Raw genomic sequence first — 144,179 nt, forward strand, 5'->3', positions numbered from 1 at the left:
GCGGTGGTGCATGTGTCAGCACCTGTTGAAGGACAGAGCAGGATGTCTCCTGCAGCCTCGGACGGCTGCCCACTGGGGAAGATGCTGGGGACTGTTGCTGAGGCTACAAACGTGCCGGTGGCAGTGCAGGTGGCTTTGCAGGTCCCAGTGATGGTGGCGGTGCAGGTGGCGGTGCTGGTGGCGGTGCTGGTGGCGGGGCAGGTTGCAGTATTTGCCGCCGAACAGGTTGGTGTAGTCGTGGACAGAAGGGGTGACACTAGTCCCTCATTCGGTGCCACCGTGCCCTGTCCTGACCTGCTCTTCTGCTTTTGTCCCTTCCCCACCTTTGATGGTGCCGCAGGTGTCTTGTCACTGTCCCCTTTTGTTTTGGCGGAGCCCTTGGTGGCTGGTAGGTGCGGCTTCTCACTCCGGGATGTGGGCACCTTCTTCACCTGGGCAGGTGGGGGAATGTCCTTGCCCTCGCTACGTGGCACACTGGCAGCCCTGATGGGTGGCGCACTCGATGACCCCGCAGTTGCTGGCACCACTGTGCCTGGGGATTTGGTGGCTGAGGTGCTGGGCTGGGACTTGGAAAGCCTGGCCCTAGGGGAAGGACGGGGGGAGGTGAAGGGAAGAGGTCAAAGTTTGCCAGGAAAAGTTTTTTAGACACACTGGGATGGGAAGATGTAGGGGGTTTGGGAGTGGAGGAAGAGGTAGTGGTTGTAGGAGGTGTACGTTTGCTGAATTTGGGTGAAGGTGCATGGGCCAGAGGCTGTTGTGAGGTGGATGGCTGTTGGGTGGGTGTGTGCCTGCGTTTGTGTACTTTGGGAGGAGGGCTCACAGACACACTGGGAGGGGACACTGGGGATGTGTGCATAGTTGTGGGGGTGGTGATTGCACGTGAGCGGTGTGAGGTGATGGTCGTGCTGGTGATGGAGGATGGGGCTGAGGATGTAGGGCATGCAGGTGTGAGTGGAGACGAGACAGGGAGGGAGGAGGAGGACGTGGAGGAGGGGGACACAGTGGAGGCAGTGGATGTTGCTGTGTCTGCATGGGTATGGTGCTTGTGTGAGTGCTTGTGGGATGTGTGCTGCTTATGTTTGCCATGTCCACTCTTGTGTGTTGATGAGTGTGCATGCTGGTCTGATGGTGTGCTTGGGATAGGCTGAGGTACAGGGGATTTGGTCGGGGTGGAGGAAGTTGGAGGGGGGAGGCTGGACACAGGGACAATGGCTGCCGTCAGTGCTGAGGCCAGAGCCTGAAATGCTCTCTGTTGGGCCACCTGCCCAGAATGAATGCCCTCGAGGTATGCATTTGTTTGTTGCAAATGCCTCTCAACACTCTGGATGGCATTCAAAATAGTAGATTGGCCAACAGTGAGGGATCTCAGGAGGTCAATAGCCTCCTCACTGAGGGCAGCAGGGCTGACTGGGGCAGGGCCTGAGGTGCCTGGGGCGAAGGAGACGCCCACCCTCCTGGGTGAGCGGGCATGGGACACATGCTGAGGGGCTGCTGGGAGGGCGGTGCTGGTAGGGGGGTGGCACCTGTACCTGTTGATGTGGTGGGCACAGAGGTGCCCGCTACCTCAAGGGAGCTCCCATCAGAGGAGGAGTCACTGTCACTGGTGTATGCTCCTGTCCCCGTCGTGGAGCTCGCCTCACCCTCCGTCCCACTGGTGGCTTCAGACTCTGTTGCTTCAACCTCCAGGGCCAAGTGGGTTGTAGCTCCCTCCTGCTCCGGTGCCCCTGCTCCTCCGCCAGATTATGCTATTGCACACAAGAACAGGGACACAAAACAAAAAGGGGGGGAAAGACAGAAGAAAAACATGTTCAGTGCATGCAACACCACTACCGCTGGCGGACACAACACACAAGGAGCAGCCCTCTGCACTAAGCCATGCACTAACAGTTCCTTGCAAATTCACATGCCCATGGGGTACGAGGCCTAAACCCAATTGCTGCACACCTGGAAGTCACAGGAGCCTGACTAGGTGTAGATGGCTATTACCACTAGTGGGGTTGGGGTGCCACAGAGCCTGCCTAACAAGGGACCTTGCCTACCAAGTTCGCCCTGGCCTAGTGGAACCCACAGCCCACCCCCCCACCCAGACACCTTGTAATGCGTGTAGAGTCAGCTGAATGAGAGTGTACTCACCCCCTTGTGGCTGCTGTGATGCCCTCAAGCACCCATCCAAGTCCGGATAGGCCACCGCCAGGATCCGGTACATCAGGGGGGGAAATGGTGTGACAGGCACCCCTTCCATGTTGGGAGTCCATCCTCAGCTGGGCCTCCGCCGTCTTCTTGCTCCAGCGGTGCAGGTCCTCCCATCTTTCACGGCAGTGGGTGATCTGTCTATGGTAGACCCCCAGAGTCCGGACATCATTGGCGATGGCCGCCAAATACCCTTCTTCTGGTGGGCGCTGACCTAGAGGAAAGGTATAGGAGGAAAGGAAATTACTCACCTGTCCGGACCATCATACTCATTGCCCGCCAGTTCCCACCCATGCCCTGACGCACATACACTCACCATCCTCACATGCAGGCCTCAGCCCCCCCATGTATCTTCCATCCACACCACTCAAAACAGGCATTGCCCACGCCGCATGCTCACAGTGTACTCACCTGTTTGTCTGGAGGACCGTACAGTTGCGTGTACTGGGGGAGGACCCCATCCACCAGTTTCTCCAACTCCTCCGAAGTGAAGGCAGGGTCCCTTTCCCCAGACACTGTAGCCACTGTCGCTTCCAGACTCAGGTCACAGCAGCACTTGCACAGCAGGTCCTCTCCTGTTGAAGGTCAGGTATCAAGTGAAGCAACTGATAGAAAATGGAAGTCACGTCCGCGGCGGAGCGTACCGTCACTGCCGGCGTACATCATCATTGGCTCCTTGGACCCATAGGACCCAATGTTAACCAATGCTGAATTACGCCACTGTCTTCGACTGCTCACCGCGACGGTGTACAACGCCAGAGCTGTTGCCTCATTTCCCCTTTTCCCATCTTACAGGTCAGGCAGCTGCCATTTCAGGGGGCCACATGGGATGAATAAAAACTGCATCACACCTATCTAGGCCGGGAATACAGATACCAGCACATTGCGAATTACCAACGTTTCAGCAAATAACACATTTTGATACCTCAGTGTTGGATGACGCACTGCTCGCTGTTCTCTTCCATAGGGCAGGCTGCTGGGGCAGGTGATGAGATGGCAGCATCCTCCGGTGTACAGAACCCTGGTGGACCTGTCAACAATGGAAGAGAAACACATCATAATCACATACAGACTTGATCGTGCAACAATCATGGAACTGTGTGCCCAGTTGGAGCCAGACCTGATTTCAGCTATCCGCCATACCACAGGAACACCCCCTCTTGTGCAGGTTCTGTCTGTACTCCATTTCCTGGCCAGTGGGTCTTTTCAAACAACAGTGGCCATGGCATCAGGGATGTCCCAGCCAATGTTCTCTCACGTGTTGTCCAGGATGTTGTCTGCCCTGCTGAAACACATGCGCAGCTACATCGTTTGCCCTCAGGTGGAGGATTTTCCCACAGTGAAAGGTGACTTCCATGCCCTGGGACATATCCCCAACATCATCGGTGCCATTGATGGTAAACATGTAGCATTTGTACCCCCCGCAGGAGTGAACAGGTGTACAGAAACCGGAAAAGCTACCATTCGATGAATATGCAGATGGTGTGTTTGGCAGACCAGTACATCGCCCATGTGAATGCCAAGTATCCTGGCTCAGTGCATGATGCTTACATTTTGAGGAATAGCAGCATCCCTTATGTGATGGGGCAACTCCTGAGGCAACATGTGTGGCTAATAGGTGAGGCCAAGGTCCCAACACAGTTGACATAGGTGTCTGGGTATGGGGTTGTCCCTAAGGGTTAGTGTGTGTCTAACAGTTGTCCCTTGACATTTGCAGGTGATTCTGGTTACCCCAACCTGTCATGACCCCAGTGAGGAATCCCAGGACAAGGGCAGAGGAACGCTACAATGAGGCACATGGGCGAACTCGGAGGATTATAGAATGCACCTTTGGCCTCCTGAAGGCCACATTCCGGTGCCTCCATCTGAAAGGTGGCTCCCTGTACTACTCACTGAAGAAGGTGTGCCAGATCATCTTTGCCTGCTGTATGCTGCACAACCTGGCTTTGGGACGCCAGGTGCCTTTTCTGCAGGAGGATGGGCCAGATGGTGGTCTTGTGGCAGCTGTGGAGCCTGTGGACAGTGAAGAAGAGGAGGCAGAAGAAGAAGATGTCGACAACCGAAACAACATCATCATGCAATACTTCCAGTGAGACACAAGTAAGAAGATGTAACTGCTTCCCACATCTCATACTTTTGTTGGAGCTAGCATAAGTCTGTCATTTTCACTCAGTGTATGGACCCTGACTTGTTACTTTGCCTTTCCATTTCACAGATCTGGTCCCACCTTGTGCCCTCTGCTATGTTTACTGCTGGCCTACAGCTGTGTTACATTGGTAGGTGAACAAGTACATTGACATTGCTATATTCCAGAGATTATGCATTACACATTTGTGAAAGCACAGACTGACTCCAGATTGTTTTGTGATTCAAGTGTGTTTTTTCTGTGCAAATAAGTGGAGGGGGTTGTAAAATGGGCTGGGCTGATGGTGGAGGAATGTCCATGGCAGAGTCCAGTCTATTTGTTTCACAGGTGCATTGTCCAATGGGACATAGGAAGTGGAGCAATGGCAGTTTAAAGTGGACAGGGTGTCAAAGTGGGACAGAAGGATGACATGCAGGGGGGTCTTATTTCCTGGCGGGTGTCTTGGCAATGTTCTCTGACTTGTTCCTGGATCTCAGGGACCGTTTGCGGGGTGGTACTCCATATGCCAGGGGTGGGGTGCTGGTGGCCTGTCCACTAGCGCCGGCGGAGGTGGAGGGCTGTTCATCGTCTAGGCTAGTTGCAGGGGCCCGTTGGTGTGCCACTGTGTCCCTCCTGGTGTTGAGAAGGTCTGCCAGCACCCCTGCAATGGTGACCAGGGTGGTGTTGATGGACTTCAAGTCCTCCCTGATCCCCAGGTAGTGTTACACTTGCAGCCGCAGGGTTTCCTGAAACTTGGCCAGTACCGTGCCCATAGTCTCCTGGGAATGGTGGTAAGCTCCCATGATGTTGGAGAGTGCCTTGTGGAGAGTGGGTTCCCTGGGCCTGTCGTACCCCTGTCGCACAACAGTACTCCCAGCTTCCCCATTATTCTGTGCCTCTGTCCCCTGAACCGTGTGCCCACTGCCACTGCCCCCAGGTCCCTGATCGTCCTGTGTTAGTGGGGTTGCCTGGGTCCCCTGTAGTGGTGGACACACTGCTGATTGACGTGTCCTGGGGACAAAGGGATGGGCCCGCTGGGTGGGTGCTGTGGCGGTGTTTCCTGAGGGGGGAGGTTCAGTGGTGGTTTGTGACTGTGTCAGGGGAACCGACTGTCCCGAGGTCCCTGATGGGCCGGGCTGGTCATCTTGATCCAGGCACGTAGAGCTGCTGTGGTCACTGTGGGCCTCTTCTGTGGGGGGACTGGATATGTCTGGCACCTCCTGTCCGATGACGTTGGGTAGGGGTCCTGTTGGGGTGTAAATGCATAGTTATTGTATCTGTGTGTGCCATTTTGTGCAACGGGTGAGTGACCCTCTTCTCCTGTGCTTGCATTATTGCCGTGGCCCTTGTGAGATTGGTGATTTTGGGGCATGGGTGAGTCTCTCTACTGGACATGCTTTGGTGATGAGTGTCCATGCATTGGTGTTACATGCAGGGCTTGATTTCGGGATGTGTGGGTTGTGGTAGTGGGGTATCTGTGGGTTGTTGGGGTGATGGGGGTGAGGGTGAGGTTGGGAGTATGTGATGGCATGCAGGTATGGTGGTGGGGATAAAGTAGTAAAGATTTGCCTTACCAGAGTCCAGTCTTCCTGCTACTCTTGCGAGGCCCTCAGGATACATGATCGCCAAGACTTGCTCCTCCCATGTTGTTAGTTGTGGGGGAGGAGGTGGGGGTCCACCTCCAGTCCTCTGTACAGCAGTCTGCTGTCTGGATACCACGGAACATACCTTCCCCCGTAGGTCGTTCCACCTCTTCCTGATGTCATCCCGTGTTCTTGGATGCTGTCCCACTGTGTTGACCCTGTCGACAATCCTCCGCCATCTTCCTTGCAATGGACGTCTGCTGCACCTGTGATCTGAAAAGCTGTTTCTCTACCTGGACGATTTCCTCCACCATAACCCTGAGCTCCTCCTCAGAGAACCTGGGGTGTCTTTGAGGTGCCATGATGTGGTGTGGGTGATGTGTGAGGTGGTGTCTGTTGTGATGTGTGAGGGGATGTGTTGGTGTCTGTTGTTTGAGGTGCGTGGATGTTGTATGAGTGATGGTGTTGTGTGTCTGTGGATGCTGGTGTTGTGTTAGGTAGTCTCTCTCTCTGACCTTCTTTCTGAATTTTGGTTGTAAGGGTTTGTGGTTCATGTGGGCGTGTGTTTTATATTGGATTGGGTGTGTGGGTGTGATGTGTGTATGTGTATCAGGTGTGTGTATTTTGAATTGTCCATAGTGGTTGTGTTTTGTAAATGTGTGTGTATTTTGAGCGTGGCGGTGTGTCCCGCCAATGGTTTGAAAGACCGCCGCATTTATTTGTGAGTCGTGAAACTGTGGCCGTATTCCTGTTGGCGTGACGGTGTAGGTTTTGGTATTGTCAGTTTATCACTGACCTTTGGTGTGGCGTACTTGTGTGGGTGTCTGTATTGTGATGGATTCCGAGCTGTGACTGTAATACCTGTAGTGGAATTCCACGGCCACAACGGTATGTTGGCAGTCTTTTGCACAGCGGAAAGCGGGATTTACTGCCAGGGTTGTAATGAGGGCCATAGTTTCTTTGTATTTTTAACTTGTTTTTATTTTTTGTTCTTTTTCTTAAGAGCACATATCCTACACATCAGCACCCCACTCACTTAATGCCCTAGAGACCCATATAGCCAACTAACAATAATTCACTAATAAAATGTTAAATTACTAAAACTAAACTAACCTATCCCTGCACTAAATCCTATCCTAACCTAATCTAAAATACTACTCAGTTGGGACATTATTTAATAAACAGGGCAAGGGCAAAAAGTCAGAGGGAGGCCTATATATAGTCTGCAATCTTGTCACTGACTCCTGCAAAGTCTGGACCATCCACATAAAAGTGGCTACCTGGAGTTCTAATCCCACCATACGCAGTTTTAAGCTTTTTCAGGGCCTGTTGCTCAAATTCAATGGGCTGTCCGGTGGTTGTGGGGATGTGCTGTGGTGCTATAGCCAGCTGAGAAGTCAAGGGGCAAGGCCCGGGGATCTATCATCCATGGGCCACATGTACATCCCGGCTGGTGCCTGCCATGCCTTGCCCTAGTGGGCCCTGAGGTGAAGATTGAGGTGTAGACTTCCAGGGCCCAGCTGCCTTGCCTTCAACATACTGACAACCCATGCACTGGTAGGGCTGTGCAACGTGCCTGATGTGGCGGTTTCCCCCCAAATGTGTCAATTGGGCCTTTTGCTGGTCAGGTGTCATGTTGTCTGCTAGAGAGCGAGGAAATATGTATGAGACAAAGCTGAACTAGAACCTGTTTTAAATGATTTGAGGCTTAAGTTTTTAATAACATCACGTGTCATCTTTATCCAACAAAATCATTTTTAATTGAATAATTACCCTACATCAAAATAAGCATATATGTTTCCTGATATAACAAAGCAAAAGTACCCAGGTGTTGCCATAGTAGGTATATGAAATCGCAGTGTCTGCCCAAAATCAATGTAGAATCATGTTAATGCTGGGACTGATTAGCAACTAAGCTGTTGTGTACACATAAAATGGTGCATATGTTCCTTCTAGGGACTCAGTGGGGTATATTATGCAGCATGCAACATGGTATATTCCATGGCCAAAAACCTTATGTGAAATGAGTAGAAAGTACAGGTATTCTGCCTTAGCATTTGATAACTGAAATGGCAAATACACAAAGTTACACACATTGCTACAAAGACTGACTTTGTGCAAGGTACTTGAAACATTGATGGAGTGTGGCTAGCTACCTCACATCAAACAAACCTGTTGGATACTTCACCCATATTGCCTATTGGGAAGCCCATTAAATGGGTCATTTAGAGTAAATCAAGCAATGGCATGTGGCTCTTTACTTATCCTAGTGTTTGTTCACACATGTCAGCAAGGAATGTCACCTTGATGCACATCACCTCAAATTATATCCATGTGATGAATGTGTGCATACATGCTGTGGATCACACAGGTACAAGTATCCTGTGCTATATCTTGCAGAAATGTGCAAAAACTGAATGAAGGGTGACAGCTTTTTTGCGAACCAATACAGTGCAGACATGCATGTGGTCCTTTACACATTGGCCTCTCAAAATACCACAAATGTATGAGCATGTGTCATATATGGGACATGGGTTATATGTCGGTATGAGTCAAGCCATTAACAGCATTATTATGTGTGGACTGCCGACATGTCCCCCACCTAGCCGTACCCATTCTGTTTGCACTGAGGTATGTATCCTCGCATCCTGTCTGGACTTGTCAGGAAAAATGTCCACACATGTGGACTACTACACTAGCAATGTGCATCTACAGACAGATTGAATTAGAGTTCCTCTCCTGCATTGTTAAAAACACCATGGCATTTTGTTGATTGTTCCTCTGTCACCCCATGTCACATTTCACTGTTTGCAGGACTCTGAGGGATGCTCAGGTACCCATGATGCCGAATGACAGTTGACATACATCAGGATAAATGTGGGATAAGTAGTGAAGCCAAGTGATATGATTGCTAGGAACAATGTACTCACGCACTCACAGCATCTTACTTGGAAATGCCATTTGGCCACTGTTTTGCTATAATAAGTGATACATTTTAAATTTGCCACCTCACTAATACATATGTAGCATAGATCACAGGAAGTCATGCTGTTTCATGAGGCAAAGACTACTTGCATAGTCACACAGGTTTATTGATTCCCAAGTTCGGCTGGACACCATGTTTGGATCCCAAAACACTTTCCTGTTTGAATGGTATTAATGTCTGCACATGCCTTGAATCTTTCACCCTGTACCAATTGTGATAAGGATGACAAACTTATTCTGTATGTATGGGCATAGTATGATGTGAAGTAACAATAGTGTGACTAGGCAATTTGTAGAGATGTTTACTGTGTATAGTTTCCCATACACATGTAATGTTGACAATTGTTAATGTTGCCTTGTATATGTCCTATACCTCTACCACATCTGTTTCCTGCCCAAATTCAGACTTGGTTGGACATATTGTCAATTGAAACCCCCGGCCTAACTCATGGACCTTTTCTGTCACTTACTTTTTACATATATATGGGTTAATTTCGGTCCATGGCATGGGTGACATTTATTTGAAGTTATGAGCATCTGGTGGTCTTGGGGCTGGTGTTGGTACGTGTGCCATAAGCATCAACATCATAGGTTGGCAAACATTACCACAGAAGATTCAGAGCCATCTATCATGTCTGCCTGCCTACATTGGCAATACATGCACCATGATATTTGTCCCTATCCATTGCACTTACAACTTTGTCCTACATCATTTGTGATTTAACATGTATAGAACAATATTTTTCTGGTGAATGATGATATCCCTTACACGTGTCATTGCAACCAATATCACACATCACACACAATCCCTACAGTACACATAAAACATTCAGGTGACACTCACTGGTAGTGTTAGGATCCCTGAAGGTGTCAACCTCAGCGTTAGTGTAGGGTGCAGGTCCATCTACAGGACACAAACATGGTGCATTGCTCTGTGAATACAGAACATCTACACTGTGTACATATGAATCACAATAAATTTACTTCATAAATGTCTGGTATTGTCTGCACGTTGGACATTTAGTATATGGCAAGGTTGACATAGATGAATGATGCACATATGTATGCCATGTTGCAGTGTTTACGGATAACATCAGACAAATTACGTCACAGGTGCACAGAGTGCAGACAAAGTTCAAAACCATCCTTTCTGGCTACATGGTACAAGGGAACCTGCCTTTGATGGCTATGTGAACGGAATAAATTGACAGTCCACACTCTGCAAGGTATCATTTTTGCTGGCACTTTTTCAAATTAATGTGTGTTATGAACAATGCTGCATACATCACACAGTAGCCATGTTTTTTTTTTTTTATCTTCACTTAGCTCATTGCATGTTACATCTGCACAAAATATAAATATTGCCCATTCATGCCTTGACAGGCTCGTAAAGGAACTGTGACTATTTTTAAAATACCAGGTATGTTAATTTGTTAGGTGTACTCCATACAGCCTATCTAACCTGTGGCGTTAAGACATGTGAGTGTGCTACTCTGCAACATACATGGCATAGGGCCCCCACAGTTTGGAGTCAGTAATGACCTAGCTGGCCAGATGACAACACTCCTTGCACAGCGCTGGATGGGTCCCTAAGCACCTCTGGGCCTCCCATGCACTGCATGGTCTGTTAGTGCTGGTGCTAGTCTACTCTATGCATGTCTCTGTGGCATGGTCCTTTTTCTTAACAGACTTAGCCTGTAGCATGACATACTAACCCAAAACATATACAACCCTTCGATTTGTAAATGCAATATCAGATTTATGCTCAATACAAACAGCTATAAGCTCATGGTATATATGTACTTACCAACAGGCCACCACCTTCCAGTCTGACATGATCAATAAGATCTGCCTCCCAGCTGACAACATCTTCCCATCTGTGCTTGAGGTGATGGACAGTCTTCTGTATGCCAAAGGCATGGCTCATGGGTAGGCCCACCTTCTTTACCGCTTACTCGTCTCTCAGGTAGGGTAACCCTGGCTCACCCTACCCCATGTAGCGATCATGTTTGGCAATAGTGGACTAGGAGCTACAGAAGGCCACCAAAATCCCCCTCTGACAGATTCTTGCATCTACCCCTCCCTGACATGTCCCTAGACAAAATAAATACACTTACAAGAACTAAACATAACCTAAAACTTACTCCTGCCCCTAAAACTACAAACCCCTCTGAAGAAAATCACCCAACAATATAGTACACAAAACAATACAAAATACGATTACAATATGCAAATATCAGTTTTGGGACACAAAAGGGACAGCACAGACACCAACAAGGCTAAAAACTCCACAAATATATTAAAATCACACCAAGTATCTCCACCAGCCAGCTCAGACAAAAAGACTGCAAGTGAAAGTAACATCACACTTCCTAGTTTGCAGCATGGCAGAGCCATTGCATAATTTCCTGGGTGAATGTGTCACATTATCTAGAGAGGCATAATTTGTTCTGATGCTTCGTTTGAAAATTAGGCAATGCATAATTTACACACAACACATGCCAATGCAAATGCATTTTTTTGACACATCGGTGTGGATATGTGGCTCTGAGCGACGCACCAGGTGCAATGTGTCATGTAAACGGCTAATGTATGTGTTTTCATTGACGCAGTTATCCTAGTGTGTATGGTACAGTGCAGTGCATTGTTCAATGCAGGTAAACACTTCCTAAAAGCTCCCAGAGATCTGTTATCTTGGGCAAATATTTTGAGCTGACATGCTTGATGACTTGGAATGTGCTGCATGTGTATGTTAACAGTGGGCTTATAGATGACTCATTGCATTAATGGTGCAGACACTAGGACACACAATATATCACTGTCAAATACACTGACATATTTTGAATTCTTAAAACCTTGACAATATTTTTTTGTCTTACAGTTTGTATAATGATTGGCTGGAAGTAGATAGCTGTGTGGTAGTTTTTTAAATAACACAGATATTGCAATCCTATGCAAATGTAAAACACATTGCAATACATGATTAGGCCAAAACTTGAGCAACATCCTTTCTGCCTGCATTTGAGGCATAGGATGTGTTACAGACACAATACACACTAACAGAATGACATACACTGACTGCTTCATCCAGTCTACAGTGTATGTGGAATCCAGGTCACAGATTGAATGTCTATATATGTAAGGTATGTGTCTAGGCCTATGTGATACCTGTTAATATGTACATGACACGATTTTCCATACAGAAATACCCAAAGACCACCATATAATGTTATGGGACACAAACATCTGCTGTCTGGGCTTGGTGTCAGGAACAGTATGTGTAGCACATGCACATTACCCTTGCAGAAAAGTGTTTGTCAAAAGTGTTAGCTTATATTTTGCTCATCATGAGGCCAGCTTAAGTAGCTAAAACAAGTGTGATGACTTCCAAGTAGGTATATGTTTACCATTACCATGCATCACATTATTTGGTAACAGAGAAGGCTTTCGTGAACTTAGAATGTGGGTAGATGTTCACATCAGATGGTCATCTGTGCATTTACTCACACGCTATGCCACTCTAACCTGGAATGTGTCTGTGCATACTACCTTGGCAGAAGTGATATTGCACGAAATCATATCTTCACATCTATTGACTTTTTTTAATCTTTGTGTCCGGTTTTTACTAATATATATAGATTGAACTATAGGAGTTGCAGCATTACTTGTATCAGATTAAGACACACCAACATGGTCACATATATCCCTGCAAGTCACAGTTTCATCCTTGCCTAGTGGGGTCACAATTGAGCATGCATCACCAGTTCAGCACTGGCACAGTTAAGGACTTCACATGTATATGTGTTATGTGAGATACCACAATGATTTTGCTATGTTCTTGCAAACATTGATGTAACATATGGTGACTATATGTGTTGCACTGTGTGCCCATGCACATCATATGTGCCCTTGTTCACAGTCATCAGACTATGGCCCTCATTCTGACCTTGGCGGTCGGCGGAGAGGCGGCGGTCGGACCGCGAACAGACCGGCGGTCCAAAAAATGGCATTCTGACCGCGGCGGTCACCGCCGCGATCGACCGCCACTTTCCCACTCCGACCGCCACGGCGGTCATGACCGACGGGCTGGAGTTTGCGCACTCCGGCCCGGCGGTCGACCCAAGACCGCCAACCGTATCATGACCCTGCTTACCGCCGCGGTTTTTGGCGGTCGGGAACCGCCATGCGAACCATGGCGGTAGGCACTATCGGGGCCAGGGAATTCCTTCCCTGGCACTGATAGGGGTCTCCCCCACCCCCCACTACCCCCCACGAGTCCTCCCCCCACACCCTCCAACCCCCCCAGAGGTGGTACGAACCCCCAGCCCCCCCCCACCCCGACATGCACATACACGCACCCCGACATGCACGCACCCCCAACATGCACATATGCACACCCCCTACACACACACATACACAACGGGGGCACATACCCGCACACATACATGCCAACATGCGCACCCACCGAACTACACACATTGCCCATAGGCACAGCAGCACCCCCCGCCCGCATGCACGCACTCACACACCCCCTCTACACACCCCCATGCACGCACAGATCACACAACACCCCCCCACCCCCTCCCCTCACAGACCGCCAACAGAAGACCGCCACACAGAAATGTGGGTCGTAATTCTGGGGGCGGTGTTCTGCTGGCGTGGCGGTGGAGGTTGACCAGTCTCCACTTTCCCGCCGACCGCCAGTGTGGCTGGTGGCGGTTTTCCGGCAGAACGCTCCCAGCGGTCGGAATACGCGCAGCGGCATACCTCCGCGGTCGGCGGTCTTTACCGCAGCGGTAACTCGGCGGTCTTGCGAAAAGACCGCCAAGGTCAGAATGAGGGCCTATGAGTTCACTATACTGGTCTCCATGAGTCTGAGGCAGTACAGATGGATATATGTACAACGCACACACACAGTTGTTGCACACTGTTTATATTTACACTCCCTTTGGATTGTGGTAGGATGTCTGACAGCCAGTACCCTCTAGTATCACACATACTCACAACATGTCCACACTGTTCCACATTGCTAGCCTTTTTTTAGTGTATGTCTTCCCCACGCACATGTGTCTGCCTCATGGTGATGATATGCACACTAATTTGGGTCAAGATGATGTTGTGATGGGGTGAGTGAAATACCCAGCAAGATGCCTTGTGAATATGCCTTGATCTACTTGAGGATATGTGAGTGTTGTGATGTTTGCAGTGCTTAAGATAAGGGATTGGTAAAACAAAGACAGTGTCTAAACATTTATTTACATTTTGCAGACATCAGTCAATAAACCAAAATCAAGTCTATCTGGACAAAGAAAATTTATGAAAATAAAAATGTGGCCAATATTGTTGCATCTCCGTGTCTCAGCAATTGATTTTTCAATTTCTCCTTTGTACGCATGCTCAGCCTCTTCCATTGCTTCTGGCTCCTTAGGAGGCACATTGCATTGTACAGTAGTCCTTACAAATATGCTGTGTGGTGTGCAACTTACAAGGTTATTTTGCAAACCACCGGAGGGGAGTTAAGCAATCTGCTGCTCGTCACATCCAGACAGTAGGAGCGAGACTTCAGGAGCCCGAAAGTCCACTTCACAATACCCCTGTTCTTGCCCAGTGCTTGGTTGCCTGTGTCTGGGATGTGCAAATGGGGTTATGACCCATGGCTGCAGACCATATGCTTGGTTAGCCAAAAAGACAGGAAAAGAGAAATCTGTCAATTATCATGATGATTGATTGGTCCACATTCAAGTACATGTCTGTTATGTGAACCAAATGACTCATACACATTTCTGCAGTATGGGGCCTACACTGATATTGGATGGTGCACATGCCCTTTCATATTTGTTATTACTGCCACTGTACTACACAATTAAGTATACTGGCATGTGGGATACACTTACAAATTGAAAATGTATTTTTTTCACTAGCATGAAAATGGTGAGTCTTTACTGATATGGAGAGTAAGTACGCCATTGACACATATCTCATACTTCTCTTTTTTGTTGACTTGGGACTATTCTTGGCATTGCTGGACTACTATATATATCATTTTTAGTTAGTTACCCAGTGCAGATGACGTGGTCCCATTCATTCACACAGATTTAGATGTAACAATAGTAGTCACTGTTGTTCAGTAGCTACTGACATGAATGTGGGACATCATTGTCTACACATTGCAGTACATTAGATCTGCTATGTTGATTGGACAGAAGGGCCCAGATATTTAGAAATGTTGCACTGTACAGTGCAACAAGTAAATTATCAGCACTGCACACCCTCACTGAGTGTGAACAGTGTAGGGCATATTTTAGGCCATACAGGCCAGTCCTGATTTTTCAAGCTGCACTGGCATACAATACACTGCGTAGCACCAAGGCAGGCATAATTCTAACATAGTGAATGTGTGGCTGTTTTTCCTGTGAGATGTACTTTGTGCATGAGAGGCAACCTTCCTGCACAGCATGAACCCTTGGAATCCTCATAGTGTATGTCTTTGTGCCACAAAATGCACCACAAATAGGTGGTAAGATGACTTAAGTAAGTTTTTCCGTGGTACACATGACCTGCAGACGGCAATTGATTTCAGACATTTTACAGTTTACCTGGTGTTGGATACATGACATGCCTCATGATCATGAGAGTAACATGTGGACACACAGACAGCAGCCATGGAAGCCCTTCCTTGCACACAGTGATGCAACTCAGCATTTTTCCAAGTGCTGCATTGCTCTGTATCTTTTCACCATTGAAAGGCACACACAGTGGCTTAGTGGGTCTTAATATGTGTGACTTGCAGGGTTGCATTGCCCATGGGCCATGATGTACAGTGCCAATATGAGGCACACCCCTCTTACATATGCACTGTCTCAGTCACCAAACACAGAGATTGCCATTTTATCCTATGTTATTTACTCTTCTTAGGTATGTCATGTACTTCAGATGTACTTATCAACCAGTAGGCCATTCCCATATCTCCTATTCTGGAAGCATTCATTGATGATGGAGTGCCTGAAGATGTAGGCATCATGAGCACTTCCAGGGTCCTTTGCTAGCGCACTGACAAACATCCCCAGATGGACCACTATTCCCTGTACGGTTATTGAGTAGGTGTGTTTCCTATTGCAGTACAGTTGGGATGCTGAAGCAGGAGGCACCTGTTGCACATGTGTGCAATCCATTGTCCCCAAGACATGTGAGAAGCCAGCTATGCATAAACACCTTGCTTGGTTTCCAGTTGTTGCTGCTGTGTCTTGGGGAACAGGATCTACTAGAGTTTCAAGCTGATGATGGCATCCATGATGGAGGATAGCAATGCCAAAAAAGATAGCTGTGAGATTCCTGCCACTTTGGCTGTGGTGGTCTGGAATGATCCAGATGCCAACATGTGGAGGTCTGACCTCAGCTTGATCTGTGGAAGAATGTTGGTGCACATCTGTGATGTTGACCGCAGACTTGGTGCAATCCTTTTTAGGAGTTGGATGATGGACTCCCTCCTGAGCCTGCAGTAGGTGATGACTTTCACCGCCCTGAGGTCAATGAGGGTAGTCCTTTGACGGTATGTGCGCTCCCTTCTCCTGCGCTGCCTATGTGGTGGTGGAAGAGCTGGTGGTGGCGGTCTTCTTGCTGCTCCTAGCTGCAGCATTAGCAGCTCCATAGCATAGTTGAGCTTGCCAAAGTAATTTGGGTATATTTTGTTTACATACCAGTGCAAATGCATCATTTCTTCCACCTGGTATGCACAGGAATTTGATGCAGTTCAGGCCCTGTGCACCACTTTCCAACAATGCATCACTTTTCCATAAACTTGTAAATATCACTGCATCAGTTCTCTGTTGCATTTTACAAAGGAACGCCAAGCTTGCATATAGTTAAAGTTGCATGACTAAGTGGTTAAGGCTGGTGCAGGAAAATTCCGACGCAGACACCGGAAAAGTGAAGCATTGGGCCTAATGCGTGGCTTTGTAAATATGGAGCAAAGAATGCCCTGCCAGAGTATCAAAAATCATTACGCAACAGTGTTGCAAGCTCCTTGTAAATATGTCCCTTAGTGATTTGCCAAGAATAACAGTATGTTGAACTGAAGCCAGGACTCATGCCTGATTCGTCAGTACCAAGGTAGGCCACAATTCCCCCCGTACAACCTAAGGACCACTTTGAGATTTCAAGGAGAGGACAGTGTTTTGTGGGAGAATAGGTATCAGCGGCCCAGATTGTGAGAAGATGGAACAAACGTAATCCTGATAACCCTGTTAAACCTTAGGCACCCCCTGTCAGGATCTCATTTTCAGTCCAGTATTTTTTACTTTATTACTTGGTCTAGCTGGACCTCATCTTTCATGTTCTGAATATATATGAAACTTGCTCTTTCATGATCCAGATGTCTCTTCAACTTCACAATTTTTCCCGAGCAAAGGAAAATGTTGCCATAGCATAGGCCACCAGCTTTATCTGTGGTGATAAGATGCCAAGTGCACTCTAAAAGATGGCCTTATTAATTAATTCATGTGTTTGTTAGTTCGTTAATTCTTTTGTTCATTTATTCTTTCATATTATCATTCTAGTAGGACCCAATTCTCAGCATCCCATGGGTATCCTGTGCATTGCCCTTGATCTAAGTTCACTTACTCCTTTTTAATACCACATCCACACAGGACAGCTATAACTGCGGGGTATTTTTGCCAATATCTACACTTGCCACAAGGCAAAGTCTGTAGTAAATACAGGCACAATTGAAGTATTTTCCTTTCTATGTATTTTTAATCAACACAAGTAAAACCTGTAGTGCTTGACTGTACTCCACGTTACTGTCTGAACAGCACGAGCATGTGGCAGGGTTATTTTGCTAAATAACCACTGGCGTAAACTTACTTATGCATTTAAAATTTCTGCATCACTTTTACCTGTTAGGATTAGGGGTTGCAAAATTGTGCAATTTGTTTTTCACACTTTGACTAATTTTCTTTTATTGTTTGGAAGTTTCACCAAGTGAAGAGCTTGTAAAGTGTATCTGGTAGTAAGAGAATATTCTAGCTGCTACTCTTGGCCCCAGCTACTCAGTAGCCAGGCCATGCAAGTTCCTGCAACCAAACGGCCTGACATCTACACAGGGAAGCTCTCACTAGTGAGGACACAAAAGTCAAGGAGATGATGTATTCCATACACACTTCCAGATAAAGATAATATGAACATTTGCAGCACGTTGTGACCCAGAAGGAGTGCTGGTGGGCTACTTCTGTGCAAACAGAAATGGAGCAACATCCAGGTGACAAGAAGCTGGTGGTCTCAGAGCAGGATCTGAAGAGCTACTGAAGGGAATGGACATGCAGTAGAAATATTGTGGGAAGCACCATCCCTGATCTCTGCACCCCACCCATGCTCCTCTTAAATCTGCAAACCCGCAGTCTCTATGCTCACCTTTAGCAAGTGGACTGGAGGTGAATCATCCAATCAGCCCCTTTACAGGGGTAGAAGGATTCAGTGATGTCTCAGGTGGTGGATGCTTGCTACCTACAGGATGGACAAGCCCCACATCCCAGTCCTTCTCTGACTTTCTTTCATGACGGTCCGGTGGATGGCATTTCTGCCCTTCCATGGGTGGGCAGATTGGATGAACATTGCAATATGCCCACCTATGGGGAAGAAGGTGCACCAGGGAATCAGGAAAAAAAAAAAAAGATATGAATAGGGGCTGAGCTGTCCTCAAATTCGTTGTGCCCCAGACAGTCTTTCTACCCATGGGGCAGATTGTGGTATTTACCACCATTATGCCTACCAGAGTGGGTGGAAAGAAACCCAGCAGACCACCAGGGAAATACATTAAAAAAGAACTGGGCAGAGTGATAGTCTGGCTTGGCATAGGACACCACTCTCAGTCACCAGACAACATTTCTGCCCCAGGGGAAGGCAGAATGGGGTTCAATCCCTCTCTGTCAAAGCATATTTTGAAACTATGATCAGGAAATTCCAATTTACTTTTACTTACCATTGGGGTGGCTGCAATACTTGGACAAGTGTTTGACTGATACCCAGGAAACCCCATTGACCCAGGATTTCTGAAACTGAGGGGTATATTTATCAATCTTTCATGCAGAGCAATGCAGTAAGCCACCTTGCTGAATGCCTGCATGCAAGTATTTAAAGTTATATTGTGAATTCTTGTCCTTTCCTAACACAGACACATTTTTGCCTGCCTAGTGCCAACGCAGGCCCCCTTGTTGCAAGGGTGCCTGCATTGTAGGTAGGATTGTTTTTGTGTAGGAAGGGGCACCCCCCTACACAAAATATTCCTGAGAAGCATTTTCCTCTTTCTATGACATGTAGAGGAAAAAAAAAAGAGGACGCCTGGGAGGTGTAGCTTTTTGAAACATTACCAGGTCTACCACTAATGGTAAATCTAGGAGTGCACCAACATCCATGGGTGGATGAATGGGAACACCCATGCTACACCCATGGAATGCATCCTCGCTGCAGATTAACACAAGGCAGCAATTTGGGCAGTCTTGCTTACTCTAGATTCATCAAGCCATGCTGGGACACGCAAGATGGCCATGCGTGGCTTGAAAAATCTTGCTTAAGTTTTACGTCACCCTTGCTACCACTTACAGGGTACAACAGTGACACTAACCTTTGATAAATATGCCCCAAAATATCCAGGGGCTGTAGTGAGCACATTTCCTAGCATGTTTTCTTCCCAAGAATGTCCTGTGACTGTGACCTAAAAACAAACTTTCCCCTCTCTTGGCAAGGGGAATTGCTGAAGTACATGGACTCTGAGTTAGCTAGCACCCATGGAACCATAACAAAGCTATGAATTTCTGAAAACTAGAAACCTGGGCAAAGCAGGGTTGTGTGATTTTTAAGTAATCCATATAATATCTTAGCAGAATGTTCTTTAACCCATTCTGTGCTGAGGACAGCCTAGAGTCCACCTCAGCCACGGTGGTCGTGTGTTGAGGAGGGCTACTGGCATCCTAGTACCTACACATGGGGGAAGCGCTGGTGCTACCCCCTTTGGGCCTCCCACCAAATCTGCGGAAATGCTTCCACTGCTACCTCTGACCCTGACCCCTGTGATCTGATGATGTCAGCACACACGCAACACACCAATGTTATCAAAACACACCAAGGGCACACTGGAAGCCATTTGCTTCTCGTGTGCTCCAGGAGGAGGTACATTTTCTCCAGGGGCAGATCAGGGAGGGCAGGAAGGCACTGGGGAAAGGAAAGGGTTTTTCCTTTCCCCAGTGTCTTTCTGCAGTACATTACTGGATTACGGGATTGCGGGTGAGGCCATGATCATGCAGCAGGAAAGGACCCGCCAGGCAGCAGGGATAATTATTTAGCTGCAGGGAGTGGCCCCTTGGACAAGGGTCACTCCCCATTATTAGGGCATTATTTTGGAAGTTTACTACTCCACTGGGGTTAGATCAGCCATATTTGAAGGCCAATCTTGCCCCAAGGAGGACAGAAAAACCACTAGAAAACAAGGATAATTATTTTAGATACTTGAGAGCAGTCTATTAGGCAACGGTTTGGGCCTTACTTTGGCCATTTCCTGCCCCTTCTTGGGCAGATCAGCAATATTTAGAAGCTGATTTGTCCCCAAGGGGGGAAGAAAACTATTAGACACAAGTTATAGTTATTTTAGAGGTCGGGAATTACCCCTTGGGCTATGGTTGGTCCCTGTTATTGGGGAAGTATTTTGGCCATTCTCTGCTCCCCCTTGGGGCAGATCGGTTATAATTTTAGGCCACGCAGAAAATAACTAGACACCAGGGATTATTATATTTAGATATCAGGGAATTGGACAAGGGCCACTACCCATTATTTGGGAAGCGTTGTCCCCCAGCAAGTTTTTTTGTCTGATCTGGCTGCAAGGGCAAGGGAAAACCATTAGACACCAGGGAATAGGTTTCTGAGGGTGTACATGTACTGGAGTTTAGCTGATGGTCTGCGTATACTGCCTTTTGGCTGGCTGTGTGTGTACTGGCATTTGGCTGGCCGTGTGTATGGACAGGTGCTTGGCTGATTGTGTGTTTGAACTGGGGATTATGCTGGTGGTGTGTATGAACTGGCTTCTGGCTTCTGATGTGTGTGGCTGGCACTTGGGTGTTGATTGAACTGGTGTTTGGCTTGGGTAAAGGTCACTCCCCTCTTTGGAGTCAAATTCATGCCATTGCTTTGTGCTCCCCTTGGGGACAGATCGGACATTTGTAATGCTTATCTTCCTCTACGGGCAGACTTCATAGTGTTTTATAATGTTAACTGTTTTATTTCTCATCATCATTTGCAGTCTGTTAAGAAATGTGATGCTGCACACAATGCCCTTAGCACCCCCTAACACCACCATGAATGCACTATATCTGAGATATGGCGCACCATGGTGGTAGTTAGGGAACTAGGGTCAAAAATGTTGACGCTATTTCAGAGGTTTGCAGGATTAGCGTAAAAAATGTTGACCCTAATCCTGCAAAGCTCATTGATGCCCATTGTAAACAATGGTGTGTCTCCTATGAACGCCTGCTCTGACCAGTTGCTAAAAATGCCAAAAAAATGACGCAAACAATCTCTTGGATTTCTGTACACCATTTTTTTGCCCCCCCAACAGGTGAACTCCCTCTTTGCATACTTCATGCCTGGCACAGGCATAATGTAGCGCAGAAGTTTACAAAGTGGCGCAATGCATGTATTGCGCCACTTTGTAAATTTGGCGCTGTAATTTTGGCCTCGCTGGGCCACAGTAATGTAAAAAAATTACACTAATATGGCACAAGGAGGGGCTAGGGGCTCTTAAATCTGCCCCTTAATGTTTTAGTTCTCCTTTTTATTGTGGTGCAAAACTTTTGAATTCCTTGGAGGTGACTTTTGCTTGTGGTTTCAGCACTGGTATATCTGCACCTTGTGTTCATGCATGCATTTGGTAAGAAAATATTTTTTACAATGTTCACTTCAAATGATTACGACTGCCTTGCTTGAATGTGTATTGAAATGTGTCTATATAATAATTGTAGCAGATTTAGCTTCGGTTTTATTGTGTGTCAAATTCTCCACACAAGTGGGGCAGCATTTGTATTGGGATAAGTGGGAGGATTCTGGATGGAAGGAATTTGTGAATTCCTGCTTATTCCAGAACTTTCCATCACAGGAATGTGAAGGAAATTTGTGTTTTAGTCGATGTTTGAGGTTTGCAAGGGGTTCGGGTAGGAAAATCTGGTGGGAGACACATAAGCCTCCCAACTTGGATTTTCCCAGGTATATAATTTTCAAAAATGCGCAGGTGTGCAAGGTTTCCCTATGTGGCAGCTTAGCTAGGACGCAAGCTCCACAGCTAACCACATTGCAAAAAAGGCCCAGTGTTCAGTGGAAAAATTGGAGGTGTCCATGTTGCTTTATAGCTCCTTTCCGGATGTGGCCACCAGCCCTATCCACAGAAGTGAGGTACCGTTTCATCAAGAGACGTATGGGAACACAGAATAGTAGAACAGGTGTTATCACTAACTGTATTGCTCTACATTTCTGCCTTCCAAATGTAGGCCTGTTCATCAGAAAGAAGATATTTTTAGAAATGTCCATTAATTCAAATGCTTATACGAGTACCCACAAATTCAGAGATTTGTGAATAGCCATTGCTTCTAAATGTCATATTTTATGCCCATTTTGGAAATACATAGGTTTCCTGATACCTGTTTTTCTATTGTTCCATAGATATTGCTCTGTACCTGGTACATAATAGTAAACCTTTGCAAGGTACCCTGAGTTCTTGGAAAATCTACAAACCCTATATATCTCTGCAACCAGATGGGTCTAGAAGATGTAATGGTATATTGCTTTGGTAAATCCACCATAGAGAAGAAACACTACAAACGAAAATGTTGTCTCAAATTGACTTTTTTCCTACTAATTTTCAATATTTTTTTATTTCAACACTTCGACCGTGATTTTGATTTCGATGGACAGTTTACTCAGTCACAATTGTTATGGATATCCTGTCAGCTGAACCATATATCCCTTTGTTTCCTATGGGATTTATATTTTGGCAGACAGGATGGCTGTCAAATTTGTGAAACAGTAACCCATCCGTGGAAATCGAAATTATGCCACCTTGCACCACATTAGCGTAATTATTTTAACTCTAATGTGGCCCAACAAGGCCAAAACCTCGTGACATATTTACAAAGTGGCGCCATACATTCTTGGCACCACTTTGTAACCCTTTGACCTACATTATGTGTGCGGCAGGCATAGTGCATACAAAGGGGGCGTCCCCCCATTAAGGGGGGGGGCAAAAAAATGGCACAAGGAAATCTAACAGATTTCCTTGCTTCATTTTTTACTGCACTTTTAATGCCTCAAAGCAGGCTTTAAGAGGGGGCTTCCATTATTTATAATAGGTCCCCATGTACTCTGCACGAGTGGCGCCAATATTTTGATGCTACTCCTGCAGAGGACATCAAAAGCGGCAATAAAAATGACCCTATGGCCCCCTACCCTGCGCCATGGTGTGCCATATCTTAGATACAGCACACACATGGTGGCGGTAGGGGGCTCTAAGGGGTGCAAGGAAAGTGGCATTGCACCAGGTGCAGTGCCACTTTTCTTAAACATGCCCCTTAGTTTCTTTGGAAAAATCTTGAAGGATCTATACAAATTATACCATGCTGAATTTATAATTTGTCTAGTTTTCAGAAATTTATAGCATTAGGGGATCCACCATGATTTTCATACCCATTTCCACCACCAACCGGAAGGAAGTCGATGGGACAAAAAATAGGAAAAAAGGGGTTTCTTTGAGTCTATTGTAAAAACTGTGGTAAAAAACATGGCTTTCTGAATCAAGACTGCCTGTTCCTGAAAGCTGGGAAGATGTTGACTTTAGTACCACAAACCTTTCATTGATGCCATTTTCAGGTAAAAAACAGACACTTTCTTCCCATTTCCCCCCCAGAAAAACAAAATTTAGCTATAGTTTGGCTAATTTCTCAGTCCCCTCCAGGGCAATCCATAAACCCTAGGTTTCCTTAGGATCCCCTGGAAGTTACTAAAAAGGAATCAAATTCAACATGGTTAGCCTATGTAGAAAAATGTTATGGAGACCTGGGAGCAATCCCGCCCAACTAACCAGAAAAAGGTTTATCACGGGGGTCTAGCAGCAAAAGAGTTAAGTACAGATGTATCAGGCAAAAAAACCACACATTTCCCCATATTTTTGTGACAGAAATCTTGAGCCGTTCCAGATAATGGCAAATGTTGCACCACATTACACTCCCCAAGTCTCCAAAGAAAAATAGTACCCTAAATATGTTAGTGGGCCTACTGCACATGAAAGGACACTACACTGGCTTCACATGGTTCAGGTTCTGAACTTTTCATGACTGGTACAATAAGGTTACAATGGTTACTGGAAGAAGTGTGGGAATGCTGGGCAGCAGGACGTTTGTTAAGCCTCACAGATTATGAAACTTTCCATAAAATTAATATTAATGAACCCTGTGTTTTCATCCTAACTTGAGATTTGCATGGCTTTCTATGCGAAAAAAAGAAGTGACATCCAAGCAAGACAAACCACTCAAGCATCTAGATTACAGAGATGTTTGGGGTGGATGGGTTTCTGTGGACCTGGGTGACCAATGCCCAAATACAGCAGCTAACCAAATTCCCAGAAGTATTGAAGTTCAAAGGAAAAATTTGGATTTCTCAACATTGCATTTTTGTAGATTTTCCTGTTGCAGGCTATAGTTCCAACCACACAAGTTCAGTAATGTTTGTATCTGGTGAAGTGTGAAAATGCTAGAAGGTAGAATGTTTGTCAGTCCCAACAAATTCTTGAACTTTCTCTCTCAGATATGAGGGGAAATTATGTTGCTTCAGCCAAAGATTGAAGTTTGCAGAGCATTCTGAGTAAAATCAAGTGGAATCCAGGAAACCAATCCCACACTAAACTCACCCAGGTGACTACTTTTCTGAAATGGCTAGGGTTAGTAGGTTGGGCAACTTTGGACTCACAAACCATAGCGAAACATATCCATGGAATGATTGACACCCGAAGGAAAAAAATCCATGGTCCCATTGGGCATAGTCTGTGGTGGGTTACAGGCACACCCACAAGTGTAGGGTACAATTTTTATTGAAAAAGTGTAGGAATGCTAAGTGGAAATTGTTTTGCCAATCTTCCCAGTTTCGTGAACATTCCTGCTCAGAGTTGTGAGGAAATTATGTTATTTTAGCCATATTTGATTCTTTGTTAGGACATTCTGGGCAAGAAAAATAGTGGGATTCATGCACACATCACAGGCTTCTCTGGCTATCTATTTTCCCACTTTTCTGGGATGAATAGTTTTCTCTCAGACCTAGCCAACTTCAATCCCACATATTGCCCTAAATCATGTCCCCACCAAGTTTGAATTTCAAGTGGAAAAAATCTTGATAGTCCCAAATTCCATTTCGACACTTTTCCTGCCATGGGGAAAGGTATAGAGATGCTTGTTGGGAAGAGTTGCGTCAATCCCTGAAGACTGTGGAACTTTTCATTACACAAATATGACAAAGCTCTGTGATTTAGTTAAGCTTGGCATTTATAGTGTATTCTGGGTAAGAAAAGGTAGGGGAATCCACAGATGCCATTCCACCTCAGACTCATTAAGGATGTCTAGTTTTCAGAAATGTCTGCAGTTAGTAGTGTTCCCTAGGTGCTGGCTGACTCTACATCTAAATACCATAGCTACACACATCTCCAGAGAGATTGAAATATTTTTAGCAAAAGAAGAGCAGGAACATTGGCAACTTTTGACGATCCCCAAAGTTTCCGATGTGTTCCCTCACATCAATATGCATTGTTAGCTAAAGTTTGATGTTTGGGTGAGGAATTATGGTGAAATCCAACTAAGCCACCCCACCCTGGACTCACAGAGGAGTCTATTCGTTAGATTTGTAGGATACCCTGTGTGCTTGATACCAACATTTTCAGCTACCCATAAATCCAGAAAAGATTACAATTTCATGAAAAATTCATTATTTATTTAGGTTGCACTTTGATGACTTTCTGTCATGACTAACAGGCCCATTCACACATGTGGGGTACCATATTTATTGAGAGAAGTGTGGGAACATTTGATCACGGGCACTTTAAAAAAATGAAAAGTTTTCCATCATGTGAGTGTGAGACCCCCCTACGCAAGGTGCAGAAATCATTGGTTGTGGGAGGAGCAGATAGGTATGCATGTGTGGTAGACTGTGTAGGAGGCTGGCCTGGCTTGTAATGGGTAACAGAGGTACTTACACCTTGTGCCAGGTCCAGTTATCCCTTATTAGTGTAGAAGAGGTGTTTCTAGCAGCTTAGGCTGATAGAAGGTAGCTATGGCAAAGCAGCTTAGGCTAAATTAGGAGACATGTCAAGCTCCCACTATACCACTGGTGTCATATGCAGAATATCATAAGAAAACACAATACACAGATATACTAAAAATAAAGGTACTTTATTTGTATGACAATATGCCAAAAGTATCTCAGTGAGTACCCTCAGTATGAGGATGAGAAATATACACAAGATATATGTACACAATACCAAAATTATGCAGTAATAGCAAAAGGAAGTAATGCAAGCAGTGTAAAGTTACAATAGATTGAAATAGGAGCACATAGGTATAGGGGCAACACAAACCATATACTCCAAAAGTGGAATGCGAACCACGAATGGACCCCAAACCTATGTGAGCTTGTAGAGGGTCGCAGGGACTGTAAGAAAACAGTGAGGGTTAGAAAAATAGCCCACCCAAAAGACCCTGAAAGGTAGGTATAAAGTGCACCTACAACCCCCAGAGAGCACAGAAGTCGTGCTAGGGGGATTCTGCAAGGAAAACCAATACCAGCAATGCAACAACAGTGGATTTCTGGACCTGAGTACCTGTTAGTCCAAGAGTCGTGACAGTGTCGAGAGTGGGCAGGAGCCCAGGAAATGCCAGCTGAGGGTGCAAGGAAGCTGCCACCAGATGGAAGAAGCTTGGTGTTTTGCAAGAACGAAGAGGACTAGGAACTTCCCCTTTGGGGGATGGATGTCCACGTCGTGAAGAAGCTTGCAGAGGTGTTCCCACGCAGAAAGACTGCAAACAAGCCTTGCTAGCTGCAAGGCTCGCGGTTAGGGTTTTTGGATGCTGCTGTGGCCCAGGAGGGGACCAGGATGTCGCCACTTGGATGAGGAGACAGAGGGGGCGTCCAGCAAGTTAGGGAGCCCTCACAGATGCAGGCAGCACCCATAGAAGTACCAAAACAGGCACTTAGAAGATGAGTGAACTGGAGTCCATGCAAAGTCACAAAAGGGAGTCCCACGATGCCTGAGGACAACTCAGAAGGTTATGCACTGCAGGTTAGAGTGTCGGGGACCCAGGCTTGGCTGTGCACAAAGGAAATCCTGGAAGAGTGCACAGGAGCTGGAGCTGGAGCAGCTGCAAATCACGCAGTACCCAGCAATGCAGTCTAGCGTGGGGAGGCAAGGACTTACCTCCACCAAACTTGGACTGAAGAGTCACTGGACTGTGGGAGTCACTTGGATAGAGTTGCTGAGTTCCAGAGACCATGCTCGTCGAGCTGAGAGGGGACCCAGAGGACCGGTGATGCAGTCTTTTGTTGCCTGCGGTTGCAGGGGGAAGATTCCGTCGACCCACGGGAGATTTCTTCAGAGCTCCTGGTGCAAGAAGGAGGCAGGCTACCTCCAGAGCATGCACCACCTGGAAACAGTCGACAAAGCCGGCAGGATGAAGCGATACAAGGTTGCTAGTAGTCGTCTGGCTACTTTGTTGTGGTTTTGCAGGCGTCCTGAGCAGTCAGCGGTCGATCCTTTGGCAGATGGAGAAGAGGGAGATGCAGAGGAATTCTGGTGACCTCTTGCATTCAGTATCTGAAGAATTCCCCAAAGCAGAGACCCTAAATAGCCAGAAAAGGAAGTTTGGCTACCTAGCAAGGAGGATTGGCTACTAAGAGAGGTAAGAGCCTATCAGAAGGAGTCTCTGACGTCACCTGCTGGCACTGGCCACTCAGAGCAGTCCAGTGTGCCAGCAACACCTCTGAATCTAAGATGGCAGAGGTCTAGGGCACACTGGAGGAGCTCTGGGCACCTCCCCTGGGAGGTGCAGGTCAGGGGAGTGGTCACTCCCCTTTCCTTTGTCCAGTTTCGTGCCAGAGCAGGGCTGGGGGATTCCTGAACCGGTGTAGACTGGCTTATGCAGAGATGGGCAGCATCTGTGCCCATCAAAGCATTTCCAGAGGCTGGGGGAGGCTACTCCTCCCCAGCCATCACACCTATTTCCAAAGGGAGAGGGTGTTACACCCTCTCTCAGAGGAAATCCTTTGTTCTGCCTACCTGGGCCAGGGCTGCCTGGATCCCAGAAACCTATCTGAGGGGTTGGCAGCAGCAGCAGCTGCAGTGGAGACCCCGGAAAGGCAGTTTGGCAGTCCCCGGGTTCTGTGCTAGAGACCCGGGGGATCATAGAATTGTCTCCACAATGCCAGAATGGCATTGGGGTGGCAATTCCATGATCTTAGACATTTTACATGGCCATGTTCGGAGTTACCATTGTGACGCTATACATAGGTAGTGACCTATGTATAGTGCACGCGTGTAATGGTGTCCCCGCACTCACAAAGTCCGGGGAATTTGCCCTGAACAATGTGGGGGCAGCTTGGCTAGTGCCAGGGGGCCCACACACTAAGTAACTTTGCACCCAACCTTCACCAGGTGAAGGTTAGACATATGGGTGACTTATAAATTACTTAAGTGCATGGTAAATGGCTGTGAAATAACGTGGACGTTATTTCACTCAGGCTGCACTGGTAGGCCTGTGTAAGAATTGTCAGATCTCCCTATGGGTGGCAAAAGAAATGCTGCAGTCCATAGGGATCTCCTGGAACCCCAATACCCTGGGTACCCCAGTACCATATACTAGGGAATTATATGGGTGTTCCAGTATGCCAATGTGAATTGGTGAAATTGGTCACTAGCCTATTAGTGACAATTTGGAAAGCAGAGAGAGCATAACCACTGAGGTTCTGGTTAGCAGAGCCTCAGTGAGACAGTTAGGGGGTCATTCTGACCTCGGCGGTAAAAGGCCCTTACCGCCGGTCAGAAGTCCGCCATTCTACCGCCGCGGCCGCGGTAAACCGCCACGGTCATTCTGACCACCAACTGTGAAACCGCCAACAATCCGACATCCAAGGAAGGCCGCCTCATCAGCGGGCCGCGGAAAACTGGAGATGATCAAACCTCCACCGTCACGCCAACACAAACACGCCATTCTGACCCACGAATCCACGCGGCGGTCTTTCAACCGCGGTATTCCATTGGTACACACCGCCGCGCTCAAAATACACACACAGCTCCAAAACACAGCCACATTGGACAATTTGAAATACACACACCTGAGACACATACAAACAACACTCCCACACATCCAAGCAACTTTAAAACACACACCCACATCACCCACAAACCCCCACTAGTTGGAAATCGGAGAGAACGCGAGAGAGATAGAGATAGAGAGAGTGAGCACAGCAATAGAAAACCCCAACACACACAGGAACCCAACTTCATCACCCACACCACATCTACGCACACATCACCACATATCACCACGCACATCACCACAAACACCACCCCACACCTCATCCACACCACCCCATGGCACCCCAAAGACACCCCAGGTTCTCGGACCAAGAACTCAGGGTCATGGTGGAGGAAATTATAAGGGTTGAGCCCCAGCTCTTCGGCACACAGGTGCAGCACACCACTATAGCAAGGAAGGCTGAGCTATGGCAAAGGATCGTAGACAGGGTCAACGCTGTGGGACAGCATCCCAGAAATCGGGAAGATATCAGAAAGCGATGGAACGACCTACGGGGGAAGGTGTGCTCGATGGTGTCGCGACACAACATCGCTGTGCAGAAGACTGGCGGCAGACCCCCACCCACTCCACCCCAATTCACAGCATGGGAGCAAGAGGTGGTAAACATCCTGCATCCTGATGGCCTCGCTGGAGTACACGGAGGAATGGACTCTGGTAAGTCGAATCTCAACTACTTCACCCCCCCCCAACCACCAGCATGCCAACCCCCCCCCTCACCCCCAATCTCAACCCCCCAGCACACAACCTCCCTGCCAATGTCTCACCAGCACAACCCACCCTAAACAACACCAACCCCTGAATGCCAACACAAACCATAGACAGCCACCACCAAAGCATGACCATTGCACATACCCATACACCCCCCCCACCACCCTCACAACACCTCCCACAAGGGAATGCCAGCACTGGGGGCCAAGGGCACTCAAAATGCACGCCATGGCACACACTGAAACAATAACCATACTCCTTTACCCCTGCAGGGCCCGAACGCTAAAACACCGCCACGGAGGGTCCAGATTTGTCCATCCCACCCCCAGAACAGGCCCCCAGCGAGGACAGCAGCTCTGTCGACCTAGAACCTGATGACCAGCCCGGACCATCGGGGACCTCTGGACAGTCGGTTCCCCACACACAGACACAGGCCACAGCAGACCCAACCCCCTCTGGGAACACAAGCACAGCTCCCACCCAGCGGGCCCATGCCTCTGTCTCGCGGACGCGTCAATCAGCGGTGTGTCCGCCACTACAGGGCACCCAGGCTGACCCAACACCCCAACAACAACAGGGACCTGGGGGCAGTGGTAGTGGGCACACCGTCCAGGGGACAGAGGCCCGGGGAAACAGGGCAACTGGGAGGACTGCTGTGCGACAGGGGGGGGAGGACAGGCCCAGGGAACCGACTCTCCAAGAGGCCCTCACCACCATCATGGGAGCATACCATCACTCCCAGGAGACCATGGCGACGGTACAGGCCAGGTTCACCGAGATCGAGGCACAGCAGGAGGAACGGTACATGGGGTTCAGCAATGAAGTCAGGAACATCGCTACCGCTATGGGGACCATAGTCCAGGCCCTCAACCGGATAGAAACCACATTGCAGGACCATGTGGCACCACAAAGGGCCCCTGTCACTAGCCAGGAACAGCCTACCACCTCCGCCGGCGCTAGTGGTCAGGAGGCCCCCACAGAACGACGGCCCACCAGAACCCCACCTCCTGCTGAAGAACAACCACCCCGCAAGAGGAACCTGAGATCTCAAAGGAAGACAGAGTAGGATGCCAAGACCCCCGCCAGCCTAATATCACCCCGGATGTCATTCCACTGTCCCACAGTGTCACCCTGTCCAACCTTGAACTGCCCCTGCTCCATCCTTCCACAGGCATATGGACAATGCACCTGTGCGACCGAGAACTGGACTCTGCCATGGACATAACTCCACCCTCACCCATCACCGTTTTAATATCATGTACCAATATCTAGCACTAAAAATAAATCACTCATTGCACTGAAATCATTCTGGAGTCAGCCTGTATTATTTACAAATGTATAACACATTACTGATCAATAATGTTCTGTTATTTATGTGATGACAACATACCGATGTCAATAAGCATTAGTCCATGGGCTAACCAAGCAGAAGTCACGCAGTGGGTCATACAGCACTGAAAAGGGAAGGGAAAATCAAACATCAGTTTAAAAGAACTGGGGGGAAATACACAAAGTAAAGATGCAGGGGGCTTTCAGTAAATGTTAAATGGCGTCGGTGATTCCTACCTGTGTGCTACTGAAAATACTGTTGGATAACTCTGTCCCTGTTGTCTGGGTCGTCCTCTTCGTCTTCCTCCTCTTCACTCTCCGCAGGCTCCACAGCTGCTTCAACACCACCATCTGGACCATCCTCCTGCAGGAAAGGCACCTGACGTCGCAATGCCAGATTGTGAAGCATACAGCAGGCCACGATAATCTGGCACACCTTCTTTGGTGAGTACATCAGGGATCCCCCTGTCATATGCAGGCACCTAAACCTGGCCTTCAGGAGGCCAAAGGTTCTTTCAATGATCCTCCTAGTTCGCCCATGGGCCTCATTGTACCGTTCCTCTGCCCTGGTCCGGGGATTCCTCACTGGGGTCAATAGCCAAGGCAGGTTGGGGTAACCAGAGTCACCAATTAGCCACACACGTTGTCTCTGTAGCTGTTCCATCACATAAGGGATGCTGCTATTTCGCATCACATACGCATCATGCACTGACCCAGGGAACTTGGCATTCACATGGGAGATGTACTGGTCAGCCAAACAGACCACCTGGACGTTCATAGAATGGTAACTTTTCCTGTTTCTGTACACCTGCTCATCGTCTTTTGGGGGTACTAAAGCCACATGGGTCCCATCAATGGCACCAATTATGTTGGGGATATGTCCAAGGGCATAAAAATCACCTTTCACAGTGGCCAAATCAACTTCCTCAGGGAATACAATGCATGTGTTTCGTCAGGGCAGACAACACTCTAAACAAGATTTTTGAAAACATAGGCTGAGACATTCCAGATGACATGGCCACTGTTGTCTGGAATGAGCCACTTGCCAAAAAATGGAGGACTGACAGAACCTGCACTAGAGGGGTAATTCCTGTGGGTTGGCGGATGGGGGACATCAGGGCTGGCTCCAGCTGGGCACACAGTTCATGTATAGTGGCTCGGTCAAGTCGGTATCGTAGTATGATATGGCGTTCTTCCATTGTCAACAGGTCCACCAGCGGTCGGTACACGCGAGGATTCATCCTTCTCCTCGCAAGTCCCAGCGGACGGTGCCTAGGAAGGACAACATGGAGCAAAGAGTCAAGCAAATCACAGGTACGTTCACCACTGCATGCATAGCACACGATTATCTATGTATTGAAAGGCGTGTATGTGTGGCAATGCAAGGCCTAGGCCTGTGTGACGCAGTACAAATTATGCCATGTGGGCCCTTGAAATGGCGGCTGCCTGACCTGTGAAGTGGGACAATGGGATGTGAGGTCAATGCGCTGGCGTGGCACACCGTGGCGGTAGGCGGTCGAAGACCGCTATACGAAGCCGCATTGGCTAACATTGAAGCCTATGGGTTTCAGGAGCCAATGACGAGGTGCGCCGGCGGTCGCGGTACGCACCGCCGCGGGCGTGACCGCCATTTTCTATCTGCTTAATCACTCGAGACCTGATCATCCACAGGAGAGGACCTATACTGCAAGTGCTGCTGTGACCTCGGTCTGGAAGTGACAATGGCTGCTGCGACTGGGGAAAGGGCCCCTGCCTTCAAGTCTGAGGAGTTGGAGAAACTTGTGGATGGGGTCCTCCCCCAGTATGCGTTACTCTACGGTCCTCCAGACCAACAGGTAAGTACACTGGGTGCACATTGAATGGGCTATGCCTGTGTGGAGTGGGGTGGATGTAAGTTGGTGGGGTGGGGGGCGAATGAGGAGTGCAACGCACAACAGATGAGAGCATGTGCCATATGGCAAGGTTGGGGAGGGGGGGCCAATCGCATCTAACATGCAGAAAATTGATGATTTTTCCTTCCCACCCTGTACATGTCAAATAGGTCAGCGCCCATCACAAAGTGGACATTTGGCGTGCCATTGCCAAGGAAGTCCGGGCCCTGGGGGTCCACGTCAGACGGGGCACCCACTGCCGCAAGAGGTGGGAGGACATCCGCCGCGGGACCAGGAAGACCGCCGAGTCACTGCTGGGGATGGCCTCCCAACCTAGGAGGGGTGCCAGTCGTACCCTGACCCCCCTGATGTCCCGGATCCTGACGGTGGCCTACCCTGATTTGGATGGGCGCTTGAGGACATCACAGCAGACACAAGGGGGTGAGTATCAGCACATTCTGCTATCTCTCTGCGCAGTGGAGGCGTCTGGGTGGGGGAGGAGGGTTGTGGGTGACATTAGGCCAGGGCGCTTTCTGTAGTGTAGTCCTCTCCTTTAGGCATGGCCCTGTGCTCCCGGACCCCACCTCTGTAGGGTGACAAGTACAGCTATCGATGGTCCAGCATCACACATGTGCGCGTTTATCGTCTCTAGACCTGTTGTCCTAGTCAGAAGTACTGAGTAGTGTACCCCGAATGCGCGGCTTAGTGCATGAGGCTCCTGTGTCTGTCCTCTCCGCCAACAGTGTTGACATTGCATGTACTCAACCTGGTCTTCGTTTTTCTCCCCCCCCCCTTCTTCTTCATCTTCTTGTGCATGTGTGCATTAGCATCATCAGGCGGAGGAGAATTGGCATCGGAGCACGAGGGAGGTGCAAGTCACAAGGCCCCGGTGGGACCAGGAACAGACACCGAGGGCACCAGTGATCCGGAGGGCGAGGGGAGCACCACAACGGGGACCGGTGGTGACACCAGCGACACGTCCTCGGATGGGAGCTCCCTAGCGGTGGCGGCAACATCCGGGCCCCCCGCCTCTACAGGTACAGCCGCCACCCAGCGCACCAGCCCCGCCCTCCCAGCAGCCCCTCAGCCTACGCTCCGTGCCCGCTCGCCCAGGAAGGAGGGCGTCTCCTTCGCCCCAGGCACCTCAGCCCCTGCCCCTGTTACCCCTGCTGCCCTCAGTGAGGAGGTCATTGACCTCCTTCAGACCATCATTGTTGGGCAGACTACCCTTTTGAATGCCATCCAGGGGGTAGAAAGGGAGGTGCATCGGAGCAATGCCTACCTGGAGGGCATTCATTCGGGTCAGGCTGCCCATCAACGATCGTCAATGCTCTGGCCTCAGCACTGACGGCAGCCATTGTCCCTGTTTCCAGCCTCCCTCTTCTGACTGCCTCCAGCCTGTCTCTGTCTCCTGTTCCTCAGCCTATCCCATCCACACCATCAGACCAGCCTGCACACACCTCAACACCCAAGGGCAGCTCATCCAGACACAAGCACCACAGAACCCACAAGCATTCACGCAAGCAACACCCAGATGCAGACATTCCAACAGTCACTACCACCTCTGTGTCCCCCTCCTCCTCGTCTCCCTCCTCCCTCCCTGTGACGTCTACACTCACACCTGCATGCACACCACCATCAGCCAGTGCTTCCATCACCAGCACACCCTCCAGTCCAGTCCGCACACGTGCAGTCACCACCCCCACTACCATTTACACGTCCCCTGTGTCCTCTCCCACTGTGTCTGTCACCCCCTCTTCCAAGACACACAAACGCAGGCAGACACCCACCCAACGGCCATCCACCTCACAACAGCCTCCAGCACAAGCACCTGCACCCAAAGACAGCACACCTGACTCTCTTACAACCACATCCTCTTCCTCCACTCCCATCACCACTTCTCCTACCTTTTACCTTGGTCCTAAGAAAGTTTTCCTCGCTAATCTTGACCTCTTTCCCTCCACTGACCCACCCCCTCCATCTGCAAAGAGTCCCAAGAGCACCTCAGCCACCACCAGCCCAGCTTCGAGTGTCACTGTTGTGCATGGGTTCTGGAGTCCACCCTTTGCCAGCAGTGACACTTCAATCAGCAGCAAGGGGACAGCCAGCCCCCCCCCCCAGGCAAGAGGACCCGGAAACTAAAGGGCCGCCATGAGAGGACTGACACGGCTACCCCCAAGGAGCAAAGTTCGCCCACTTCACCAGCCACAACAGCTAGGGGAGGCAAGGGCCCGAGAGCCCCATCTAAGGAGCGAAAGGGCAGCAGGGCGGAGAAGTCAGCCAGCAGGAGCGCGGAGCAGGAGGGGCCCACAAGCCCCATCCCGGGTGTTAGGGAGAACACCAAAGGGCCCAGGACTCCGTCACCGAAGGGCGACTGAGCAGGGAGTCCAGGCCAGGTCTGGCTCCCTTGACTTACTGGACGAGCACCGCTGAAGAGGGCCCCGCCGTGCAGAAGAGCACCGCTGAAGAGGGCCCCGCCGTGCAGAAGAGCACTGCTGAAGAGGGCCCCGCCGTGCAGAAGAGCACCGCTGAACAGGGCCCCGCCGTGCAGAAGAGCACCGCTGAAGAGGCCCCCGCCGTGCAGAAGAGCACCGCTGAAGAGGGCCCCGCCGTGCAGAAGAGCACCGCTTAACAGGGCCTTGCCGTGCAGAAGAGCACCGCTGAAGAGGGCCCCGCCGTGCAGAAGAGCACCGCTGAAGAGGGCCCCGCTGTGCAGAAGAGCACCGCTGAAGAGGGCCCCGCCGTGCAGAAGAGCACCGCTGAAGAGGGCCCGCTGTGCAGAAGAGCACCGCTGAACAGGGCCCCGCCGTGCAGAAGAGCACCGCTGAACAGGGCCCCGCCGTCTCAAGCACCGCTCCGCTGGTCCCTTCCTGTCAAGCACCGCTCCGCTGGGCCCTTCCTGTCAAGCACCGCTCCGCTGGGCCCCGCCGTCTCAAGCACCGCTCCGCTGGGCTCCGCCGTCTCAAGCACCGCTCCGCTGGGCCCTTCCTGTCAAGCACCGCTCCGCTGGGCTCTTCCTGTCAAGCACCGCTCCGCTGGGCCCCGCCGTCTCAAGCACCGCTCCGCTGGGCCCTTCCTGTCAAGCACCGCTCCGCTGGGCCCTTCCTGTCAAGCACCGCTCCGCTGGGCCCCGCCGTCTCAAGCACCGCTCCGCTGGGCCCCGCCGTCTCAAGCACCGCTCCGCTGGGCCCTTCCTGTCAAGCACCGCTCCGCTGGGCCCTTCCTGTCAAGCACCGCTCCGCTGGGCCCCGCCGTCTCAAGTACCGCTCCGCTGGGCCCTTCCTGTCAAGCACCGCTCCGCTGGGCCCCGCCGTCTCAAGCACCGCTCCGCTGGGCCCCGCTGTCTCAAGCACCGCTCCGCTGGGCCCTTCCTGTCAAGCACCGCTCCGCTGGGCCCCGCCGTCTCAAGCACCGCTCCGCTGGGCCCCGCCGTCTCAAGCACCGCTCCGCTGGGCCCTTCCTGCATGCACTGTTAACGGTTCACTGTGCCCACCATGCCTCCTCCTTGACCAGTGGAGACTGTAATCCACTTGAGAGACTGTGGCTTTGCACTCCCCAGGATGGCACAGTGGGCAACCCACCCACTTGTGAGACTTGAGAGACTGTGGCTTTGCACTCTCCAGGATGGAACAGTGGGCAACCCACCCACTTGTGAGACTTGAGAGACTGTGGCTTTGCACTCCCCAGGATGGCACAGTGGGCAACCCACCCACTTGTGAGACTTGAGAGACTGTGGCTTTGCACTCCCCAGGATGGAACAGTGGGCACCCCACCTACTGTAGAGACTTGAGAGACTGTGGCTTTGCACTCCCCAGGATGGCACAGTAGGCATGGTGGCCCCTTCGTGGTTCTGGCGTCGTGGACTCATGTGGCTGTGGTGCCCCCCCCTTCCCTTCCCCCTGAGGTGCCTGTAGTTTTTTCATCAGATGCCCCTGCAGTGTTCTCTCCAGAGGACTCAGGTCTCCTGTGTGGGCTTTGCCCTTGTGTTGTTACACTTTGGCCCACGGACACTTCGATTTTCTTTTGATGTGCAGGACTAATTGCCTCAGTTATCCATTGCACTGTATATAGACTTATTTTGATATTGATTTTTTGGCTAGTTGACCATAACTTTTCAGAGCCTATTTTGTACATAAATTTTTATTCACAATTTAATTATGTCTTTGCATTTATCAGGGGGGTTTGGGTGGTGTCACTGTGACTTGTTGCTCTGCATTGGTGTGTACATAGTTTGAGGGGGTGGGGGTCGCATATGTGTGTGCCGTAAGCTTTCCTCCTCCCCCCTCCCTTGTGTCGTAGGTGCAGTACTCACCGTTGTCGTCTGCGCCGGTGTTTGTACTCGTGGTAGATGAGCAGGTAGACGAGAGCAGGTAGTATGTTTAATTCAGGTTCCATGCTGTCCTCCTTCCTCGTGGAGTGCGTAGAGGTGAGCGTTTTCCCGTTCGTAGTCTGTTTCCGCCGTGTTTTTATCGGCGGTGCTCCCGCCCCCGAAAAGGTGGCGGATTGGTGAGTTATGATAGTGTGGGCGGTACATTGTCTGCCGCCTGGCTGTTGGCGGTGACCGCCGCGCTGTTTGTCTGTACTGCCGCGGCGGGCGGAGTGTTAATGTGGCAGGCTGTGTTGGCGGTTCCCGCCAGGGTCAGAATTCCATTTTTTGGACCGCCAGCCTGTTGGCGGGTTGGCCGCCGCTTTATCACCGACCGCCAGGGTTAGAATCACCCCCTTAGTCATCACACAGGGAACACATACAGGTCACATACATATGAGCACTGGGGCCCTGCCTGGCAGGGTCCCAGTGACACATAGACTAAAACAACATATATAAAGTGAAATATGGGGGTAGCATGACAGGCAAGATGGTAGTTTCCTACACAACCCCCCCCCCAAACGAAGGACAATAAGACTAGCCATGACCTGATGAGTCTTCATTGTCTAAGTGGAAATATCTGGAGAGTCCATCTGCATTGGAGTGGGTACTCCCAGGTCTATGTTCCAGTGTATAGTCCATTCCCTGTAGAGATATGGACCACCTCAACAATTTAGGATTTTCACCTTTCATTTGTTTTAGCCAAAGTAGAGGTTTGTGGTCTGTATGAACAATGAAGTGAGTGCCAAACAGGTATGGCCTCAACTTCTTCAGTGCCCAGACCACAACAAAGGCCTCCCTCTCAATGGCAGACCAACACTTTTCTCTAGGGGTCAACCTTCTGCTGATAAAAGCAACTGGTTGATCCTGGCCCTCAGAGTTAAGTTGTGATAAGACTGCCCCTACCCCTAATTCAGATGCATCAGTTTGAACAATGAATTTCTTGGAGTAACATGGGCTTTTTAGGACAGGTGCAGTGCACATGGCCTATTTGAGCTCCTCAAAAGCTTTCTGACAGCTAGCTGTCCACAATACCTTTTTAGGCATCTTCTTGCTAGTGAGATCATTAAGTGGGGCTGCAATGGAGCCATAGTTTTTACTGAATCTCCTGTAATACACAGTGAGGCCTAGGAAGGCTCTCACCTGGGTCTGTGTTGTAGGGGGAACCCAATCCATGATTGTCTGGATTTTCCCCTGAAGTGTGGCAATCTGTTCTCCACCTACCAGGTGTCCCAGATAAACCACCTTTCCCTGCCCTATCTGGCATGTTGAAGCCTTGATAGTGAGGCCTGTCTTTTGCAGGGCCTCCAAAACTTTCCACAGGTGGACCAGGTGATCATCCCAAGTGGAGCTAAATACAGCTATATCATCTAGATATGCTGCACTAAAAGCCTCCAACCCTTGCAGGACTGTATTCACCAACCTCTGAAAAGTGGCAGGTGCATTTTTCAACCCAAAGGGCATTACTGTAAATTGGTAGTGCCCTCCTATAGTTGAAAATGCAGTCTTAGCTTTAGCATCCTCTGCCAATTTGATCTGCCAATACCCTGCAGTCAAATCAAAGGTGCTTAGAAACTTGGCAGATGCCAGTGTATCTATGAGCTCATCTGCCCTGGGTATAGGGTGAGCATCAGTTTTTGTTACCTGGTTGAGACCTCTGTAATCTACACAAAACCTCATCTCCCTTTTTCCATCTATTGAGTGAGGCTTTGGTACAAGCACCACAGGAGAGGCCCATGGGCCTTCAGAATGTTCAACCACTCCTAGATCAAGCATTTTCTGAACTTCTTGCTTTATGCAGTCCCTGACATGGTCAGGCTGCCTAAAGATTTTACTTTTGACAGGCAAGCTGTCTCCAGTATCAATTGTGTGTTCACACCAAGATGTGGTGCCTGGCACAGTTGAAAAGAGTTCAGAAAACTGTCCAAGGAGATTTTTGCAGTTGTCTTTCTGCTCTGCAGTAAGACAGTCTGCCAAAACTACACCTTCCACTAAAGCATCATCTTCAGTGGAAGAGAAGAGATCAGGGAGAGTGTCACTCTCTTCTTCCTGTCCTTCATCTGTTGCCATGAGCAGGGTGAGATCAGCCCTGTCATAGTAGGGTTTTAGGCGGTTGACATGAATCACCCTAAGGGGACTCCCGGCAGTGCCTAGGTCAACCAAGTAGGTGACCTCACCCTTCTTTTCAACAATGAGGTGGGGTCCACTCCATTTGTCTTGGAGTGCTCTTGGGGCCACAGGCTCCAATACCCACACCTTCTGTCCTGGTTGGTACTGAATCAGAACAGCCTTCTGGTCACACCATTGCTTTTGGAGCTCTTGGCTGGCCTGAAGGTTTTTACTGGCCTTTTTCATGTACTCGGCCATTCTGGATATTAGGCCAACTACATAGTCCACTATATCCTGTTTGGGAGCTTTTAAAGGTTGTTCCCAACCCTCCTTCACAAATGTTAGTGGACCTCTTACAGGGTGCCCAAATAGGAGTTCAAAGGGGCTGAAGCCCACTCCTTTCTGGGGTACCTCCCTGTAAGCAAAAAGGAGGCAAGGTAACAGGACCTCCCATCTCCTCCTGTGTTTTTCAGGGAGTCCCATTATCATTCCTTTGAGAGTTTTATTAAACCTCTCTACCAGTCCATTTGTCTGTGGATAATAAGGTGTGGTGAATTTGTATGTTACACCACATTCCTTCCACATAGCCTTCAATTATGCAGACATAAAGTTCCTACCCCTGTCTGATGCAACCTCTTTTGGAAAACCCACCCTGGAAAAGATTCCTTGGAGGGCTTTTGCCACTGCAGGTGCTGTAGTGGTCCTTAGAGGAATTGCTTCAGGATATCTTGTGGCATGGTTCACTACCACGAAGATAAACCTATTGCCTGAAGCAGTAGGAGGGTCAAGGGGGCCAACTATGTCAACCCCTACCCTTTCAAAGGGAACCCCAACCACAGGTAATGGAATAAGGGGAGCCTTTGGTGTGCCACCTGTCTTGCCACTGGCTTGGCAGGTCACACAAGACTTACAAAAATCTTTTGTGTCCTCTGACATCCTAGGCCAGTGAAACAGGGGGACAAGCCTTTCCCATGTTTTGATCTGGCCCAAATTCCCAGCCAAAGGAATGTCATGTGCCAGAGTTAGGAGGAACTCTCTGTACTGCAGGGGAATGACCAATCTCCTGGCTGCTCCAGATTTTGGGTCCCTTGCGTCTGTGTACAAGCGGTTGACCTCCCAGTAAACTCTATGTGAGTCACTGACATCCCCATTTTGCTGCTTGACAGCTTGCTGTCTGAGACCCTCTAATGTGGGACAGGATTGCTGTGCCACACTCAGCTCTTCCCTGGCAGGCCCCCCTCCACCCAAAAGCTCAGCAGTGTCTGCTGCCAGCTCATCTGGTGAAGGCTCTGCACAGGGAGGAAATTCTTCTTCCTCAGAAGGAGAATCATCTGTAGAGGGAGGGATAGTGGGTAGGGATTTACCCTTGCTTCCCCTAACTTTAGGGAGCACCTGGTCCATTGTTCCAGGATCCAAGTCACCCTGTCCTTTTTGCTTTTTGGCCTGAGCCCTTGTCAAAGCAAAAATATGCCCAGGAATGCCCAGCATTGCTGCATGACCTCCAACTCCACTTCTGCCCAAGCTGATGTCTCTAAATCATTTCCTAGTAGACAGTCTGCAGGTAAATCTGAAGCAACCACATCTTTCTTTGGACCAGTAACCCCCCCCCCAGTTGAGATTCACAACAGCCATGGGGTGGTAAGAGTGTTGTTATGAGCGTCTGTCACTTAGTACTGGTGACCAAGTAGGTGTTGTTCAGGGTGTACCAGTTTCTCTATCACCATGGTAACACTGGCTCCTGTGTCCCTGTAGGCCTGAACCTCAACACCATTGATTAGGGGATGTTGCTTGTACTTATCCATATTAAGGGGACAAGCAACCAAGGTGGCCAAATCAATGGCACCTTCAGAGACTAACACAGCCTCTGTGGTCTCCCTAACAAGACCAACCCCAACTAAATTACCAAAAGTGAGCCCAGCTACTCCCTTGGATTGGCTATTAGTAGGTTTGCTCCCACCACCACTGCTATTACTAGGGGCACTAGAGTTTGCAGTAGGGGTTGTGGTAGTGGGAGGTTTGGCATTTTTCTTTGGACAACTGGCATCAGTTGTCCAATGGCCTTTTACTTTACATAAATAACACCAAGGCTTTTTTTACTTGATTTGAAGAGGATTTGAACCCACCACCCCCACCAGAGGATTTTTGTGGGCCTGATGAAGACTCATTTTTAGATTTGTCCCCACCCTTGTCAGAAGACTTACCATCCTTCTTCTTGCCATCCTTATCACCCCCTGTATGAACTTTTCTGTTCACTCTTGTTCTGACCCATTTGTCTGCCTTCTTTCCCAATTCTTGGGGAGAGGTCAGATCTGAGTCCACTAGATATTGGTGTAACAAGTCAGACACACAGTTATTCAGAATATGCTCTCTCAGAATAAGATTATACAGGCTTTCATAGTCAGAAACTTTACTGCCATGAAACCACCCCTCCAAGGCCTTCACTGAACAGTCAACAAAGTCTATCCAGTCTTGTGAGGACTCTTTTCTGGTTTCTCTGAACTTAATCCTGTATTGTTCAGTGGTTAAGCCAAATCCATCCAAGAGTGCATCCTTCAAAACTGCAAGATTGTTAGCATCACTTTCTCTAACAGTAAGGAGCCTATCCCTACCCTTTCCATTGAAAGATAGCCACAATATAGCAGCCCACTGCCTTTGAGGGACCCCCTGTACCATACAGGCCCTCTCAAGTGCAGCAAACCACTTGTTAATGTCATCCCCCTCCTTGTAAGGGGGAACTATCTTGTGCAGATTCCTGGAATCATGCTCTCTCACAGGATTACTATCAGGAATACTGCTGCTGCCACCATGGGGTCCAAACCACAATCTCTGTCTCTCCTTCTCCAGGTCTAGGGATTCCCTGTCTAGAGCCAGCTGTAGCTGTTTAAGCTTCAGCCTGGTCTCTTCCACTCTCAACTTTTTGAGTTCCCTTTCTAACATGTTGTCTTCAGGGTGGGTGGGTTGGGAATACTTGGACACTGAGGATAAATTGGAACCAACAGAGGGAGATATGTCCCTAACAGCTTGGACTCTAACAACCTGGCCTCCAGGAATAAAAACATCCCTACTATAATGGGAGCTCCTATTACTACCAGCATTGCTCTGAGGTCTGCCGAGGGGCAGATTTGGAATAGAACCCTCCACACCTCCCTCAAGGGGTTCCCTTGAGTCAGAATGTGAGCTATCTACTAACTTCTCAGTTGAAGTGCCTGCTTGGGACTTATCATTCTCAATGAGCAGGTTAAATAGAAATTCTCTTGAAGGGTTCTTTCCTATCACTAAACCTCTATCAATGCAGAGACTCCATAGGCTCTTAAAGTTTAAATTGTCATAAGTTGTATTGACCATTTTAAGAGAAGTTCCTACATCAGACATGATAGAAGAAGGTTTAGAGACAGTGAGAAGAGAGAAAAAGTTTCAGGACTTTTTTAAAGAACAGAAAAAAAACTTTTTCAAACTTTTTGGAAACCCTTAGAAGTTTAGGAGTACTTTTCAGCACTTAGCAGAAAGTGTAAGAGAAGAAAAGCAAAACTTTTTGGTTAGGTGTACATACACTGAACTTGTTTTGTATATTATTCTCTTATGAAAAGTACAAAATGACAAAGTGGTAAGTAGTTACAAGTACTTATCCCACCACTGCACAACCAATGATGGAGGCTGGCCTGCCTTGTAGTGGGTACAAGAGGTACTTACACCTTGTGCCAGGTCCAGTTATCCCTTATTAGTGTAGAAAAGGTGTTTCTAGCAGCTTAGGCTGATAGAAGGTAGCTATGGCAAAGCAGCTTAGGCTGAACTAGGAGACATGTAAAGCTCCTACTATATCACTGGTGTCATATGCACAATATCATAAGAAAACACAATACACAGATATACTAAAAATAAAGGTACTTTATTTTTATGACAATATGCCAAAAGTATATCAGTGAATACCCTCAGTATGAGGATGAGAAATATACACAAGATATATGTACACAATACCAAAATTATGCAGTGATAGCAAAAGGAAGTAATGCAAGCAGTGTAAAGTTACAATAGATTGCAATAGGAGCACATAGGTATAGGGAAAACACAAACCATATACCCCAAAAGTGGAATGCGAACCACGAATTGACCCCAAACCTATGTGAGCTTGTAGAGGGTCGCCGGGACTGTAAGAAAACAGTGAGGGTTAGAAAAATAGCCCACCCCAAGACCCTGTAAGGTAGGCGTAAAGTGCACCTACAACCCACAGAGAGCACAGAAGTCGTGATAGGGGGATTCTGCAAGGAAAACCAACACCAGCAATGCAACAACAGTGTATTTCTGGACCTGAGTACCTGTAAGACAAGGGGACCAAGTCCAAGAGTCGCGACAGTGTCGAGGGTGGGCAGGAGCCCAGAAAATGCCAGCTGAGGGTGCAAGGAAGCTGCCATCGGATGGAAGAAGCTTGGTGTTTTGCAAGAACGAAGAGGACTAGGAACTTCCCCATTGAAGGATGGATGTCCCACGTCGTGAAAAAGCTTGCAGAGGTGTTCCCACGCAGAAAGACCACAAACAAGCCTTGCTAGCTTAGGGTTTTTAGATGCTGCTGTGGCCCAGGAGGGACCAGGATGTCGCCACTTGGATGAGGAGACAGAGGGGGCGCCCAGCAAGTTAGGGAGCCCTCACAGAAGCAGGCAGCACCCGCAGAAGTACCGAAACAGGCACTTAGAAGAGGAGTGAACCGGAGCCCACGCGAGGACAACTCAGAAGGTTGTGCACTGTAGGTTAGAGTGTCGGGGACCCAGGCTTGGCTGTGCATGAAGGAAATCCTGGAAGAGTGCACAGGAGCCGGCGCAGCTGCAAATCAGGCGGTACCCAGCAATGCAGTCTAGCGTGGGGAGGCAAGGACTTACCTCCACCAAACTTGGACTGAAGAGTCACTGGATTGTGGAAATCACTTGGACAGAGTTGCTGAGTTCCAGGGACCACGCTCCTCGTGCTGAGAGGGGACCCAGAGGACCGGTGATGTAGTCTTTTGTTGCCTGCGGTTGCAGGGGGAAGATTCCGTCGACCCACGGGAGATTTCTTCAGAGCTCCTGGTGCAAGAAGGAGGCAGGCTACCCCCAGAGCATGCACCACCTGGAAACAGTTGAGAAAGCCGGCAGGATGAAGCGATACAAGGTTGCTAGTAGTCGTCTGGCTACTTTGTTGCGGTTTTGCAGGCGTCCTGAGCAGTCAGCAGTCGATCCTTTGGCAGAAGGTGAAGAGGTAGATGCAGAGGAACTCTGGTGATCTCTTGCATTTGGTATCTGAAGAATTCACCAAAGCAGAGACCCTTAATAGCCAGAAAAGGAGGTTTGGCTACCTAGGAAGGAGGATTGGCTACTAAGAGAGGTAAGAGCCTATCAGAAGGAGTCTCTGACGTCACCTGCTGGCACTGGCCACTCAGAGCAGTCCAGTGTGCCAGCAACACCTCTGAATCCAAGATGGCAGAGGTCTGGGGCACATGGCGGAGCTCTGGGCACCTCCCCTGGGAGGTGCAGGTCAGGGGAGTGGACACTCCCCTTTCCTTTGTCCAGTTTCGTGCCAGAGCAGGGCTGGGGGATCCCTGAACCGGTGTAGACTGGCTTATGCAGAGATGGGCAGCATCTGTGCCCATCAAAGCATTTCCAGAGGCTGGGGGAGGCTACTCCTCCCCAGCCATCACACCTATTTCCAAAGGGAGAGGGTGTTACACCCTCTCTCAGAGGAAATCCTTTGTTCTGCCTTCCTGGGCCAGGGCTTCCTGGACCCCAGGAGGGCAGAAACCTGTCTGTGGGGTTGGCAGCAGCAGCAGCTGCAGTGGAGACCCCGGAAAGGCAGTTTGGCAGTACCCGGGTTCTGTGCTAGAGACCCGGGGGATCATGGAATTGTCTCCCCAATGCCAGAATGGCATTGGGGTGACAATTCCATGATCTTAGACATGTTACATGGCCATGTTCGGCATTACCATTGTGACGCTATACATAGGTAGTGACCTATGTATAGTGCACGTGAGTAATGGTGTCCCGCACTCACAAAGTCCGGGGAATTTGCCCTGAACAATGTGGGGGCACCTTGGCTAGGGTCAGGGTGCCCACACACTAAGTGACTTTGCACCCAACCTTCACCAGGTGAAGGTTAGACATATAGGTGACTTATAAGTTACTTAAGTGCAGTGGTAAATGGCTGTGAAATAACGTGGACGTTATTTCACTCAGGCTGCACTGGTAGGCCTGTGTAAGAATTGTCAGATCTCCCTATGGGTGGCAAAAGAAATGCTGCAGCCCATAGGGATCTCCTGAAACCCCAATACCCCGGGTACCTCAGTACCATATACTAGGGAATTATATGGGTGTTCCAGTATGTCAATGTGAATTGGTGAAATTGGTCACTAGCCTGTTAGTGACAATTTGGAAAGCAGAGAGAGCATAACCACTGAGGTTCTGGTTAGCAGAGCCTCAGTGAGACAGTTAGTCATCACACAGGGAACACATACAGGACACATACTTATGAGCACTGGGGCCCTGCCTGGCAGGGTCCCAGTGACATATAGACTAAAACAACATATATACAGTGAAATATGGGGGTAACATGCCAGGCAAGATGGTACTTTCCTACAGACTGACATAGGTATATTGGGAGAATCCAGATTGGTAATACATCCATCTGAGTAAAACATGTAGCTATGGTCAGTAGGGGGGTAAGTAATCATAGAAGAACTATAGTATACTATAGAGTAGAGCAGTCCTAATCAAAACCAGTACAATCCATCATCAACACAGCAATGTGGTGAGTTGAAAGGATACTAAATGAAGCTTTGTCTAACAAATGCAAAACAAAGGTGTTAGACCTGACAGCCTTAGGGTGGTCACCCATAACTTTTTGCCTGCCTCCCTCCACTTTTTGGACACTGTTTTTGCTGGCTTTTAGACTCTGTGCGCTTTACCACTGCTAACCAGTTCTAAAGTGCATATGCTCTCTCCCTTTAAACATGGTAACCTTGGATCACACCAAATTGGACTATGTGATTTACTTGTAAGTCCCTAGTAGAGTGGACTATATGTGCCCAGGGCCTGTAGATTAAATTCTACTAGTGCGCCTGCAGCACTGTTTGTGCCACCCATTTTAGTAGCCCCTTTACCCTGTCTCAGGCCTGCCATTGCAAGGCCTGTGTGTGCAGTTTCACTGTCACTTCGACTTGGCATTTAAAAGTACTTGCCAAGCCTAAAACTCCCCTTTGTCTACATATAAGTCACCCCTAATGTGTGCCCTAGGTAACCCCTAGAGCAGGGTGCTGTGTTGGTAAAAGGCAGGACATGTACCTGTGTAGTTTACATGTCCTGGTAGTGTAAAATTCCTAAATTCGTTTTTACACTACTGTGAGGCCTGCTCCCTTCATAGGCTAACATTGGGGCTGCCCTCATACATTGTTGAAGTGGTAGCTGCTGATCTGAAAGGATTAGGAAGGTCATATTTAGTATGGCCAGAATGGTAATACAAAATCCTGCTGACTGGTGAAGTTGGATTTAATATTACTATTTTAGAAATGCCACTTTTAGAAAGTGAGCATTTCTCTGCCCTTAAATCTTTCTGTGCCTTACAATCCATGTCTGGCTGGGTTTAGTTGACAGCTCCTTGTGCATTCACTCAGACACACCCCAAACACAGGGTACTCAGCCTCACTTGCATACGTCTGCATTTTGAATGGGTCTTCCTGGGCTGGGAGGGTGGAAGGCCTGCTCTCACACAAAGGACTGCCACACCTCCTACTGGGACCCTGGCAGACAGGATTGAACTGAAAGGGGACCTGGTGCACTTCTAATCCACTCTTTGAAGTCTCCCCCACTTCAAAGGCACATTTGGGTATAAAACAGGGCCTCTGCCCTACCACCTCAGACTCTTCCTGGAGAAGAAACCTGAACCAGAACCTGCACCCTGACAAGAACTGCCTGGCTGCCTAAAGGACTCACCTGACTGCTTTCTACAAAGGACTGCTGCCTTGCTGTTACCCTGCTGTCGTGCTGCTCCCTTGCTTTGCTGCAGAAGTGCTCTCCAAGGGATTGGATAGAGCTTGCCTCGACGCACAGCTTGCTCTGCGGTGAAAAATTCACCACACGCCGAACCGGAACAACGCCGCTCGACTTTGCGAGGAAAAGATCAACGCAACGCCTACGGTGCGACCGGAACTTCGACGCACAGCCCGCCTGGACAACGCTGTCCGACTTCCAGAGGGGAAATCGACGCAGCGACTGCAGTGAGGGAGAAAATTCCACGCATTGCCCACCGGCACGATGTGCAGCCGGTCAACAAGCCCGGGATTCCACGCACAGACCCCCGGGGTGTCTGAAAACCCCGCGACCCACAGAGAAGACCTGTCCGTGCGCCGGAAATCGATGCAACGTCTTCCACATGTGAAAAATAACGACGCAAGTCAGTGTGTGAAGGGGTGAAACCGACACACACCATTTTCCACGCATCTCCTCCTCTGCGGCCCTTTGTGGAGATTTTTCACTCCAAACCAGGTACTTTGTACTTGAAAGAGACTTTGGGGGTCATTCCGACCCCGGCGGGCGGCGGGCGCCGCCAAAAGACCGCACCGCGGTCAAATGACCGCGGCGGTCATTCTTACTTTCCCGCTGGGCCGGCGGGCGATCTCCAAAAGATCGCCCGCCGGCCCAGAGGGAAAGCCCCTGCAAAGAGGAAGCCAGCTCCGAATGGAGCCGGCGGATTTGCTGGGGTGCAACGGGTGCAGTGGCACCCGTCGCGATTTTCAGTGTCTGCAAAGCGGACACTGAAAATCTTTGTGGGTCCTGTTAGGGGGCCCCTGCACTGCCCATGTCAGTGGCATGGGCAGTGCAGGGGACCCCAGGGGCCCCACGACACCCGTTCCCGCCATCCTGTTCCTGGTGGTAAAAAACGCCAGGAACAGGATGGCGGAAAGGGGGTCGGAATCCCCATGGCGGCGCTGCAAGCAGCGCCGCCATGGAGGATTCCCTGGGGCAGGGGTAAACCGGCGGGAAACCGCTGGTTCCCTTTTTCTGACCGCGGCTTTACCGCTGCGGTCAGAATGGCCCAGGAAGCACCGCCAGCCTGTTGGCGGTGCTTCCGTGGTCGTTGGCGGGTCAGAATGACCCCCTTTGTTTGCTTTTTAAAGACTTAAGACACTTTATATCACTTTCCAGTGATATCTTTACAATCTTTTATTGCATCTTTTATCGTTTTGATCTGCAAATATCCAGATAAATATTATGGTGGTCATTCCAACCTCGGCGGTAAAAGGCACTTACCGCCAGACAGAAGACCGCCATAACACCGCCGCGGTCGCGGTAAACCGCCACGGTCATTCTGACCCACACAAGGCAAACCGCCAAAATACCGCCATCCACAAAAGTCCGCCACACCAAAGGTCAGCGATAAACTGGCGATGACCAAACCTCCACCGTCACGCCAACAGAAATACGCCCATGCCATTACGACCCATGAATCCACGCGGCGGTCTTTCAACCGCGGTATTCTATTGGCGGTACACACCGCCGCGGTCGAAATACACATACACCTACAAAACACTACCACATTGGACAATTCAAAATACACACACCTGAAACACATACACACACCACTCTCACACACCCAATACAATATAAAACACACACCCACATCACCCACAAACCCCTACGGCCAAAAATTCCAAATGAAGACCAGAGAGAGACACCACAGTCAACTACCAAGCATCCACAGGCACACAATACCAATACCCACAGAACTTCCACGCACCTCACACAACACACCACTAAATAGCACCCCACCTATCACTACACACTCCACCCCACACATCATCCACACCACCCCATGGCACCTCAAAGACACCCCAGGTTCTCAGATGATGAACTCAGGGTCATGGTGGAGGAAATCGTATGAGTAGAGCCCCAGCTGTTCGGGACACAGGTGCAGCACACTACCATTGCCAGGAAGATGAAGCTATGGAGCAGAATAGTGGACAGGGTCAACGCTGTGGGACAGCACCCAAGAAATCGGGATGACATCAGGAAGAGGTGGAACGACCTACGGGGGAAGGTGCGGTCCATGGTATCAAGGCACAACATCGCAGTACAGCGGACTGGCGGCGGACCCCCACCTCCTCCCCCCGAATTTACAACATGGGAGGAGCAAGTCTTAAACATCCTGCATCCTGAGGGCCTCACTGGAGTATCTGGAGGAATGGACTCTGGTAAGTCTCATCTTCACTACTTCATCCCCCCCACCCCACCTGCATGCCAACTCATACCCCCACCCTCACCCCCTTCACAACTACCCCTTGCAAATGTCTCACCATCACAACCCACCCATCCCAAAACTTAGCCCTGCATGCGGCCCCAAAGCATGGACACCCATCACCAAAGCATGCCCAATGCACATACCCATCACCCCCCCCCCAAAAAAACACTGTCACAACAGCCCCCACAAAGGAATGACAGCACTGGGGTTCACGGGCACCCACCCATTGCATGCCATTGGCACACACAGAAGCATAACTTTTATACCCCTGCAGGACCCGAACGCCAGGTCACCGCGCAGGAGGGTCCACAAATGTCCACTCCACCCCCAGAAGAGGCCCACAGTGATGACAGCAGCTCTGTCTCCCTGGATCTTGATGACCAGCCCGGTTCATCGGGGACCTCGGGACAGTCGGTTCCCCTCAGACAGTCACAGGCCACAGCAGACCTTCCCCCCTCTGGGAACACCAGCACAGCACCCACCCAGCGGGCCCATACCTCTGTCCCCAGGACACGTCAATCAGCGGTGTGTCCACCACTACAGGGCACCCAGGTTAACCCACCACCACAACAACAACAGGGACCTGGGGGCAGTGGTAGTGGGCACATGGTCATGGGGACGGAGGCCCAGGGAATCAGGGGAACTGGGAGGGCTGCTGTGTGACAGGGGGGGACAGGCCAAGGGAACCCACTCTCCACAAGGCCCTCTCCTCCATCATGGGAGCATACCACCACTCCCAGGAGACGATGGCGACGGTCCTGGCCAAGTTTCAGGAAATCCAGCTTCTGCAGGAGCAACAGTATATGGGGTTCAGGGAGGAACTCAGAAACATCAGTTCCGCAATGGGTACCATCGTAGTGGCCCTGAATGAGTTAATCACCACATTGCGGAACACTGTGGCACCTCAAAGGGCCCCTGTCACTAGCATGGACCAAGAACTGGCTACCACCCCCGCCGGCGCTAGTGGACAGGAGGCCCCGACAGAAGACCAACAGGCCACCAGAACCCCACACCCTGCAGAAGGAGAACCACCCCGCAAGCGGGCCCTGAGATCCAGGAAGAAGACAGAGTAACATGTCAAGACCCCCGCCAGCAAAGGATACCGCCCTGATTGTCATCCCACTGTCCCACATTGTCACCCTGTCCAACCTTAAACTGCCCCTGCTCCACTTCCCACAGGCATTTGGACAATGCACCTGTGAACATGATAGTCTGGACTCTGCCATGGAAAATCCTCCACCATCACCCCTCACCGATTTGCAACCACCCATCCAAATTAGAGCACTTGAATGAACACACTTATTGCACATAAACAATCTGGAGTCTGTCTGTGATTTTAACAAATGTATTAGACATGACAGTGGCAAAAACTTTCTTCACATTGTGATGCCAACAAACCGCTGTCACACAGCTGTAGTCCATGGGGAAACTAAGCAGATGTCACGCAGTGGGGCCCACAGCTCTGAAAACGGAAGGGAAAGTCACAACACAGTTACCATACACTGGGGGAAAAAGTCAGACAGTAGAGAGGTAGGAGTCTTTAAGTAAATGTAATATGCTGGTGTCTACTCTTACCTGTGTGTCACTGAAAGTATTGCTCTATTACTGTGTTCCTGTTGTCTATGTCGTCCTCTTCGGCTTCCTCTTCTTCACTCTCCACAGGCTCCACAGCTGCTACAACACCACCATCTGGACCATCCTCCTGCAGAAAAGGCACCTGGCGGCGCAAAGCCAGGTTGTGAAGCATACAGCAGGCCACGATGATCTGGCACACCTTCTTTGGTGAGTACATTAGGGATCCACCTGTCATATGGAGGCACCTGAACCTGGCCTTCAGGAGGCCAAAGGTGCGTTCGATCACCCTCCTAGTCCGCCCATGGGCCTCATTGTAGCGTTCCTCTGCCCTGGTCCTGGGATTCCTCACTGGGGTCAATAGCCAGGACAGGTTGGGGTAACCAGAGTCCCTTAATAGCCACACACGGTGCCTCTGGAGTTGACCCATCACATACGGGATGCTGCTATTGCGCAGGATGTAGGCGTCATGCACAGAGCCAGGGAACTTGGCATTAACATGGGAGATGTACTGGTCTGCCAAACAGACCATCTGCACATTCATCGAATGATAACTTTTCCTGTTCCTGTACACCTGTTCACTTTCTCTGGGGGGTACCAAAGCCACAAGGGTCCCATCTATGGCACCTATGATGTTGGGGATATGTCCAAGGGCATAGAAGTCACCCTTCACTGTAGGCAAATCCCCCACCTCAGGGAAAACGATGTAGCTCTGCATGTGTTTGAGCAGGGCAGACAACACTCTGGACAACACCTTGGAAAACATAGGTTGAGACATCCCTGATGATATGGCCACTGTTGTTTGAAATGAACCACTTGCTAAGAAATGTAGTACTGACAGCACCTGCACTAGAGGGAGGATCCCTGTGGGTTGGCGGATGGGTGACATCAGGTCTGCCTCCAGCTGGGCACACAGTTCATGTATAGTAGCTCAGCCAAGCCTGTATGTCAGAATGACATGTCGTTACTCCATTGTCGACAGGTCCACCAGCGGTCTGTACACGGGAAGATTCCTCCATCTCCTCGCATTGCCCAGCGGACGGTGCCTAGGAAGGACAACAGCGAGCACTGAGTCAATCAACCCACAGGTACGTCCCCACAGCTTGCACACAACACGATTCACTATGCATTGAATGGTGTGTATGAGTGTTGAGGAAAGGCCTTGGTATGTGTGACGCAGTAGAAATTAAGCCATGTGGGCCCTTGAAATGGCGGCTGCCTGACCTGTGAAGTGTGCCAATGGGATGTGAGGTCAATGCGCTGGCGTGGCACACCGTGGCGGTAGGCGGTCGAAGACCGCGGCGCAAAGCCGCATTGGTTTTCATTGAAACCTATGAGTTTCAGGAGCCAATGACGATGTGCGCCGGCTGTCGCGGTATGCACCGCCGCGGTACGCACCGCCGCGGGCGTGACCGCCATTTTCTATCAGCTTAATCACTCGATACCTGATCTTCCACAGGAGAGGGCCTACACTGCAAGTGCTGCTGTGACCTCGGTCTGGAAGAGACAATGGCCGCTGCGACTGGGGAAAAGGCCCCTGCCTTCACTTCTGAAGAATTGGAGAAACTCTTGGATGGGGTCCTCCCCCAGTATGCGCTACTCTACGGTCCTCCAGACCAACAGGTAAGCACACTGGGAGCATGCTTTGTGGGCAATGCCTGGGTTGAGTCGGGTGGATGAAAGATGGTGGGGAGGGGAGCGATTGAGTCATGGATCAGACGACAGATGAGAGCATGTGCCACATGGCAAGGGTGGGGATGGGGGCCACTCACATCGAGCATGCATAAGGTGATGACAATTTTTCTCTCCCTGTACATGTCACATAGGTCAGCGCCCACCAGAAAATCGCGATTTGGCGTGCCATCGCCAAGGACGTCCGGACCCTGGGGGTCCACAACAGATGGGGCACCCACTGCCGGAAGAGATGGGAGGACATCCGCCGCCGGAGCAGGAATACGGCGGAGGCTCTGCTGGGGATGGCCTCCCAACGTTGGAGGGGTGCCAGTCGTCAATTGACCCCCCTGATGTCCCGGATCCTGGCGGTGCCCTACCCCGATTTGGATGGGCGCGTGAGGACATCACAGCAGACACAAGGGGGTGAGTACAGTCTCATTCTGGTGACTTTGCGTGCAGTGGAGGTGTCTGGGTGGGGGAGGAGGGCTGTGGGTCTCCCTAGGCCAGGGCGATTTCTGTAGGCTAGGCCCCTCCGTAAGGCATGGCCCTGTGCCCCCGCCCCCCACCTCTGTAGGGTGCCAAGTTCAGGTATCCATGGCCCTGTGTCATCTATGTGTGCAGTTGTAATCGATAGGCTTATAGGCCATGTCCCACGGATTGCGTAGTGGACCCCAAGTGCGCGGCGTAGTGCAGGGGGCTTCTGTGTCTGTCTTGTCCGCCAACGGTAGCGGTAATGCATGCACTCAACATGTCTTTATTTCTCCCCCCCCCCTTTTTTGTGGTCTTCCTGTTCATGTGTGCATCAGCATCATCAGGCAAAGGAGAAGTGGCATCGGAGCACGAGGGAGCTGCATCTCACATGGCCATGGCGGGCCATGCAACTGACTCGGATTTCACCAGTGAGACGGAGGGTGAGGGGAGCTCCACAGCGGGGACTTGTGCTGATGTCAGTGGCAGCGATTCGTCCTCTGAAGGAAGCTCCCTTGTGGTGGCGGTAACATCCGTGCCCCCGGCAACAACAGGTACAGCCGCCACCCAGCGCACCAGCACCGCCCTCCCAGCAGCCCCTCAGCCTTCGCCCCGTGCCCGCTCACCCAGGAAGGTGGGCATCTCCTTCGCCCCATGCACCTCAGGCCCTGCCCCAGTCACCCCTGCTGCCCTCAGTGAGGAGGTCACTGACCTCCTGAGGACTATCATTGTTAGGCAGTCTACCCTTTTGAATGCCATCCAGGGTGTAGAAAGGGAGGTGCACTGGAGTAATGCATACCTGGAGGGCATTCATTCGGGTCAGGCTGCCCATCAGCGATCGTTCAACGCTCTGTCCTCAGCACTGACGGCAGCAATTGTCCCTGTCTCTAGCCTCCCCCCTCCAACTTCCTCCACCCAGACCCAATCCCCAGTACCTCTGCCTATCCCAGACACACCATCAGACCAGCCTGCACACACCTCACCACCCAAGGGAAGCTCATCCAGACATAAGCACCACACATCACACAAGCATTCACACAAGCAACATCCACTTGCAGACATACCAACAGCCACTGCCTCCACTGTGTCCCGCTCCTCCTCGTCTCCCTCCTCCCTCCCTGTGACATCTCCACTCACACTTGCATGCACAACATCTTCAGCCACTACGTCCATCACCAGCACACCCACCAGAACACTCCGCACACGTGCAGTCACCACCCCCACTACCATTTACATGTCCCCTGTGTCCTCTCCTAGTGTGTCTGTCACCCCCTCTTCCAAACCACACAAATGCAAGCAGCCACCCACCCAACAGCCATCCACCTCACGACAGCCTCCAGCCCAGGCACCTGCACCCAAAGACACCAGACTTCACACTCCTACAACCACATCCTCTTCCTCCACTCCCATACACACTACACCTACCCGTCCCTCTCTTTCCAAATTGCTTTTTTTTTCCAAACTTGACCTCTTTCCTACAACTCCCCCACCCCGTCCATCTCATAAGACTGCAATCAGCACCTCAGCCTCCACCAAACCAGGACCTATCAGGACTGTTGTCCAAGGACTGTGGAGTCCCCCACCCTCAAGGGCAACTACTCTGGCTAGGAGTCAAGGCACGGCCAGCCCACCCCCAGAAAAGCACCCAAAAGTTAGCAGTGCCCGGCGCGAGAGGCCACGGACACCAGGGACCAAAATCCCTACCCTGGCTCCGTCTGGAAGTGGGGTGCCATCTGGCACACCGCCAAAGGTGTCAAAGGGCCACATACGACCAGGGAAGGGTGGGAAGTGCAGCACGCCCGACAAGTCCGGCAGCAGGCCAGCTGCCCAGGAGGGCCCCACCAGCCCCCTCCCAGGTGTGCAGGAGGACACCCAGAGGCCCGGTACGGCAGCCCAGGAGGGCCCCGCAAGCCAACGGACAGATGGGCAGGAAGGCCCCGCCAGCCACATGTCAGGTGGCGAGTGACACCCATGCTTGGGCCGGAACCGCTGAACTGGGCCCTTTCAAACAAGCACCGCTGAACTGGGCCCTTTCAAACAAGCACCGCTGAACAGGGCACCGCCGTCTCAAGCACCGCTGAACTGGGCACCGCCGTCTCAAGCACCGCTGAACTGGGCCCTTTCAAACAAGCACCGCTGAACATGGCACCGCCGTCTCAAGCACCGCTGAACAGGGCACCGCCGTCTCAAGCACCGCTGAACTGGGCACCGCCGTCTCAAGCACCGCTGAACTGGGCACCGCCATCTCAAGCACCGCTGAACAGGGCACCGCCGTCTCAAGCACCGCTGAACTGGGCCCTTTCAAACAAGCACCGCTGAACAGGGCACCGCTGTCTCAAGCACCGCTGAACAGGGCACCGCCGTCTCAAGCACCGCTGAACTGGGCACCGCCGTCTCAAGCACCGCTGAACTGGGCACCGCCATCTCATGCACCGCTGAACAGGGCCCCGCCGTCTCAAGCACTGCTGAACTGGGCCCTTTCAATCAAGCATCGCTGAACAGGGCACCGCCGTCTCAAGGACCATTGAACTGGGCACCGCCGTCTCAAGCACCGCTGAACTGGGCACCGCCGTCTCAAGCACCGCTGAACTGGGCCCTTTCAAACAAGCACCGCTGAACAGGGCACCGCCGTCTCAAGCACCGCTGAACAGGGCACCGCCGTCTCAAGCACCGCTGAACAGGGCACCGCCGTCTCAAGCACTGCTGAACAGGGCACCGCCGTCTCAAGCACCGCTGAACAGGGCACCACCGTCTCAAGCACCGATGAACAGGGCACCGCCGTCTCAAGCACCGCTGAACTGGGCACCGCAGTCTCAAGCACCGCTGAACTGGGCCCTTTCAAACAAGCACCGCTGAACAGGGAACCGCCGTCTCAAGCACCGCTGAACAGGGCACCGCCGTCTCAAGCACCGCTGAACTGGGCCCTTTCAATCAAGCACCGCTGAACTGGGCACCGCCGTCTCAAGCAGCGCTGAACAGGGCACCGCCGTCTAAAGCACCGCTGGCCCATTGGCGGAAGGGGCAGTGCCGCATCTGTGTCGGGCAGGGTTGCACGAAGCACTCTGGGCACCAGTCCCCCTCCAGAACCAGTGGACACTGTCATCCACTTGAGAGACTGTGGCTTTGCACTCCCCAGGATGTCACAGTGGGCAACTCACCCACTGTAGAGACTTGAGAGACTGTGGCTTTGCACTCCCCAGGATGTAACAGTGGGCAACTCACCCACTTGGGAGACTTGAGAGACTGTGGCTTTGCACTCCCCAGGATGTCACAGTGGGCAACTCACCCACTGTAGAGACTTGAGAGACTGTGGCTTTGCACTCCCCAGGATGTAACAGTGGGCAACTCACCCACTGTAGAGACTTGAGAGACTGTGGCTTTGCACTCCCCAGGATGGAACAGTGGGCAACTCACCCACTTGGGAGACTTGAGAGACTGTGGCTTTGCACTCCCCAGGATGTCACAGTGGGCAACTCACCCACTGTAGAGACTTGAGAGACTGTGGCTTTGCACTCCCCAGGATGGAACAGTGGGCAACTCACCCACTGTAGAGACTTGAGAGACTGTGGCTTAGCACTCCCCAGGATGTAACAGTGGGCAACTCACCCACTGTAGAGACTTGAGAGACTGTGGCTTTGCACTCCCCAGGATGGAACAGTGGGCAACTCACCCACTTGGGAGACTTGAGAGACTGTGGCTTTGCACTCCCCAGGATGTCACAGTGGGCAACTCACCCACTGTAGAGACTTGAGAGACTGTGGCTTTGCACTCCCCAGGATGTAACAGTGGGCAACTCACCCACTGTAGAGACTTGAGAGACTGTGGCTTTGCACTCCCCAGGATGGAACAGTGGGCAACTCACCCACTTGGGAGACTTGAGAGACTGTGGCTTTGCACTCCCCAGGATGTCACAGTGGGCAACTCACCCACTGTAGAGACTTGAGAGACTGTGGCTTTGCACTCCCCAGGATGGAACAGTGGGCAACTCACCCACTGTAGAGACTTGAGAGACTGTGGCTTTGCACTCCCCAGGATGTAACAGTGGGCAACTCACCCACTGTAGAGACTTGAGAGACTGTGGCTTTGCACTCCCCAGGATGTAACAGTGGGCAACTCACCCACTGTAGAGACTTGAGAGACTGTGACTTTGCACTCCCCAGGATGGAACAGTGGGCAACTCACCCACTTGGGAGACTTGAGAGACTGTGGCTTTGCACTCCCCAGGATGTAACAGTGGGCAACTCACCCACTGTAGAGACTTGAGAGACTGTGGCTTTGCACTCCCCAGGATGGAACAGTGGGCAACTCACCCACTGTCTGGACTTGAGAGCCTGTGGCTTTGCACTCCCCAGGATGGGACAGTGCCCATGGAGGCCCCTCGTGGATCTGGCGTTGTGTACTCATGTGGCTGAGGTGCCCCCCTTCCCTTCCCCCTGAGGTGCCTGTAGTTTTTCTATCTGATGCCCCTGCAGTGTTATCTCCGTTGGTGTCAGGTATCTTGTGTGGGCCTTGCCCATGTGATTTGGGCCCAGTGGTCCACGGACAGAGACAGCTAGAATTATCGGACTTTTAATATTTATGTATATATTAGTTTTAAATGTGTGATATTTTTATAAGGCAATAATACAATATATTCGACTGTTTATGATCATTTCCTTTTGTCTTTGCATTCTTTTGGGAGTCTGGGGGTTGTAACAGTGATGTATTGCTATGCATTGATGTGTGTGTTGTAGTGGGTGGGGGTGGGGGTGGGTGTGTCGCGTATGTGTGTCCCCGTAATATTTTCTCCTCCCCCCTCCCCTGTGTCGTAGGTGCAGTACTCACCGTTGTCTTCTGCGCCGGCGTTCGTGCTCCTGGTAGAGGAGCAGGAATACAATAGCTGGTAGGGTGTGTAATTCGGGTTCCATGCTGTCCAGATTCCTCGTGGGGTGTATGGAGGTGAGCGTTTTCCGTTTGAAATGTCTGTTTCCGCCGTGTTTTTATCGGCGGGGCTACCGCCCCGGAAAAGGTGGCGGATTGGTGGGTTGTGATAGGGTGGGCGGTACATTGTCGCCCGCCTGTCTGTTGGCGGTGACCGCTGCGCTGTTTGTTTGTCCCGCCGTGGCAGTCGGAGTGTTAAAGTGGCGGTCTCTGTTGGCGGTTTCCGCCAGGGTCAGAATTCCATTTTTTTAACCGCCAGCCTGTTGGCGGGTTAGCCGCCGCTTTAACACCGACCGCCAGGGTTGGAATGACCCCTATATATTTTTTCTAAACACTGTGTGGTGTATTTTTGTGGTGCTATATTGTGTTATTGTATGATTTATTGCACAAATACTTTACACATTGCCTTCTAAGTTAAGCCTGACTGCTCAGTGCCAAGCTACCAGAGGGTGGGCACAGGATAATTTGGATTGTGTGTGACTTACCCTGACTAGTGAGTGAGGGTCCTTGCTTGGACAGGGGGTAACATGACTGCCAACCGAAGACCCCATTTCTAACAAAAGGTATAAACCACTTTGCACAGGTGAGTCAACGTTGCACCCCTCTTCCCATGCAGCACCTTCATAAGGTGACAAAGCCAATAAACATCTCATGTCCACCCCAGGCAAAAGTGATCCCAAACAGGCAGACCGGCTAAATAGTAGTCCTAGTATACCTATGATGAATTGATGAGGGCAGCACCGATGGGCATCTGTCCCAAATAGGTATCCAGCCCCTGGGGAGAAACCTGGCAAATAACTGAAATCAGAGGTAATGTAAAGAAGCATAAAGGAACATCAGGTGGGTCTAATCAAATGGGACCCCTAAGGGGAACCCAAAGGCCCTCATTACAACCCTGGCAGACAGTGTTAAAGCGGCGGTAAGACCGCCAACAGGCCGCCGTTAAAAAATTTGCAATTACGACCGTGGCAGAAACCGCCAACAAAGACAGCCACTTTAACACTCAGACCGCCACGGCGGTACAAACAAACAGTGCAGCGGTCACCGCCAACAGACAGGCAGGAGACAATGTACCGCCCACAATATTATGACAGGCCAATCCGCCACCTTTTCCGGGGCGGAATCACTGCGGATAAAAACACGGCGGAAACAGGAATCCCGAAGGAAAAACGCTCACCTCTACATACCCCACGAGGAACGAGGACACCATGGAACCGGAACTCCAAATTCTACCTGCTATAGTCTTCCTGCTCCTCTACCAGGAGCACGAACGCTGGCGCGCGAAGACCACGGTGAGTACTGCACCTACGACACAGTGGAGGGGGAGGCAAAAAACAGGGACACACACACGCAACACGCAACACCCCCACCCTCACCCACTACAACACACACACTAATACAGCATGATACATTACAGTTACACCCCAAGCCCCCTGGAAGAATGCAAAGGCAAAAGGAAATGATTGTAACAATTGTAATCTATTAAAATCCAGTACTCAAAAATATATATACACCATAAACAAATATATACACCAATAATACAAGTCCAGGTATTGCACCATTTATAGTCCGTGGACCACTGGGCCCAAAATGCATGGACCAGGCCCACACTCGATACCCGATCAAAACAGAGAGAACACTGCAGGGGCATCAGATAGAAATACAACAGGCACCTTAGGGGGAAGGGAAGGGGGGGCACCTCAGCCGGATGAGTGTACGATGCCAGATCCACAAGGGGGCTCAATGCCCACTGTTCAATCCTGGGGAGTGCAAAGCCACAGTCTCTCAAGTCTCTACAGTGGGTGGGTTGCCCACTGTTCAATCCTGGGGAGTGCAAACCCACAGTCTCTCAAGTCTAGACAGTGGGTGGGTTGCCCACTGTTCAATCCTGGGGAGTGCAAAGCCACAGTCTCTCAAGTCCATACAATGGGTGGGTTGCCCACTGTTCAATCCTGGGGAGTGCAAAGCCACAGTCTCTCGAGTGGATAACAGTCTCCACTGGTTCTGGAGGGGGACTGGTGCCCAGAGTGCTTCATCCTGTGAAGGACAGGGGTAGTGGATGGACCTCTCCACTGGTTCTCGAGGGGGATTGGTGCCCAGAGTGCTACATCCTGTGAAGGACAGAGGTAGTGGATGGATCTCTCCACTGGTTCTGGAGGGGGACTGGTGGCCAGAGTGCTTCATCCTGTGAAGGACAGAGGTAGTGGATGCATGTCTCCACTGGTTCTGGAGGGGGACTGGTGCCCAGAGTGCATCACTCACCCCGTAACGGACCCAGTAGCGTCAGTGCCCCTGCCACTCATGGGCTAGCGGAGCTTGAGTTGGCGGTCCTTCATGGCCCAGCGGTGCTTGTGCTGGCGGTGCCCTGTTCAGCGGGGCTTGTGCTGGCGGTCCTTCATGGCCCAGCGGTGCTTGAGTTGGCGGTCTTTCATGGCCCAGCGGTGCTTGTGCTGGCAGTGCCCTGTTCAGCGGGGCTTGAGTTAGCGGTCCTTCATGGACCAGCTGTGCTTGTGCTGGCGGTGCCCTGTTCAGCGGGGCTTGTGCTGGTGGTCCTTCATGGCCCAGCGGTGCTTGAGTTGGCGGTCATTCATGGCCCAGCGGTGCTTGTGCTGGCAGTGCCCTGTTCAGTGGGGCTGGTGCTGGCGGTGTCCTTCATGGCCCAGCGGTGCATGAGTTGGCGCTCCTTCATGGCCCAGCGGTGCTTGAGTTTGCGGTCCTTCATGGCCCAGCGGTGCTTGTGCTGGCGGTGCCCTGTTCAGCGGGGCTTGAGTTGGCAGTCCTTCATGGCCCAGCGGTGCTTGTGCTGGCGGTGCCCTGTTCAGCGGGGCTGGTGCTGGCGGTGTCCTTCATGGCCCAGCGGTGCTTGAGTTGGCGGTCCTTCATGGCCCAGCGGTGCTTGTGCTGGCGGTGCCCTTTTCAGCGGGGCTTGTGCTGGTGGTCCTTCATGGCCCAGTGGTGCTTGAATTGGCGGTCCTTCATGGCCCAGCGGTGCTTGTGCTGGCGGTGCCCTGTCCAGCGGGGCTTGAGTTGGCGGTCCTTCATGGCCCAGCGGTGCTTGTGGTGGCGGTACCCTGTTCAGCGGGCTTGTGCTGGCAGTCCTTCATGGCCCAGCGGTGCTTGAGTTGGCGGTCCTTCATGGCCCAGCGGTGCTTGTGCTGGCGGTGCCCTGTTCAGCGGGGCTGGTGCTGGCGGTGTCCTTCATGGCCCAGCGGTGCTTGAGTTGGCGGTCCTTCATGGCCCAGCGGTGCTTGTGCTGGCGGTGCCCTGTTCAGCGGGGCTTGAGTTGGCGGTCCTTCATGGCCCAGCGGTGCTTGTGCTGGCGGTGCCCTGTTCAGCGGGGCTTGTGCTGGCGGTCCTTCATGGCCCAGCGGTGCTTGAGTTGGCGGTCCTTCATGGACCAGCTGTGCTTGTGCTGGCGGTGCCCTGTTCAGCGGGGCTTGTGCTGGTGGTCCTTCATGGCCCAGCGGTGCTTGAGTTGGCGGTCATTCATGGCCCAGCGGTGCTTGTGCTGGCAGTGCCCTGTTCAGTGGGGCTGGTGCTGGCGGTGTCCTTCATGGCCCAGCGGTGCATGAGTTGGCGGTCCCTCATGGCCCAGCGGTGCTTGAGTTTGCGGTCCTTCATGGCCCAGCGGTGCTTGTGCTGGCGGTGCCCTGTTCAGCGGGGCTTGAGTTGGCAGTCCTTCATGGCCCAGCGGTGCTTGTGCTGGCGGTGCCCTGTTCAGCGGGGCTGGTGCTGGCGGTGTCCTTCATGGCCCAGCGGTGCTTGAGTTGGCGGTCCTTCATGGCCCAGCGGTGCTTGTGCTGGTGGTGCCCTTTTCAGCGGGGCTTGTGCTGGCGGTCCTTCATGGCCCAGTGGTGCTTGAATTGGCGGTCCTTCATGGCCCAGCGGTGCTTGTGCTGGCGGTGCCCTGTTCAGCGGGGCTTGAGTTGGCGGTCCTTCATGGCCCAGCGGTGCTTGTGGTGGCGGTACCCTGTTCAGCGGGCTTGTGCTGGCAGTCCTTCATGGCCCAGCGGTGCTTGAGTTGGCGGTCCTTCATGGCCCAGCGGTGCTTGTGCTGGCGGTGCCCTGTTCAGCGGGGCTGGTGCTGGCGGTGTCCTTCATGGCCCAGCGGTGCTTGAGTTGGCGGTCCTTCATGGCCCAGCGGTGCTTGTGCTGGCGGTGCCCTGTTCAGCGGGGCTTGAGTTGGCGGTCCTTCATGGCCCAGCGGTGCTTGTGCTGGCGGTGCCCTGTTCAGCGGGGCTTGTGCTGGCGGTCCTTCATGGCCCAGCGGTGCTTGAGTTGGCGGTCCTTCATGGCCCAGCGGTGCTTGTGCTGGCGGTGCCCTGTTCAGCGGGGCTGGTGCTGGCGGTGTCCTTCATGGCCCAGCGGTGCTTGAGTTGGCGGTCCTTCATGGCCCAGCGGTGCTTGTGCTGGCGGTGCCCTTTTCAGCGGGGCTTGAGTTGGCTGTCCTACATGGCCCAGCAGTGCTTGTGCTGGCGGTGCCCTGTTCAGCAGGGCTTGTGCTGGAGGTCCTTCATGGCCCAGCGGTGCTTGAGTTGGCGGTCCTTCATGGCCTAGCGGTGCTTGTGCTGGCGGTGCCCTGTTCAGCGGGGCTGGTGCTGGCGGTGTCCTTCATTGCCCAGCGGTTCTTGAGTTGGCGGTCCTTCATGGCCCAGCGGTGCTTGTGCTGGCGATGCCCTGTTCAGCGGGGCTTGTGCTGGCGGTCCTTCATGGCCCTCGGTGCTTGAGTTGGCGGTCCTTCATGGCCCATCGTGCTTGTGCTGGCGGTGCTCTGTTCAGTGGGGCTGGTGCTGGCGGTGTCCTTCATGGCCCAGCGGTGCTTGAGTTGGCGGTGCCCTGTTCAGCCGGGCTGGTGGTGGCCGTGTCCTTCACGGATCAGCTGGGCTGGGGCTGGCGGTGACCTCCTGGGCAGCTGGGCTGGTGCTGGCGGTGTCCTTCATGGATCAGCTGGGCTGGGGCTGGCGGTGGCCTCCTGGGCAGCTGGGCTGGGGCTGGCGGTGTCCTCCTGGGCAGCTGGGCTGGGGCTGGCGGTGGCCTCCTGGGCAGCTGGGCTGGGGATGGCGGTGGCCTCCTGGACAGCGGGGATGATGGCGGTCTTCTCCACCCTGCAGCTCTTCCCAGACTTGCCGGGTTTCTTGTGGCCCTTCCCCACCTTGGGAGGTGTCACAGCTGAAACCACACTCCCACCGGGACCCCTGGGAGCGGCTTTGGTGGCTGGACTCTTCCCCCTCTCCCGCCGGGCACTGGCCAACTTCTGATGCTTCACAGGTGGGGGACTCGCTGTGCTGTGGCTCCGTGCCACACTGGCTGTCCTGGTGGCCGGTCCACTCCACATACCGGTGACTACAGGCACCACTGGTCCCGGAGATGTTGTGGCTGAGGTGCTACTTCGGGACCTATTAGATGGACGGGGTGGGGGAGGTGAGGGAAAGTGGTCAAGGGTGGACAGGAAAAGTTTCTTGGACACACTGGGACGGGTAGCTGGAGGGGGTTTGGGAGTGGAGGAAGAGGTGGTAGTAGTAGGAGGTGTACGTTTGGTGACTTTGGGAGCAGGTGCAGGTGCATGCACTGGAGGTTGTCGTGAGGTGGATGGCTGTTGGGTGGGTGTGTGACTGCGTTTGTGTACCTTGGGAGGGGGCGTCGCAGACACACTGACAGAGGACACAGGGGACGTGTGAATGGTAGTGGGGGTGGTGACTGCATATGAGCGGGGTATGCTGGTGGGTGTGCTGGTGAGGGACGTAGTGGCTGTAGAGGTAGTGCATGCAGGTGTGAGTGTAGACGAGACTGGGAGGGAGGAGGGAGACGACAAGGAGGGGGACACAGTGGAGGCAGTGGATGTTGGTGTGTCTGCATGTGTGTGTTGCTTGCGTGAGTGCCTGTGGGATGTGTGGTGCTTATGTTTGCCTGAGCTTCCCTTGTGTGGTGAGGTGTGTGCAGGCTGGTCTGATGGTGTGCTTGGGATAGGCAGAGGTACAGGGGATTAGGTCTGGGTGGAGGAAGTTGGAGGGGGGGAGGCTAGAGACGGGGACAATGGCTGCCATCAGTGCTGAGGCCAGAGTTTGAAAAGCTCGGTTAAGGGCCGCCTGACCAGAATGAATGCCCTCCAGGAATGCATTAGTTTGTTGCAACTGCCTTTCTACACCCTGGATGGCATTCAAAATGGTAGACTGCCCAACAGTGAGGGACCTGAGGAGGTCAATGGCCTCCTCACTGAGGGCAGCAGGGGTGACTGGGGCAGGGCCTGAGGTGCCTGGGGCGAAGGTGATGCCCACCCTCATGGGTGAGCGGGCACGGGGCGAAGGCAGAGGGGCTGCTGGGAGGGCAGTGCTGGTAGTGGGGGTGGCGGCTGTACCTGTAGATGCGGGGGGCACAGATGTTGCCGCCACCACAAGGGAGCTCCCATCAGAGGACGTGTCTGTGTCGCTGGTGTCAGCTCCTGTCCCCGCCGTGAAGCACCCCTCGCCCTCCGTCACACTGGTGAATTCCGAGTCCGTAGTCTCGCCCTCCAGGGCCATGTGGGATGCAGCTCCCTCGTGCTCCGGTGACACTGCTCCTCTGCCTGATGATGCTAATGCACACAAGAACAGGGAGACCACAAAAAGGGGGGGGGCGACAGAGGAAAGACATGTTGAGTGCATGGATTACCGCTACCATTGGCGGACAAGACAGACACAGAAGCCCCCTGCATTACGCCGTGCTCTTGGGCTCCACTGTTCAATTACTGGGAAATGACCTACAAGCCTATGGATGACATCTGCACACATAGATGACACAGGGGCATGAATAGCTGTACTTGTCAGTCTACAGAGGTGGGCTGGGGTGCCACAATGCCTGCCTTACGGATGGGCCTTGCCTACGGAACTCGCCGTGGCCTAGGGAAACCCACAGCCCTCCTCCCCCACCCAGACACCTCCACTGCGCGCAAAGTCAGCAGAATGAGAGTGTACTCACCCCCTTGTGTCTGCTGTGATGCCCTCAAGCGGCCATCCAACTCCAGGTAGGCCACCACCAGGATCCTGAACATCAGGGGTGTCATGGTGCGACAGGCACCCCTCCCATGTTGGGAGGCCATCCCCAGCTGTGCCTCCGCCATCTTCTTGCTCCAGCGGCGAATGTCCTCCCATCTTTTCCGGCAGTGGGTGCTCCATCTGTAGTAGACCCCAGGGTCCGGACGTCCTTGGCGATGGCACGCCATATATCTTTCTTCTGGTGGGCGCTGACCTACATGAAATGTACAGGGGAAGAAGAGAAGTCATTACCAACTGCACCATCAAAGTGATTGGCCCCCATACCTACCCTTGCCATGTGGCACATGCATTCATGGTCTTTCATGCACGCAGCACTCTGCCCCCTTCCTTCTTACATCCAGCCCTCTCCACACATGCATAGCCCATACAACATGCTCCCTGTGAACTTACCTGTTTGTGTGGAGGACCGTAGAGTAGCGTGTACTGGAAGAGGACCCCATCCACGAGCTTCTCCAACTCCTCCGATGTGAAGGCAGGGGCCCTCTCCCCAGATGCACGAGCCATTGTCTCTTCCAGACCGAGGTCACAGCAGCACTTGCAGTGTAGGTCCTCTCCTGTCGAAGATCAGGTATCGAGTGATTGAACAGATAGAAAATGGCGGTCACATCCGCGGCGGTGCGTACCATCACCGCCGGCGTACATCGTCATTGGCTCATGGGGCCCATAGGGTCCATTGTTAACCAATGCAGCATTGCGCCGCGGTCTCCGACCGCCTACCGCGACGGTGTACAATGCCAGTTACCTCACATCTCATTGTCCCACTTTACAGGTCAGGCAGCCGCCATTTCAGGGACCCACATGGCCTCATTTTTAACTGCGTCACACATTCCTAGGCCTAGTCTCAACACACATACAGGCCACCTTTTGTGTATGATTGGTGTTCTTTGTAAACTGTGGGTACGTACCTCTGAGTTGTTTGACTATGTGCTCGCTGTTGTCCTTCATAGGCATCGTCCGCTAGGACATGTGAGGAGATGGTGGCATCCTCCGGTGTACCGACCGTTGGTGGACCTGTTGACAATGGAGGAGCGACATTTGATATTCACCTACAGGTTTGACCGTGCCACAATCCAGGAACTGTGTACCCAGTTGGAGCCAGACCTGATGTCAGCAATCCGCCATCCCACAGGAATCCCCCCTTAAGTGCAGGTGCTGTCTGTGCTCCATTTCCTTGCAAGTGGCTCTTTTCAAACAACTGTGGCCATGGCATCAGGGATGTCCCAGCCTATGTTTTCCAACGTATTGTCCAGAGTGTTGTCTGCCCTTCTGAAACACATGCGGAGGTACATCGTTTTCCCGCAGGTGGAGGATTTGCCTACCGTGAAAGGTGATTTCTATGCCCTGGGACACATCCCCAACATCATAGGTGCCATTGATGGGACCTATGTGGCTTTGGTCCCCCCCACAGGAGTGAACAGGTGTACAGAAACCGGAAGAGTTATCATTCGATGAATGTACAGAAATGTATGTTTGGTAGACCAATACATCTCCCATGTGAATGCCATGTTCCCTGGCTCAGTGCATGACGCCTACATCCTGCGGAATAGCAGCATCCCTTATGTGATGGGTCAACTCCAGAGGCACCGTGTGTGACCGCCATTTTCTATCTGTTCAATCACTCGATACCTGATCTTCGACAGGAGAGGGCCTACAATGCAAGTGCTGCTGTGACCTCGGTCTGGAAGAGACAATGGCTCGAGTGTCTGGGGAAAGGGCCCCTGCCTTCACATCGGTGGAGTTGGAGAAACTCGTGGATGGGGTCCTCTTCCAGTACACGCTACTCTACGGTCCTCCAGACAAATAGGTAAGTACACAGGGAGCATGTTGTATGGGCTATGCCTGTGTGGAGAGGGCTGGATTTAAGAAGGAAGGGGTAACAGTGCTGCGTGCATGAAAGACGGTGAATGCATGTGCCACATGGCAAGGGTAGGGATGTGGGCCAATCAGTTTGACAGTGGAGTTGGTAATTACTTACTCTTCCCCCTGTACATTTCATGTAGGTCAGCGCCAACCAGAAAAAACATATTTGGCATGCCATCGCCAAGGACGTCTGGACCCTGGGGGTCTACCACAGACGGAGCACCCACTGCCGTAAAAGATGGGAGGACATTCGCCGCTGGAGCAAGAAGACGGCGGAGGCTCAGGTGGGGATGGCCTCCCAATGTGGGAGGGGTGCCCGTCGCACCATGACCCCCCTGATGTTCAGGATCCTGGCGGTGGCCTACCCGGAGTTGGATGGGCGCTTGAGGGCATCACAGCAGCCACAAGGGGGTGAGTACACTCTCGTTCTGCTGACTTTGCGCGCAGTGGAGGTGTATGGGTGGGGGAGGTGGGCTGTGGGTTTTCCTAGGCCAGGGCGAGTTCCGTAGGCAAGGCCCCTCCGTAAGGCAGGCCATGTGGCACCCCACCTGTGTAGAGTGCCAAGTACACCTAGTCATGCCCCTGTGTCATCTATGTGTGCAGATGTCGTCCATAGCCTTGTAGGCCATTTCCCAGGAATTGAACAGTGGAGCCCAAGAGCCCGGCGTAGTGCTTGGGGCTTCTGTGTCTGTCTTGTCCACCAACGGTAGCGGTAATGCATGCACTCAACATGTCTTTCTTCTGTCGCCCCCCCCTTTTTGTGGTCTCCCTGTTCTTGTGTGCATTAGCATCATCAGGCGGAGGAGCAGTGGCACTGGAGCACCATGGGCTGCATCCCACATGGCCATGGAGGGCCACACTATGGACTCGGACTTCACCAGTGGAACTGAGGGCGAGGGGAGCTCCATGGCGGGGACAGGAGCTGAGACCAGTGACATGGACTCGTTCTCTGATGGGAGCTCCCTTGTGGTGGTGGCAACATCTGTGCCACCCCCATCTACAGGTACAGCCGCCACCCCCCCTTCCAGCACCGCCCTCCCAACAGCTCCTCAGCCTTCGCCCCGTGCCCACTCACCCGGGAGGGTGGGCATCACCTTCGCCCCAGGCACCTCAGGCCCAGTCACCCCTGCTGCCCTCAGTGAGGAGGCCATTGACCTCCTCAGGTCCCTCACTGTTGGGCAGTCTACCATTTTGAATGCCATCCAGGGTGTAGAACAGCAGTTGCAACAGACTAATGCATTCCTGGAGGGCATTCATTCTGGTCAGGCGGCCCTTCAGCCAGCTTTTCAGACTCTGGCCTCAGTAGCCTCCCCCCTCCAACTTACTCCACCCCGACCCAATCCAATCTACCTCAGCCTATCCCAAGCACACCTACAGACCAGCATGCACACACCTCAACAGACAAGGGAAGCTCAGGCAAAAATAACCACCACACATCCCACAGGCACTCATGCAAACATCACACACATGCAGACACACCAACATCCACTGCCTCCATTCTGTCCCTCTCCTCCTCATCTCCCTCCTCCCTTCCAGTCTCGTCTACACTCACACCTGCATGTACTACCTCTACAGCCACTACGTCCCTCTCCAGCACACCCACCACTACACCCTGCTCATGTGCAGTCACCACCCCACTACCATTCACACGTCCCCTGTGTCCTCTCCCAGTGTGTCTGTGACGCCCCCTCCCAAGATACACAAACGCAGGCACACACCCACCCAACAGCCATCCACCTCACGACAGCCTCCAGCGCATGCACCTTCACCCAAAGTCACCAAACGTACACCTCCTACAACCACCACCTCTTCCTCCACTCTCAAACCCCCTCCAGCTACCCGTCCCAGTGTGTCCAAAAACCTTTTCCTGTCCAACCTTGACCTCTTTCCCACACCTCCCCCACCCCGTCCGTCTCATAGGTCCCGAACTAGCACCTCGCCACAACATCTCCGGGACCAGTGGTGCCTGTAGTCACCGGAATCTGGAGTGCACCGCCCACCAGGGCAGCCAGTGTGGCACGGAGCCAGAGCACAGACAGTCACCCACCTGTGAAGCATCAGAAGTTGGCCAGTGCCTGGCGGGAGAGGGGGAAGACTCCAGCCACCAAAGCCGCTCCCAGGGGTCCCGGTGGGAGTGTGGAGTCAGCTGTGACACCTTCCAAGGTGGGGAAGGGCCACAAGAAACCCGGCAAGTCTGGGAAGAGCAGCACGGCGGAGAAGACCGCCATCATCCCCGCTGCCCAGGAGGCAACCTCCAGCACAAGCCCTGCTACCCAGGACAGGCCCGCCAGTACAAGCCCAGCTGCCCAGGACAGGCCCGCCAGCACAAGCCCAGTTGCCCAGGACAGGACCGCCAGCACAAGCCCAGCTGCCCAGGACAGGACCGCCAGCACAAGCCCAGCTGCCCAGGACAGGCCCGCCAGCACAAGCCCAGCTGCCCAGGACAGGCCCGCCAGCACAAGCCCAACTGCCCAGGACAGGCCCACCCGCACAAGCCCCGCTAGGCAATGAAGGACCGCCAGCACAAGCCCCGCTGGTCCATGAAGGACCACCAGCAAAAGCCCCGCTGGGCCATGAAGGACCACCAGCAGCTGAGTCCCTGCAATGGAGACCGCCGTCTCAAGCACCGCTGAACAGGGCACCGCTGAACAGGGCACTGCAATCTCAAGCACCGCTGAACAGGGCACCGCCGTCTCAAGCACCGCTGAACAGGGCACCGCCGCCTCAAGCACCGCTGAACAGGGCACCGCTGTCTCAAGCACCGCTGCACAGGGCACCGCCGTCTCAAGCACCGCTGAACAGGGCACCGCCGTCTCAAGCACCGCTGGCCCATGAGCGGCAAGGGCACTGACGCAACTGAGTCTGTCACGGGGTGAATAATGCACTCTGGGCACCATGCCCCCTCCAGAACCAGTGGAGACTGTCATCCACTACCTCTGTCCTTAGCAGGATGAAGCACTCTGGGCACAAAGCCCCCTTCAGAACCAGTGGAGACTGTCATCCACTACCTCTGTCCTTAGCAGGATGAAGCTCTCTGGGCACCATGGCCCCTCCAGAACCAGTGGAGACTGTCATCCACTACCTCTGTCCTTAGCAGGATGAAGCACTCTGGGCACCATGCCCCCTCCAGAACCAGTGGAGACTGTCATCCACTTGAGAGACTGTGGCTTTGCACTCCCCAGGATATGGCAGTGGGCAAACCACCCACTGTAGAGACTTGAGAGACTGTGGCTTTGCACTCCCCAGGATTGAACAGTGGGCAACCCACCCACTTTAGAGACTTGTGAGACTGTGGCTTTGCACTCCCCAGGATTGAACAGTGGGTAAACTACCCACTGTAGAGACTTGAGAGACTGTGGCTTTGCACTCCCCAGGATTGAACAGTGGGCAACCCACCCACTGTAGAGACTTGTGAGACTGTGGCTTTGCACTCCCCAGGATGGAACAGTGGGCATGTGGCCCCCTCGTGCATTTGGCGTCGTGCACTCAAGCGGCTGAGGTGCCCCCCCTTTCCCTCCCCCTGAGGTGCCTGTTTAGTTGCTCTCTGATGCCCCTGCAGTGTTCTCTCCGTCATGGTCGGGGATCTTGTGTGGTCCCAGTGTTCCACGTACATTCTTAGAGCACTACCCGGACTACTATGCTTGGTATATATTTTGTACATGGTGTATATATATATTTCTGCCTACTTGCTTTTAATATATTACAATAGTTACACTAATTTTCTATTGTCTCTGCATTCTTCCGGGGGGCTTGTGGGGTGTAACTGTGATGTATTGATATGCATTAGTGTGTGTGTTGTAGTGGGTGAGGTGGGGGTGTTGCGTGTGCATGTCCCTGTTTTTTCCCTCCCCCCTCCCCTGTGCCGTAGGTGCAGTACTCACCGTGGTCTTCGCCGCCGGCGTTCGTGCTCCTGGTAGAGGAGCAGGAAGACTATTGCAGGGAGAATTTGGAGTTCCGGATCCATGGCGTCTTCGTTCTCGTGGGGTGTGTAGAGGTGAGCGTTTTCCCTTCAGGATTCCTGTTTCCACCGTGTTTTTATCCACGGTGAATCTGCCCTGGAAAAGGTGGCGGATTGGCCTGTCATAATAGTGTGGGCGGTACATTGTCTCCCGTCTGTCTGTTGGCGGTGACTGCCGTGCTGTTTGTTTGTACCGCCGTGGCGGTCGGAGTGTTAAAGTGGCTGTCTTTGTTGGTGGTTTCTGCCACAGTCGTAATTGCAATTTTTTTACCGCCGCCCTGTTGGCGATCTTACCACCGCTTTAACACCGACCGCCAGGGTTGTAATGACCACCAAAGTGCCTCAACACAATTACTACCTATGTGACACAAAGTTGATTTGCATGTCATATAGCACCTACACATGCCACAAATCATAATTTCTTCATGCAGTAGTGCTTTATGTCCTAGGAGCACTTCAAAGAAAGATGCAATCCACACAGCAATACACCTTGGAAGGTGGCTTAGTCGTAGGGGTTGGTAGGTACCTACCACTAGTTATATGGCTACAATCACAATAATAATCCAGTCAATGTCTCAGTAAATTAATCCCTGATAGCTGGCAACAAACAGGCAGGCTTACAGGTGTGTAAAGCATTACAGATACCAATACATTGAATAAGTAAGACACAACACAAAAAAATCCAACATTATTTTTCTAAAACAGGAGATATTTACTCCTTAAAATGGCATACAACCAGGAACCAGAGATATGAATTGTTTGAGATTACATGTAAAAATGTGCTTTCTAGTGCCTAAGAACCAATAGGGCTACCCGGAGACATCTGGTCACACTTGACCGGGACCAAGTCACAATTTTAAGCCATCCTCGATAGAGCCCAACTTGGATACACTGAGTGGGAAGCCTTGTTCTAAGTATTACCTTCAGACTTAGTTGTTTATCTGGAGCTTTTTCTCTCGTCAACACACGAGGGTCCTTGTCTGGCTAGGATTCCATGCAACGTCATCAGTTCAGTCAACTCCTAGAAGTCTCATTGATGAGAAAAAGCCCTGCAGCTGCAGTGGGACGAACCTGAAATTCAGGCCCTGTCGCGATTCTATGTCGGCGGCTTGACTCTCGTCAACAGGTTGGTCACTTTATGGAGTTTTTTTCCAAAGTTTTTCCAAACTTTTCCAATCTTCTGGATCTCTTTCTAGAAGTCCACCTTTGGATCTTCAGCAATCCTCAACACAAATTCAAGGGTCTAGAAGATCTGGGATGGTTCTTGAGATGATGGGACTATGTTTCCTATAATGCACCTGGCAAATCCTCAAAAGTCGAGCTGAAGGGTGTCAGCTGGGTTCGACTTGATGGGGATGATGCAGGTGAAACTCTGTTAACATGTTGCTTTCAGGGAGTCCACACTTTTACATCTGGAAGCCAGGCAAACTCTTTAGATCTGTAGTTCCTCAATGTGCAGCAGGTGTAGCCATGCAGAGTGCAGTCCTTTGGGGTGCAGACCTGGGTTCCAGCAGGGCAGTCATCCTGCTCCATGTAGTTTCAGGCAGTGATTTGAGTTGCTGGGCAAATCTCCCATAATTATTCAGTGTTTCTGGGCTGGCAAGCAGAGGGTACCCCTGACCAATAGGGTGCAGGGTGCCACCCTCTGGGGTGACCACTGCCTAATAAGTGTGACAAAAATCAATCCCAGATAGCACTACTCTTCCAAAATCTAAGATGGAGAATCTTTCTCCTGAAGGTTAAGATCTGGCTATGCCGTCCCACTGTTGTGGCAAATTTCCCTGAACAGCCCTCCTTCAGCTCCTCTGCTAACCTAATCACTGTGGCTCCCATCTGACTGGGTGACAGGAAGTGTGGGTGAGCCTGTGTCCTGTCCCAAGTTTCATTCCCGCTGTGATGGCCAGTTTGGCTTCCCAGAGCCTTCCTGCCTTTTGCTCTGCAGCTTGCAGATCTCCACCCACCACATGTCCAATTGTCTCAATGCAGGCCAATTTCTTCAATAATTTTAAGTCTATGAATGACATTTTCAGCTCGTTCCAAGCAATAATTATACTTTTCATATTAGCCTATGGAACTAATCCACTAGAAGGGGGGCAAACAAAAGTGACAGTTTTTCCCTCCCCAGGTCGTATAACACATCTTTTGTGATGTCCGTACTTTTAACTACAATGCACCCTACCCCTGGCACACCTACGGGAGACCGTAGGAGTGATTTACATATACAAATAATTTAGATTAAGACATGAATGCCCCACATGTTAATTAATCCTTCATATATCTGACCCTTCCTTCGACCGTACCACGTTTTATAGCCTAGTCCAGCTCTGACAAGTTTCCCAGGTCCATGTGTGATGTGCTATCCCAGTCTAGGTATTTCCTTCAAATCCTATGACTTGTAGTATCATTTATTCCTTCATGAAACAGAACTATAATTTCTAGAATATAAAGTTATACTCCTGGACTGGAGCAGCATGTCAGGCATGGACCTTGGAATCTATTCAGATGTGCCAATGCAGGCCCCCTTGTCCCCTGATGCAGTTGTGCTAGTGTTGGGGCTAGGTAGCCAAAAGTGCACTGTAATGTAATTTCGGTTAATGTGGCTTTTTAGAGGGTCAATGTTTCATCCGAGAGGGTCTCTAGGTGCTTAGTAGGTGCATATACTGCAAGTAGTATCACTTGGAGAGCCAGGTGTACACTTCCTAGTACAAATCCTTACTTAATGCAGTTGACCTGATGTGCTGAGGGAGGGTGTTCAAGATGTAGCCTTCCATGTAAGAGAACACCCTACATCTTGTCTTGTTGTATGGATATTAGGGGTGTGGGTAACTGCAAGTGATGCAGAGCAGAGGGTCATGATAGATTGTTGAAAGTATAGATGGTGAGTGAGCTAGGTGGGTCCCTGATAGTGTAGTGCCTTGTAAATGTGGGTAAGCATCTTGAACTGGCAATGTGTCTGAAGGGGGATCAAATCCCTTTGTCTGAGGTGAGGTGTGATGTGATATGTGTGCAGCACAGTAGGTGGAGTATTAGTCTGCCAGTGGTGTTTTGCATAGTTTGCCCCTTGTATGGCAGGTGTGCAAAAATGCTTTAGTAGAGGGTATTGGTATGGGATAGTCTACATGTGATGGGTGCCTGGGTGATGGTCTTAGAGGTGTTAGGAAACAGCCATATGATGAATTTTCTGAACATGCAAAATATGTCAAAGCAGGTGGAGTTGATAGTGGCAGTTTGATGTCACATGCTGAGGTTGGTGTTCAGGATGATGCACAGGTTTTTTTGAAAGGTGAGGGGCTAGAGCCTAATTACCTGAGCAACCAGGGTGGGTTCAGCATATCATCACTTCTGTCTTGTCAGGTTGAGTATGAGCTACGTATCTCACATAGAGGGTGCCATTTTGGTCAATGGCATATTCCATTAACCTTTGGAGGTGTTGGTTTCTTCTGATAGATTTTATATGATATGAGTGTCATGTAGATGGTGTAGAGTCCCTAGGTCTGAATGATGCTTCATAGAGGAGTCATGTATACTTTGAAGAGAGTGGCTTTGAGTGAAGAGTAGACTCTGCAGATGAGCTACGTGTTCTGAGGGAATGGATTGAGCTTGAACTGTTGTAGACTTCCACTTCAGAGATGGTCCTAAGGGGCAGATATATGAAAAGTGGCAATGCTCTGAGTGCAGTGCCACTTTCCCTGCGCCCCTTAGCACCTCCCTACCGCCACCATGTGCGCGCCATATTTAAAATACGGAGCACCATAGCGCAGGATAGGAGGCAATAGCGCCATTTCTCATGACGCTATTGATGTACTCTGCAGGAGTAGCGCCAAAATATTGACGGGACTCCTTCACAGTACATAGGGCTCCATTCTAAAGAATGGAAGCCACCTTCTAACGCCTGCTCTTGAACAGGCGTTAAAAGTGCCGAAAGAAATGCCGCATGGCAATCTCATTGATTTTCCGGCTCCCCTAATGGGGGAATGCCCCCTTTGCATACATTATGCCTGGCGCAGGCATAATGTAGGGCAAAGGGTTACAGAGTGGCGCAATGCACGCTTTGCATCACCCTGTAAATACAGCGCAGGGATTTCGGCCTTGTTGGGCCACATTAATGTCAAAAATAATTATGTTAATGTGACGCAGGGTGGTGCTAGGGCATTATAAATATGACCCTTAGTTTCTTATATTGTGGAGTCTGGAGGTGACTGTGTGTGTGTGCTAGGAGACAATAGGATTCGCCTGAAAAGTTTGAAATATGGTATATGTATGCCCTTCCTCTTTCACACAGTACAGCAAGGTGGCTTGTGTAGTATTGTGTGTATGTTTGTGAAATATGACCCCTGGGTGCAATAATGCACAAATTGCATGCAAGACAGTGCAGCAAGGCAACTTGGTGTGTTGTGCTGTGTGAAAAGTAGTGCAGGACTGTGTGAGGTATAGCAATATATGGTGCATTACATCTCTTAGCTAATGCTGGCACACAAACTGAAGGTTACAGCAAATGCAGACATCCTTGCTACATGATGAAATGGTCCCTGCAGTTGTGCTAGGCAGCAACTTTTGCATCAATGCAGGCAGAGAACAGAAATGCACCATAACATGTAGGGCCAGATTCACAAAGGTAAACTTAGACGTAATTCACAAAGGGCATTTACGAGTAGTATCTTTAGGTCCACATTCAGGGTGGATCTCAACTTTTCACATGCTGTATTGTGAGGATCTGAACCTGTGGAATGAAAAAGTACATTTATGAGATTTATCTGGTTGTTTCTCAAACCTCTACAGTCATATTGTTACTCTATAACCCAAAGTAACTTTTTTGAAACTGAAGAAGATTGAAGTAAAGTTAATTGCACATATTGTCTATGTATGTGCAACTACACTAATCACATCTATTGCAATGTTATGATGAGCAGTGTGTAAATTCTCAATGTAATTTCAAAGTGTATCATCAAGCTGCATTTTTTGATATACACATAGTGAGAGGCTTTTGCAAAGTACACAAATACCCAGGAACATCTTAAGGATTTTGGGGGCCAAGGGCCAAACATATCTAGGGAACCCTTGTTTGGAACTGTATTGAAATAATGATGCAGTTTTATATCCTATTTGGCCTGGACACTGAGAGTGAATAGACATATTGGTGCACATTCTAGGGGGCAGATGTAAGAGCCTCTTGCCCCTTAATATCACCTTATTAGCACCATTTTCTTTACGCTAATGTGGTGATATTATGGCAAAAACACCGCACCAGATTTACAAAGTGGTGCAATGCATGCATTGCACCACTTTGTAACCCCTTGCACCACATTATGCCTGTGCCAGGCATAATGTATGGAAGGGGGGTGTTCACTCATTAGGGGGGGCAAGAAAAGGGTGCAAAGAAATCTAGAAGATTTCTTTGCATCATTTTTTGTCACTTGTAATGCCTGCTCAGAGCAGGTATTAAAAGAGGGCACACCATTGGTTACAATGGGCTCCTATGTACCATTCAGGGTTAGCGTTGAAATGTTGACACTAACCATGAAAAGTGCATCAATAGCGTCAAATATTCTGATGCTATTGCCCCCTATCTTGAGCCATGGTGTGCTGTATTTTAAATACGGCGCACGCATGGTGCCAGTAGGGGTGGTCCAATGGGTTGTAAATGTGTTTACATCTAATGTGTGATTTTGTATTGTAACACAGTAGCAGCTCACTAATATTACTGCAAATAATCTTTGTGACATCACACCCTCCCATTTCTCCATCATGAAGTCCTGTTTTACTCTAAAAGACATTTTTGTGGGTTTGCATAATATATCAACACAGCATTCCTCTGCTAAATGTATCTAATAGACTCCCACAGATCACCCACATTGAAAATAAATTAAAGGAAAACGGTATTTAAAACAATCTGTTTAAGGATTATTCAAGGTCATCAGAGCAAAACTCTCTGCAGAACGGAGCTGGCTCTATCAGGGGTCCCCCTACAAGACTGGGACTATGGTCGGTGCCCACTTTGTCCAAGCCTTAAAATGCCTCTGCAAATACATATCACCTATAAATGGGATGTGTGAGTCATGTGAGGCCAAAACACTGTTCCAATGATCCATATAAATGTTGCAAATTAAAAATGACAACATAGCTAAATAATGTGACTACCTCACTGCTCATACAAAATATATTTAAAAAAACATAACTGTAAATGGTTGTACCAATACTAGCCAGATTTTCATGCCCATATTCCTTATGGATTTCCATTATACTTGTGCCTCACACGGATGCACAAGGCTAAGCCAGTACCGTAAATGGCAGTAACCAAGACATTCAAGGGCACCTTTCCTCACTCTGGGCAAACTGATAAATGTTGAGTAATGCAACACAACAGCTGACTTATGTTACTCTGGCCCAGAGAGGCCTAACATGTTGAGTAAGAGTGCATCCACACATTCAATCACTTGCACATTCAATTTTGCAGAAGTGGAGGACCAGAGAACCTGTAGCAATGCTACACCTCACCAGGGGAAGGTAAAATTGGAAATATATGGACAATAATTAGTGGCAGGTCTGACTTCCTGTAAAATTATAAACTAGTCAACAACTCTGATACCCTCACACAATGGAGCAAGGCAGCAGTTTGTGTCCCCTGTGCAGGCAGGGAACACCAATTTGTAATTCAGTTTTAGGTCCAACACTTACCTGCCCTCTCCCGTTCACAGAGGGTGCTACGGTAAGGAGATTACATGTGTTGTGCTGTGTGTAAAAGCAAATACTGAGCCCTACTTACAGGTCTATAGTAAGGAAATTATTCTAGACATAACTCTAGTGCGAGGAAGACACACAATTATTCAGAGAACTCTGACAATGTCATACATTCCTACAATTTACTCAGGACAAATTGAACATCATATACTCACCTAACACAATAGTACTAAGTCATGACAAATAAATAAAATCCAGCTAGAGAACAATGTTTAGTTTATTAAAATGCAAAGGGGATTCCCAAAGGAGAGTAAAATTTGGGAGGCAATTCACTTTAGTTCTTCCTGGCATGCTTGCCAAATTTCCCTAATTCTGGTCTGCTCCTTCTTAATCCTCACCATCTTCATGACCATTTGATGCAACCATCGTGTAAATGAATCTGGATTGTGCTGTACGTCCATCCCTCTTCTATATTGTGCCTGCCAGGTGCAGTCCACCTGAGGATCCAGGAGTGGCCTGTGACCTGACTTGAGGCTGAATTGCACACTGAGAACCTGTAGCTGCAGGGGTCTTCTGTGAGCTGAAGACGGTAGTGGATTCCCAAATACCAGCAGACCTTACCCTCTTGTAACCACGGGCAATTTTCTTAACAGCATAAGAAATCTAGTGTATGTGCCCATTACATGCTCGTCTCAGTCGAAAGGTCATTGTCATGCCTGCTGTCATGCTATCTAGGGACCTAGGGACCTAATATTAGGGCAAGTTTTTATATGTACATCACATTTTACAAATTTGTTCTGACATTGTTATGCAATCATAAGCACCAGTCTATACCTACACCTAATCTAGGGATAAAGAAACGTACAATATACCTTCAGGACAATGACTTCTCTAATTATAGTATGTTAAACACACTCAAGTAAGATCAGTGTAGGTGTACAACATAAAAAGTTAGTCACAGTATAGAAACATGCATTTCAGTTATACCAGTGATCCCCACTCATTGCTATGTGTCAATGGCACTATATACACATGACCCAGATATGTACACTTTTAGTGATGGTCTTGTATCATGCAAAGAGGGGTGCAAGGTCAAGGTAAACAAGGTCAGCTTGTGTGGCTCTGCTTTTCTTAAGTAATCTGGAGTTACACAAGGCAGCACTCAATGCTCACTTGCCTTACTCTGCAGCAGGGAGCCATTTCATTGATAAAGGGTGGAAATCTAACTGCCTCAACACATTTATTTTGACAGCTTCATAGAATTAGCATCAGTGCTAGACCTGGAAATGTGTCATAAACCATCAAGTCCACAGGTGAACCAAAACCAGGAGAAATATTCTAATTTCATATTTCGGGTTACTCACTCTCCCAGTGCTGCATTCTGCAGCACATATAGAGAAAGCAAAATGTCTTTCAGGAGTGTGTGTGCATATGCAGGCAGGAGTTCTCACTTTGCTAAGTACTATGTTGCCTACAATGCAGGGCCCATTGCACCATGATGCAAGGGTGCCTGAGCTGGTGTAGGCAGGCAGCACTATCCCACCAGTAGGAAAAGGCAGTGAAGTGCTGTTTTATGGAATCACTGAGCATTCCTGCACTTTCATTCAGTGCAGCTAAGTGGCTTTCCTTGTTGCACTGCATGAAAGTTTGACATAAATGTCACAAAGGTAAAAACTGGCCATGAAGCTGGCATTGGTGCCAATCTATGGGAAATCTAGTGTGTGTGTGTGCTGCTAACCACACTTAAGCCAATGACATTGTGTCCATGGGGTGACGCCTACTGGAGTTACATAGGTTTTACAAAAAAACGATTGCCACTTTGTGCTCTACAGATACGCATATAACTGAGATAGATGGGCTGCCAGCACATTACAGCTGCTAGGCCAAAGCACAAGGTCCCTGCCATGTGGACATCTACCCTCACAATGTTCATTAGACAGACTGAGATATATTGTTTTGAAGCAAACCTTGGATAGAAGCATTAGCTTCCCTACATCCACGCAGCTTCCAGGCCATCAATGTAATGGGTACACTGTCACTCCATTCCACATAGGTCTGACATGGACACCTCTGATGGAGGCTCAGTCACACCCTGAGGCAGGTGTACAACATCTATCCTTAGGTAAGTGTTCATAATGGGGAAATGTTGGTATTTCATACAAATTACGCACACCCCTGCAGAAACACATGTTGAGCTGTTGATTGTACGTTTTCATGGTTTGTTTTCAAGATTCACCAACATTTGAGAAGCGACTGACACATTTCCAGCATCACTCTGTTATGCCTTGGATGCAATGTGATGGCTAACCTGGTAATACTGTCATGAATGTCTATGCAAAGTCTTGTTAAAAAGTAATATTACATGTTTGACATCCTCATGTTTCAAGTGGGTGCTGTAGGAATATATACCCACACCTATATTGACAACACATTCACATTAACATCCCTCCTTGTTAATTTAAAATGAATCTGTTGAAAAATGTGCTGTTGTGTTTGTTCAATGAATCTGAGTAAATTGTTGTCAGGTGATAAATACCTCCCCATACACATTATACTGTTACACATATCAAGGATCACATATACTTGTTACAGAGCTGTCAAGTTCTCCTTGAGTGAATGGACAATGTTCACCTGAAAAACATTATTTGGAAAATTGCATTAGAAATAGTGCAACTATAAACCGTTCACATGTAAACTAAGCACTGACACACCAGTGTAATGGCACATTTCAATAATCATGCACACATATGTATACATTTTCAGATCATGTGCCACAGCTAGTCACCTTACAGGGCTGACCTGGCTGGAGGTGAAAGTTCAGAGGTGTCTTACATCATATGACAGAATCATGCTTCATGCATGTGATGTTGCAATAACTGCTGGCCAGCTTCATCACAGGCCCCCTTGTACCATGACATAAGGGTGCAAGCATTGGCACTAGGCAGCCAAAAGTGTTCCTGTGGTGGGAAAGGGCAGAAATTTACCATAATATGTTAAATATAATGCATTCCTGTCCTTTCACTTTTGTGCAGCAAGGTGACTTGCTGTGCTGTACTGGGTGAAATATTTATGAATATATCCCTTGGTACATACATACTAGCCTTGCCACAAAGATATACCTTATACTGTGTGCAGTTTGGTTGATGATATATTTTGGGAATCTAGGGATAGTGGCAGATCTACCCACATATTGGGCAGTGCTTGAGACACATGAATGAGGGAAAACAGCCATATATTAGGAATCCTATTACATTGACAAACCAAATCCTTCATCACTGTGGATATTGCTAAATAATATCCCTCATGTAGGCAAAAATCTGCTTTGCATAACTTCCTGTCAAGAGTGCTAGCTCACTGTAAAGTAACAAAGCATTCATGCCAGGAGTGGTACCTTGTGTGACAGTTTGATACATCTGCCACCTGCTGTCTCTCTCTTGCCTAGTGTGTCACAAGGCATCCACACATTGCAGCTACATTTTGTTTTTGAAATGTACCTCAACTAATGTATCTACATAACCACATGCTGATGGTACATCAATACATACCTATGGGGTCTCCGATCTCCAAATCTAGCAGGTCCTGGACATCCACCTCATAGGATATAACATCAGCTTAATGATGTTTCAGCTGTGAAACAGTCCGGTCTTCATTGGCTTCCTTGGGCATGGGCCTCTGGACACTCTTCCAATGATCCTTGCAATCCTTCAGGTGATGACCATGGCTTACTCTTCCACCAGCAGCCAGCATCTGTGGCAGGTAGTGCACGACTAGCCATATCAATGCACCAACCTCTTCCTTAGTGAAGTTCTTGCCTCTCCCCTTCCCAGATATGGCCATAATCACCCTGTCAATCCTTATCCCACTCGTAAAAATAAAATACCCCTTAAGCCCATAACTATGTCTAAATAACTGTTTGCACAGAAACCCAACACTACAAGTACTGTTACAAATACAAAATGCAATACTTAGGCACACAAACTGCCCAAAATACATTTAACAGGGACAGACCAGACAAAGACTGCAGCAGAAACAGCCAAAAACTCCTCAAAACTTGCACAGTACTCCTCAAACCACCAGCATCAACCAACAGACTCTATCCAAAAGTGAAAGTAACATTTACACTTCCTGGTATACAGCCTCGCCCATTGCATCATTTCCTGGGTGTGACAGGCAGGTTCTTGACATTTTGTCTGATGCACTCCTATATAAATGTACAATGATGGATGCAGTACTCTCTCTTAAACAACGCAAGGTCTAATGCTATCCAATGTACCTATGCAGTGGCCTATATGGTGCACTACAAATAGCCACAAAACTTTCAAAATGTCCTACATAGCGCAATACACATATCCTCCCAGTTGCACTTATGTAGCAACGCTTAGGGCCACACAATGGCGTCGCTGCATTGGTGTTTATCCACACAATAGAGGTGATGCACCAGTTCAGACCTACGCAAAAGAGACGATGCACTGGTTCAGATCTGCGCAGCAGCAGAAATTAGTCAGTTCTATAGAAGATGTGTGGCTTCTGCTGGAGCACCTTAGGCCCACTTCTAAAGATCCTGGACTGGGGTGGCACCATTTGGCAGGGTAGACTAACAGATGCCAGAGTGCAAGTGCATAAGCCAGGTCGTTGTAAGTCTTTTCGGCACCCTCAGATAAGGAGACCGGACAGCTGGATCTTGGAGTCACTCTGATTCAAGGGATGCAGGTGCCATCCTTCTTACAAAGGCAGGGGAACAGCATACAACAAGAAAAGGCAGCAAGGCAGAAGTCCAAAGCTGATTGATCCCACAACAAGATTCAGATGAGTCACCAGAGTACACACCTGGATGTCAGTCACAGTCAAATGTGAATTAAAAGGTTGATCTGCCCCACTCTTTTTTATTTCCTTTTCATCCCAATCTCTTTGTTCCTGAGATGTTTCCAAGCCCCTTCCTTGTGATCTATCACTGATTCATAATAAACATAGGAAGAGTAAGAGACAGTGTGGTTCTCCCATACTCCAGTATATGTCCCACCCAGCTTACAGCTTTGCTGGACTATCATACTCAGACTGGTGGGATTCCTCTGCTCCTCATGTATTCCCAAGGCAGGCATGGCATTACCCAAAAATGAATCCAATTTATGTAGCAGTGCAGGCACTTCTGCACTCAGTGTACAGTCACAGCACATTCAGTGCCCACTACTGTAATCCACATGTATTATGCTACCACCAGCGCACTCACATGCAGCACACACAGTACGTCTGCACACACTGTTCAGTACTATAGTCCCTTTGTACTGTACTAGAGAATGTCACTTTTGCCAGACACTACCAGCACACACACATTTACCATGTGCACTGTTCCACATTTCACACTATGGGGGTCATTACAATATTTGCGGTAAAAGCCGCTTACTGCCGTGCAGAAGACCGCCAACATACCTTCGTGGCTGCAGAATTCCGCCACAGCCATTATGACCCACAGCCCGGAATCCGCCAAAATCTAGACACACACAAGTCCGCTACACCAAAGGTCAGTGATAAATTGGTGATAACAAAACCTCCACCGTCATGCCAACAGGAATACGCCCACACTATCACAACCCACGAATCCACACAGCGGTCTTTCAACCGCGGTATTCCATTGGCTGTACACACCGCCGCGCTCAAAATACACACACATATACAAAACACTACCACATTGGACAAATCGAAATACACACACCTGATACACATACACACACCACTCCCACACACCCAATACACTATAAAACACACACCCACATCACCCACAAACCCCTACGACAACAATTGCGACAGAAGGCCATAGAGAGACACCACCAGAAAGAACAATAGCATCCACAGGCACTCAACACCATCACTCACACAACATCCATGCACCTCACACAACACACCTCTAAATATCACCCCACACATCACCCACACCACCCCATGGCACCGCAAAGACACCCCAGGTTTTCTGAGGAGGAGCTCAGGGTCATGGTGGAGGAAATCATCCGGGTAGAGGCACAGCTATTCGGATCACAGGTGCAGCACACCACCATAGCTAGGAAGATGGAGCTATGGCGCAGAATCGTGGACAGGGTCAACGCAGTGGGACAGCACCCAAGAAAACGGGATGACATCAGGAAGAGGTGGGACGACCTACGGGGAAGGTGCGTTCCGTGGTCTCAAGACACCAGATTGCGGTTCAGAGGATTGGCGGCAGACCCCCACATCCTCCCCCAGAACTCACAACATGGGAGGAGCAGGTCTCGACTACACTGCATCCTGAGGGCCTCGCAGGAGTAGCTGGAGGAATGGACTCCGGTAAGTCAAACCTTTAACTACTTCATCCCCCACCCTACCTGCATGCTATCACATACCCCCACCCTCACCCCCATCACTCCAACTCCTCACACATGTCCCACTATCACAAACCACACATCCCAAACCCAAGCCCTGCATGTAACACCAAAGCATGGACATCCATCACCAAAGCATGGCCACTGCACATAACCATACACCCCCCTAAACCATTATCACAGAAGGTCCCACACAAGAATGAAAGCACTGGGGTACAGGGTCACCCACCCATTGCACTCCATGGCCACACAGATGCAATAATCATGCCTTTACACCCCTGCAGGACCCCTACCAAACGTCACCAGACATGTCCACTCCACCCACAGAAGAGGCCCACAGTGATGACAGCAGCTCTGTCCAACTGGATCTAGATGACCAGCCCGGCCCATCTGGGACCTCAGGACAGTCGGTTCCCCTCACACTGGCACAGGCCACAACAGAGCTTCCCCCCTCTGGAAACACTAGCACAGCACACCCCCAGCGGGCCCATACCTCTGTCCCCAGGACACATCAAGCAGCAATGTGTCCACCACTACAGGGAACGCAGGCTAACCCAACACCCCAACAACACCAGGGACCTGGGAGCAGTGGTAGTGGGCACACGGTTCAGGGGACAGAGGCAGAGGGAAACAGGGGAACTGGGAGGGCTGCTGTGCGACAGGGGGAGGACAGGCCCAGGGAACCCACTCTCCACGAGGCCCTCTCCAACATCATGGGAGCCTACCACCACTCCCAGGAGATGATGGCAACGGTACTGGCCAAGTTTCAGGAGACCCAGCGGCTGCAGGAGGAACAGTATTTGGGGTTTAGGGAGGAACTCAAATTCATCAATTCCACCCTGGGCACCATTGTAGGGGTGCTGAAGGAACTCGTGAACACCAGGAGGGACACTGTGGCACAACAAGGGGCCCCTGACACTAGCCTGGACGATGAACTGCCCACCACCTCCGCCGGCGCTAGTGGACAGGAGGCACCGCCACAGGACCACGACACCAGCACCCCACCCCCTGCAGATGGAGAACCACCGCGCAAGCGGTCCCTGAGATCTAGGAATATGACAGAGAACAATACCAAGACCCCCGCCAAGATATGAGACCACCCTGATTGTCATCCTTCTGTCCCACTTTGTCACCCTGTCCATACTTAAACTGCCCTAGCTCCACTTCCTATGCCCCTTTGGACAACGCACCTGTGAGACTAATAGACTGGACCATGGACATTCCTCCACCATCACCCCTGACCATTTTACAACCACCTCCACTATTTAGCACTGAAATAAACACCCTTAAATCACAAACCAATTTGGAGTCAGTCTGTGCTTTCAAAAATGTGTATTAGCAATAACTGTGGCAAAATGCTATATCCAATGTAATGTCAACATGTCAACATACCTATGTCACACAGCTCTAGTCCATGCGGAGACAAAGCAGAGTCACACAGTGGGACCCACATCTGTGAATTTGAAAGGGAAAGTGACAACTGAGTGTCCATACACTGGGTGAAAATGACAGACAGATGAGAGGTAGAAGAATTAAATCAGATGTAGCAGGCAGTGTTGTCTTCTTACCTGTGTCTCACTGGAAGTATTGATGGATCACCGTGTTCCTGTTGTCTATGTCCTCTTCTTCTGCTTCCTCGTCTTCACTGTCCACAGGCTCCACAGCTGCCAAAACACCTCCATCTGGACCATCCTCCTGCAGAAAAGGCACCTGTTGTCGCAAAGCCAAGTTGTGAAGCATACAGCAGGCCACGATGATCTGGCGCACCTTCTTTGGTGAGTAGAATAGGGAACCACCTGTCAGATGGAGGCACCGGAACCTGGCCTTCAGGAGGCGGAAGGTCTTTTCCTTAATCCTCCTAGTCCACCCATGGGCCTCATTGTAGCATTCCTCTGCCCTTGTCCTGGGATTCCTCACTGGGGTCAGTAGCCATGACAGGTTGGGGTAACCAGAGTCACCTGCAAATGGCGAGGGACAACTGTTAGACACACACTAACTCTTAGGGATATCCCCATACCCAGACACCTAGTCACACTGTATTGGGTCCATGTCCTCACCTAATAGCCACACACAGTGCCTCTGGAGTTGCCCCATCACATAAGGGATGCTGCTATTCCGCAGAATGTAAGCGTCATGCACTGAGCCAGGAAACTTGGCTTTCACATGGGAGATGTACTTGTCGGCCAAACACACCATCTGCTCATTCATAGAATGGTAACTCTTCCGGTTTCTGTACACCTGTTCACTCCTGTGTGGGGGTACCAAGGCCACATGTGTCCCATCAATGGCACCTATGATGTTGGGGATATATCCCAGGGCATAGAAGTCACCTCTCACTGTAGGCAAATCCTCCACCTGAGGGAAAACCATGTGGCTGCGCATGTGTTTCAGCAGGGCAGACAACATTCTGGACAACACGTTGGAGATCATAGGCTGGGACATCCCTGATGCTATGGCCACTGTTGTTTGAAAAGACCCTTGTGCAAGGAAATGAAGTACTGACACCACCTGCACTAGAGGGGGGATTCCTGTGGGATGGCGGATAGCTGACATCAGGTCAGGCTCCAACTGGGCACACAGTTCCAGGATTTTGGTACGATCAAGTCTGTAGGTAATAATTACATGTCACTCCTCCATTGTCAACAGGTCCACTAGCGGTCTGCACACCAGAGGATGCCGCCATCTCCTCACCTGCCCCAGAGGACGTGCTCTATGGAGGAGAACAGCGAGCAGAGAGTCAACCAACACTGAGGTAGGTAAACACAACTTTATCGGAAAATGTTTGAAAATCGACATATGGCTGTATTAGTGTTTAAGCAAGGCCTAGATATGTGTGACGCAGTCAAAATTAATGCCATGTGGCCCCCTAAAATGGCGGCTGCCTGACCTGTAATGTGGGACAAGGGGATATGAGGTAACTGCGCTGGCGTTGTACACCGTCACGGTAGGCGGTCGAAGACCGCAGCACAATCCTGCATTGGTTAACATCGGACCCTATGGGTCCCAGGAGCCAATGACGATGTATGCCGTAGGTGACGGTACGCACCGCCGCGGACGTCACTGCCATTTTCTCTCTGTTCAATCACTTGATACCTGATCTTCAACCGGAGAGGACCTACACTGCAAGTGCTGCTGTGACCTCAGTCTGGAAGAGACTATGGCTCGTGTGTCTGGGGAAAGGGCCCCTGCCTTCAGCACGGAGGAGTTGGAGAAACTGCTGGATGGGGTCCTCCCCCAGTACACGCTACTCTACGGTCCTCCAGACAAACAGGTGAGTACACTGTGAGCATGCTGTATGGGCAATGCCTGTTTGGAGTGGTGTTGATGAAAGATAAGGGGGGGGAGAATGAGGCGTGCACGATACGACGTTGAGTGCATGTGCGTCATGGCAAGGGTAGGAATGGGGGCCAATGACTGTGACGGTGCGGACGGTTATATCTTCTCCTTTACCCCTGTACTATTCCTGTAGGTCAGGGCCCACCAGAAGAAGGATATTTGGCGTGCCATCGCCAAGGAAGTCCGGACCCTGGGAGTCCACCACAGATGGAGCATCCGTTGCCGGAAAAGATGGGAGGTCATTCGCCGCTGGAGCAAGAAGACGGCGGAGGCCCAGCTGGGGATGACCTCCCAACATGGGAGGGGTGCCCGTTGCACCATGACCCCCCTGATGTTCCGGATCCTGGCGGTGGCGTATCCGGAGTTGGGTGGGCGCTTGAGGGCATCACAGCAGCCGCAAGGGGGTGAGTACATTCTCATTCTGCTGATTCAGCGTGCATTGTAGGTGTCTGGGTGGGAGAGGTGGGCTGTGGGTTCCCTTAGGCCAGGGCGAGTTTAGTAGGCAAGGTCCCTTCTTAAGGCAGGCCCTGTGGCACCCCACCCCACCTGTGTTCAGAGCCAACTACACCTAGTCAGGCTCCTGTGACTTCCATGTGTGCAGCAATCGGGCATAGGCCTTGTAACCCATGTCCCTGAGATTAATTAGGGAACTCTAAGTGTACGGCGTAGTGCAGGGGGCTTCTGTGTCTGTAGTGTCCGCCAATGGTAGCAGTATTGGATGTACTCAACATGTCTTTCTTCTGTCTTCCCCCCCCTTTTTGTGGTCTCCCTGTTCTTGTGTGCATTAGCATCATCAGGCGAGGAGCAGTGGTACCGGAGCAGGAGGGAGCTGCATCCCACATGGCCCTGGAGGGTGACACAACAGAGTCAGAAGCCACCAGTGGGACCGAGGGCGAGGGGAGTTCCACGGCGGGGACAGGAGCTGAGACCAGCCACACCGACTCCTCCTCTGATGGGAGCTCCCTTGCGGTGGCGGGCCACTCTTTGCTCCCCGCATCTACAGGTACAGCGGCCACCCCCCTACCAGCACCGCCCTCCCAGCAGACCCTCAGCGTGTGCCCCGTGACCACTCACCCTGGAGAGTGGGCATCTCCTTCATCCCAGGCACCTCAGCCCCAGCCCCAGTCAGCCCTGCTGCCCTCAGTGAGGTGGCCATTGACCTCCTCAGGTCCCTCACTGTTGGGCAGTCTACCATTTGAATGCCATCCAGGGTGTAGAGAGGCAGTTGCAACAGACCAATGCATACCTGGAGGGCATTCATTCTGGTCAGGCAGCCCAACAGCGAGCTTTTCAGACTCTGGCCTCAGCACTGATGGCAGCCATTGTCCCTGTCTCTAGCCTCCCCCTCCAACTTCCTCCTCCCAGACCCAAACCCCTGTACCTCAGCCTATCCCAAGCACACCATCAGACCAGCATGCATACACCTCAACACACAAGGGAAGCTCAGGCAAACATAAGCACCACACATCCCACAGGCACTCAGGCAAGCATCATACACATGCAGACATACCAACAGCATTTGCCCCCACTGTGTCCACCTCCTCCTCGTCTCCCTCCTCCCTCCCATTCTCGTCTCCACTCACACCTGCATGCACTACATCATCAGCCACTACCTCCATCACCAGCATACCCACCACCACACCCTCTCACGTGCACTCACCACCCCCACTACCATTCACACATCCCCTGTGTCCTCTCCCAGTGTGTCTGTGAGCCCACCTCCCAAGGTACAAAAACGCAGCCACACACCCACCCAACAGCCATCCACCTCACGACAGCCTCCAGCCCATGCACTTTCACCCAAAGTCACCAAACGTACACCTCCTACAACCACTACCTCTTCCTCCACTCCCAAACCCCCTCCATCTACCCGTCCCAGTGTGTCCCAAAAACTTTTCCTGTCTAACCTTGACCTCTTCCCCTCACCTCCCCCACCCCTTCAGTCTCCTACGGCCAGCCTTTCCAGGTCCCAACTCAGCGCCTCAGCCACAACATCTGCGGGAACAGTGGTGCCAGTAGTAACCGGCTTCTGGAGTGTACCAGGCAGCAGGGCAGCCAGTGCACGAAGGAGCCAGACCACGGACAGTCCCCCACCTCAAATGCACAAAAGGTTGGCCAGTGCCCGGCGGGAGAGAGGCAAAACATCTTCCACCAAAGCCTCTCCCAGGGGTACAGTTGGGAGTGTGAAGACAGCTGCGCCACCATCCAAGGTGGGGAAGGGGCACAGTAAAACAAGCAAGTCTGCGAAAACCTGCACGGCGGACAAGACCGCCACCAGCACCGCTGAACAGGACACCGCCGCAACAAGCACCGCTGCCAAGGACACAGCCGCCACCAGCACCGCCGAACAGGACACCGCCACCACCAGCACCGCCGAACAGGACACCGCCGTCACCAGCACCGCTGAACAGGACACCGCAGCAACAACATCGCTGCCAAGGACACCGCCGCCACCAGCACCGCTGAACAGGACACCGCCGCCACCAGCACTGCTGCCAAGGACACCGCCGCCACCAGCACTGCTGAACAGGACACCGCCGCAACAAGCACCGCTGCCAAGGACACCGTACCACCAGCACCGCTGAACAGGACACCGCCGACACCAGCACCGCTGAACAGGACACCGCCGCAACAAGCACCGCAGGCCAGTGAGCGCCACAGCTTCCAACGCTACTGAGGCCGCCACGAGCAGGATGAAGCACTCTGGGCAAAAAGCCCCCTCCAGAACCAGTGGAGTATCACATCCAATACCTGTCCTTGGCAGGAAGAAGCACTCTGGGCACAAAGCCCCCTCCTGAACCAGTGGAGATTGACATCCACTTGAGAGACTGTGGCTTTGCACTCCCCAGGATAATGCAGTGGGCAACCCACCCACTGGAGAGACTTGAGAGACTGGCTTTGCACTCCCCAGGGTAAAGCAGTGGGCAACCCACCCACTGGAGAGACTTGAGAGACTGTGGCTTTGCACTCCCCAGGATACAGCAGTGGGCATGGAGCCCCCTTGTGGGTCTGGCGTCGTGCACTCATCCAGCTGAGGTAACCCCCCTTCCCTTCCCCCTGAGGTGCCTGTTGTATTTCTATCTGATGCCCCAGCAGTGTTCTCTCTGTTTTGATCGGGTATTGAGTGCGGGCCTCGCCCATGCATTTTGGGCCCAGTGGTCCACAGACTATGATGGTGGAATACCTTGGACTTGTATCCTTGGTGTATGGATTTATTTCTAGTGTAAATATATATATATGTATATATTTTTGATTACTGCATTTGAATTGATTACAAACGTTTGACTAATTTCCTTTTGTCCTTGCATTCTTCCAGGGGGGGGTTGGGGGCTGTTAATGTAATGTATCAATATGTACTTGTGTGTGTGTTGTAGTGGGTGAGGGTGGGGTTGGGAGTGTTGCGTGTGTGTGTCACTCTTTTTTCCCTCCCCCCTCCCCTGTGTCGTAGGTGCAGTACTCACCGTGGTCTTCTCCACCGTCTTTGTTGTTCCTGATAGAGAAGCAGGAAGATAAAGGCTGGGAGTATCTGGAGCTCGGGTTCCATGGCGTCCTGATTCCTCGTGGGGTGTGTAGAGGTGAGCGTTTTCCTTTCCAAGTCCTGTTTCCGCCGTGTTTTTGTTCGCGGTGAATCCGCCCAGGAAAAGGTGGCAGATTGGACTGTTGTAATACAGCGGGCAGATCCTTGACTTCCGCCTGTCTGTTGGCGGTTACCGCCGTGGTGTTTGTTTGTACCGCCTTGGCGGTCGGAGTGTTAAAGCGGCTGTCTATGTTGGCGGTTTCCGCCACAGTCGTGATTCCAATTTTTTTACCGCCGGCCTGTTGGCGGTTTTACTGCCGCTTTAACACCGACCGCCAGGGTTGTAATGACCACCTATGTGTGTTGTATGTCTTGCACAGACCAATGAATTCAGCACATGATTTTATCACACACACACTTCCAGGGCAACCTGATGTTGCACTGGGGTGAGTTAAACACACAGCAGCAGAACCTTAGAAGAGGTGAGTGAGCCTGAAAGCCTCACTTCGGTGACCCAGGGTATAATGGTCATGTTCAGTACTGCTGATCACTACATGGTATGCTGTCACCACCACTCTTGTGCTGTTTTACTCCTAGAGAGGTAGTAGCATGCCACAAATATGAAGGTACCTCCCATTCCAACAAAACCGCAATCCATGACAGGCCTGTGTCATGGAACAGACACATGTTCCATGTTCTCCTTGCTATGTGGTTCCTACTTTGATAATAGGACTGTCTTTTTAGGACAGAAGAACAGCAGAGTTTGGGGACTGAGTCTATTCACACCATTAGTACTTGTTGACCTGATTCCTGGCTAGCTCACAGTACCTCACCCAAACCCCAATTCTACCGGGGTGAAAGGTGATTATGGCAACCTTAACATGACACTCTGACTCCCCAGGGAAGCCGTGGAAACACAGCTTACCCTTTTCATGCTGTTATTCATGCATGCCAAGGCAAGACACAAAAATGTGAGATATGTTTTCAATGCATTTATTTAAACAATCACAATCTGGCATACGGAGAGTGAGCTATGATTATGAGGCAGATGAAGCGAAACAAGGTAATCAACATTAGAACACAGTAAAGAATAAAAACCAACCAACCATGATGCCTGGGTTCTAGTTGTTCTAGCTGTTTCTACCTAACCCTCTGTCTAGTTTGAGAGCATAGCAGGTGTACTGTCTGCCTGACCCAATCTAATTGGTTAGCCTCAACCCCATACCTCAATGGTGTCAGTAGTTAGTCCGTGATGTATATGGCAATCCCTTTTGGAGGCTGGTAGATCAGCACCAGCCAAGTTGCATGTCGCACAGCATGAGTCCCAGAATAGTTGTAGCTGGATGCCATCTGACCCTTCTGGGTAAGTGATTTGTTTATATAACAAACCATACCGTGTTGGGAGTACAGTTTCAATGCAATCCTATGTTTAGATTGTAGAAGCTGTCTCCTGAACAGGCGACACAAACTAGCATATTGTATACAGATTTCTTTAGTCTTGGATAGAAAGCACTGATTATATGCCATGCAAAGGCTAGCTAAACAAACAGCTTGTTCCTAACTTTCTTAGAATAAAGCCAACTGATAACAATATTTAAGAATCATCTCTAAAAAACAGCCTTACTGAAATTAATAAAAATAAGTACTCTAAAACAGAGCTAAAACAGGGGTGACTACCACAGGTTCGCATGACACCCTATGGGACTATACAAGCATTAGAGATCCAAACAACAATACAGTGAGGCAATCAGGGCAGGGGTACACCACACTTACCATGCAGAGGCAAGTTCCCACCCAACACCGCCATTGCACCTAATTTCAAAAACTTGTGTGTCCACAACCATTTGTGCTTGCATTATAACATACATGCTTCACACATTACACATATCCATATGCCTGAAGTGATGTGATGCTTGGCAAACATCCTCCTTGTTTTATTTTTCAGATAAATGCTATGCACTGTTACTTCAGCAGTTTGGTATATTTTGGTACAGCCATTTTATCCTTCTTGCATTGCTCTTCAAAGCGTTGTAAATGTGTTTTGTATCAACTGTGGGTAAATATAAGCCTTACCTCAATCAGCCCTGGGAAGGTGTCACATGTGCAGTTTGTGGATGCCCACACATGCATGAATGCCAATTTAACAAATGACATTTTGACATCTACACCTGAGGCTATGCCTTCGGCCATGTCAGATGTCTCCCATGATCTGTGATGGTATCTGCTGCAACGTTTGTTCTAACAAATCGCTGCCAATGTGCATGCTAGTCCATATCTGTAATACACACCAATTTGAAGATTTCCACATGGATTGACTTTATGGGAGAGTTGTGATCCATCACATGTTGAGGGTCACATTTGACACAAGCTCATGCAGCAGAATACAGAAAGATGCTGCAATGCATTGCTTAAGAGAAGGAGGACAGTAATGCAACATTGTACTTTTATTACCTATGTTGTCCTTGCTTGCCTACATAACACAGCCTTAAATTAGTTTACATAATTCAGGATGGCCGTTTGCTCAGTAAATGTTACCGATTTTCAGCATGTTACTTGCAAATTTTAATTGCCTTTACTCACACATCAGCTAGTGCGTTGTGTATGGCAAGCTGTCTTGCTGAGCTTATATTGACACATAGGTATGGCCTTTTTTTCGAATGGGATGACTTGATGTAGATACAAGTGACTTTGTACTACAGACCTGTACACAGTACTTTCTGTATTCAAAAGGTTGTATGTGATTTTACCTTGTAGGGAATTCTGTACTTTTATGCCTTGATTCTTACATTATTTCTTTAGCATGAGATGGTTCGAATTTAAATTATGAATACACTGTGATACCTTACCTTTTTTACATTTTACGTAGGTTATTTCCTATTGTATATCATCTTTCACAGCCTATTAATTCACTGTGTCAGTTTCACATTGATGAACTGTAGACAACTTGAGGCATTAAACTGAACACCTATCACATTGCTGAGGTATGTAAATGTGGCTTATTATCTGTGTGTATATTTGGACCTAGAATGTTGAAATTCCTGAAAATTAGGTGCATATTGTACTTTTGGTATCACTAGAGTTGAACTTCACATAACAATTGATACTACACATTCAGTGCATGGCATACATGAAATTTAGAAGTTCTTTTTATGACGTGTATCTAGTTTGTGGGGATTTTCCCAATAATCACCCAGACCCAACAAACGAAACCAGTGAGACACGTGCCGAATCCAAGGGAGGGTATTAACATTTTGACATTTTAATAAGTCGAGTAGTGAAGTCTTATATATATCTAATTCAGGGGTAGTCCATATCCTGATCCAATAACGGAGGGGTCTTCGGGTAACTAAACCTGCTACTCGACTTAGCCCCAAGTCTGAGAATAATGGGAACAGGGGTGTGGTCCAGGCCCTTGCAAAATTATTTTCCCCACTGAGATCTTGTTACGATTGAAGAACGCCATACTTCTGCTCCATACAGGGCTGTTCCTTGTGCCTTAGCTACTCATTGAATATAACTGTGAACCACATGGATTGCAGGTTGATTTGTTCAACATTGCAGAAATCATGGTTCTTTCCACTCACACAGTGTGAGATGACACAATACTTCTCAGTGTAGATTTGTTCTCACTTCCATTGCAGGGTAAGTGAGGAAATCACACAATGGGACACCATTGAGTAAATTTTGAAGTAGGTTGCTTCCACTATGTGCACATGACATGAGTTCCATACACAAACACAAAGATGGCTATTATGTTATACTTTACAACTTCTTAGTTGGTACAATGAATATTTCTGGTCCCTTAACAATGAGTAGGCCGTTCCCATATCTTCAATTCTGAAATAGCTCATTCTTGGTATTCTGGGAGAAGATGTATGCATCATGCGCACTTCCTGGAAGTTTTGCAAGGACATTGATGAACATTCCATGAAGGTCAACCATGGCATGTACATTTATTGAGTAGTTGTGCTTGCGGTTTCCTTAGCGGTGGGATGTTGCTGCAGGAAGCACTAATTGGACATGAGTGCAATTTATAGCACCAAGCACATGCAAAATCCAGCAATGGTGTAGAAGCCTTACTTGGTATCCATTTGTTGTTGGGTAGCTTTGAGGAAGAGAAGGTGTTTGTGTGTGAGCTTCATGATGGCATCCAAAACGGTTGGGAAAAAGGTAGAAAATGTTCCCTGTGAAATGCCAGCCAAACTGGCTGATGTGAATTGGAAGGACCCTGGTGCCAACATATGGAGCACAGCCATCAGTTTTACCTTTGGTGTTATGGCATTGGTCCTTGCAGTTGCTGGCTGGAGACATGACGCTGCCGTATTCATGAATTCCATGATGGACTCCCTCTTCAGTCTGTAGAACTGTAAAGCCTCCTCATCCCTGAGGTTAATGATGGTTATGCACTGCCTGGAAACACTGTTCTTCCTCCTTTCCTGTCTATTTGGTGGTCTCATAGCTACTCCAATTGATAGTGTAAAAACCTCCACGGTGTAATTGAGCTTGCCAGAGTGTCCTGCAATGGTGAGGTGGTTGGTTATACTACAGCCCCTGTATCATTGTATCATTTTCTATGCCTGCCCTGCTGATTCCCAGCAATTCTGGTGCATCTCCATCATTGTGTTGCCCTATTCCATGATGTGTGATGCAGTGATAGACTGTTTATTAGCACTGCGTTACGGTTGCGTTGGATTTTGCACAGGAGCACCTATATTGCACTTATTAATTCCTGCGTGACCCACCTGGATTCAGCACATCTTTTGCCCATGCAATTCTTAAAAAACTACGCATTTGTGCAGATGCGTTGTTTTTTAAATGAGGCTTACTGCTTGGGCCAGCCTCATGTCATACTACATGATACAAGGCCAGTGCAACCCCTTGATAAATATGCCCCGCAATGCACATTGAAGGAGCTTAAATCAGTCTGTAAAGATTTCAGGTCAGCTGCCATAGGTTTAGGGCCACATTTATCAATGTTTTCAGATACAACTTTACCAAGCCACACAGGCCACCCTACTTGGCCCTGTGTGGCTTGGTAAATCTGGTGTAGCACAAGGCAGTGAAAGTCGCTACCTTGTGTTACGCTGAGTAGTGGGGATGTTACATGGGTGGAGTGTGGGTGTCCCCACTTATTCACCCATGTATTCTGACACATTTCTGGATTCACCAACACTGGTAGTCATGGGAATGCCTCAGAATAGTACACTTTCCCACCAGAGGCGCAACAAGGAGAAATGTATGTTTTCCTTCTCGTTTTTTCCTCTTTATAAGTGTTAGAAATGGTGTCTTTGGTTGGCAGTTATGTTAACCCCCTGTCCAAACAAGGACCCTCACTCTAGTCAGGGTAAAGGAGAATCACATTCAGTTAACCCCTGCTCACCGCATTGGTAGCTTGGCACGAGCAGGTAGGCTTAAATTCAGAAGCAATGTGTAAAGTATTTGTACCAACACACACAGTATTCATCTAAATCAAGCAAGACGAAAATGACAAAAATCCAACATAAACAAGTTACGATATGAATTTTCAAAAGATTGCGAGTCTTCCTCCATAGAAAACAATGGAAACAATGATTTTGTACCTGGGTAGCATCACAAATAAAGCCGCACGGGCGAGTGTGCGACAGAAAAGGCAGAAATGCATTGATTCCTTCCTTGCAACAAGGGAGGCTGTGCGTTGTTTCTTCTCCGGTCGGGTCGGCAATGCGTAATGTTTCTCCCTCGCAAGAGAGCGATGCGCAATTTCCAGACGGGTTGACTTTGACGTCCAGGGACGATGCGTGGAAGATCCGGTCGCACGGTGTTAGAAAACCGCGCTGCCTAGGGTTTGCGTCATTATCAGCATCTACAAGTGGGTTTTGCACATTGTTTCTCAAGCCGCAGTGCATTGATCTCCCAGCCACGATGCAGGTGGAGTGTCGATTTCAGTCACAAAGCCAGCGCTGCATTGTTTATCAGCCGCGTTGCAGATGGTGCAGCGAAAATTTCCCTGCACGGCATTCTGTGCGTGGATTTTCATCTCTTGTCTGCCAAATTCCCCTTTCAAGGGCCCAGGGACTGGTTAGGACACCGCTTGGCAGGGCAGGAGTCTCAGCAGATAGTCCAGATGTTAGCAGAGGGAATCTTTGATGGCCCTGAGACTTCAAAACAGGAGGTAAATTCAGTTCAAGCCCTTGGAGATTCATCACAAGCAGGAATATACCACAAAGTCCTGTCTTTCTCCCCTTTCACAGGCAGAAGCAGCAACTTTAGGCTAGCCCAACAAAGCACAGTCACAGGCAGGGGCAACACTCCTCCTGAGCTCTTCAGCTCTTCTCCTTGGCAGAGGTTCCTCTTGGTTCCAGAAGTGATCTAAATGTCATGATTTTTGGGTCCTCTACTTACCCCTTTCTGCCTTTGAAGTAGGCCTACTTCAAAGGAAAGTCTCTGTTGTTCACAAGATCCTGCCTTGCCCAGGCCAGGCCTCACACACACCAAGGGGCTGGAGACTGCATTGTGTGAGGGCAGGCATAGCCCTTTCAGGTGTGAGTGACCCCTCCCCCCTCCCCTCCTAGTACAGATGGCTCATCAGGATTTGCAGGCTACACCCTGGCTCCCTTTGTGTCACTGTCTAGAGGAAAGGTGCAAACAGCCCAACTGTCAAACTGACCCAGACAGGGAATTCACAAACAGGAAGTCACAGAGTGGCTTCAGCAAGAAAATCCATACTTTCTGAAAGTGGCATTTTCAAACCAACAATCTAAAAAAACTACTTCACTAAAAGATGGATTTTTACATTGTGAGTTCAGAGACCCTAAACTCCAACTTTCCATCTGCTCTCAGAGGGAATCTGCACTTATATATATAATAATATTCAAAGGCAGCCCCCATATATGAGAGAGATAGGCCTTGCAACAGTAAAGACTGAATATAGCAATATTTCACTGTTAGGACATGTAACACACATCAGTACATGTCCCACCTTTATCATACACTGCACCCTGCCTATGGGGCTACCTAGGGTCCACCTTAGGGGTGTCTTACATGTATATAAAGGGAAGATTTAGGCCTGTCAAGTGGGTACACTTGCCAAGTCGAATTGGCAGTTTAAAACTGCAAACAAAGACACTGCAGTGGCAGGTCTGACCCATGTTTACAGGGCTACTAATGTGGGTGGCACAACCAGTGCTGCAGGCCCACTAGTAGCATTTGATTTACAGGCTCTAGGCACCTCTAGCGCACATCACTAGGGACTTGCTAGTAAATCAAATATACCGATCATGGATAAACCAATTACACATACATTTTAAATAGGAACATTTGCACTTTAGCACTGGTTAACATTGGTAAATTTCCCAGAATATCAAAAACAGCAACAACTGAGTCCAGCACACATCAAGAACCTGGGAAGCAGAGGCAAAAAGTTAGGGGAGACCACGCCAAGGATGCCAAGTCTAACAATAAGTGTGCTGCATTCTGCAGCACATTTAAAAAGAGGAAAATGCATATGCGGACCTTTTTTGTGCAGGATGGTGCCTGCCCGCAAGGGTCCCTGGGTTAGCAGAACGCAGCATATTGTCTGCCAGTGCCAGGATAGGACAGAAATGTGCCATATAGTGTCAAATATGGCACATTCCTGCCCTTTCATGCATCTCAGAGTAGCAAGATGACTTGCTGAATTGCATTACATGAAACCTTGATAAATTGAAGATGGCAGTTAATGGATCAGTTAGAAAAGCAGTTCTGGCACCTTATCCCTTCAGCTCTTCACTAGTGAGCATTAAAGTGCCAGAAGTCAGTACTAGGAGTCGGTAGTAAAAACGGTTCAGACCCTCCCTGGCCTCTGGTAAGTACTTACTGCATAGTGAGGTCTAAGCAGAGTGTTGTGTGGCAGCCATCAGCAAAAAAGCATCTGGAGTCTTGGTAGTCCTCATGTGTGGGAGATAAGACATAGACCGCAGCAACCTCAAGGCAACTGTGAGTAGCATCAGTGCAATTTATAGCGCTCTCTCTGATCAGGTTGCTTGTATCGCTTGAGTGTGGCAATCTTGGTGTGGGCTGTACATTTACAAGTGACAGCCACAGCAGCCTTAAGGTGTCCAGAAACAAGGAAAGGCACTCCCAGTCAAACAGTATTAGCACCACTCAGGGTGCTCCCACCAGTCAAATCACTTCCAAAAAGTAATTTCTCGAAACTGAAGCTACACGTCTTGCACCTGAAAGCTTGGGAGTGGCTGCTATCTGTGGGAAAGTGCCATGCAGCCTATGCCCTTCAATTGGAGCCTGCTATCTTGGCTGCAGCCAGATTCTGCCCCCTCATCACTCACAACGTTTTGTTCTCAATTTTGATCTCTTCAGAATGTTTGTAAAATTTCATAGTCTTCCTTTGCTGCGCACAATGGCCCAGGTTTAAGAGGGACAATCGCATCTTTGCTTCACATTAGCATCACTTTTTCTGCATTGTGCCACTTTGTAAATCATTGTGCCACATTATGTCTGCACCCGGAATAATGTATGCAGGGGGCAGCGTCCACCCATTAGGGGCACAGCAAAAATGGTGCAGTGGAATCTAAAAGATTCTACTGCACCATTTTTAGCAGTTTTAAAAGGGGGCATACCATTGTTTTCAATGGGCCCCTATGTACTCTGCAGGGTTAGCACTAACATTTTGCTACTAATCCTGCAGAGTACATCAATAGCGTCAAAAATGTTGACACTATTGCCTCTACCTTGTGCCATGGTGCGTCATATATATTAAATACAGCGCATACATGGTGGTGGTAGGGGGGCTCTAAGGGGGTGCAATAAAAGTGGTGCTGCATTAGATGCAGCGCCATTTTTCTTAAATTCAGGCCAATATGTTTTCTGCATAGCAAAGTAAGTTTGTGGTAATAGAGCCTAGCCAGGACAAACACCACCAGCAAGGTGCCATTCACAACACTTGATTATTTGTTCAATGATTCTATCCTGGAAATATGTGCTTAATTTTTTTCTCCAAGTTTATATTTAGCAGAGGTTTTTTTTCTAAGCACATTGGCGCTGTGGAGGTAAAGAAACCAAAGGACCTCATTCTGAATGGTCCATAATATTCTATTCAGCCTTGTAAGATTACCCATTAAATCAAACTTCCACAGGTGCAGATGCCTTTTACCCAACTCCCTCCAAAAGATGCATGCTCAGACTTTAACTGATTATCTGAAACTCTGCATCCACTAGGGGGAAAGGGGAATGGAAATAGAAAAAGAGAGACTGCCCCCAGATCCAGTTCCAGCCTGTGTTTCCCACTTGAAGATACGATATTCAGTGTGTGTCTCTGAAAACCTACACCTTTCTTCTTATTGGGATTTCTTTAAAGGAAGGACCTGCAGTCAGGTGATAAGACCATAGCTGAGTACATTCCTACTGCTCATTCAACTGTTCAGCCATTCACATTCACCCAATTCTATTGTTCCCCTATCTGGATCTTTTGAGAGACTAGCCTCTCTCTAAGAGAACAAAGTTAACTTAATATCTTCTTTTCTCCAGGAGGTTTCCAATGTTCTCTGGAGAACAGTTCAAAAGTTCACAAATATCTACTGATGTCTTTTCCAGGAAACGAAAACTCCTTCTCAAGGTTCAGTTTTGTCAATCACAGTCTCTAGGAATTAGTCTGAGCACTGAGGTTTGTCTCTGAGACTGACAAGTCTGCAAAGCAAAGAGTTCTTGAACGCATATGTACTTATATATACTGGCAAGTCTGGAAATCATACAAAAGGATTCCTTACTGCAGTTGCTTGAAGTTCTGTTAAGCCAAAACTAATTCTCCTCAGAAAGCCAATAGCCAGTTGTTGGAAGAAGGACAAATTCAGCTTCTTCAAAAGGTAAAAAGTAGCTGGTGTGCACACCGTAACAAGAAAAATAATGAATTACTCAAAACTGGAAGAGTTCTCTATGAAACGAAGCACCTCAGGAACACTCTCATTCTCCTCAGGATGACCATTGAAGTGCAGGGCTCCCAGAGAGAAACAGCTGGAGGGTAGCTTCAGTACGAAACTAAGGTAGAAACACTAGAGCGCTGACCTCGCAAAGATTTGCGGCCACCATCTTGAATGACAGTTAAACCTGAAAAGCTAGTTCTAAGAACAGCCTCCGCAAGAGCCACCGGAAAAGAGGTCGCCGCTGCAACCAACGTGGGTACAAGGAAGAGGGGAATCATTTTTGCTGAGGGAAGAACTAAGCAACGCTGGCAATAGTTTTCCTGACAGGCCTGTAAAGGACATTATTCCCACATTCTGACATACCTTTCTGTGGGATGTCCTCTTGTGACAGTACCTTCAGGTGCCATAATACCAGTGGGCCTTAGTATATCTCTGCAGGACTCATTTTTACAACTAAAGAAAGGTGCTTGCAACATTAATCGGTGCAAATGTTAACATGTTCACACAGATCTCAAGAAAGGAAACAATTCATGAGTAGGCAATGGTTTGAAGTTTTCTTACAGACCCTTGCAATGGAACCCCATTTTCTTACAGATATAAGCCCTCATTACGACTCTGGCATTCCGAAGACCGCCGGGCCGAAGTGGCGGTCTCACCGCCAACGGGCCGGCGGTGAAGCCTGCCAAATTATGAGTGTTGCAGTTTGGCCTCTGCCAAACCACCACATCTCCGCTGGTACCGCAAGGGCCAGAGGACAGCACCTCTGGGCCGGCTGTCCACTGCAGAACACCGGCGGTATAATGAGTCAGCTTTATGCCAGGGTTTCTGCGGAGGGATCACCTCTACAAAAACCCTGGTGCAAAGGAATTTCCAGTCGCCAGCAGATGACTCCCCCAACACCTTCTGCAAATACAATACCTCCCGCCCCCCCTTATGTGACAGCACCCCCAATCCCCTTCTGTGACAGCTCCCCTCTCCCCCACCCCCTTCCGTGACAGCACGCCCTCCAGCCTCCTTCTGTGACAGCACCCCTCCCCGCATCGCACACACCCACATGCACCCCGCATACACACATAAACCAACACTTACATGCATGCATACACCAACACTTACATACATGCATTCATTCATTCACCAACACGCATGCATACACTCATTCACTCGCACCAACAGACACATTCACACATACATTCCAACACGCACTCACTTCAACAATCACACCCACATTCACACTTACATTCACACATGCATACACACATGCATTCACACACACAGACATACACCTACTCACACATTCACACACAAAACCCCCCACCTTCATCCCCTATCAGACGATTGACTTACCTTGTCCAGAGAGAAGGTCATCCGCCAGGGAACGGGCCTGGCACTTCCACCGCCAGAAGTGCCCCACCATCAGGACACTGCCATGCCACATTACTGCTGGTAATACAGCGAGAGGAGTCAGTTTTGCATGCGGTGATGGCGGTGTAAGCCCCTCTGTGCCGCCGATCACCAGCACGACTGCTGAAGGATATCCGCTCAAATTGTGGCGGAAATCCTTCCGTACTTGTAATATGGAGGTTGGAAGACCGACCAGCACTGTTGGTCTCTAGCGCCCGCGGCTTCGGCGGTCGGTGTAAAGGAACACCAAAGTCGTTATGAGGGCCACAGTTTTTAAAGTTTTTACTTCAATTATTACAAATGTAAATTGTTCCGCAAAACTGTATTGATATTAGGATTCTGTGGTATCCTCAACCGAAATAAGTGTGAATCCATGAAACTTGTTTGCCCTTGAACACGAAGATTTATTTCATGGTCAACACCAATGTCCTCACAGCCACCGAGTCCACAGGCAACTGCCAACTCAGAATCTGTGAGGTCATCGGAGTTCTTAGCTGTTAACATTCCATAAAGACATATTACAAATTACATAGACTTTAAAACAAAACACAACAGATTCCCAACAGCTTTGGAGCAAATGTTAATTATTTCAACAGCAAAGACAAGCTCTGTGCAACACAAGTGTATTTATGTCAGTACCTGAAGCGGATGCACCGTTCAACACAGACAGTTTGACAGAAAGCAGTTGGCAGGTGAGCACTTTGATTAAAGTATTGTGAATTATAAGCTGGAAATGGATTGTTCGTATGACCCTACTAAGTTGTAAAATGTATGCTGACATTGGTAACTATATTCGGTTCATTGAACCCTTTTAAAATGTCATCATGTGTTAAACTGCCTTAACATAAAAATAAATGCTTACATCAATACTATGGTTTTGCAGCTAATTCAGTAAATATAGTGCAAGGATGTGTAAATTGAGATCATTTATTGGATTAAGTATGTGTATGCATTTCAGAGACTATTCATAAGCTAGCTATTATAACAAGACCTCAACAAGCCTGTGTACTTACTTTAAGGGGGGAGGGAGGAGGGAATGAAAAGATATGACCGAAATAGAGCTGTGTTACACTTTACTAAGAACCTATAGCAAACACTGAAGGCATCCGTATCAACTTGGGGCCTTTGAAAACGAAAATTGCTGAATCCAACAGGGGCTTTTTTGCTTATGAAAACACTTCTTCATGGATATACGCGGTTACATGTAGCTGGTGAATACAAAAACTAGAATTTGCTTGGTAGAATGGATGGATTGGTAAATCCTTCGATTAGTGAGTGCAACACTGAACGGATGTCCTGGTGCATCGACAAATAATTATGGATTTAGTGAGTGCATACATGCGTGAAAGGTTGAATGCATGGATGGATGATTGCGTGATTGATTTTTGAACGAGAGCAGTGGTCTATGAATGGGTTTTTTTGTTTCCGAGTTAAGGTGTTTGGAAGGGTATGGTTCTGAGTGAGTGGGCGGATGGGTGGATGGATGAACGGATGGGACAAGTAGAAATATGTGCAAAGCCAAAGGTAATAGCTTTCCCACCGTAGATAAAAAATAAAGGTTCTTCTGTTCCTCAAACTGCAAAAATATTGTTTCAGACCATTATTCAGAGCTTTAATTTCAGATAACTGGCACTTCATGCAGATTTCTACCCGCAATTTCCCAAGATTTGCTACCACGATTATCCTAAAAGATGGTACCAATAATTCAGGATGGCAGGGACAATATTATGCCACGTTTGGGCATCATTATGGGATGAAAATCCACAATATATTAAGAATTACGATCATTATGCAGGGCTAGCATGAACCAGAAGTGAATATCATCATAAAAAGGACCCCATAGTATGCCAAGAATTAACACCTTCATGTCAGGAATAGCATGCTGCCGCTTGCACCATCACGAAATGGGTAATTACCCAATACTAATAAGTACCACTGTTATGCCAAGCCTAGCATTATGTCAGAGATTTATGCCATCATGCTATGGGAATCCAATCTATGCCAAGATCTACCACCATTATTAGAAAGCCTGCATTGTTTAAAATATGGGCACCAGCATGCTATAGAGTCCATATTATGGAAGGAAGTATCATAATGAAGGCAAGAATTATCACCACAGTGTCAGGGTTAGCTCTGTGGCAGAAAGGGGTACATGAAGTGTCCATCCTATGTAAACAAATTACCACAGTTAAACGAAAAATGACCACTTTTATGCCAAACCATCATATGTATTGGATTCATGATACAGGGTAGAGCGTCACCACTTGTGATAGTTGGCCTGATATATAGATTATATTAGTGGCAGCTGGGATGCTGAAAGGCTGAGTGGCAACATCTCTAGGCACACACAAACACTCTTCCTTACACACATACGCTCAAGCACACGCAGATAAGCAGACAACAATCCCATTTTTACTTACCTATCTTTCTCATCCGAATTTTTTGATGAAATATTAGCTATACCAATTGATACTTTTACAATGTATGCCACTATCATGCATGTTATACAACATGTTAATGTTTACAATGTGTTGCTTTAATTTGTGGTATTTTCCAATTCATTTGACTTTGTAGCAATTGATTGTATAACACACATACACATATATATATATATATATATATATATATACATAAAGAAATGTAGATATATGTACCACTGGGTGCTTATAGTTAGGAGCACGTTTTCATTGGCAAAACCCTCTTCAGTTTCCCTGTAACTTTGGTGCAGTTTTTTGAATCTTCACATCACAAGGTTTCGGGGTGATCGATCAAACAGGGCCTGAGTAAAAGAGGAGTTCCAAAATGTGATTTCCAAATGCAGTTTCCTACAGGAAATATAGACAACACTGCAGCTTAAACAGCTGAATGGTCAGTTCTGTAGTTTGTGAGAAATTAAGGTTGAAATGTATAGATATCTGGCCCAAATGTACTGCCAGGTAACCAGCAGATCAACAGATAAGATCTGATTGCTGCTACCAACTTGAACAAAGATGTTTGACAGCCATTTTAGGGCTCAGGGACTCAGTCTTCTTTTTGTAGGAGAAAAATAGGTAACATACGGGGGATATGGTAGACATAACTAGCCCCCCCACCCCACCCCCAGACCTTATGGGAGGTTCGAAAGGAACACCCCTGAGGCCAAAATTGAAAAATAAATGTTTGCAATGCTACCAAGATACAGCAAAAAAGTCAGTGTTAGACCTGGCACAGTTGGTGCATTTTCCCCTGACTTTTTGCCTTCAGACCTCCTGTTTTGTTGATCTTGTTTTTGCTGGCTTTAGAACTCTGGGCAATTTTACACTACTAACCAGTGCTAAAGTGCATTTGTCTGTGCTTAAAACATGGTAACATTTTCTTTTCCACAATTAGCATATTTAATTTACTTAGAAGTCCCTAGTAAAGTCCACTAACTGTGCCCAGGGCCTGTAAATTAGATTCTACTTGTGGGCCTGCAGCACTGATTGTGCAACCCAGGTAAGCAGCCCTTCAACATGTCGTAGGCCTACCATTAAAAAAACAGTGTGTGCAGTTTTAAACTGCCATGTCAACCTGGCAATTTAATCCTCCTGCCAGGCCAACCAGGCAATTTAATCCTGTTTCGAGGCCCAAATCATTCTTTTTCATACATATAGGTCACCCCTAAAGTAGGCAAGGTGCAGCGTATTTAAAAATAGGATATGTACTTTTAACTTTTACATGTCCTAGTAGTCAAAAGTTCTTAAATTAGTTTTTCACTGTAGCAAGGCATATCTCTCCCATATAATAACATTTGGCTTGCCTTATTACATTTTATATGTGTAATTTCCAATTGGGAATAAATGGAATCCCCAAGTTTGGTGTCTCTGGAATCACAATTTTAAATCACAACTAATGGTGGAGTTAGATTTTAAATTGTAATTTTTCTAAAATGCCATTTTTAGAAAGTTGGCATTTTCTTAATTTAGCCACTTGGTGCCTTCTGCCTGTCTCTGAATACACAACTGGGATGGGTGACAGCGGAGCTTGTCCATTCCCTCCATTCAGTCACACACAAAGGGAGCTTAGGTGTGACAGATGGACTATCCACAGCCTGATGGGCGATCCTGGGCAGGATGGGAGGGAGGAGCTGACACAGCTAAATGGGCTATGTTCTGTCCCCAAACAAACGGCTGCATATACCCTGTAGTGAGTCTGGAGTAGGCCTGGATGGAGCTCAAGAAGTTTGACTCTGCAGAATTCCATAAAGTTAACAAGAAACTCCACCAAATTCTGCGGAGTTCTGCAAGTGAGCGGACTAGAATTTGCTCTGGATTCTGGACTTACTTTGTCCACTATGCTTTGCTCCAGCAGGCAAAGGCTGCAGTCATAAAGAACCATGATGAGGCACCCGACCAGGACATGCTGTAGCTTCGTTTGCTGGTTTGCTTCCATAATAAAATCAAGAGAAACCTTACCGATCTTTACTCAGTACAATTAATCAGACTAGTTTGGAGCAGCTCAATAAATCATCATGGTACCAGCGTCAGGGTGCATGTGAAAAAACTGAGCTGATTGCAGGAGCCCCCTCATGTTTTGCCTCCATTTTCACTGATTCTGTTGTTTTATGACCCTGACTGTGCTCTGGGCACTGCTATCCAGTCCCAGTGCTCTGTGTAAAATGGTATATGCAAATTAGATATAATTATAATTGTCTCAGACAACCTACCTATATGTCACTAGATAGAGCACTCCTGGGTGAACTGTTGTGGTCCCTGGTGTCATTTTTAAGCCAGGTTTACATTGCTGGCTGCTTTTAAGTTAAAGTTCACTGAAAATTCGACTTTGGAATTAAAAGTACTTCCAAAGTACATCACTACCTTATTTTTATATATAAGTCACATCTAAGGTCTGCCATAAGTGCCGCCAGGGTTGGGTGCTGTGCAACTATAAACAGGGACTTTATAAAATATTTTTTATAAGCCCTGGTGAGAGAAAAACAGCCAAATTGGTTTTCTCCCATTTGTCGTCAATGGGCCCTGTAGGCTACCATTGGGACTTTATTTGAACATAATAAAGTCTTATTTTTCAATAGAAATGTTAAATACAGCATGTTTGGTACCAAATTATGGGGGTCATTACGACCCTGGCGGACGGCGGAGAAGCGGCAGTAAGACCGTCAACAGGCTGGCGGTCAAATTTTTGCAATTATGACCATGGCGGTTACCGCCATTGTCATCCTCCTCTTCTCCGTTCCGCCCGCTGGGCTGGAGACCTGGGTCTCCAGCCCGGCGGTCGTCACTATACCGCCGGCGGCATTTGGACCCGGCTGACTGCCATTGATTTCATGCGGTTTGGAACCGCCATGAAATCCATGGCGGTAAGCACTATCAGTGCCAGGGAATTCCTTCCCTGGCACTGATAGGGGTCTCCACCACCCCGACTCCCTCCCCGACACCCCCCACCACCCCTGCCACCCCCCAAAGGTGGCAGGAACCCCCTCCCCACCCCTACCCACCAACATCACATCACTCATTCACACCCGACACGCATACACGCACACACACCGACATTCATGCCAACAGCCACACACACAGTCAGACACGCACATCCACATTCAAACATACATGCACACATCCATACAGACATACCGACAGACATATACGCACTCATTCCCAAACACACAACACCCCCGCAAGCATACACGCACTCACACACCTCCACTACATACTCACACGCACACACCCATGCACGCACACAACACACCCCCACCCCCTCCCCTAACGGACGATCAACTTACCTGGTCCGTTGATCCTCCGGGAGGGGACGGGATCCATGGGGGCAGCTCCGCCGACACTACACCATCAACAGAACACCGCCACGCCGAATCACAGGACGTGATTCGGTGGGCAGTGTTCTGCTGACGTGGCGGTGGAGGTGGAGCAACCTCCACTTCCCTGCCGACCGCCAGTATGGCTGTTGGCGGCTCTCCATCTGAAAAAGGACGGAGGGCTGCCAACAGTCATAATACGGCAAGCGGAAAAACGCCACCACTGGCGGTCTTCAGCACGGCGGTCCCTCGGCGGTCTTGACAAAAGACCGCCGAGGTCAAAATGACCCCCCAAGTGTTCTACTAAATCCAACAACTTGCCAAAGTTGAAGTTACTATAACTAGCACAGGGAAAGAGTTTTAGAACTCTTTCTGAATGTTGCCACATTCAGCCTTGTAGGTCCCTTTCCTGATTGGTCAGCTTCTGGCAGCCTCAGCCAGGCTGCCTTAATGAGGTGTGAAGTGGCCTGGCCTGACACAAAGCTATCATCTTGGGGGTGGAGGATTTCTACAGCAGATGACATAGCAGGATAGGAGAAGAGTAGCCAAACTGGTCTTCAAAGAAAGGAAAGTCATGTGGGACAGAAACCGGACCTCCCACATTTCCTGCACCCTCCAACAGCTAGGAGCCCCACTGATTAGATTAAGAGAGGGGCTTGAGTAGGTGTGGTAGGGGAACCTGACCACACCAATTGTTGGGCTCAGTGAGATGTAACCTTCAATGAGAGATTTCCTCCATGTTGGATTTTTTAAAGAATGTTGCTTCCTGGGAGTGGTTTGTGCAACACTTCACAGGAAGTGGTCATCCCAGAGGGTGTTGGCCTGCACCCCTTTGGACAGGGCCACCCCATGTTTTTCACCTCCAGGAGCAAGGATAAATATGGCAAAGCTGCCCCACAATTCAGATCCCTCCTGGAAGAAGATACTGGAAGAAGAAGGACTGCCTGCTGGACCCCGGCCTGCGACCCTGATCCTGCACTAAGAAGGACTGCACCAGCTGCACACTTTGGGCTTCAGAAAGAAAAGGACTTTGCCTTGCTTCTGCAACTCCAGGAGTGTACTCACTGTAAGCTACAGGTACAAAGGAGTTTACCAGAATTCCCCTGCACCAAGACCAGCAAGAATAGCCCAGCTGACCAGTGTCCATTTAAGGATTCTGAACAGGTGCATTCTGGGAATTGTAGTCTCAACTTCCAAGGAACAACTCAGAGCTTCTGGATCCTTGGAGCAGGTTTGTGGATTCTTTGAGGACGTAAACGTGCGTTTGGAAGAAGATCCAGAAGGTTGGGGCAACTATAGAAAAAAGCTCTACAAGTGTACCAACCTGACATTGAGAGTTAAGCTGGCCACATTCAACCACGATCTGACCTGAATTTCAGGTTTGTCCCACTGAAAAGCTCGGGAGCCCCTGATTTCCAGGATTTGACTGGGGGCTTGCAAAGAAGAAATCCGATGATGTTGCATCGAAATCGACTTGCTGAGTAGGACCGCATGATTTCAAGGAAGAAAAGCTCCAGAAACATTTTTACATGCAAAGATAAAAGTTTGGCCGAGGCATCCCACACAGTGTATCCAAGAAGGACTCCATTGCGATCGGCCTCAATTTTCAACTTTTCCCTGGTCAAGTGCGACCAGATGTCCCCGGCTGGCACTTTTGGTTTTTAGGCACAAGAAAGCACTTTTAATTTAATCTTTAAAAATTCATATCTCCATTTCCCTACATTGGTTCTTTGTCATTTTCATGTTTAAAGACAAAAATATTTAGAATTTTTGTAAACTGGTATTGGATTTTTATTGTGTATTGTGATTTACTTATTTACTCTTTTGTTGATATTAAATGCTTTACACAATTTTCTCCTAAATTAAGCCTAACTGCTTGTGGGCCAATCTACCAAGGGTTGAGCAAGGATTAATTTATTGAGACCTTGACTGGACCTAGTGGGGATTTGTGGCCTATTGCTAAGTGTAGGTACCTACCTGCACTTAGTACTAATCCACTTTCCAACAGTGAGAAAGTGGGTGCGGATGCGTACAGAGCCGGACGGTCACAGATACGGCAGTACATTCGTAGGCATATCATAAATTACTTGTAAATCCAGGTACATTTACAGACAACTTCATCAAACAGTCATATCACATCAGAGATGAACAAAATAATTAATCTTGAAACAATATGGTATATGGGTTTCATTGTTTCCTGAAAGTGCCGGACTCTTTCTTACTTGCCCTTCCACCAGAGAGGGCTCACCTGCAACCCCCACACAAGTCAGGAGGAAGCAGCTTGCCAGCAGTCCCACTTGGGGCCCCTCTGCACTGGGAAGGAGTGTGGTGTGGCTGGAGAGGGCTTGTCGGCAGCAGAGAGCCCAGCTCACAGTTTTCTTATCGGACTGCTGCCGAAAGAGCAAGCGGGGTTTGGGCAGTCACATGTGTTGCTCCCTTCCCCCCATCATGCATGCAGTTTTCCAGCTTCCCTTGCAACCTCCCTTAGCCCCCACCTCCTAATTCCATGGAATAAGGGTGGAGGAGAGTTGGTGTTGGTGGCTCCAAAGTTAGTTGCCTACTACTACAGAGAAGGGGGAACACTGCCCCTGTTGTCACCTGTTGTTTCCTGACAGAATGTGCCTCCAGACTGCTGGGTGGGTGGTAAACTCTGCATCTCGGTTATACGTCAAGAAGAGCACTGAGTGGAAAAAACTCATTGAATTTTGCCAGTGGTGGGAAGTTTACCACCCACCAGTAGCCTGGAGCCAAAGCAGGATGGACAGGGACTCTGTGCAGTTCAACGGCCTTCCTTTGAAGTTTCCAAAAGTTTCCTCAAGTTTAACACAACTATGTATAAAGCCTGGACCTTTGACACCGCCAACTCCATACACTTCTGAACCTGTGGATTCTCTGCTCGGAAGAAGGATTACTTAGCTGCTGAAAGGACTGTCACTCTTCTGGACTCTCCTAGGCTCCTGCTCTGTGGCACTGACCTACTGACTGCTGCCCTTCTGGCCTGGTAGTGAAAAAGACTGAACCTACATCTCTCCAACCCAGAACCAAAGTGACTTCAAGGGCTTGCTCACTTCACCTACTGTTTTCTGAAGTCTCAAGGGACACCAAAGGACTCTGTGCACTGCACCATTGCTAACCAGTGCTAAAGTGCTGATGCTTTCTCCTTAAAATGTGGTAACACTGTCTTACCAACAATTGGCATATTTAAGTTACTTATAAGTCCCTAGTAAAGCGCAGTATCTGTGCCCAGGGCCTGTAAATTAAATGCTAGTAGGGGGCCTGTAGCACTGTTTGTGCCACTTACTAAGTAACCCTTAAACATGTCTCAGAATTGCCACTGCAGAACCTTTGTGTGCAGTTTGATGGCAATGTCAACTTGGCATTTGAAACCCTTGGCCAAGCCTTAAACTCCTTCTTTATCAAACATAAGTTAGGCCCTAGGTAGCTGCAGAGCAGGGCACTGTGTGAGTAAAAGGTAGGACAAGTACTTTTAAGTTGTGCATGTCCTGGTAGTGAAAATCACCTGCATTCATTTTTCACTACTTTAAGGCATACGTCTCTTATAGGTTAACATTGGGAATTCCTTAATACGCTTTTAAGATGTAATTCCTGACTAGAAAGGAGTATCTGTGTTATTTTTTATCATTGGAATGGTAATGATAAATCCTTTTTACTGGTAAAGTCAGATTTAAAATTTACTATTTTTATTTTAGAAAATGGTACTTTTAAAAGGTGGGTATTTCTCTTCTCTTTCAGCTCTGTGTGTCTGCAACCTGTATCCAATATATGTCTGGAGTGGGTGACAGTTATACTTTGTGCATTCAGTCTAGACAGACACAAACACGGAAAGGTTAAGTGTGTCTGAGTGTTCATCTGCATTCATCTACATTTTGATTGCTCTTCCTGGGCAGGATTGATGGGGTTGCTGACACACATGAGTAGGCAGTGCCTGTTTCCACAGAAAGGGCTGATTACTCCCTACTGATAGTCTGGAGCCAGGGCTGAGGAAGAAAGGATACTTGTGCACTTCATAGACCTTTCACTGTAGTCATTCCTACTTCAAGGGCACATTTGGGTATTAGTATTGTGTCTTTTCCCCACCAAATCAGAAACACCTGTGCCTACAACAAGACTCTGTCAGAAGAACAGCCTTGTTGCATCAAGGACTGTCTCCCTGCTGAACTGCTGACCTGGAAGGACTGCTTTTCTGCTGTGCTGCCCTGCTGCTCTATGGTCTTGCCAAGGGACAGCTGGATTCTGCTGTGTACTCCAAGTGATCTCCAAGGGTTGCTTGGCTTGGCATCTGTTGCTAGAGACTCAGGGATATAAAATTATCTACCCCTGCTCCTGTGCCTCGTTCACTGGAAGTGGACCCAGATACTTCAACCAGAAAAATCAACACATCTTCTGCCCCCTCGAAGCAGCAAGCAACGCATCAACCATGTTGCAAGAGTAGGAACGGTGCATTGTTCCTGGAACAGATGCCACACCTGCAAGAGCCTAGTACTCAGATCCATGTATTGGTGCCACAGCAGCTCGGGGAGATAAATACCTCCCCTCAACTGTGCTGAGAAGCATGGCACATCGCCTTAGAAACCAACACCTCCCAGCTTGCCACCCTGTCATCGGAACCAATGCATCATCACTATTGCATGAGAAAAATCAATGCGTCACCTCAACTGTGGGCCAGGATTCAATGCACACACCGATGCATCACTCACCTGTGCCCTGTATCTCCCTGTTGCGACTAGAACCAAGGTACTCTGTTCACTGGACCTGCGTGGCTCTTGTACCTGGACTGTACTCATGACTGCTTACTTTGCTCCCCTCCCCCCAAAAAAATGTAATGTTTAGGTCAGGCCGGGTGGGATGTGATCACTGGGGCCGAGATTGGCCTGGGGGCTACCCCCCAAAAAATTAAATTAAATATATACACTGGGCCCTGAGGTATGGGGTACCTGGGGCCGATATCAGCCTTAGGAGATGTTGGTGTTTTATAGGGGTTGGCCAAAGGGATTGGCCACAGGCCAACCCCAACTGCACACTGCCAAAGGCTGTGCAAAGTATGGGGTTGGGTGGTTGTAGTGGTTGGCCTTAGGGCCTGTCCACAGGCCAGGCCCTGTGGCCAACCTCAGCTGCGAACGGCCAAAGATTGTGCGCGGCTGTGGTTGGAATAAGGCATAGCAATAATAAATTACTATACTTTAAAAAGAAACATAGATATTCAATGATAAAAATCACAGGTTACAGGGACATTATGGTTAGGAAATAGAATTAAAAAACATAGAAATTCACTTAAAAAAACAAAGATTACTGGGACATTACAGTTAGGCTCCCATTTTAAACGTACAAAAACATAGACATTCACCTGTTACAGTTAGAGTTATCTGAAGTAAATGCAACTCATGCCCTAAGGCAGCTATAACTCACGCCCTTGCCATGCACCGCTTATTACCCCACAAATTACGGCACTGAAGACATCTTCGATAACATCATTAATAATATCAATATAATATTTGCAGTAAAATGTTTGATGAAAAACTGTGCACGATGGTGGCACAAGTTAAAGTTACCTTATAGCCGAGTTATTGTTACTTGAGATCTAGCTATAGCAGGTGAATTTCTATTGTTTGTACACTTGAAATAGGACTCTAACTATAACGGAGGTGGCGGTCCCTGGGGCAGCATGGAGCCTGACAGGCTCCTGCGCATCTCAAATTAATATGAAGCCCATGGGAGGTGGCGGTCCCCGGGGCTGCGGGACAGGCAGACCACCCTGCATTATTATGGGAATGTCCCCGGGACTTGGCCCACATGGGGGCACATACCAAAACAAGTGCAGGAGCCTGCACTTCTTTATTTTTTTATTTTCACCAGATTTGTGGATCCACTGTGGATCGCAGTGAAAATGTTTAAAAAAATTATTTTTAGCTCTGAGGTTGGGGGCTCAAGGGATCCCAGAACCAGAGGTAAGGGGTCAGGGTGACTCTACCATGGCCCCTGTTATTATTTTTACATTTTTTTTCTGGGACTCGGCTGAAGCCAAGCCCAACATGGCTGCCAACGCTTTGTTGTTGAAATGTTGACAGCCAATCAAATCTCAACATGAGATCAGGAGGGGGTGTGAATCCTTTTCAACCCTATATATACAAATTTGCATTTTTTTTAATTTCTCTAAAACTACTGAATGGATTTACACCAAAAATGAGACTTTCTGGATGAAGAGCTACCTTTCTGTCAAATCTGGTGTGAGTCTGTCCATGGTTTCGGCACTATCGTTGTTAAAAATTCCTATAAAAATGAATGGGAAAACTGTGTTTTGGGACCCCCTTTTTCTCAGCTCCCACTTGATGGATCACCCTGTAACTTCCCAGACAGCTGCTGAAGTGACCACCATTGCTTTCTGGAACATTTCATGAAGATTCATCAAACGGCGCCAAAGTTATTAGCAAAACAAAAAACACTTTTTCCATAGAAACTAGATCCTAACTATAACTATAAATGCTCAGGGAGAGAATCACCGTTTAATCCTTGCTCCACTGCATTTACAAGTGCAAGTTTATTATATTGCCGTTGTGAAAATGGCACCTTAACCCAATACATTTTGGTTGGATGTGGCCTTGTTCACAGGTTGTTTTGCATTCGTTTTTTTCACTATTTATAACAACAGATCATGTCCCCTTGTACACATAGGATACCTGGGAAAGGTAGATTATAGCCTAGTGCAAGAGTAAAATTAATGTGTGTGGCACTGAGTGGAAAAAAGATAAGGAAACACAAAATCAGACAAATAAACGTGCCGTCATTTTCGTATAGTTTCATGCTACAGTTCATTGATAATAAAGTAAATGTCGTGGTAGATCCCAATGTTTCTACATGATATTCAAAGTGGCCTTGCTCACTGGATATTTTTCATTAGTCCGTTTTCGCAATTTATTACACAGGTCTGAAAAGTATTGAATTCCATTTAACCCATGGGAATACTTTTCTCATTTTTGAAACCTAAAAGTCCATTAAAATATTTAACATCCCATTCCATTCTCACAACTAAACCTGATACACCCTCTGTAATATTTACTACCCTTTGTATAACCCAATCCTTAACCTTAAAAGTCCATCAGTAACCCATACCTGTACTGATCTATGATTTCTGATAACCTATTATAACAATTACTACACAATACCCTTAACCATTCCTGAACCCTAAAACCCCTGCAAACCTTATAACACCATAACTATACCAACCTGCAAACCCTAACCAACCTGTACCCTTACACATCCCTGAAACCTAGAATTTACATGTTCCTCTTTATTCACCTTATGTGACTTAATAAATATTAAGTTAAAAGACGTACCTACATTGTAAAATCCTGCATAGTGCAGTACTGAAAAGACCCCTAACTTTACTTATTTTGTAACTTCCCGTGTTGCACAGTCCAGTGTGGTAACACATTTTTAGGCGTTGCTGTAAGAAATTGTGTTGGTGGTTAACTGGGGCTAGCTGTGAGCATTGGCCAGCAGCAACCAAAATCCTTGTCAGGTTGAGGACAAGCCAACACTAAGTTAACCTCTGCTCAACCGTTTGGTAACTTGACAGAAACCAGGCTTAAAAAAGAGGTAGTAAAGTACTTGTGCAACACTTCAAACAGTTATAAAGTGAAAAGCACCACACAAAAAGGATCTCACACATGTTAGCAATGTAGAGTTATTTGTAATAAATACAATAAGACCAAAGCAACAAAAATCCAACCAGTAGAACCAGAGATGTGTAATTTTAAAGATTTCAGTGAAAATAGCACCAAAAAGAAAAAGCGCCACTATCACTATCTAGTCACAAGTTCAGGCTGAGCTCAATGGAGCATGAGACAGTTATAGGGACCCAGTTAGGTCCACAGAACAAAGTACCCTTAATCCTGGTTGGGGGAGCAATGTGAGGGTCTGCATGGAAGATGCATCTCTCAAAAGAAGTGATTTATTGGTTTTGAGATGAAGTAAGGCTACAGTTTGAGGTCCTGCCTTGTTGTCAAGGATCCCAATGGCAATGATATGCGATCCGAATTCCCGCATCAAGGATGCAACGCGCATTCGAGGCAATGAGTTGGAGCCGAGTAGCTGCAAGGCTGTGATTTGTAGTCTGGCATCGTTGTCGAGGCTGGAGTGAACGAACAATGCCTGGGCCTGTGCCTAGGGTGCGTCAACCAGCAGCCTATCCATTGAGGTGACAGGCTACAGTGTGATGGGGGTCTATGTGTTGTAACTAATCAAAGCAGCAGCAGTGGTGTGTCCGTTCTGCTAGGACTTGCTTCGTGCAGCAGAGGCAATGCATCAGTTCGACTGGATCCACATAGGCTGGTAGAGCACTTTAAGCCCACTCCAAGAGTCCAGGACTGGGTTGGCACCGCTAGGCAGGGTAGGCACACTGATGGTAGAGGCTGTTGGAGCCTTTTGTCCCTCAGGATCAAGTCAGGAGGCCTGCCAACTAGCCCTTGGAGTCACTCCAGGGTCCTGGGTTCAACAGATGCAGGTCTAGTCTTTCTAACCCAAACAAGAGTGCAGAAGGCAAATAGCAGCTCAACAGGGAAACGGTCCTTCAGACCAGCAGTCCAGCAGAGAGGTAGTCCTTTCAGTTCTTCCTCCTGGCAGAGTATCCACAGGTCCAGAAGTGTACTTAAGCATTGGAGTCGTAAGTCCAATATTTATACTCAGTTGTACCTTTAAGGAGGGCATGAGCTACTGGGGCATTCCTTTGAAGTATACAGGCACCCTGCCTTCCCTGCTCTGGCTCCTGACTAACTATAGAGGATATGCGTCCCTTTGTGTAGAGGTAGGGCACAGATTATTCAAATGTAAGTAGGGATGCGCCCTGCTCCGCCCTCCAATACTGCCAGTGAGGGCCCCTCCCAATACACGTAGGAGCCCTATTAAGTGTGTCTGTCTAGGGGAAATAGAGAAAACCCACTGTCAACTACACCCACTCATGTGAACCAGAGAGAGGATGCAGGCATTAAATGGCTAAGGCAAGTAAATGGCAACTTTCCAAAAGTTAAAAACTCAACTCACCATAAGTTAGGATTTTTCATTATAATTCCAAAGTCACCAGAACTCTTACCTGCTCAATTCAGAAAATACAGCTTATTAAATGTAATAAGGTAACTCTAATTCTATACTATGCGAAAGGTAGGCCTTGTCATAGTGAAAATTTAATTTAGGGGGTTTTCACTACCAGTACATGTAAAGCGCTAACGTACATGTCTCACTTTTAATATACACTTCACTCAGCCCTCTGGGTTGTCCAGGGCTCACGCTAGGGGTGATTTTTATGTACTGAGTTTGAGTCTGTCGGAATGCTTATTTCATGAGGTCCAGATGGCACTTTAAAACTGCATGCACAGGCTGCAATAGCAGGCCTGAGACATGTTTAAAGCGCTACTTAGGTGGGTGGCACAATCAGTGGTGTAGGCCCACTGGTAGCATTTCACGTACACTCCCTGGACCCAGGTAGTGCCACCTTACTAGTGACATACTAGTAAACTGAATATTCCAATTGGGTATAGTCCAATATTACCATGTTTTAAGGAGAGTGCACCAGCTCATTAGCAGTGGTTAGCAGTGATAAAGCGCAACAGAAGGGTGAAGGCAACAGGTTTGGGGGTAACCCTGCAGAAATTGGCAAAGCCAACAGTTACATACACGTTAGTTATGTTTTTTTTTTTTTTTTTTTAAAGTTTCAAAAGTTTTTCAAAAGTTTTATTAAGAATATATAAGGCGGTACATACAGCATATAAACAAACTGTTTAGCTTTCAAAACATTGTTTTTGTTCGTTTACCACAATTATTTCCATTGTAAGCATATATACATGTACTGTCATGTAAGTAAAAATTCCCAGTTGCATAGTTGAGTTGTGTACCATTATTTTGAAAAAGAGTGGAAAACAGGTGGGGGGGGGTGGTAAGGGGAGGGGGAGCGAGGATAGGGTTGTGTAGGAGGGGTTGATCTTGGTATAGGGGAGAGACAAAATAGTCATATGAAATGGGGAGGGGGAGAGAAGGGAAAGAAAGAGGGAGAAAGAGGAAGGGTAATCGCGGGGGAATGTAGAATGAAGAGACTCGAGGTAGGCAGGGGGTCTTTGTATCCTGAAACTAGCTTGTTCAGGCCTAAGAGTAGATCGTTCTGTACTTCTCCGTCTGTAGCAAGTTATTATCTAGGGGTAGATAATATGTATGATAGATATGGTAAGGTCGGTTAGAGAGTGTCTACGTCTTATATGAGTTGATTTCTCAGTCCTTGTTTGTGTTAGGAAGCGACTTGTATTACTATGTTGGGTAGTTCAGGGTCTCGGGCATGTGACAAAATTAGAGGCCTGTGGATTGATAGAGAGAGAGAAAAAAGAGAGAGAGAAGAGAGGATAGCGTAGCTAGGGAGAGAGAGAGGGGGCAGTAGGAGATTAAATGTGTTTCCGGAGTCTAGGATTCTCAGAGGGTGATTGGTAATTAATATTCCCTAATCATTGATCATTGAACATTGATCATCCGTTGGTCATCCACCAGCCGCTTCATGGTCTCTTCAAGAATGGGCGCCAGACCTCCTCAAATTGTTCTGCTTGGTCCTGTAGGTTATAAATCACTCGTTCATGGGTAGCCGTTTGATACATGGCCGTCATCCATTCCATGGGTGTGGGGGCAATGCTAGATCTCCAGTGCCGGAGTATGCATATTTTGGCCGTGTCTAGCGCTGTGTGGATTAATCGTTTATGTGCCCGCGATAGGGAGGGATACGGGCGAATGTCATGTAGAATGATAAATGCTGGTGGGGTCGGTTTTGGTATCTGTATGAAGTCCGATAAGGCGAGGCGTACCGCGTCCCATAGTGACTGTACCGTGGGGCAGTGGCATAAAATATGAAGTTGGTCGCAATATGGCTCTGTGCATCTCCAACAGTTCGCGTGAGGTATCAACCCTGCCCTGAAGAGTTTAACGGGGGTCCAGTACCATCCCTGAAGGATTTTAAATAGGCAAAATTTCAGGCGTGCTTCACGTACGCCCCTGTCGAGGGCTTCTAGTATGTCTGGCCATTCTTCGTCCGTGTAGGTTATCTCTAGTATGTCCTGCCACTTTAAGCGTAGTCGTTCAAGTAAAGGCTGAGAGTAAAGGTGGTTAGTTAATTCGGCATAGAGGCCAGCCAAGACGCCTTTTTGTCGGCCCCATTTCTGAAGATAGGTGACGATGGGTGAGGTTTTGAGCAGCCACGGGGGGGTTCCTAATGTTCTCCGCATACAGTGTTTGAGCTGTAGATATCGTCACTCCTGGTTACTTTGGATACCGAATTCTTCCTGGAGGGAGGCGAATGTGCGGAAGCTATCTCCATCTATTATGTGAGATATATTGTGGATACCTGCCTCGGACCATTGGGGCCATCTGAGAATAGTCCCTCCTATTTTAATGCTTTTATTCCCTGCTATGGGAGCCTGAGTATGCAGGGAGGGGTGTACTCCTAGTAGTCGATGGGCTCTGCACCACGCTGTGTTTGTAGCCTTGAGGATGGGGTTAGTTAAGGGAACGTGGTCGGCGTATGTTCCTCCCATCTCCGTATACTGTCCATATAGGAGTTTCTCTGTGATCACCCATTGCGGTGGATCGGCTATATCCGGAAGCGTATATATTAGCTGTGAGAGTTGTAGGGCCAGAGAGTATTGTTCTACCGAGGGTAGTCCTAATCCTCCGTAGAGCCGTCGTGCCAGTATTATTGCAGGTTTCAGTCTTGGGCGTGAGGAGCCCCAGACGAAGGCCCTTATGGATGCGTCTATTAATCGGAGTGAGGAAAGAGGTATCTGTAGGGGAAGCATGCCTAACACATATGTGAAGCGTGGTAAGGTGACCATTCTGACCGCCTGTGTCCTGCCCCACATGGACAGGCCTAGTAGGGACCATTTGGCAAAGTCTTGTTTCATTTTAGATATAAGGGGGTCTATGTTGTCCCTGACCATATGTTCTAGACCTCTGTTAATAAACGTTCCTAAATATTTAAGGCGGGTCGGGGTCCATTTGAATTGAAGGCCATGTATTGCTGCCCTCGTCGTTATGCGGGATAATGGTAGTGCCTCACTTTTATCCCAGTTTACCCGATATCCGGATAGGGATGCAAAGTCTTCTATAGTGGAAAGTAGTGCTGGGAGCGAGGTTTCTAGATCGGACATTGTTAACAGAATGTCGTCTGCGTAGAGATATATTTTGGATATGCCCCCGGTGATATGGATCCCTTTTATTTGGTGAGAATTTCGTATGGTGGCAGCTAGGGGTTCCATGGCCAATAAAAATAGAAGTGGCGACAAGGGGCACCCCTGGCGTGTGCCCCTTCCGATAGGGAATGGGTCTGACATGATGCCCCCACAGTTAACCTGTGCTGTGGGGTGGTCATATAATAAACGTACTTTAGAGATAAATTGTTCCCCCAGGCCAAAATGCTTCATGGTTGTGAATAGGTAGGGCCACTCAATGCAGTCGAATGCTTTCTCCGCGTCTAGGGACAGGGCTAGGGCTTCGTCAGGTAATTGTATGGATTCTAACAGTGTATGGCAAAGAGTTCGCATATGATTTCTGGAGGTACGGCCTGGTACAAATCCTACTTGGGTATTGTGAATCAATGATGGTATCACCTTGCGGAGCCGCGCTGCTAGAACACTGGCTAGGAGTTTGACATCCCCATTCAAAAGGGAGATAGGACGGTAACTGCCGCAAAGAAGGGGGTCTCTCCCTGGCTTAGGCAAGATGACAATCGTGGCTTTATTGGATAAAGCGCCCAGGGAGCCTTCTTGACATGCTTCCATCAGTGCTTCATGTACTGCGGTTATTGCCTCCTCCCCAGCCCATTTATAGAATTCCGCAGGGAATCCGTCCTCTCCTGGTGATTTATGGTAGGGGAGGCTTGTTATAACTTGGGTTATCTCTTCTTTGCTTATGTTACCGTCCAAGAGGGCCCTGCCTGCCTCAGACAGATGGGGTAGATTGGCCGCGGCAAGAAATGTCTCCATTTGTGTTTGATCTGTCGTTGTTTCAGGAGTGTACAAATGTCGGTAGTACTTGGCGAACTTGTTTACAATGTCTTGTGGGCGAGTTAGCACTGCTCCTGAAGAAGATGTTATGGCCGCAATGGCAGAGGCTGCCTCTCTTTGTCGGAGCTGCGCCGCTAGGAGGCGACCTGCTTTTTCCCCTTGTTCGTAATGGCGGCCTCGCAATTTTTACAGTGCGTATTCCGCCTGAGATGTATAGAGTTCATTGTGTGCCATGCAGGCCTGTTCTAAGGCGTGTCGCAGCCTAGGGGATGGTTGGGCGGTATATTGTTTAGTGAAGTCCTTAGGGTTGCTTTTGCTGCCGCCCATAGGATCCTTTTTGAGGATACAGTGCCTGAATTCTCGGCCATGTATGTGGTTATATGAGCTTTTAATTGTTCCTTCCCTTGTGGAGAGCGATATCTGTGTACAGCCAATCGCCATGGTTTACGACCAGAGAAGGAGAGTCCCACCTGGATCCGGATTAGTATTGGGGAGTGGTCTGAGAGCCCGCTGTCTAGGATACAGGTGTCTTGTATATGAGGGATTACAGTGTGTGATACTAAGAAATAATCCAGACGCGATTGGGTGCCATGGACGATGGATAAGAAAGTATATTCCTTATCTTTCGGGTGTTGTATTCTCCAGCAGTCCACCAGACCGACGTCAGTGGTCAGGTCTGTCAGAAGCGCTCTGTCGTGATTGTTACACACATCGACAGGGCCTGTCCTATCCATTATGGCGTCTTGGACGAGATTCCAGTCTCCCCCGATTATGTATCGAGTAGTTCCGATTTCTGTCAGGAGGCGATTTAGCTGTAGAAGGAATGGGCGTTTTGGGCCGGTTGGTGCGTAAACGGATCCCACGCATAAAACAGTGTCCCCTAGTTTTAATTTAGCAAATATATACCTTCCTTCCGTATCATTCCAGGTTTTAATGATAGTGACCGGGAGGGATTTACGCACTAGTATCGCCACTCCACATTTGCGGGGTCCGTTACTTCCAGATTCCTGACTCGTTGGACGGCAGCTGAAGGCAACCCTCCCTACCCAATCCCGTTTAAGTTTACTGGATTCCAGAGTGTCAAGGTGAGTCTCTTGAATCAGAGCTATATCTGTTTTTTTGGATTGAAGATAGGACAGTATCTTTTTCCGCTTAACATAGCTCGTCATGCCGTGTACATTCCAAGAGAGTATGCGTAATGGTCGCGTCGCTTGAGGGTGGGGCTTCGACATATTGGATAATTGTGAGTAAGTATGCACCCTCGATCCGGGGTGGGTGCTGGTGGGGGGGGGAGGGAGGGTGGGAGATATTGACTTAGTAGTTAGAGTGGGAGTTGTGTTTCGATATGATACAGTGTTTTATTTTATTTTATTTTATACGGAGGTTAGTAGCTGGTGGAGGCCAAGGGAATCCTCTGGAGAAGAAAGAGAAGAGAGAGGAGAGGGTGAAGGAAGAGAGGTAATATAAGTAGGACGAGAGCCAGATTGAGGGGAAATATGAGGGAAAAAGAAGGCAAGGAGAAATGAGACGGAGAAGAAAAGAGGGAGAATGGGGGGAAGGGATGGATGCGTGTGCTGAAGTTGAGATTGAGAGTATAGCAAGAGAGCGTGCAATTTGGGGGCAGAAGTGGAGAAGGGTAGGGATGAGGGAGGTTAGGAGTCCAACCTCCTTCGTTCGTTAGGTCTGTAAACGGCGGGACCGATTTCTCTCGGAGCTCTCGTGCCATCAGGCGGTCTCGATCGGGGGGGGCGAAGGGGGGAAACAACAGACAGCCAGTTATCGATATGTCGGTGATAAGGAGGGGTGGGGGGGGGGCACACAGCAGTGCTTATGTTTATGTATCGGGAAGTGGGTCTGTTCATCGGTGGTTAGTGGCTAGTGTATTAGTTATATAAATAAAGTGTATATTGGCAGAAGTAATGATCGGTTAATAACTATAGTACCTGAGCGGCGCTGGAGAGGAGGGAGAGGGTGTCGGGTGTTGATGGGGTATGGTGTTTAGGATGTTGTGCCTAGTACTTGATGTTGTATGGTATCGTAGGGTGTTTAGGAGTTCATAAGATAGGGTCGTAAATTAAAGTAGGGACTGGGCAGACAGAAAGACCGAGACCGGCTGGCGAGGGGAGGGGGGGGGGCAGGGCAGAGGAGGGGGGGAGAGAGCTCAAACAGAGTATTATAGTTCTCGCGTATGCATGGGTACATAAAGATACCAATATACAGTATAATATAATACTTCCTGAGCATTTCTTTTCAACTATAACACTGCCTCGTCTCGTCTCGCCTTACAACTGTTCAATGACATATTAGGTTGATCAACATAACATATCCTGGCATCTTATCACATTATCATGTTAGGAGCCATTATGCCAAACGTTTCTCTATTAATCGTAGGATAGGTAATGAGTGTAGCTGAGCCCCGGGTTACGCGAGGATAGTGCGTATCTCATCCTATTACTAACTCCTTGCCGTGTATTATTACATCATAATACTGACCTACTAAGGTCTTACTTGGTATGTGCCACCATCATAGTTGTTCTGTTGTTGATGATAGTTTAAGATAGTAATAATGATTAGGATGGGGGTAGGTATGAACATCTGGGGAAAAGAATAGCTAATAGTTTATAATTTACATTGTGATGTTATAATGTGGTGTGGAGTGGCAGTGTAGAATGTCATAATATTTCGCTTTGTTATGCGGTATTATGTTGTATTATGTCCTTGTGTTCTTTTTTTTTTTTTTTTTTTTTTCCCCAGTTTCTTATTGTAGAATAAGGTAAAGTCAAGTAGTGGGAGCTTTGATATGTTTCAGGTTATATCGTATTGTGTGTCCCTGTATTGGAATTAATTTATCTTTACGTGGTATAGTCCCATCCCTTGGGGTGATAATGGGGGCTAAACGGTTCTAATGTCGGCGCTGGTCGAGTGTGGTGTGTATTAGGAAAGTTTCACATACTTTGTTGTTTACTACCATGAGATACTTTGTAGTGTGTGGAATGTAAGGTAAGTTCCATGATAGTTAATTAGTGTTTATTTTTTGTTATCTGTTTAATGCCCCTGTTACCTTGTTACCTTGTTATAGGGTTATAGGGTCGGGACCGGGCCCTTATTCAACATACAGTGAGTTGGTGGGGTCTGATACCTGTTCTAGTAAACATCATCTGTTGTGTACTGAGGGCAAATAACGATTTACTGGTAGTTTCCATTATAGGGCCTCGGCTCTAGTCATAAAGAGCATAGATTTTTCATGTATCTGGTTTTAACATTGATACTAGCAGTCTTAGACAATTACAATAGTAATACACATATGATCTGGAAAGGTACTCATCCTTCCGCGGAGTCTATAGTTGTTATTTTCGACTCTCTGGCGATAGTCCCATAAGTCGTCTTGTCGCGTTACCTTCTCAAGAAGACCCAGTTGTAGGCTTTAAAGGGGAGCGGGATTTGTCTCTTTCCGATAATTGGGTGTGGGTTACTACTGCGTGTAAAATCTGACCCCTGTCATCATATGATCTAGTTAGTCTCTCCATGTCTCTACCTCTATGACTGGCTCTGGTGTCGTGTAGAGCCGTCTTCACCTTTTCTATTCCCGAGTGGGGGGTTTCGGCCCTATCACTGCCTCCTACAATGTCATGCTCACTGTCTGTGTTGTAAGAGTCCATAGGCTGGGATTGGAAAGAGTCAAGGAAGAGTCTCAATTCGTCGGGGTTATAAAAGTCCTTGGATACTCCATTTTTTGTAACCCACATTCTTGCAGGGTCAAAGAGACCGTATTTCATCTCTAGTTTGCGAAGCCAGGGTCGTAGGGCTAGGAAAGCCTTTCTATGTTCGTTGGTTTCCTTGGAGTAATCGGCGGTTATTCGGATCTCGTGCTGGTCTATTCGGAAAGGGCCGTGGTTGCGTGCTACTTGGAGTATTTGTCGGGTTTGATTATGCCGCAGCAAGCATGCGATGATTGGGCGGGGCCTTGAGGAGTTGTCAGAGCGTTTTGGGCCTATCCTGTGTGCCCGTTGGAATTCTAGCGGCGGGTCAAAGTCCAATGAAATCATTTTTGGAAGAGTGGAGGTCAGAAAAGTCTGCATATCCGAGCCTTCTTCGTTTTCCGGGATCCCAAGTATGCGGATATTGTCTCTCCGGCTCCTGTCCTCCATGTCCGTTAGTTTGCTCCTGAGGTAGATGAAGTCTTGTTCTCGCACCTGAGACGTGTTGATCTGCGTCTCTAGTGATCCCATGCGTTGTTCTAGCCCTGTCACTCTAGATTGAAAGCCGGCAATGTCAGATCGCATGGATTTGGTTTCTAGTGTCAATGAAGTTATAGAGGCGTCCATCCCCTCTATGCGGCGGCTGACGGTGGTGATCTCTTGTAGTATCCTGTCCATAGTCGTGGATTGATCTTTATCAGGCATCGTGGTGGACTCGTTTAAAGGTGGCGATGTTTGAGGGTTTATCTTCGTGGGGGTTAGGCGTTTGTGTTGTAGCGCTTCTGAGAATAATAGTTGTCGTGCAGGCTTGCTGACAGGTTTATGGTTCGGTTTGTTGCCGGGCATCGCCTCAATTGTCTACAGAGTCTGACCACATGGGGCCCGAGATTCCCTCCGTAGATTCCGATAAGGATATAGATGTTCGGTGGCTTACACTGGTGTCAGTCCACTCCCTTCTCCTGTATCTCTGTTCTCTTGGCTCCCTCTGGCTCTCCTCATCTCCGGTGCCCCCCCAGTCGCTCACCCCTCTCGTCCCCTCGCCTCCACGTGCCTCCCGTCGTGCCCCTCTGCCCTCCTCAGTATTAGTTGTCTGGAGGGGGGGGGAGAAAGTTTATTATCTCAGCGGGAGGGTTTTTGTTGTCCCTCTGTGATGGAAAAGAGGGGAGAAGTCGTGCCTCTGCCTCCGGCGATGCCGTTCTTATTTTGAAGAGATTCGATCCTACCTCTCTTTGGGTTTCTCTCCCGGCTGTCGAAGGGGCCGCACCCCTTTGCTGCGTCTTCCCGTCTCCCTGTGGGGGGGGAAGGTCCACGGGTGTTTGTTGGCGTTCTAGGGAGATGGATGCGGGTCGTCATGGCTCCCGCAGTCCCTGCGGCCTGTTCAGCTTGCTCCTTGCCGCTACGGGCACGCCGTCCGCGGTCTTCCGAAGACGCGACTCCGCCCCTTTTTCCAGGCCTTATCGGCCTGGGGCGAGTCGCGAGTTTCCTGCCTTGCGTCCCGCTCCTACGGGGTCCCCGGACATGGTTCCGTGTCGCCGCTGTTGTAGGGGTGGAGGGGCACCGAACCCGGTGTGTTGTCCGGCTGTCTTCTCGCCCCCGTCGCCCCTCCGGGACCGCCTCGGCGCGGAGCTCTCGCTCTATGCGGCCATCTTGTTTCGTGGCCCGGCCACGCCCCCCGTTAGTTATGTTTCAAGAGTCTGCATAGTGATTAATGGTGCTCTGAGTACCACACTGCCTGTACTCCCATCACCAGCCCTTGCTGTCACCTCTGGCATCTCAATACAAGGTGCGCAGCCACATGTTAGCCTATAACAAGGAACAACAGGCAATAATTTCTTCAGTCAATTCATGGCTCTGTAGGTTCCCTGAAGAAAAACAGATAACGAACAACAATAACTCCTTTAGCTGATGCAATGATGACATCATATTCCTTAACCAAGCCAAGCTTGTTATGCTTTTCCGCCCATACCTGCATTATGGTTCTTTATCTGTGATTATGTATGAGCACTTTAGACCTGGCTCCATTAAATATTTATGGGTCAGATGATGTGTTTCTTTTGGGTAATGACAAATAAGAGACTACCCACTGAAATTCTGGTCATGTCTTCATCAAAGCTGCACAACAGAAAGGAAAAGTAGAGTATATTCCTTTAGAGTGGACTCTAACAACTATCTTTCCAATGAAACTTGTATGCTGGTGACACTTTTGTATATTGCTGAAGACAATATACTCCAAACATCATGACTGACAGTTAGAATCAAACAATGGCATATTTACCTTACCAATGTGGGCCGATTACATTGTGAATCACACTTACTACATTTAATGGCGGAGGTAGCCTGACTTTTTGCCCTTTTCCGTAAGGATTGCATAATCTTTGTGGGAGAGCTAAATCAGTAGAAACAATATATCCCTCGTTGTAATCTGAATTAAAGGTCACCTTAAGGTCATGATATAACAAAATAACAATGACTAAGAAAGGTATTTCAAGTTGTTGTTACAGTTTTTATCAGATTGTTATCTGATGGCAGTGCTGTTTCCTCACTTTTGCATACATAGGATGTGTTAATAACATATCCTAGATCCTTGTATTTTGATTACTTGCTAAAGACATAAGACTGTGGCACATAACACTAATATACAGCACAGTAAGAAGATTTCAGGAAGGGCAGGCAAACATGAAGCAGCACCCACATGATAGTACTCCTTAGTAACACATCAAAGAAGTCACAAGGTTCTTATGCTGAAGGACCCTAACCCGGGATCCACATGGTGGCTGGGTCTTCATTTTTTGTCCTGTCTCCACTCCACGTCTCAGAGGGGGCACAAGAGTCCTTCTTAGTCCTCAACCACCATGCTCTAGGAATGGAATATTACCCCAATTCATTGGCTAAGGATGCCCCAGGTTGCTGCCTTCCATCTTCCTAATCTCTGAGGCAGGGAAGCTAAGGAGGGTGAAGCCCAGCCAACCCTACTCTTCCCAATGGGCGTGCCTGGAAAGCTCTTTTTCCTTGACTGCATCTTGTGATATGACGGGCCAGAGAAGGGAGCCCAGAGTTGGGGGATTTCAACCCCTAGCCAGCCGGTACTCTAATCTGGGGCCACATCAGAGCTTTTTATCACAGGCAAGCAAGGGAGGCCTCTCTCTGGCATGAGGGTCCCAGTCCCGGGTTCCAAGTTACACAGCAGGCAATGGAATGGAGCCCAGGGCAGGATGCTTTCACCGCCAGCCTGCTGGGCTCTGACTTGGGGCTCGGTCAGAGATCCTTATCCTAGGCATGCAAGGGAGGCCTCCCTGGGGCTGCAGTTCACTGTCCCAGGCACTTTTTGAAACAGCGCATGGAAACCTGGGGGTTTATATACAAGCTCTGTGCACCACCACTGCATCACCTTTTGTGACGCACCGCCAGCTCATAGTGCAGGTTCATAGCTGCAAGGTCATGTAAAGCCATTTTGCATGGCTTTTCATGGCCTTGCAGATATGATGTAAGGCAATGCAGCGCAAGTCCTTGCATTGCCTTACACTGCTTCAGGGAGGCGTTCCATGGGTGTTGTGGTGGATTTTCTCAGGCAACACCCATGGGTTTTGACGCAATCCCAGATTTATAAGAATTGTAAACTTGGGAATGCATCAAATTCGTACGCCTCCACAGGGGAGTCGCAATGAGGAGAAATATCTTTATTGCATCCCATTTTGTCCTCCATCTATGTGTGCTGCATTCTCCAGCACATATACAAAGAGGAAAAAGTCTCTAAGGATTGTTTTTGTGCCTAAATTTGTCCCTTCCTGCACAGAAGCAATTCTGTCTGCAATGCAGGCATTCTTGGACCATGGAGCAAGGGTGCCTGCATCAGCTCTAGGGAGCCCATTGTGCACTAGCACAGGGGGAGAGTACAGAAATCCACTGTATCTTGTAGATGTGGCACATTTCTGCCCTTTCCCTGCGATGCAGGTCAGTGTAGCAAGGTCACTTGCTGCGCTGCCCTGTGCTACAGGGCTTGTAAATACGTCCCCAAGCTTCTCACACTTGGCCCACCAGGGAAATCCCATTTTTGGGATCTGTGCATTCCAAGTGGCACAGAGAGAGATTCGAGAGAATGGATTCGGACTCCTGGAGAGCAGAATGGGCTTCAAGCTTCAGATGAGCCCTCACTGAACCTTCCAGGGAAGAATGGAACTCTGAATACTGAGTCACTGAAGGAAATAATGTGTCTGGTTTATTTATTGTAAGTACAAATCGTGACCAGTGACATTGGCATGGAACGTCTTTGCGCCACCCATGTAGGTATGGTAAAGGAGCCCTAATTTGAATTATTCCTAGATTTAACTAGAACCAGCATTGATCCATCCTTGTTTTCCTTAACAGATTCTAATGCCTGCCCAGAGTGACAGTGCCTGCAGCCACTTGAATGTCAGACTCCAAATTAAGGTAGGTCACAGGTCACTTTGGTATTGTATTTGGTCCTAACAGGGAAGCCTGCATTTCCTCCTGGTCCTGTTTGTCTTGTTTTGAGATTATAGAGACATGTTGTACATGATCTTGCAAGAACAACCCACTCCCACAAGACTACCTTCTCTTGCATGGCTCCAGGGAATTGCAGCATTGTTGGGCATGGTGGTGGATTAACAAAGCACTTTAAAGGCTATGCAATGTTTGCTCTGAGCCTCGGAGTTTGTGCTTGCATTGATTTGGAAGAATGCTCAATTCAATAAAATTTTCATCCGTTCGCATCATCAGGGCATTTCATTCCCACTTGCAGGACTGGGAATACTTGGGCCACACATCAGTACTCCACTGCTCATATTATTAACTGGCAAGTACTAGAAAATGCTTCAAATCAGAAAGCCCGGAAATTGTTTGACCACAGGAGGACCTTCGTATTTGGCTGCTTCCGAATCTTATGGCAATTATTGAAAGAGCACACTGCATTTATAGCCCCAAAGAAATTAAGGGACATATTTATACTCTGTTTGCGCCGGATTTGCATCATTTTTTTTACGCAAATCTGGCGCAAACTAACTCCATATTTATATTTTTTTTGAGTTAAAGTAATTTTTTGCCTGTGGAAAACGACCTTGCGTCAATGAGATGCAAGGTAGGCGTTCCCGAAGAAAGAATGACTCAAAGGCCCTAGTGCCTTATCTATCCACCCGTGCAAAAATCACGCACGGGAGGAGGAGGGCCTGAAATAATGGTGCTAAGCCTGCTTAGCACCATTATTTAACACCTGGGTCAGGGCAGGCGTTTGGAGACCTGTGGGCCATTTTCCATGGTCAGAGACCATGGAAACAGCCCACAGGTGCCCTTCCCTGCCCCCAGGGACACCCCCATCCACCCGCACCTACACCTGGAGGACTCCTAAGGGTGGGGAGACCCATCCCAGGTAAGTCCAGGTAAATATACTTTTTTTTTTTGCAAAGTGCCGTAGGAGGGCCTAACTTGGGGCCCCATACATGGCACTGTGCCCAATGGCCATGTCCAGGGGACTAAAGTCCCCATTCATGGTCATTGGGCTGAGGGGCATGACTTCTGGCTTTACTTAGATAGGAGTCATGTCCATGGGGGTTGTGCTTGGAAATAATTACGCTAATCAGGTTAGAGTCATTTTTTTGACTCTAACCTGACTAGTGCCATTCTTTCACGCACAACCTACAGTTTCCGCTACGCCTCCCCACCCGGTTAGCGGCAATAATTTTGTGGCTAACTGGGCCTTACCACCAGCTAGCGTCATAGCTTAAATATGATGCCCGGCTGGCGTCCGGAAATGGCGCTGCCAGCAGTATACTTTTTGACGCAAACCTGCGCTAATGCAGGTGTGCATCTAAATGTTTAATTAAGGGCCCTAGTCTTCTGGCTACAGAATTAGCACTCATTGGCATAGCCAGTAGATTTCATTTTGCCAACACCCTTTGCCTGTAGTGTGCACCATTTATGTCTTGGCTTCTAATGAAGTTCTTTACTTCCAATGTGGTGTTTCTTTTACGACGAAAGGCAAAACAGTGGAGCACAACATCTATTTCGACCCGAGCACAGCAAAGAGTAATGCAGGAATTAGGGAATGATCTCGGAAAGTGTGGACTTTAAAAGGACTTTGAGATTCGGTCGATAATGTGATGTCAGGATGATCTTCAGTATATGTGCTTCAGATGTATTCATCGTCCTGCCAATTTCCCAGTGACTAAAGCCTCATTTGCTGTCCTGCTTCACTTATTTTAAACACTTCTGTTTTTTATGTTTTCCCAAGGAAATATACATAGAGGCAAATTATGGTCAGAACAGGGATTCTGCTGATCCAAACCACTCCTACCAACAAGTCACAAGCATGTATGGTTAGTGAGACTGTCAGTGTCATGTCAATATCTGATGGTCACAAAACACAACCCACAACCTCCCAACATGTGCAGTGATGTAACAGAACAATACCACACAGAGCTGAAACAAGATCAAAAAGATACAAAGTATTATAAGGGATATCACGAATGGCATGAAAAAAACATACAGTTTCCGTTGACAGCTCTGTGTCACAGCAACAGAAAAAACACAATTGAATTACAACATAAGAATTTATCCCTAAGTACATAAAACTAACTTCAGAGCAATATCATATGCAAATACCATAAAACTGGTCACCAGTGTTGTAAATCAGAATATTATTCTCAAAAAATATTGTCTGACTTAAATATCATGTTCTAAATGTATTTCATACAATATATTCTTAATGGGTGTAGATTCTCTACAATTTCAGTAGAGAGATATTTTTGTAAACAATATTTCAGAGGCAATTTACGTTTCGGACTATGGTGGTCATTACAACCTGGGCGGACAGTGTTAAAGCGGCGATAAGACCTCAAACAGGCCGGCGGAAAAAAAATGGGAATTATGACCGTGGCGGAAACCGCCAACAAAGACAGCCACTTTAACACACCGACCGCCACGGTGGTACAGACAAACAGCGCGGAGGTCACTGCCAAAAGACAGGCGGAAGACAAAGTACCCCCCACAGTATCACAACCTACCAATCCGCCACCTTTTCCGGGGCGGATTCACCGTGGATAAAAACACGGCGGAAACAGCCATTTCAATTGGAAAACGCTCACCTCTACACACTCCACGAGGAAGGAGGACACCATGGAACCGGAACTCCAAATACTCCCTGCGATAGTCTTCCTGCTCCTGTACGACCATCATCAACACCGGCGCCGAACACAACGGTGAGAACTGCACCTACGACATAGTGGAGGCAAAAATCAGGGACACATACACGCAACACCCCCATCCCCACCCCGACCCTCACCCACTACAACACACACCAATGCATATCCAAACATTAGAGTAACAACCCCCAAACCCATCCGGAAGAATGCAAAGACAAAAGGAAATGAATTCAACCATTGTAATATATCAAAATACAGTAACCAAATATATACAGATATAATTTCACATTCAACAAAATATACATCACGATTAGCAGTGTAGGTAATGCACCATTCAATGTCCGTGGACCACTGGGCCCAAAATGCATGGGCGAGGCCCACACATGATACCTGAGCAAAACGGAGAGAACACTGCTGGGGCATCAGATAGAAATACAACAGGCACGTCAGGGGGAAAGGAAGGGGGGGCACCTCAGCCGGATGAGTACAGCACGCCAGATCCACGAGGGGGCTCCATGCCCATTGATGTATCCTGGGGAGTGCAAAGCCACAGTCTCTCAAGTCTCTACAGTGGGTGGGTTGCCCACTGTTCAATCCTGGGGAGTGCAAAGCCACAGTCTCTCAAGTCTCTACAGTGGGTGGGTTGCCCACTGTACCATCCTGGGGAGTGCAAAGCCACAGTCTCTCAAGTCTCTACAGTGGGTGGGTTGCCCACTGTTCAATCCTGGGGAGTGCAAAGCCACAGTCTCTCAAGTCGATAACAGTCTCCACTGGTTCTGGAGGGGGACTGGTGCCCAGAGTGCATCACTTTCCCCGTGACGGTCCCATTTCTGTCACTGCCCCTGCCGCACATGGGCTAGTGGTGCTTGAGTTGGCGGTGCTTGCCCTGTTCAGCGGTGCATGCCATGGCGGTCTTTGCCCTGTTCAATGGTGCTTGCCCTGTTCAGCCGTGCTTGCCCTGTTCAGCGGTGCATGACTTTGCTGTCTATGACCTGTTCAGCGGTGTTTGCCATGGCGGTCCTTCATTGCCCAGCGGGGCTGTGGCTGCCGGGGCCCTCCTTGGCACTGACTCCGGCGGTGGCCTCCTGGCCAGTGACGATGGGGCTGCCCTCCTGGGCACTGACTCTGGCGGTGGCCTCCTGGCCAATGACGGCCTCCTGGCCAGTGACAATGGGGCTGCCCTCCTGGGCACTGACTCTGGCGGTGGCCTCCTGGCCAATGACGATGGGGCTGGCGGTGGCCTCCTGGGCAGCGGGGATGATGGCGGTCTTCTCCGCCGTGCTGCTCTTCCCAGACTTTGACGATTTCTTCTGCCCCTTCCCCACCTTGGGAGGAGTCGCAGCTGAGTGGACACTCACCCCGGGACCCTTGTGAGTGGCTTTGCCGGCTGGAGTCTTCCCCCTCTCCCATCGGGCACTGTCCAACTTCTGGTGCTTCACAGGGGGGGGACTGGCTGTGCTGTGGCTCCGTGTCACACTGGCTGCCCTGGTGCCCGGTGCACTCCACATACCTCTAACAGGCACCACTGGTACAGGTGATATTTTGGCTGAGGTGCTAGTACGGGACCTATGAATTGGAGGGGGGGGGTGGTGGGAAAGAGGTCAAGGTTACTCAGGAAAAGTTTCTTACGAACACTGGGACGGGTAGCTGGAGGGGGTCTGGGAGTGGAGGAAGAGGAGGTGGTTGTAGGAGGTGTAAATTTTGTTGATTTGGGTGCAGGTGCATGCGCTGGAGGCTGTCGTGAGGTGGATGGCTGTTGAGTAGGTGTGTGCCCGCCTTTGTGTACTTTGGGAGGGGGCGTCACAGACACACTGGGAGAGGACACAGGGGACGTGTAAATGGTAGTGGGGGTGGTGAGTGCAGGTGAGTGGGGTGTGGTGGTGGGTGTGCTGGTGCGGGACCTAGTGGCTGTAGTGGTAGTGCATGCAGGTGAGAGTGTAGATGACACTGGGAGGGAGGAGGGAGACGACGAGGAGGGGGGCACAGTGGAGGCAGTGGATGTTGCTGTGTCTGTATGCGTGTGATGCTTGCGTGAGTGCCTGTGGGATGTGTGGTGCTTATATTTGCCTGAGCTTCCCTTATGTGTTGAGGTGTGTGCAGGCTGGTCTGATGGTGTGCTTGGGATAGGCTGGGGTACAGGGGATTGGGGCTGGGTGGAGGAATATGGAGGGGGGAGGCTAGAGACAGGGACAATGGTAGCCATCAGTGCTGAGGCCAGAGATTGCAGGGTTCGATGAAGGGCAGCCTGACCAGAATGAATGCCCTCTAGGAATGCATTTGTGTGTTGCAATTCCCTTTCTACACTCTGGATGGCATTCAAAATGGTAGACTGCCCAATAGTGAGTGACCTAAGGAGGTCAATGGCCTCCTCACTGAGGGCAGCAGAGGTGACAGGGGCAGGGGCTGAGGTGCCTGGGGCGAAGGTGATGCCCACCCTCCTGGGTGAGCGGGCACGGGGCGAAGGCAGAGGGGCTGCTGGGAGGGCGGTGCCGGTAGGGGGGCGGCGGCTGTACCTGTAGAATTGGGGGGCACAGATTTTGCAGCCACCACAAGGGAGCTCTCATCGGAGGACGAGTCCGTGCCGCTGGTTGCTGATCCTGTGACCGCCGTGAAGCTCCCCTCGCCCTCCGTCCCACTGGTGTATTCAGAGTCCGTGGTGTGGCCATGTGGGATGCAGCTCCCTCGTGCTCCGGTGCCACTGTACCTCCGCCTGATGATGCTGATGCACACAAGAACAGGGAGAGCACAAAAAAGGGGGGAGAACGACAAAAGAAAGACAGGTTGAGTGCATGGCTTACCGCTACCGTCATAGATGACGCAGGGGCATGTATACCTGTACTTGGCACTCTACAGAGGTGGGGTGGAGTGCCTCATGGCCTGCATTACGGAGAGGCCTAGCCTACGGAACTCGCCCTGGCCTAGGGAAACCCACAGCCCTCCTCCCCCACCCAGACACCTTCACTGCGCGCAAAGTCTGCTGAATGAGAGTGTACTCACCCCCTTGTGTCTGCTGTGATGCCCTCAAGCGCCCATCCAACTCAGGGTAGGCCACCGCCAGGATCCTGATCATCAGGGGGGTCATGGTGCAACGGGCACCCCTCCCACGATGAGAGGCCATCCCCAGCTGAGCCTCCGCCGTCTTCTTGCTCCAGCGGCGAATGTCCTCCCATCTTTTACGGCAGTGGGTGCTCCGTCTCTGGTGGACCCCCAGGGTCCGGACGTCCTTGGCGATGGCACGCCAAATATCCTTCTTCTGGTGGGTGCTGACCTACATGACATGTACAGGGGAAGAAGAGAAGTCATTACCAACTGCACCGTCAAAGTGAGTGGCCCACATCCCTACCCTTGCCATGTGGCACATGCATTCACAGTCCTTCATGCTCGCAGAACTCTGCCCCCTTCCTTCTTACAACCAGGCCTCTCCACCCAGGCATAGCCCATACAACTTGCTCCCTGTGTACTCACCTGTTGGTCTGGAGGACCGTAGAGTAGCGTGTACTGGAGGAGGACCCCGTCCACGAGCTTCTCCAACTCCTGTGCAGTGAAGGCAGGGGCCCTTTCCCCAGACGCACGAGCCATTGTCTCTTCCAGACCGAGGTCACAGCAGCACTTGCAGTGTAAGTCCTCTCCTGTCGAAGATCAGGTATCGGGTGATTCAACAGATAGAAAATGGCGGTCACGTCCGCGGCGGTGCGTATCATCACCGCTGGCGCACTTCGTCATTGGCTCCTGGGACCCATAGGGTCGATTGTCAACCAATGCAGCATTGCGCAGCGGTCTTCGACCGCCTACCGCGACGGTGTACAACGCCAGCGCAGTTACCTCACATCCCATTGTCCCAGTTTAGAGGTCAGGCAGCCGCCCTTTCAGGGGCCCACATGGCTTCATTTTCAACTGCGTCACACATACCTAGGCCTGGACTCAACACACATACAGACAACTTTTTGGATTATGTTTCGTGTTCTGTGTAGACTGTGGGTACATACCTCTGAGTTGCTTGACTCTGTGGTCGCTGTTGTCCTTCCTAGGCACCGTCAGCTGGGACATGTGAGGAGATGGCGGAATCCTCCGGTGTACCGACCGCTGGTGGACCTGTTGACAATGGAGGAGCGACATTTAATCATCCCCTACAGGTTTGACCGTGCCACAATCCAGGAACTGTGTACCCAGTTGGAGCCTGACCTGATGTCAGCTATCCGCCATCCCACAGGGATCCCCCCTCAAGTGCAGGTGCTATCAGTGCTCCATTTCCTTGCAAGTGGGTCTTTTCAAACAACAGTGGCCATTGCATCAGGGATGTCCCAGCCTATGTTTTCCAACGTGTTGTCCAGAGTGTTGTCTGCCCTGCTGAAATACATGAGGAGCTACATCGTTTTCCCTCAGGTGGAGGTTTCGGCTACTGTTAAAGGTGACTTCTATGCCCTTGGACATATCCCCAACATCATAGGTACCATTGATGGGACCCATGTGGCTTTGGTCCCCCGCCACAGGAGTGAACAGGTGTACAGGAACCGGAAGAGTTATCATTCGATGAATGTACAGATGGTATGTTTGGCAGACCAGTACATCTCCCAGGTAAATGCTATGTTCCCTGGCTCAGTGCATGATGCCTACATCCTGCGGAATAGGAGCATCCCTTATGTGATGGGTCAACTCCAGAGGCACCGTGTGTGGCTATCAGGGGACTCTGGTTACCCCAAACTGTCATGGCTACTGACCCCAGTGAGGAATCCCAGGACCAGGGCAGAGGAACGCTACAATGAGGCCCATGGGCGGACTAGGAGGGTGATCGAACGCACCTTCGGCCTCCTGAAGGCCAGGTTCAGGTGCCTCCATATGACAGGTGGTTCCCTATTCTACTCACCAAGGAAGGTGTGCCATATCATCATCGCCTGCTGTATGCTTCACAATCTGGCTTTGCGACGCCAGGTGCCTTTTCTGCAGGAGGATGGTCCAGATGACGGTGTTGTGGCAGCTGTGGAGCCTGTGGACAGTGATGAGGAGGAAGCAGAGGAAGAAGACATTGACAACAGGGACTCAGTCATCCAGCAATATTTCCAGTGACACACAGGTGAGAACACATTCTTGCCTACTACAAGTACTTTCACACTTCTACCTCTATCCTGTCTGTCAATTTCAAGCAGTATATGGTAACTGAGTTGTACATTTCCATTACGGTTTCACAGGTGTCTTTACCAACGTTTGTCATCTGCTTACATTCTTCATGGACTTGTGATGTGTGACATAGGTATGTTGACATTACATTTGAGAACGGATTTTGTCACTGTCATTGCTAATACACATTTTCATACTCACAGACTGACTCCAGATTGTTTTGTGCTTCAAGGGTGTTTATTGAAGTGCTAAATATTGGAGGGGGGTGGTAAAATGGTGAGGAGTGATGGTGGAGGAATGTCCATGGCAGAGTCCAGTCTATTAGTCTCACAGGTGCACTGCCCATATGGGCACAGGAAGTGGAGCTGGGGCAGTTCCAATATGGACAGGGTGACAAAGTGGGACAGTGGGATGACAATCAGGGTGGTCTCATTTCTTGGCGGGGGTCTTGCCATCGTGCTCTGTCCTGTTCCTGGATCTCAGGGACCGCTTGCGGGATGGTTCTCCGTCTGCAGGGGGTGGGGTGCTTGTGTGGTGGTCCTGTGGCGGTGCCTCCTGTCCACTAGCGCCGGCGGAGGTGGTGGGCATTTCATCGTCCATGCTAGTGTCAGGGGCCCCTTGGAGTGCCACAGTGTCCCTCCTGGTGGTCAGTATCTCCTTCAGCACCTCTACAATGGTGCCCTGGGCGGAGCTGATGGTTCTGAGTTCCTCCCTGAACCCCAAATACTGTTCCTCCTGCATGCGCTGAGTCTCCTGAAACTTGGTCAGGACCGTAGCCATCGTCTTCTGGGAGTGGTGGTATGCTCCCATGATGGAGGAGAGGGCCTCGTGGAGAGTGGGTTCCCTTGGCCTGTCCGCCCCCTGTCGCACACCAGCCCTCCCAGTTCCCCTGTGTTCCTGGGCCTCCATCCCCTGGACCGTGTGCCCACTACCACTGCCCCCAGGTCCCTGTTGTTGTTGGGGTGGTGGGTTATCCTGGGTTCCCTGTAGTGGTGGACACACAGCTGATTGACATGTCCTGGGGACAGAGGTATGGCCCCGCTGGGTGGGTGCTGTGCTGGTGTTACCAGAGGGTGGAAGGTCTGTGGTGGGCTGTGCCTGTGCGAGGGGAACCGACTGTCCCGAGGCCCACGATGGTCCGGGCTGGTCATCTGGATCCAGTTGGCCAGAGCTGCTGTCATCACTGTGGGCCTCTTCTGTGGGTGGGGTAGAGATGTCTGGACCCTCCTGTCTGGTGACGTTGAGTAGTGGTTCTGCAGGGGTGTAAAAGCATGATTATTGCATGTGTGTGTGTCATGGTGTGCAATGGGTGGGTGAGCGTGTACCCCGGTGCTAGCATTCCGGTGTGGGGGCTTGTGTGATGATGGTTGAGGGGGGGTGTTATGGGTATGTGCAGTGGGCATGCTTTAGTGAGGGGGGTCCATGCTTTGTTGTGTCATGCAGAGCTTGGTGTTGGGATGGGTGGTTTGTGTTATTAGTACATTAGTGAGGAGTTGGAGTGATAGGGGAGGGGGTGAGGGTGGGGGTCTGTGATAGCATGCAGGTAGGGTGGGGGATATGATAGTTAAGATTTGACTTACCAGAGTCCATTCCTCCACCGACTCCTCCGAGGCCCTCAGGATGCATAATGGTCAAGACCTGCTCCTCCCATGTTGTTAGTTGTGGGGGAGGAGGCGGGGGTCCCCCGCCAGTCCGCTGTACCGCGATGTTGTGTCTTGAGACCACAGAACGCACCTTCCCCTGTAGGTCGTTCCACCTCTTCCTGATGTCCTCCCGATTTCTTGGGTGTTGTCCCACTGCGTTGACCCTGTCCACTATTCTTCGCCATAGCTCCATCTTCCTAGCTATGGAGGTGTGATGCACCTGTGATCCAAATAGCTGTGTCTCTACCCGGACGATTTCCTCCACCATGACCCTGAGCTCCTCCTTGGAGAACCTGGGGTGTCTTTGCCGTGCCATGGGGTGGTGTAGGTGATGTGTGGGGTGGTGTATGTGGTGATGAGTGTGGTGATGTGTAGTGGTGTTTGGTGTTTTGTGCGTGGATGTTGTGTGTGTGATGGTGTTGTGTGCCTCTGTGTGGCGGGGTTGTCTATGTTGTGCAGTCTCTCTGGTCTTCGTCAACATTTGTGGTCGTAGGGGTTTGTGGGTGATGTGGGTGTGTGTTTTATGTAGTGTTGGGTGTGTGGGAGTGGTTTTTGTATGTGTATCAGGTGTGTGTATTTCCATTTGTCCAATGTGGCGGTGTTTTGGAGATGTGTGTGTATTTTGAGCGAGGCCGTGTGTACCGCCAATGGAATACCGCGGTTGAAAGACCGCCGCGTGGATTCGTGTGTCATGATAGCATGGGCGTGTTTCTGTTGGCGTGACGGTGGAAGATTTGTTTTAGCCAGTTTATCACTGACCTTTGGTGTGGCGGACTTGTGTGGGTGTCTGAATTTCGGCGGGTTCCGAGATGTGGGTCATAATAGCTGTGGCGGATTTCCGCAGCCGCAGCGGTGTTTTGGCGGTCTTCTGCACGGCAGTAAGCGGCTTTTACCGCCAATGTTGTAATGACCCCCTATATTTAGTCCACACTATTTTCGGACCATTCTATTTTGACTTATACAAACAACAGCGGGTTGAAGCCAGTAGCCTGGCTCAATAAGTGAAATGCTTGCTCACAAGTTATTTAGTGATCTGTAGAACATAATTATGGATCCTGGCAAGACCAACGCACCCTCCCCACCTACTAAGGCTCGTAAATTGAGGACTAGTGCACTGGATGCATGTACTATACACTATATAATGTGCTATATGAAATGCGACATTGTATGTCATAATATCAAACACTAAATATTGTGATAGAATAATATTGTCAAAAACATGTAGAAAATAAACATATTGAGGAGTTCAGTATTTGTTTGTAAGTATATATTCTTAACTCCCTATGTACTCCATGTCTATGTACCTAGGCAAGACATATAGATGTAGATTTGAGTATAGTAGGTAAATACTTACCAATATATATTTACATTGTCTATGTTTTGGAACAATATTAAGATATAATAATATTTGGTATTAGATATCCTAGTGCCATGCCAAAATTATTTGTGTTGTAAAATGGAGGCACGCGCCTTGTTAGACTAGGCATCCTTGGCGTGGTTTCCCTTGACTTTTTTTCCTTCTAACCTCCTGTTTGCTGAATTCATTTTTGATGCCTTTTGGACTCTCAGAATTCACCACTGCTGGCCAGTGCTAAAGTGCATATGCTCTTTCCTTAAAACATGGTAACACTGGCTTATCCGCAATTAGCATACTTAATGTACTTATAAGTCCCTAGTAAATTGCACTACATGTGCCCAGGGCCTGTAAATTAAATGCTACCGGTGAGCCTGCAGAACTGATTGTGCCCACACTTCAGTAGCCTTTCAAATATGGCTGAGGCGTGCAATGGTAGAGCCTAAATAAATTTTACTTTAACTGCCATGTGGACTTGACAAGGTAACCCATTGCCAGGCCTAAACCCTCCTTTTTAATACATGCAAGTCACCCCTAAGGTAGGCTCTGGAAATCCCCACAAGCAGGGTGCAGTGTATTTTTAAAAAGTTGGGCATGTACTTTAAAATTTTACTTGTCAAGGAAGTGAAAAGCCCTTACATTCATTTTTCACTATTGCAAAGCCTATCTCCTCCGTAGGTTAGCATTGGGATTGCCTTATTACATTTTTGAAGTGTAATTTCCAAGGTAAAAGAGATGGGACCCCCAAGTTTGGTGTCTCTGGAATCACAATTGAAAATCACAACTTATGGTGAAATCAGATTCTAAATCGTAATTCTGAAAATGACACTTATAGTAAACTCTTACTTTAAATCATCTAGGGGTAGATGTAGCAAAGCTTTTTACCCATTCCCTGTCTATGGGAAAAAGTGTTTGTACATATGGCCCCTAGTGCCTTCTGCCTGTCTCTGAATACACGTGTGGGTGGGTGACAGCTGGGCTCTTGTGCATTCCCTCTGGATAACCATACACAAAGTGATCTTACATGTGACTGAGTGGCCATCTGCCTGTTGATGGCCCACCCTAGGCAGGGTGGAAGGGAGGAGTGGACACTTACACCTTAATGGTATAGGTCCTTAGCCCTCACAAAGGGCTGTATAACCCCCTGTAGTGTGTCTGGAGCGAGGGCAGAAACTGCAGGAAAGACAGGGACTTTGTACATTTCAAAGGCCTCTCTTTGAAGTCTCCCCTACTACAAAGGCAAACTGACATTCAGAACTGGACTTCTGACTCTACCAAATGAATACACTTCTGGATCTGAGGTCATTCTGCCAGGAAGAAGGACTGCTGTGCTTCTGAAGGGACTGTCACTCTGCTGGGTCCTGCTGGACTTTGTGGGACTCCTGCTTTCCTGTGCCTACTGCTTGCTGCCCTTCTTGCCTGGGAGTGACAAGGAATGGATCTGCTTCTCTACCTCCCCAGAACCAAACTGACTCCAAGAGCTTGCTGCCTTGCCTCCTGTTTTGAAGTCTCAGGGACATCAAAGACTATACTCCACACTGCTACAGTTGCTGGATTCTGCCAACTGTGAGTCCTACCCTGCCAAGTGATGCCAATCAAGTCCTGGTCCCTAGGACGTTGGTTCTGTAGCTGTTTTCTACAGAAATCCACAAATCACCATTATTGCGCCAATCAGGTCTTCAGCATCTCTCTTTGACACTGATGCATAGCCGGTAAAGACATAGACATCGCAGCACCAAATATGCGGCTTGGAACCAGTCCATCACCCACAGTCAGCCAACAAAATCTTTTGCAGACATTTTAGTATATAGACCATGTGACCCAAGATCTGCATTCATGGCAAAACTTGCTTATATGCTTGAATACCTCCTTGGTAAACAGAATCTTACTATCTTGGGAAATGCAATCTTCCATTTGGAGGACCAGAGGTGTAAAGATACCAAGGTCCTTCAGGGATTGGACTTGTTTTGCTCTACCCCAGATGGTCAGTGCTTTCACACATAGCACAGGACATACCCTGGATGGTATATTCTCCACTGATACTCAACTGAAGCTTAGTGAAACCCTGCTGCTTAGTTGGTCAGACCACTATGCAGCTGGATTCTCACTTTCCCAGCCAGCTAAAGAATTATATCTAATTAGTAATAACAATAGGGCACATGGAAGTTGGAAGGGTCAATCAGCAGAGACTCTTTCAATGGCCCTTAGAACCAGGAATAGGACTGAATATCAGGATGTGGAACTGGCCGGTGTGGAGTTCACATTCTGACTCAGCTCCTCACTGGATGTGGTGGCCCCTCTCAAGAAACCCCAGATACACATGAGAGTGCCATCAGCTCCCTGGTTTAGTGAATAGCTCAGAGTGCTGAGACAATCTTGCAGGTGACAAGAACATGCCTGTGAAAGAACTAGTAGAAAGACATATACAAGATTCTTATTAGGTACTATGAAACTGCAATTAGGGAAGAGAAGGCAAACTTCTACACTAACAAGATCAACTTGGCCAAATCCATGAGGGAACATATCAAGGCTGTGAACCTTCTATCTGCCTCCAACAACCCTACTAACGCAGAGGGATCCCAGGAATTTGGTAATAAACTGGCACACTATTTGTAATCCAAAAGTCTCAGAATTTACAGGGAATTTGATCTTCCCTCCAAGGAAATATGGATGCATTTGCAGCTGGTATTATCAACCGAACCAAGCATATCAGGGATCACAGATAAAATAAGGGCACATACAGCTATTTTAACATCCTTCAGCCCCATAACAGCGGAACAAATGGAGCATTGCCTTCATGGTATAAAGTTAAGGTCCCATTTTGAACCTTGCCCTCCTAATATAATGCATTTAGTAGCCAATACCAATGCTCCCACCTTGGCCTCCATTATGAACAAAGTTATGAGCACAGAATGCTATCCACGCACATAAAAAAAAGCAGCAGTCAGGCCCTTAGTGAAAAAGCTGAATCTGGATCCCAGTGACTTAAAGCTACTATCCCATCTCCATGATCCTTAAACCAGCAAAAACTCTGAAAAAGCATCTAAATATAAAGCTTATGTCTCATATTGAACAACACAATATGCTAGTTGGGTTAGGAGCAACCATGGCATCGCATGGAGACAGCATTGGTGGAAGAGGTGTACAGTATTAGCCTTCGATACCATCTCCTCCTCCATCATGATAAGTTGGCTTCAGGATCTAGGTATCAAAAGACCCGCATTAGATCTACTAACATTCTTTCTTACAGATAAATGACAGGTGGTGACAATCAACATATTCAAATCAGACTCTTTCACTTGCCATATGGTTTCCTTAGGGATCTATGGATCTTTCCAGAGTCCAACCTTATTTATTATGTATGTTTCCCACTAGCAAAACTGATCTGGACATTTGGACTACAGACACTATCATACAATGATGATACCTAAATAATTGTCTCTGTCACTAAAGACAATGAGTCTGACTCAGCCAACTTAAAACAAATGTATGAAGATGGTAGCTAAACAAATCAGGGATAATTGCTTGAAATTAAATGGAGACAAGATGGAGGTCCTAATGTTTGGTAATCAACCATTAAAATTGAACCCCAGTTTGTGGCCAGAGATGCTGGGATCATTGCCAATCCCCTTTGACTCAGCAAAAACATTAAGTGCCATTGTGGACACTAAGCTGTCCTTTGACTGGCAGTTGAACCCCACAGTTTCCACCTGTGTTTGCATTGTTAGGATCCTGCACAAAGTCTTCTCACTCATTCCAACATAATCGCATAAACAAGTTGTGCTGGCACTCATATCGTCCAGACTTGGCTACTATAATGCA

Source organism: Pleurodeles waltl, chromosome 10 (assembly GCF_031143425.1).
Source record: "Pleurodeles waltl isolate 20211129_DDA chromosome 10, aPleWal1.hap1.20221129, whole genome shotgun sequence".
Classification (NCBI taxonomy): Eukaryota; Metazoa; Chordata; class Amphibia; order Caudata; family Salamandridae; genus Pleurodeles; species Pleurodeles waltl.